The sequence below is a fragment of the Doryrhamphus excisus genome, linkage group LG14 (genome assembly GCF_037039965.1).
Source record: "Doryrhamphus excisus strain RoL-2023G ecotype Guam linkage group LG14, RoL_Dexc_Guam_v1.1, whole genome shotgun sequence".
NCBI lineage: Eukaryota > Metazoa > Chordata > Actinopteri > Syngnathiformes > Syngnathidae > Doryrhamphus > Doryrhamphus excisus.
This window is the reverse complement of record NC_136370.1, coordinates 10,649,894-10,794,072: the sequence shown is the minus strand read 5'-3', so window position 1 is coordinate 10,794,072 and position 144,179 is coordinate 10,649,894. Positions and strand designations below refer to the sequence as shown.

The following is a 144,179-nucleotide window of genomic DNA, read 5'->3' as shown; positions in this document are numbered from 1 at the left end:
AATCAACAGTTACATTTGATTTACGTTTAACCAATGCAACATTGCACTGGGCTGCATATGAATTCTAATTAAGCTGAAGCACTTATTGTTGGTAGAAAGTTTTTTTTATTTCTCATTAAAGCATGAATTTCAATAGTTTAGTACATATTGCACAAAATTGTTTCATTTCTTACAAAAAATTGTACATCATCTGCATTGGATAAATGTTACAAGTTATTACAAAACGTGTTGAAGAATTGTATTGCAAAATGTGGTGTTATTACATGAGGTAAACATCCACCCACCCGTCCATCAATTTTCTCTGGTGCTTATCCTCACAAGGGTTGCGGGTAAGCTGGAGCCTATGCCAGCTGTTTTCAGGTGAGAGGCAGGGTTACATAATGAGGTAAAAATGTATTACATTATTTCATAGAATGTTGTTACACACCCCTACTCAATAAATAAGCAATGCTATGAATGTATCAATAGGTGTACCGTAATACATGACTTTATTATATTGCAGTATTACACAACAACTGAGACAGTGTACAAGAACCAAGGCCATACTCCCAGTGTTCCTTCCTAGGTATGTAAAAGCTTTGGACTTCAAGGGATTATTCCTTCCTCTGTATAAAAACAACAGCAATAATAATCATTGTCCCTACAAAGGCTTGTGACTGGAGTGGTACCTTTAACATACCTGGAACAGATACCTGGCAAAGTACTCCATGGTGCCCAATAAGGGAGACTGTACCTTGAATAGAAATGCTCTACTCTCCTCCTGCTGTCTACTGCTTGAAACATTTCTGTCAACTCTCTAAACTTGTATCGGTAGTTTTGTCCAACTTTTCTGTCAGTCAACTTAAGTGCGATAAAGAATGTCATTTGTCTTATTGTCAAAGAGTCAAGAAGCTACATAATCACTTTCGGCACGACATGACATGACTGACATGATTTTAATTGGTTCTAAAGACTGCCATTTTACATTTTACAAATCATCAATCATCATCATTAACACATATTTCATAACACTGGCAGATCAGATTGAAATTGTGCTTTTTATTAAGGGAGTAGTGCATTCCATGCACTTAAAGGGAACCGTCTTATTTATATACCAGCTTGTTCTATTGTAGTAAGCATTATAGAAAGCATTCTATTTGTTTATATTTTAGAGACAGATAATTATAAATGTATGACGGAACCGCATGGACACACTTATTACCAAGCTTCTTGATCGAAGCCGTCATAGTAGTTTATGACATGGCCTTTAATTAACCAAGTGGATTGTCATCTTTCTCAGTGTTGAAGATACACACATCTGGCAGCTTTGGCGTGAGGTCCGTGAGGTCACTCCGACTCATAGGTCAAGTGTTATGGGCTAAGTTTTGCTACATTAGAGCATGAGGGTCGTCTGGGATATGATTGTTTATCATTTTATCATCATAACATCCAAGCATGGACGAGTGATGAGTCACAATCGCTCGCTGCCATGGTGAATTTTTTTTTTTTGTATGAGAAAGTAGTGTGTTTTTAGAATTCATAAGTGGCTACAGTTTAAAACAATTTGTTGTCCGTGTGCAGAGTAAGAATACAAGGTGGGCTACATGCATAAAATGGAAACATCTCCGCGGCCTTTGTGTTTTCTTTGTCACAGCTAATGCATGCAACAATGTTATTGGGGATTATTGGGGCATGGTCTGTCATGTTCACAACATCAAACAAACATCTCTGTGTGTGTACTGGTGATGCAGCAAAATAGAACCGCTGCAGTTCACAACATCCAGATGGAGGAGTAAACAATGCAATAGCCTAAATTTTGGCTTATACAGGTTTAAGCATGCCACTGACCACAACCTCACTGAGGTAAATCACAGTAGCTCACAGTAATCACCTTTCGCACAATTGATAGTAAGGTTGATGCAAAATGCAGTTACCTAACTGCTGAAAAATCAAGAGCAATAAATACTAAAGTCCTAATAAGTACTAAGATCGATACTTAGACGTAGCTTATAAAAGATTAAATGGTCAGGTTATTCTGAACACATGGATACAATGAGGGAACTATTTTTTTCTGGTAAGTTTATACCAACAAATCCGGATAGCATCCAGTGTGTACATGACACTCTGTAGAGTTTGAGTCATTAAGGGGCTCTCAAATCTCAACGTGTCAATACCTTGGCTGAGTGAAGGAGCTCAAGCAATAGATGCCACTGACCCTTCAGAGGAGAATTGCTTGTTTATAGTTGTCCTGGTGGAGGAACAAAAAAAAAAAAAGGGAATAGTTTAAACCCTTATTAAAATTAGATCAGTATTTTATTTCGTAACGAGAGACACCAAAGACAAGGTTGTGTTTGGAAATGCTTAATATTTTTATTGTTGCACTCAAAAGATATATGAATATATATATATATATATATATACATATAAATGAAGTGGATGCTTCAAATGTTGAAAATATTGATGTCTGAGAATAGTACAGTCAATGATATTCAGCTGATTTGTGCAAATTGCCTCAGCATACAATTGTGCACAGATTTGAAAGTGAGACCTTTCAATGTAGTCAGTTTGGTAATAGTTAATGTCGACACATATATTAGTTTGAGACACATATCTCAAACTAATCTGTTAATCCACTGCTCAAAAACGTATACAAAGCATCCTGACTTGTTCTTACACTTACTCTTCTTTGATTATGGCAAATATGCACATGGGATGATGTGTTTGTTTCTGTTACAACTAAAGAAAATAACATTCAAGATTGAGGCAACCATTTTCATCAATGTATATTTTGCCAGAATACTTTCCCTAAAGAGCCAGACAGATGCTACTTGCCAAAGTCTTATCCCTCAAACCCCCTTAGTGGAATGTTTTAAAATCATTCATTCTGAGTGAAGTGGTTCACATATCAAATTAAGCCTTAAAAAAGTGTGTTCCAGTGATTTTAATTGCTTGTCTGTATAATGACATTTTGTCAGGAACAGCCAATTTAATAATCGCAATCTGACAGGCCGTAGTATGTTTCTTCTACACAGCACCACTGACAGAATTTCTCTTTTTTTTCCGACCACCACTAAATGTAACACCTAAACTCCCTTGACCACTTATAGCAAATGAATTTGGACAATTTCAGGATAACACAGCAAGACACTCTTTTAGAAGGATCTCTGGAAACTAAGATCAATAGTTTCTTTTGTTAGTTCCCTTCACTGAGAGAAGGAGTAGTTCACAATGGAAACATTCAAAAAGCTAACCTAATACAACAGGTCTGTTTATTGGTGCTGTATTTTGACAGTACAACATTCTAGCCAGAAATTATTTTCCATTGTTCATGAATTACACTGCAAAACATTGCAACAGATTGCACTGTAGAGCTGCTCAATGTGCAGCCTGTGCAGAAAAGCTTTCTCAGTTTGATTCTTTTCTCCACTGATGTAAAATGTCCCAGGTTTTTGAAGTTACTGTACATTATTTCTAGAGATGCTTGATCCTGTCTTTCTTACTGATAATGAAAATTCCAATATTGTCCAGCACAATGTACACATCAGGTATTCTCTTAAGCTAAATTATGTTTTTTTCAAGTAGATGCATTTCACAAATACACCCTGTAAAATAAGACAAATACTGCAATAGGCAGTACAAGCTATTAAAAAAGTGTCAAAGCATACTGACATGTTCTTCCACTTACTGTTCTTTCATTTTGGTAAATACGCACATGGGATGATGTGTTTGTAAAATCCTGAGTGACTGTGTGATTCTTCCTTTGATTGGAAGTCCAATCATCCCTCATTTATCGCGGTTAATTGATTCTAGACTTGACTGTGATAAGTGACGTTCATGAAGTAGGATTCAATAATTAATACATTGAATTTTTTTTGTAGTTACAGCATATAAAACCTTTTCAAGACCTTCATTCATTCATTCATTTTCTACCGCTTTTCCTCACAAGGGTCGCGGGGGTGCTGGAGCTTATCCCAGCTGTCTTCGGGCGTAAGGCGGGGTACACCCTGGACTGGTCGCCAGCCAATCACAGGGCACATATAGACAAACAGCCATTCATTCATTTTTCAAGACCTTATGAATATATATTTTTTTAACCATTGTTAGGGCCCTTTACAAATGAAATAACACCCCTATAGTCACCTTCACACTTTTATCACCCGATATAGTAGACATAAGAGAAAACGCGTCATCTTCGAAATAAAAACGATAAGCCACTACCATGGACAGCATACTTCCTGATGACATTTGTCTTATTAATGTAATGATACTGACACCTAGAGACCAGTGTAGAATACTGCTCTACTGCCGATGTTTGTGGGTAAAGGGAGACTCACTATGCACTTTCATGGCTAACTGCGATAGGCCGATGACGTATGATATAGCTATCGATAACAAAGGAATGAAGTAAGATTATTATCATTATTTTTCCCCTTTTGCATAACTGCATAAACTGTGCTTTGTATCCGCTTGACAGTTTGGAATTTAGTTTTGGTAGTTCTTAGTTTTCTAATTGTTTCCTGTTTTCTCCTACTTTAGTTTTCTGGCTTGCAAAGCTCCTAATATCTCATTTATACGGCAATGATGGCCAATTTTATCGGACAGCCCTTATGTTTCCAGAAGCACACTTGACTATGACAAAACAGTATTTTTCTTTCTAAACACACTTTACATGCAAATGAATTATCGGAACTGCGGTATATGTTTTACTTTGTATTTTCTCTGAAGTGAATGACAATCATGTCCCTTTCTATGCCTCATTTCACATGAATGAAATTATCATTCAGGAGTACCCAGGAAATTAATCAGAAATTTAATAAGAAATATTTGTCTTGCTGTGACAACTCTACACCGAATGAAATGGAATGTTTTAAAACATCATAGCTTCTATATGAAACAGTTATTTATGGATGTTGTGTATGATCTGTCATATAATCACTGATATATATAACATTTCAAATTATAAACTGTGAAAACAACAATCAGTGCAACAGACATTAATTGTTATTGACCGCAATTGTAATTCTTGTGAACTGTAATTTTTTTTTCCCCAGGAGTACACTTTAAAAGTTTAGTTCTTTTGTTTGCTTCCTCACCATTTAACTTAGCTCATCTAGTAGCCCGTCTGACTTTCAGGTAGTTTTTATTTTCTCTTTATTGCCTTGATTTTTTTTCCCTTTTGATTTTCCTTATTAAATATTCTTACCTTGGGTTGCCTCACCTTGTATTCTGGGATCATCTCCACAGACCTCTTGTGACAGAAATTCCCCTAAAATAGAAATATACATTTTCAAAAAAGGACTCAGTCATGTGTACCTGCACCATTCTTGTTAATCACTTTAAGAATTGATTTGTGGATTCTTGATACCAGTGTTTCCAGAAAGCTAGTGGGAATGTTGCTCCAGGCGGTGAAGGTGGCTTCATGGAGGCCATGCACTGTAAACTTAACTTTCCATTTGTCCCCAAATGTTATTAATTGAATTTGAATCAGAGGAGCATGTAGTATGATCTAAAAGAGTAACATTTGTTCTATAGAAGAAGCCCTTAATGAAGCAGGCATTGTGAATTGTAGTGCTGTCCTGCTGAAAAACCCAACCATTATCACACAGATGAGGGCCTCCTACTCAGGAGGGTTCCTCCCTGCGCCATCTCCACACAGCCATCTGCCATTTGACGCCCCTGCACAACCTGAAGCTCTATTGTTCCATTGAAAGAAAATGTATCCCACATCCTGATCCACTGTGTCATGTGGAAAACATCTAAGGTGAAATCACCTTGTCATCCTATTAACATCAGAAGCCATCAGCATGGTTACATATTTTGTCAAAGAATAAAACTTTCTTCCACCTTTCAATGTCAGATGTTTGGTGCTTTGTCCAAATTCCATCCATCCATCCATTGTCTATACCGCTTATCCTCAGCCTATCCCAGCTGTCTTCGGGCGAGAGCAGGGTACACCCTGGACAGGTCGCCAGCCAATCATAGGGCACATATAGACAAACAACCATTCACACTCACATTCATACCTATGGACAATTTGGAGTCGCCAATTAACCTAGTATGTTTTTGGAATGTGGGAGAAAGGCGGAGTCCCTGGAGAAAATCCACGCATGCAAGGGAAGAACATGCAAACTCCACACAGAGATACCACATGGAGAATCCAACCGAGGTCTTCCCGATCTCCTGACCACTTTGTGTAAATTCCAAATAGGCAATTTTGTGGCACTGAGGGAGACGAAGACATTTTCTGTTCTTAAAACTCTTCTCTCGCAGATGCTGTCGGCCCCAGTGGTGAAAATCTGGCACTGTGAGAAAATAAAAAACGGACACTTTGTACTCAACAAGCAGGATCAAAACTGGCAAACTCCTGTCAGTGCTGGACTTTCCAATCACAGCAAACACACCCAACGTAGGGGATGTTTACAAAAGCAACCGCTTGTTGCTCATACAACAATAAGACAATGTTAAAAAATGTTCTACATATAACAGACATCAATATTAAACAAACCTTTAGATGGATACTGCTTTATTATGATCGTGAACCTTACCTTCAATTTTCTATCAAATGAATATGCCCACTGAAACCATAGCCACCCTGAGTGGACAAAAAAGTAAAACTCAAAGGTTGTCTATTCAAATGAAATGGATGCAAATGGAAGGATGCCAACATCAGAGTGGAATAAACCATATGCAGGATGATAATTTGTCTATTCATCAGTGCTCATGTCAAAATGTATCCTCATGTCACCATACAAAATAACAGTTTTTCCACTCGGAATTACTATAAAATGGATTAACCAGTGAATTATGTTCAATATTTCAAGTTAATTAACATAATAAGGTTTATGTTTTTGAAGTGTGCAGGAGTAGGGGCAACATGGCTTCAGGTGAAATGTCTGAAGGGGTACGTGATGGTAAAAAGTTTGGAAACCACTGCTCCACCCTAACTTTTTTTTAATCCTGTTCCCTCAAACTCTTGTGAGAAAGTCAGAGGACAAAAAGTTCACAAAAGGTGGGCTCTTTGAGAAACTGGGAACAAGGATGAAGCTTGTTATTTTGAACTCCTGTAGAGTGTCAGGGGGAATTTAATACAACCCCTCTCAACAATCATACATGTCATTTTTTAAAGTTTGACACGTCTTTGTTGAGTGTAAAATGTCAAATGTCATGTGATACAAAACTATTTTTGTCCACTCTTATTTCAAAATGATAATCTCTCCTTGGCTCCAAATTACACTTTTACACCCCAAAAACGTAAGAACACCACTGCTCGCTAGAATATTACTAATAGTGGTTTTAGAAAAATTAGTGTACAAAAAACTTTCTCTATTCTTCACAATTAAACTGGACATTTATCATTCACCCAAAAACGGCTCATTATGCCTCTTCTGTGTACATGCATACGGTCATGCTTTGTTTATCGTGGTAAGTTTGTTCCAGACATGTTTGGGGTTGTAGTGTTGTTCAAGATACTGCTGTAAGTGATGATGATGATGGCTGGGTGTGCTTGAGAGATGAGTATCGTGGAGTCAGGGATCAAATTCTGAGCCTGATGATATCATAGTATGCAATTTAGATGAATGAATTAACTTCCATCACAAACTTTGGTTCATACTGATGATTTTTGTGATTTACAGTATGCCTTTATTTCTGACCATTTTCAAGCTGCAACCTTGTAGACCGATACTGATGGGAATTTCTTGTTTGATTTGTGGTTGTTTGTTTTTTTTTGTTTGTTTGTTTTTTATTGCTCAAGGCACGACACTGAGAAAATGGAAATAAAAAAGAATTGCCCTGACATGCCATGACAATTTTACCTTCCCTACATTTAAATACATAAACCCTTTGTTATGACAACGTTTAGCAAGTCGACATTTTACATGGCTGAAGTTACAAAGTGATGCCCAGCTGTCAAAATGTATTTTGAGAAGAATTTTGATATTGGCAGATGAAGTGAAGACGCATGAAGGATGAGAAAGGAGCCAGATAATAAAGAGATAAGCCTGATGTATGACATACTGAACAAGAATCAACGACATTCTGGCAGTAAGCAGATGGAGGCCTAAAAGCTGGCCTAAAACTATGGCCCAAAATACTACTGGGTGATGAGTAGCAGGTGTGAAGTACTAATTCTAGTCATGTGAGAGCTGAGTCGGCAAAGGTAAGATGGAAGTCACATTGATGCCAGGAAACTCAAGGATTTTTTTTTCCTTAGTCTATTTTTTTGGATTCTTATGACATTAATGTGGTGCCTTGTGCTACCAGTGCACTACACTTGGTATAGATGGAACTAACCAATGTGTTAAAATGTAATTTGACATTTGTAGCATGTGTGTTACATTATTCAAACACAGTATACTGGAGGTACAAAGCAACAACACTTAAGATTTGGCCATTTTTCAGAAGCTTTAGAAGTAGAAAGTAAGAAGGCTGGCACACAAAATTAAGTTTTGGTGTTACCATATATAATATAGAAAAAACAGACAACAAATACCAAATTGGATACGAATGGCCATTAACCTATCAATTCATTCATTCATTCATTCATTCATTTTCTACCGCTTATCCTCACAAAGGTGCTGGAGCCTATCCCAGCGGTCCTCGGGCGACAGGCGGGGTACACCCTGGACTGGTCGCCAGCCAATCACAGGGCACATATAGACAAACAACCATTCACACTCACACATCACACTTTTTGGAATGTGGGAGGAAACCGGAGTCCCTGGAGAAAACCCACGCATACACAGGAAGAACATGCAAACTCCACACAGAGATGGCCAAGGGCGGAATTGAACACGCTAGCTGTATGGCCTGCTAACCACTCGACCGCCGTGCAGCCTAAATTCACAATTCAATGATAATAATTTTCACAATTCAAGGCATTCAATAAATGATCAGTTATTCCAGGAAGCTCAATAGCAATGCAATTCAACAGTTCAATGGCCCGAGCAACTGAGTGTCCAGCGGTTATGAGTGAAAGAGGGGACACTTCATGTCAAGGGCCAATAAGGAGCAGGTCACAAAGGGACAAAAGAGAAAAGGGATGGCTGCAAAGCCTCTCACTGGTCCAACCAGAGCAAGTGGATGAGCGTGTCCAGGCGAGCGTCCAGGAGAGCTCCAGGGTGTTTACCTTGGTGCAGAGCTTTTAGCGCGCCACAAAACCTGGCCTGTATAAAACAGCACCAGCGTAAATCCGTGTCAACTTCACACATTCTAATAGTTAGACTTGGTATTCATATTCCACCAGTTCTAATAGTTGCACTTTCTATCAAAATTTGACCAGATTTTCCTCCAAAATCCCATCTGGCGATTGCACATCTACTTGTGGTCGTCCCTGCCGACCTGTACACGACACCCACTTGGTGTCTGCACAGCACGATCACTGTGAGAGAGAAACCATTGCCCTGTTACGCACATGTCAAAATCAGATACACCTTTGATGGTCCGTCTGACAATGTTTCCGAGACTCAGATCCACTGAGAAGTGAAAGACGACTGCAGTTGATATGAGTATGTTGATCAATAACATAACCCACTTGAGATGAATGAGAATTAAAACACAGGAATTTTGTGTCACCAGTTGTGTGTAATCTCAAAATGTACTGTGATTGTACATGTGATATTTATGTTCATTTTCATGACATTGACAAACGGGTCCCAAGAGAAAGTGGATCTCTCTCTTGTCCCCCATGTGCAAGCTTGTAAAAGAATGTCTCTGTCATTTCCCTTTTGTTGTGGACAAAAAGCCTAATAGCAGGCTGTCATTTCTTTGTTGTTACACACACCAGTCCTGATTTGTCCTCCACTGAGTGTCCGTTCACGTCACAAAGAAAAACCTTGAGTCACACTTTCGGCAACTTTGTGGGAATAGTTTGAGGAAAGCTTGCTTTTATTCAAGTATAAATTTGATTCAGTCACAGCATGGACAGATGAGTTTGGTGTTGAAGACATTGAGACCCTAACCACTAACCAGAGATTGTAAGTAATACAGGGTCTTTCAACAGGACAATACCGAACTATTTCTACATAACTGACTGCCAACTTGAAGCTCCACCTTTAAGCCGAACTGTGGGAATCTCTGGCTTTTGAATCACTTCACTTTTTGTCCCATAACCTTCAGAATATTTAAATACATTTAAAATCACTGTCTGACTGTGTCCAACCTCTACAGCTATGGCGCTAACACTGCATTATAATAAACTTGGCACATTTTAAGGCACTTTTTGCTTTTGCCATCAGGATGTTATGAATGAATGTTTTCAATAAATTGACAACTCTCTATTTTTTGTCTCTTTCACCTGTTTCTATTCTATTCTAGTCTATCTAATCCCTCATTTATCATAGTTAATCGGTTAGGAGCCAACCCTGATGAATTAATTTCTAATATTTTCATAGTTACAACATAGAAAAGCTGTTTACAACCTTCTAAATGTGGGATTTAATATTATTAGATCCCTGAAATAACACCTCACCACCCTACCTTTATAATTATATTGTAGCAGACATGTATGTAGGAGATATGATACGAGAAAATACATCATTTACGGCATAAATGAGACACAAGATCATGTGTATTGTTGTAAATGTGTTCTGGTGATAGGGGAGTTGAGAGGGGCAAAGACAGGAAATGACGTCAAGGGGTGTTAGAATTGAGTTTTAGCTTGCCGTGGATTACGACTACAACAGTAACCTGTGTTAAGGATTATTGTGCCTGATAATTCAAACCTGAAATAAAAGCCTGTTGTTCCAGCAATCAAGTCCGGTTCTGGTGTGCCAGGTTAGAATAGCACATATCATCTTTCTAATGTCTTTTAATCATCTTTTTATGAATGTACTTACAATCCATCGGTACAAGATACAGTATGTATACTGAGTGAAAACACGTAATCAAGTATGCTTTTGTACAATTAAAAATGTGTATTTAGATTTTCACACTACTTTGATGCATGCAAATCTATGGTTGAACTGATATTTTGTTCATGCTATAGGACTATGAGCAATTTAGCTTGTGTCAGCCAATATTAACCTATAGTATTTGTTGGCACATATGGAAGAGCTCCTGGCCGGTACAATCGTGATTGCATATACTTTCCATTTCCAACACTAAAAGAGTCATATTTTTATATGAACTCGATGGAATGAGAGGCAGTAAAACAAAGTAGTCAAGAGGGACACCTGAAAGAAACTAAACACTACATTGCTACTGATATTTTAGAAGCTCCAAAGACACAGAGAGCTGGACACAAATGACTTTGTCTACCCTGAAGAGACGTTATAAATCCCACAACAGTAAACTACAAAGGCAAGTACATCTTTCAGAAATATCACCTTGCTTTGTCTTTCTCTCCCAAGTAACTGTTTACAAGTAGCTGGCCAAAAACATAGTAAAATTGACTAACAGCAGTAACCTTATAGTTTTGAGCAACATGAATGTTTGTTTTGGCACTTCATGACCCCTGTCTCTGATCAGCTGCTCTGTGTCTGTGTTGAAGCTGTTGTGTGTTGACCAACCAATCAGCTGACAGAAAAGTGTTGATGTCACTGTAGGCCAGCTTGCTGTCCCTGACAGGTGAATCTGAAGTGTGATTGTCTGAAACAAAAACATCCCCATTCCTAATAGGGTATATGTGACATGGCCCAGTACTCCTGCTTCCGAAGGCTCTGGTCACATTACATTGACATGAGAACACATACAAGCTGAAATCTGATTGGACAAAAAAAAATGAATTGCAACATACAAATATACTAGTGGAAGTATTTCAGCCAATAAACATGCAATTAAATGAAAATAACTACCAACTATCAGAATTGAAGTTGCTTCTGATTTTTTGTTTGTTTGTTTCTTTCCGCTTTTTCGCCACAGCGGATCTTTTGATCCGCATACTAATTTTGGCTTGAGCAATTTATATTCCAGACGCCCTTCCGGACGGAATATAAAGTGATAGTGTTTAGCTATTCCTCCTTGGCCACAAATTAATGTTTTTCAACTAAGAAATATAAGAACACCACAACCGGTTAGCATGTTATCAACAGTGGTGTCACAGTGTTCTCTGACATTGTACAAAAATATCATACAAACAATGTCCATATCAATCACAAATATAAGTCAAATCCATTTGTAAATTTTGCGTTTCATCATTTCATGTTAGTCAAACACACATAGACTATTGCAGCATACTGAGCGCGTACAAAAAAATTAAATATTTGAAAATAATAATGTTTGGATTGATGGCAAATTCATTTTTTTAAATAATTTGAGTCAGATATTCATCTTTTAGTATAGTAAATAAATAAATAATGGTTTAGTTGACATACATGGATTAAATACAATGCATGCCAATTTTATTTTTGACTGTGCTTTTTCATTCATGGCATATGACAACAGTATAATCATGGAATTTTTAAAATGAGTAGTTTTTAATGATTTGCAGGTGTTTAAACACTAAACACAATTCTAAGGGTTTATTTGAGTTTTGTGATTTTTCATCATAAGTTTTTAGCCACATGTATTTTATTGAAATATGAATAATTTATGTGGTGAGATTCTATAATTGACTAATATCAGGCCCTTGTGTTTCCACTTGTGCAACATAGCTATTTGACTGCAGTAGCAACTGATAAATGTTGCAAATTATTCTCTCATTTGAGAATATGCTTTCCTGTGTTTGTAGACGCAGTAATTGTAATAAATGAAGTCAGTCGAGAGTCTGATTTGATGCTTTTCTTCCACATATGAATAACAATTAATTCCTTGTTGAAGGGCTCCAGCCGAAGACAAATGGCTTTTCCTTTCTGGTACACATAACACTAATCTTTGCCAAAGAGTTAATGCTATGCAAAGAGCTGCTGACTGCAGAATATTTATCCCTGCAACACAACACTAAACACGATTTGATTTTGTTTTGTACAGGTTATTGTTTTTTGACAAAATCTAATTTGACAAAAAAACAAATGGGGCCAAGCCTTGTAAATAGTCACATTCCAGTGTAATTTATTTTTTCTCAGATGCTATTATTTAATCAAATAGTAACTGATGAAATTGGGAAATGTATGTAAAACCGAAAATTATTCATTTAAAAATATTCTTAAATTAAATTTAAAATGTTTTTATATTTTATCTACGGCACCATATTGCTTTGTTTCTTCGCTTCAAAGTTACATGTTGTACAAATTCCCTGTGCCTGTGTGTTTTCTCTGGATTTTCTGGTTTCCTACCAATGTCCAAAAACAAAATGTAAATTGAAGATTCTACCCATAGATGTGAATGTGAGTGTGAATGGTGGTGCGCTGTGATTGACTGGCGACCAGTCCAGCCTTTAGTTGTGGGCTCCAACTCACCCATGGCCTCTGGCGTATTGGATGTGGGACAGGAGCAGAAGCTGACCCAGCCTGGACAGGAAGTGACCTTGACAGTCTTGACATCTTGGCCTAAAGCACCTCCGTCGGTGTTGTTAGGTCAGTAGCAGGATCATCAGTTGGTGCTGTTGTTCACTGATGTTTCTCCCGATGGCGTAAGGGCAAGTAGTGTAAAAAGAGATGTCGCCTCACCAACCCCTGCAGCTGCCTTTACTGGGGCGTATACCCCCAAATGTCGTCCTTCCTCCTCAACCACAACCAGTATCTTGTCTTTTCAGCATCTGTCCGTCTGCCACTTAGAGCAGCTGGACTGTTGATCTTCCCATATATCTGTGGCATCCAACCATATCAGTGTAAATCTTGTCTTTCCAGCAAAGCCTCTTAGCATTCTGCTGCCAACGCTGGATATTTGAGGCGTTTCTGCTTGTATGCGGCTGCCATGCCTTCTTCCCAGGGGATGGTGAGTTTCATGAGAAGGACCATCCTCTCCACCACAGACCACATGATGATGTCTGGTTGTAGCGTTGCTGTTGCAACCTCTCTTGGGAAAACCACCTGTTTTCAGGAGTTGACTTTGTCAAATACAGTAGCTCCATGCCATGAATTGACATAAGTGAGTTTCTAAAGCAAGCAGTTTAGCTGAAATATTTTATGTCTTACACATTCCACACTAATTAGATGGATAAATGGGTAAAAGATCTAAAAGAGTTATATAGTTCTTATTGTTTGTTCTCTTTTATCTTGTATTTTATATTGGTGTTTTATATCTTTTGTACAGCGACCTTGGGTGTCCTGAAAGGCGCTTTGAAATAAAATGTATTATTATTATTATTATTATAATACTCTCAAAGTATTGTCAATACTATAGGACATTATTGCATACATGCATAATGAGCCACATTAATGGAAAATGTGTTTTTGTATGTATGTCCATTTTTTAAAGGGGACCTATTATGCTTTTTCCACTTCCCTGACGTATAAATGCAGTTAGAATGTCGTATTCTCATTCACGATGCCAAAGTTTCAGATAATCTGACAAAGTGTGTCCGACAATGAGTGCACCCCCTCAAGCAGGCGAGGTTGGAGGCAGTGACCACACGTCCCGGTTCTCCTAAGCTCCCCGGCACCAGCGGTGCTTGTGACAAAGTGTGTGCGACAATGAGTGCACCTCCTCTGGCAGGCGAGATTGTTTGAGTTTGTACACGGTAAGTTAGGGGTCTCCAGCCAGTAGCTCATAAATACTTTTTGAATTAGCTCTCTAAAGACTTTATTCATTTATTATCAACTCCAATACCCACTATATTAGAAAGTGTGGTTTGTTTGTAGTTAAAAAGCAGTTTTTCTTGATTAAATTTGTTTTGATGGGTGATAAGAGAAGCAGCCATCCGCAGCATCTGCCATCAACATCCCTGTGCATGGGTGTCACAACCTCCTGAATCGAGCACGCACACAACTCCCTATGTCTTTCAACCCCTACTTGAGTTGAGTAAGGTTACGATGATAGCTTGCATTGGAGCTTATTTTGTTTTTTGTTTTCTTGCCTACTCTGTGTGTGTTTTGCTTCGCCCCTTTTCAGTTTCCAGGCCTGAGCGGAGGAACAGGGCAGACCTGAATGAATTGACAATTAGACCTGCTTATAAGTGCTGAGCTTGCACCAGGGAAACACCTGATCTGCCTCCTGTTTCCTTTTAAAGTGTTCTGTATCTGTCTTTATTCCTTCTTTGTTTCTCCTCTTATTACTCTGTCATCATTTCTTTCTATAAAATCTACATTTTGATGCTGGCTGAACTGGGGTTTCATGAGATATACTGACATCTAGCATTAAGATACATCAATGCCCCAAGTGGCAAAAAGACCCACTTTTGAAATATACCAAAATATTAGTTCATCACCTTGTTTTGTGTTGACTTCACTTCATTTTAGATAATGTGTTTTCTGAAGCACACACTGTGAATACATTCATATATCCTTGTGGAAATTTTCTGAACATGAATGATCATGCACTACTTTAGCAGGAAGATGTCAGAGTTAAGTGTCTTCCATCATCCTGTCACTATAACCTACCACAAGGCTTTCTGCAAGCTTTCCTCACTTTTGATTGAATGCCAGTCAAAAAAAAAAGGCAAAGAGTTGAGGGATTTTTTTGTATGCTTAGATATAGAGCTTGCAAAAGTCAGCTTCTCACTCCATCAATGTAAGTCAGTTATTTACACTAGAGAGACCAGACGAAAGCAATTAACTTCATGGTAGACAGGGTCAGACAGGGAACAAAGCTGGCTCAGGTCATTTTATTTATTTATTTTTTTTGTCGACCAGTCCATTGCCTAAAACCCTGGCGAGAGAGGTTCACACTCTTGCATTCAAAATGTTTAATACCATCTTTGCAGCAGGAGAAATAGCCGACTATATACAAACAATTACAACTAACAAAGCTGGAAGGCAACAGCCTAGTAACTGAATATAAACATCACATGTGCCAAGTTTGAGCTTAAAGCATGCTCACAGTCAGAGGTCAACTATCATGAAATAATCATGAAAACATAGGGTGAACTAAAATAATGCAGAAATTAGAGATACTTGATATTGGCTTTCATACCAATATCCAATATTGTCCAACGCTTAATTTCCGATACCAATACCAACCTATAACAAAAGAGGCAGCAGTGCTTACCTCAAGCTAATATCAATTATTCAATAAATGAACAAATTATGTTTCCTGGACTGTGATACCACCGGATGCATTTCATAAATAAATTTAAGTTATAGAAAAGTATAACTTAAAAATAAATTGCAAAAAATGTTGTCTCAACAAAAATCCCTTAAGAAATCATGGACAGTAGTCAACTAAAATGAGTTGTCAAGTTATCAACAAGTAAGACAGTTCGTCTTAATGCATTCACATATAAGAATCCAATTAAATAACGCCGGCATTTATACCATTTGGAAAGCTGCACATCTCTATCTGGCACTAACATCCATATATGTAAAGTATGAAACTCTTGGCTAATGCAATCAGTGAAATTACAAACTGCACTCAATCAGCACATCGTCGGCACTTATTATTTTGCTGCATGAATGCAACTGATTCTTCCAGCGGTGTGATATTAAATGGCCAACACCCAATATTATTGGACATCCTCGCCGAAATACAATTGTAAGGGTGACATAGTAAGTGAAATTTCAGTAGCTACATGTATTGTATGTACTTATATAGGTTATATACATACATAATACATGCTGTAGTTGTCTCCTTCTTATCTCCCATGTTGGGGGAAGTTGCAGAGCTGTCTTGTGTCTTGTAGAAGGAATAATTTTCCTTCACCAGCGTGCAGAACAGACAGCAGTCTGCCAATGAGCATGCCCCTTGCCTTATTATTGTGGGTATTCTTCGCGAAAGACATGGACCAGTATTACCTATTATTTTGTCTAGAGGCAAATCACTGCACTAATGGAATCCTACAGATGGAATCCTTGTCTAATCTCCTTGCACTACACTGCCACTGGTACTAAGTACTCTTGAAAGAAATTGGCACCCATTCTGACTAAAATGCAGGTTTGGTTTTGAAATGCTCATTTCATCGCTTGTACATTAGTCACTTTACTTCTAGATCTATTTGAGAGGTCCACAATCACCTCAAAACACACTTTGGCGGAGGTCATCGATTGTGGTATAATAACTACAGGTTATCAGGTGGCCAGTATGCTCTTCATATTTCACAGATGAGTTACATCAACTGTAACTCTGCACATCAATGTATGTCTGCTTGCTGCAAATTGTATCTGGTCATCCATACATTCATCAAAGAGCCATTATAATTGTTGCAGCATATGACCATCAAAAAAATACCATCATTATGCAACACTCAATGACCCACACTTTCCCATGTATTACAAAACCCTCTAAATACAAAGAAATAGTCCACTGCACTAATGCCATGTAAAATGCAGAAATGCCTGAGCCTGACATTCCTGCATACATCTATGTATCGTTACAGTATGTGCTGGAGGTTAATAAGAGGTGTGCAAGTCGAGCAGTCAATGTAATGATTTGAATTTGCAAGTAAATGCAATGCAGTAATTTGATTATCAGAAAATGTACGTTAGAATACTGCAGCAGACACTATATATTCCATAATGAAAATGCTGCTCTCCTGACTTCATATTAACTACGTAGACACTTCCCTTTTCCATTTTATGGCCTCAGTCATTTGTCTGTGTTATATTATGTCAGTATAACGGTACCAGTAAATTAATTTCATTGAAACGTATCAAAAACAGAAATATGACACTTCAGCCTGTTCTCACCATTCTCACTGCATCTACAATAATGTGATAATATTCATTGTTAATACCATACTTTTCAATTATTTTTAATTGCTCAAGTGTTTCAGTGTGATGTGATGTTAATACCGTACTTTTGAATTATTTTTAATTGCTCAAGTGTTTCAGTTTGATGTGAATGGACTTATAGAGGTTACCTTGTGCTCATTAAAACAGTACCAAGGCAACTTGTGTATTTGGCAGTCTGACTTACCCCGCATCTTCCCGGTGTTACCATTTTAGGAATTTTGTTTGCATTTTGTTTCCATAAATCTAAAGTTAATTTAATCCTCTTGGATTTGTCTGCTTCTTTACTCTTACGATATCTACTATTGAGTAATATGACTGTAAAGCTTTCTGAATCTTCCAGATTTTGGCACCTATTCCAGCTGTATAGCCTTGGATTTCCAAAATGATCTGTTTTAATTAATTCCACCCATGGCCCCCCTTCGGGCACATCCACACTGCTGTGATTGGCCCCACTCCGATTGTACAGCTAACAGCTTGAAGCCGGGCACGGCCATAAGAAGTCACCGGCTGGATGGGCTGGTGACTCACAAGGCTCACTGTGAAGTCACAGTGAGTCGATGTTAGAGAAAAACTCTTTTTTTGAAACGAATGTTCAGAGCCATCCCAAACTTCTTTCAGGGCTCACTTCCAAATGAGCAAACATCTCATCTCATCTGAAACTTTTGCATTAACACAAGAATACAACATTTTAACAACATTTATAGGTCAGAAAAGTGGATATGCATAATAGGTCCCCTTTAAAGAATACATAATGAACAAAATAAATTGCAAACAATACAACAAAAATAGATAATTAAATGAGAAAGGTTTGATAATAACAATGCTACATTTTGGAATACGCCAAATATGACTGTTTGAACCCACACATATACAACAGAATGGAACTTGGTTCTCAGGTTTTGAACTGCTGTGATACTAGCGTGCATGTCTGATAGTGCTGACAGAAGTTCACTGAATTCTCTAGTTATTTGTGTCTATGTTCAAACACTTGACAGATTAGGTGGCGCACTGATTGGAGTTGAGGTATTTTCTGTCTTTCTCACGATTGGAATCTTTCAGACTGAATAAACAGACATTTGGACACATGCTTAACATGATGTTAGCCACATTTGATGGAGATTCGCTGATGGCTGATGAGGCTGCAAATGTCAGTTTTGGGATGGTGCAGAGATTTTGTTGTTTTGTTGTTGTCCTTGAGGGAGGCTCTGCAATCAAACTCAAATAAGGAGAGTGATTTGTGAACAATGGTAGTGGCTACGTCTGACCACTGGTGAAGGTCAATGTGGCAAACACATTTATTTAGGGAGCCCTTAATCTTTTCTTTGGTGCTCCTCTGTTGCAGGGGCAGTGGAGAGTTCACTAGAAGATATCTCCATACAGGAAAGTGGGCAATATGATCGCCCTATATACATACGTATATATGTATACTTCAGTGGTGTTTTCAGGTCTTTGTTATTCCCATCATGATGGTCAAGTCTGCAGAAAGCACTGTTGGTGTTGGCCAACTGGGTGTCAATCTCTTCGTCAATCTTTGCATTACAGGAGCTGGTACATTCCTGGTACGTCAACTCTTTACAGACTTCAGTTCAGACCTGCCAAATATAATGTGAGGTGCGCAGTACACTTTCCCAGGTGCAGATTGGTGGAGAACCAATGTTAATGCTAATGTTTTCTTCGTTAGTATGACGAAAGACCTGCTAAAGAATTATTATTAGAGATGATCATATTGGCCAGTACATAAAGATTTGAAAGAAAATGTGATATCAGATCATATTGGTGTTTGTTTTCTTTTGCCCACAATGATATCAGCATTTGAGTGACAAATCTCAGTATGTCTACAGTCTGGTATTATTTCAAAATTTCACCTTCAGATACTAAATATGCTATTTCAAATGACTGTAAAGTGTTACATTTGGCTGTTTGCATGTAATTCGGCTCCACCTAAATAGTAGCAGTGACCTCACATGCTTTCCAGCAAATGCAAAACAGCTGCATACCGCACCAAACAAAATTGATTAAAAAATGTCAAAATTAGGTATTTTTGCCGTTGTTGTTAGCTAGCAACAAGCTAGCTTTGTTGCGCCGTTTGATGCAACATCGTAGCTCTATACTAACGCTAAAAAGTTTGGGATCACTTGCAAATGTCTTTGTTTTCCAAAGAAAAACACATTTTCATGAATTTCACAAACATTTTTATCCATTTCACAAACAATTAAAATTAATCAGATGATTTTCAAAGAAGGATGTACATTTTTGCATAGAGGCCTACTATCAACAACTGTCAGTCCTCTGCATTAATCTCCTGGTATGGCTGCTAATCCAAGTTGATCATTTTATAAGGCTATTAGATTATTAGAAAACCCATCTAAAAATCTAAACTAAAACTAAAACATTTTACCACGCTGTTAACTACTCCCTTCAGAGAGCAGCACAAACTGGGTCTAACAAGGACAGAAAAAGGAGTGGGAGAAAGAAAAAAGCTAATTTTGGTCAAAAGTGAGGTGTTTTCACTGAAACCACCCTATGTTCTACTGTCCATTTATATTGACCAAAAAAGACGAGATTTTTTTTCTGATGAAATTAGAGAGTTTAAGGTTTCTTCACGTAGTTTATGTAGTCCTAAAAACTCAATATTTGTGGGTCAGCAAAATTGCTCCAAAACTCGGCGGTCTCTACTCTGAAAATGGCTGGCAGGCAAAGAGTTAACGAAGTGCTGGACAATATTATCAGTAAAAAAAAAACAAACAATAACAAGCATTTCTACATTTATGCATAACAGTATGTAACAAAGAAAAAACTGAAAACGGATGACTTGTGTGTACGTTTATGGGAAGTTATGCCGTTGACACATTTTCCCTTTCCCTTTCCAGTTCCCTTTCATAAATCATTCAGACATGCTTGCTGAATATTCATTTTCCTTCATGTTTTTAAACACTGTACGATCTGATGATCTCTCCGTGGGTGTCAACACTCGATGTAATTTGTGACTACACCAAACTTAACAAATTCTCACTTTAACTTCTGTTGAGGCTTTTCCTCCTACGCAATGTTTTTTTGAATGGTGTTGACACACTTTTACACACAGTTATTAATTCCCTTTTACGATGACCTCAAATAACAGTATTTTTGCTTGAAAGACAAACAAATGTGGTTTCTCCGTCTCTCTAGAAGGTATGTCATTCAGTGTGACTGCAGTTTAAGCAAACCTATTTCTATCCATTCATATTCTATGCTGATTATCCTCACTAGGGTCATGGGTATGCTGGAGCCTATCCCAGCTGACTTTAGGTAAGAGGCGGGGTACACCCTGGACTGGTCGCCAGCCAATCACAGGGCACATAGAGACAAACAACCATTCACACTCACATTATGAGTGTGGACTATGGACAATCTGGAGTCACCAATTAACCTAGCATGTATTTTTTGGGGATATGGGAGGAAGAACACACACACACAAGGAGAACATGCAAACTCCACACAGATACTATGCCCAAGCAGAAAATTGAACCTAGGTTTTCCCGATCTCCTGACTGTGTAGATGCAATACACTTACCACCGCGCGGCCACAAACAGATTTGATATATGCTGTTATCAAGCTGACTGTTTAGCTGCATTTTAGCTGCACACATGTTATATAATGTCAGGGAAGTATATAGAGTGGTCGTCTCTCAACCTGAAGCTTGTGTGTTCGATCCTCCGTCCTGCCGTGATCATGTCAAAGTATTCTTGGGCAAGATACTGAACCCCCAGCTCCTGATGCTGCGTCATCAGTAGGTAAATGTGATAGCAGTGTCAAAGCGCTTTGAGGCCTTGGAGGTGGAAAAGCACTATACAAGTGAAAGACCATTTAACCAAAGTTGAAAGAATATATTGAAACAATATATTATACCTAAACACACAGAATATGGCAATATGGTATATAGGCACTAAAACACAATTAGTAATTGGTAATTAGTAAAGTGGAACACAGTAGAAGGTTATATATTTGTTCTTACTTCAAGATGTTCCTTTCACTTCCAAACCCCATTCTTAAGAATATATGGAGCTTCCAACTGTAGCTGTATCTGACTAATTTGAAAGTCAATGCGGTCTTGTATTTTTTTCCCCCAACCACACTTCAAGTACTGCATGGAGGTTCAAAACACTTCATCTGTCATGTGCCACCGTGCTGCAATCAGACATAACATTCCAGGTATATGGCTCATGCGGCGCTATTCATGGACGCTAATTCGCCTATAGACATTAAGATGTGTAACAATGACACAAACCCCACAGGCTGTGTTTATCTTTAGCCTTTTGAATACAGTATAATTAAAGTCTTCTTTTTTTGGCTTCAATGAATACCTTACTTACTACTTTTTTATCTTTTCAATGGCTTGTAAGGAACAAACCATCAGCTGTGCAATTGCAATTCACTTGCAATGACAAGGAAGCAGACGATGAGGAATCTTATAGCAAAACCAAAACCAAGGACAGCAACCAACATCAGTGAACTCAACTGTCTGCTCTGCACGCAGCCGTTCTCCCCCTCACCCACACACACAGTCAGGACTCCGCCTCTCACTTTTACAGCCAGTTGAAAATCACCATACTTTTTCCACACGACACAACTGCAAGGTTGCTTCACTATCCTGCATCATGTTAATGATCTGCTCCTATGAAAACAACAGTTATGACTTTAGTGGTTTTATTGAGACGATTTACAGTTGTCTCTCGTTTACAGTATTACAGTTAATTAGTTGCAGGCCAGACTGCAATAACTAAATCTCCGCGACGTGGGATTTAATATTAATACACCAAATGTTTTTGTAGTTAGCGCATGGAAGCGTATGACTTTGTAAATATGGTTTTATAGATATGAAATAAGACCTCTATAATCACCTTTACACTCCTATAACTCTTTGTTTACACCACATTGCACAGGCTGCGGGATCACTGTAGGGACATAGACAGCTGCTGCTAGCATAGTGAGTTACCGAGCTAACTACTTCGCCTTTCCAATTTGGTGATTCTAAACTTAAAAAAGTGTTTCAAACAAAGTGGAGAAGAAAGGCAAAGTAAGAAGCCAAAACCACTTCCACACGGAATGGGAGGATAAAAATTTTTAAGTCAAGCCATGGCTGATCATTGATGTCTAGTGACCAGAATACTACAAATAACTTGTCTTTCAATATTGCTTGACTAATATTAGTTTGTAGTCAACCACAAAACAGTGATTATTAATTAGTTAAGATATGTGACATTAAATGCAGCTTCATGTTTCTCTGGCAGTACTATCTGCTAAGAAGCCTAACATAGGAAATGTATTATATTTAGAATTATATTTCAATTATAGCGTTGAATGTAAACCAAATATGATTTATATGAGTGAATCTTCTATAAAGCATTCCTTGCTGACATCAACCCTGTACCTATTTTATGCCTGCATCAGCGTGTTGGACGACCATCTTCACCACTACCAATCACACACCAAAGTGATATTGACAGCCACTTTGTCCAGCGGACATCTGCAGTTACCTGCTTCTATCGCCATCCATTATCATCACAATACAACACGTGGTCCAAGAAGGTGTCGGGTCGAGTTTCTGAGAATTGCATATCATTGATTGAGATTGATCCCCTTCATGTCCACCATCCACCACCACAAATTGTATGTTGTCCCAGTACACACATACAGAATATCCAGCAGTGGAATGTCAACTCTGTTACTTTTTAGTGAGAAACAGATTGGAGTTTTTTATAATCTTCCAATTGTTTTAATATTTTCTTAAGTTAAAATTGCAGCACATTTCAGATTTAAGATGAAGCTTCCGCTAGTATCTTCTCTTTCTCTGCCTTCGTCTCCAAGTTGGATCATGACGCATGCTATTTTCCGTTTGTTTGAGAAATGTCATAGGTGGAGGAGCTGCAGCACTCTCCTCAAGGGGCAGGGGTGTGCGTGAGCCAGAAGGCGCTTATCACCGCTGTCCCTCCATAGAGAGGAATAAACAGGGATTTTTTGACAGGCAGCTGTAGAGCGGCAAGTCAAATGCATTACATTGATTTTTATACAAGAATGAATAATCTTACCTGTCAAACTAGAGGATCATATATCCAAGCTCACCAGAAGTTCACAACAAAATTCTCCTTATCCTCAAGATAAGGTGTATGTGTGAATTTTGACAATGCTGACACCAAACTGCAATGTTGCACTCACTGTTGAGTCCTGTGAATAAATCCTGATAAGCTGAAACTGGAGTGAAATGCTGTAGCTAGCATCCTAACTGTTGGCATGCTAACACATAACCCTGACGAGCTGATGCCGGACTAAAATGCTGTAGCTAGCATGCTAACACCTCGCCCTGGTGAGTTGACACCAGATTGAAATGCTGGAATCTCAAAACACACTTTGGAATAGCTGGAATCTAACTGTTAGCATGTTCACACCTAGCACAAATGTTATCATGCTAATGTTACCATGCTAGCAATGCTAACAAGCAAGCTGTTGGTAACACCTAATAAGAAACCCCTGTCGATATAATGTTATACTTTTGAAAATAGCTAAATAATATCTAATATGCTAATTTTTGTGTGCTTCTAATGCTAACATGCTATCTGTTCACATGCTACATTGAATACATTGTTTTTGTAAGTTTCTACCTGAAAATAACAAAAAGCTAACTTGCCAATTTTAGCATGCTAACAATGCATGCTATTGCCTCGTATAACAGCGCTTGATCTTTATGTATGTTCATACATACATATGAAAATGGCATAAATGCTAACATTAGCAATCTTAACACACTGACTCTTAGCAGACATCTAAAGAATAGAAAAAACTTCAATTTATAATCTGCAATGAAAGTGCCGGAAGTAGGGCGTCTTCCTTTAGTTGGTCATTATTTTTTCATGACTTTTGAGACAAAATAAACTTTTTCGATAACATATACTGCATATTTTTGTATTTGTCTTATTTTGCACAATTTGTCTTGTTTTGTGAAATGGATTCTCTGGCATCACAATAAAAGAAGCATCATGTGGTCATTAATTACAAGATGTGACTTTAGTTAGAGGTAAGAGTTGCTGCCAATACTGGTATCAGTAAAGAAGTGCTGGACTATAGATATTGGTAAAAATCCAACATAGAACATCTCTAATATTAATGAATAGAAAATAAAATGTTGAACCTTTGCTTGAAAGCCTGAACATGTTAACAATGTCGTGAATATTCCCACATTTGTTGTGTACTTCAAAGTATTTTTTTTTTGCAGTGTTTCCAGAGAATCTACCAGGCTGCAGCTCATGGGTATGTTTGGATTTTTTTTGCTCACAGACAGGAATGACTCGGAGGCACCTTCATGCTATAAATACTCAATGGAGAGTGGTGCTTTGTTTCCCCATCTTGTGTAGGCAGATGTTTATTGCGATCTGCCTGTATTGGCATGTCTTATGGTTGCTGCTTCCACTGAACCAAGAGGAGATGTAAAGTGTTCATTAGAGGCTTTTATAGGTAGTCGGAGGTGGATTTTATGATCACCGTATGGAGTCAGGGGAGTTGTTCATTCCTGCTCATGCAGTAGACCTTTGCTCATGGGCAAATTTATCATTTAGACATTAACATAGCGATGCTCATCACATCTGACATTGGCAACAATGTCTGTTCTGTTTCTCACTGTGATTAAATGGTTGCGACTGTTGCTTCCTCAAAATGAGAGGGCAACCTCAAGTGGCACCAGATAGCAGTAAAAAACGAGTTAGCTTAATGGGATGTCAGCATGCTCTATACCTGCCATGATAAATAGACAACGTTGTATGTTTGTGGAAGCGATGATGAATCCTGAAATTTTATTTTGTTTTTCAGTATTGGTAGCGTTGAGTTTTGTAAAATCCATATTCCTTATTACCAGTGTTATGATAACGGTTTTCCTCCTTTATAGCTTGTATGGTGTACTTGCAATATTATTTGCTTCAGTGCCATGCCTTGGTTTGGCATTTTTACAGTATTTGCTTTATTTGCTTTATTTTCAATTACAAAGAGCTTCAGTATTATGCTGTTTTAGTATGACATGTGAATGTAATGCAGAATAAAAATCAGTGGAAATGGATAATCTAGAGTAATTTTACAAGAATAAAGTCAAAATATTAAGAGAAGAAAGTTGTGATTTGGGGAGAAAAGGTCAGAATTTTACGAGAATAATGTCATTCAATGAGAGAAATAACATCAATTTAGTAGATAAAGTTGTACGAATAAAGTTATAATTTTGAGAAGAAAATTTATTAGAAGAAAATTGGCATAGTTGGAAATTTAAAAAAATATAAATGAAAAAAACAGCAACAAGTACTTTACAAAAATACCATCAATGATGCAGTTTATTTATATGTGACTTATATACTGTATATCTACTTAGCATATCTACATATGTTACTTTCCAAAATATTAAAATTATCATTGCATTCTGTCATTATCCACTATGTGTCCCTTGGTGGAAAAAGTTTGGACACTCCTAATGTAATGCATTAAACTTACAGGAAATAATGCCGAAAAAGCAACAACAACGTTATATGTCGAACATGTGCCTTTTCACCTTCTTCTTACACATCTGCTTTTACATTCACAGAGTAAAAAATATATCCAAAAATAATCATAGGAAATGTGCATTTGTGTCTGAGTGGAGCTCTAGATGAAGTTACTACAGTAATAATTAACATGCACAAGCACAGAGACATCACGACCAATCAGTGGTGCGGCTGATTGAAGGAGCAATGCCTGAAATGCTGGCCAATCATGGTGCAGGCCCTAGAACAGAAGATAGGACACAATGATGCAGAGAAATCCAGCTGGCTGAGGAAAATTCTTTCACATACATTTGTTCCTATTCTGATGCCCTGTTTTGCTTTTATAATGCAATTAAGTTAAGAAATGCATGCAGATTGTGGAACCTGGAATGATATTTGCACATCCTTGTCAGATACTATGGATGTGCTCATGGCGAAATGGCGTTGTGGTCGCACTAAAACAATATTTTTTTGTAAACGGCTTCCAGAGTGGGAAAATCTGAAAAGGCCAGCTTGTAGTTTTTGTGTAGACAGCCGATAGCTAAAGTGAGCTTTGAGGACAAGCCAGCATCATCTAACTTATCTTATCTTAACCCAGTCGTCATTCTCCTGCTATTTTCTATATACGTATTTATACTGTTTATAGTGTATATTTTGTATTTTTCATTCTTTTTTAATAGATGTGTCTGCACCTACTTCACCAAAACAAATTTCTAGTATGTGTTTGATCATACCTGGCAATAAACCCTTTTCTGATTCTGATTCTGATTTTGTTGTCTTATTCTTCAAAACTACTCTTAGAAGTTATTCCACTTCGCCATAAATCTAGATGAGACTTGTAAACCAGAAGACGGCAGATTTATGCACATACTGTATGTGGTTTTGATTGAGTGTCTGTTTACAGCACCACACAAAGGTGTGTCTTGTGTATTACTTTGTTTTTGCCAGTGGTTCATTCCTGTCTGGATGCAACTATTAGCTATTTACTAGCACAGTGCGGGCACTGAACAAAAAAAACCATTACACTGTTTTGTTATTACTGTCGCTTTCATAAGAACAGATCCATGCTCAAGGATATTGTACCGACCTGACAGTTATGAGTGGTGTGAGAGATTTGTCATTTCCAACTGTGAACGTGACAGGCTCAGTCCTGACTCTGCGTGTACAGGAGGATGGCTTCATGCTGAGAGGAAAGCTGAGTGTGCTGATGTTGTCGGCGTGGTTGTGACCTGTTTGTTTTCATATAGTGAAGAAATTGTCGATGGACCACCTCCTCGTCATCCTGAAGTTGACAATTAGATTTTTAGCCTTAAAAAAGGGCTTCCTCGCACTATTCCTACAGTTGAAAACATACTGTATATTAATTACTTTAAAAGGTCTTAAGATGGCAAATTGAGATTTATTGGGAAATTGGGTGTCTTGTCTTAATTATTTGATCTTTGGTTTAATAAGTCTGCTAAAACACTGAAAATGTTAAGATACTTGTAAAACATGCCGCTAAATTCTAAATGTATGCCTGTCTATTTCTGATGGTCAAAAGAAAATGGCAAAATATTCATCCAGTGAATAAAATCCTATGGTCAAATATATTTTTATACAAAGCACACTGTGATATTTATCCATGTATTCCGCTCTGCAAATGAGCAGAGAGAGTTCAAACATTGCAGCTCAATAAGCTGAGCAGGAGATGACCAGCAAGGTTTGTGTATAGAACTGAATGCAAATATAGACTCCTGGTGTTATGTGTTCTTTGACCTGAAGATTGACAAGCATCCTGGATTGGATAGCATTAAAAAATCGAGAATGTGCCTTAAAATAGGAAAATCGCCTTCAAAGACAAAGGTGATTGAGAATAGCACCCAATGTATTAATAAAGACCTTAAAAAGCGCTTTTTGCGGATTGATATTGAAATATTGATTAAATTGATACTATAGGTTTCAGCCCCCTCCACAGATTTTCGATGGAAGGGAGGCCTGAAGAGTAGCTAGGCCACTCCGAAAACCATAATGTGCTTCTTTCCAGTCCTTGTTGCCTTGGGAAAATGTTTATATTACTGGAAAACCCATGCCAGACTCCCAATGTTCTGGTTGACGTGAGGAGAGTTCTCATTCAACTATCTTTGGTACCTGGCCTCGTTCATTGGCCCCTCAAAGCGGGGATGTCTTCTTGTATCTTTAGCGGAGAAACAGACCCCAAAGAAGAATATTCCCACCTCCATGTGTGAAAGTGGGGATGGTATTCTTCCAAGCAGTGGATCAAAACATTATTTCCCCCACTGTAGGTACAGTAGCAGCATTCAGAAGCTGATCCAGCTGCTTTTTTCTGTTTTTTTTTTTTACCTCGTCCCTGTGCACTAACAAAGCCATTCACTCATCCTTTAATATTTTATGGCTCATGGAGGCTGCTGGAGCTTCGCCCAGTGCTGACATGTTTGACAGTGTAGCACTTATCAGAGGCTACTGGGGCAGAGTGCCAGCATCTGTTGAAATAAAGTTTGCAGCAAAATTGAAACTATATTATCAGTACAGTATATTGAGTGGTGCTGATAAACATGAATATATATAAATATAAATACACAAATACCCCCAGCGTTCTGTGTAATAATTATAATAATGTCTTGTGTGTGCATCCATCTTCAGAAACAAACCACAGACCACCAACCAGGGCATTAAGTAATTATTTGAATCACTGCTGATCGAGAAAATACAATAACAAACTTAAATAGACTTCAAAGCATTAATAAAAAGTATATGTTTCAGTCTATATTACGTCTAAGGTCAAAACAGTACATTATTATTGTAATATTGCATTATTCACTTTTTTCGTCAGTGCTCTACTCTGCAACATTAAGCAGACAGCTCAGTCAGCTGTGATTGTTTTGTAGATCTAAAACTGAAAAACTAATTTGGTTTTGTTTGATATTATACATTCTAATAGCTCTGTGTGTTGTCAGTCTAATTGAAACCAACACACTAGCAGCAACTAGCAGAATGAGAGTTGCACATCATCCTGTCCACATGGGAACACTGCTGAGATATATGTTTTGGTGTATAGAAAAAAATTCACAATCACACTGTCCCGAATTAGTAAATTAGTAAATTGCATCCAGATGGGAAATGATCACGCCATGAAAACAATGTAATACAAAAGGCACAACTACGGGACTCCATGGCAAACCATTTTGAATTGAACAATTGAAATTCTCAGGTATTATGTTGGCTTGTCCTCAAAGCTGACTTTCAGTCATGTTATGGCAATGGGCCACTGACGTAATCGTTTTAAGAAAACAGCGGCTTGCTCGTATAAATTTTCAAAAAACGGCTCCCGGAACACCTTTTCTGTGTGAACGAGGGGCTGAAACAATTTTGGCCAGAAAAGGTTTCTGTGTGGATCGTAATAGTAAAAAACACAATAGATGCATAGTTGTCACTCAAACCAGCTTAACTCTCACTTTACAGGCACACAAGCTTAGGTTTCACTTTATATTTATATATACGACATGTACTTTCATTCTGGGCTCTTTCGTCAATTCTCTGCATTGATGATGGATGTTTTGTTTTTTTAAATACAATTTGACAACTTTCGAAATTGTGCAACCAGTGACCACTTCTCCAATAGCAATAAAAAAAAAAACATTAGATTCTGGAAAAAAGATAATGTAGAGTACATACATGTAGCTCTGTATATGCCGTGCTCAGGGAGTTTAAAAAAATCTAGTCCACTGAAAAGAGACGAACTTCCTATCTCTGTCAATATTTGCTTCAACAACAGCCAACAGTAGCAAATTAGAAAGATATGTTGATTCCCATTCAATGCTTACAGAGTATACAGATTATTTAGTAGCTGATATGGCACCACCATTTTTCCTGAAATTGCATAAGGGTTTTTTTTCTCTGATGGAGAAACTGAACAAACAGATCCAGACGTAAAGGTTATATTTGGGACCTCCAGCTTCGATGAATTAATTTCCATATACAACACAGTCGGCTGTTGGCCTTCGCCTCTACATACACTACACTGAATCTGATTGCTTTTCAGTACATATGTATGGATAATGCATTTTTTCCAATGCATGTGCACATATTCTGTTTGAGGACTGAATGAAATGTAATGCTTGTAAGTATCATTTCATAATTTTATCTAGATAGTGGATCATAAAATGTTTCACATAGAGAGTTGCACACTAGTTAGCCAATGTTGTTGGACGGCAACGTCTGTGGCGGGGTTGGTGGTGGCACATTTTGACTTATTTATGTTTCCCCCAGAGGTCCAATTGAGGTCCAACTCTAATTGATTTACTCATTATTTTTTGATAAATGTTTGATTTGTAATTTGCATTGATAAATAAATGAGATTTAAGTCAAAGGTTTTGAAAAAAAAACTTTTGACATTTTTGTTCATAATGATGAAAAAGTTTTTAGTTTTTTAGTCATGGTAAAATGATATCGTGCATGCTGTTTATTACCATTTATGATGGTGAGGCTTAATATCTTTGGTGTTAGTGGGCTGGATGTCACATAATTGCAACATAATTTGATGTAACACAGACCAAAAAGACCAAAACTCAACACAGTGGTCTTCAAAGCATTGTTAGTTAGCACAAGCCTAACACACTTCACCTTCCACAAAAATGTAATGTCAAAAAATAGTTCCCCAAAGTGTGTTGTTTAAAAAATAGATCAGTAGAAACATGAATCATAACGCCTATTATGGACATTACAGTGAATATCTACAGAAACAACACATAAATACTCTGAAGTTCACATTGTGTGTCAATGCAGATGCCAGCTCATTTGTGCAATACACTGTTTGAAGTGTTTTGTCTGCATTTTTGTCAAAGTACATGTTTTGAATGCAGCAGAATGTGTTTGGTGCACAATGAGGTGTTATACTTTGGGAATCATGGCAGCTGAAACATAAGGTCCGCTGTTTTGTATTATTTATTTAATCATCTTTGTCACCGAGATCATCTTATAACAAAACGGGCTGAAATTGACACAAAGACTATGTTTTATACACAAGAGAGATAAAAAAAAATGTATCTGACACTGCTTCTCCTGTTTATTTAATATGTTTGCAATATATTTTCACATGGCTATGTTTTAAATGACTATAGCTTGTGTATCATGCCCCTCAAAGTAACTGTCGTTGGTATTAATTTTAGGAGCGTCACACATGTGTCTCTTGAGGTGGACCAGAAGTGAACCACAGTGAACATGTCAGCATCCTCATACATCATTTGAGTGACTACCCATGCCTCAATTGTGGTCTATTTCCACACAGCTTTTCTCCACCACAAACATATTTCAAGGAGGCTTAATGAGTGAACACACGTGATCGTCCTGAAAAAATAATAATACATCGGTGTTGTGTGCATCATTACAAGCAGTGCAGAAAACATTTGTCAGAAAAGAGGGTTTATTCCAGACTCTTTTCTGTAAAAGGTTGCGATTTGCATATAAATTGAGCATTTTATTTCTCCTGCTGCAGCCCTTGCAGTCTTTATTTAATTTGTGGTCATGTTAATGAGTTCTCCTACAATGACACGTTGTGGAACTATTGCTGCATATCTGGATATATTTGTCTGTTTCAGCTTTGGGCTCATTTTGCAGTGAGACATGTTTCTAGTGTAAAGCACTGTTGATGCATGACAGCTACAGAATTGTTTCCCAATGAGCTGGCATTACACAGTGAATGCAAATACTAATTGGCTTTCTTGCTTTTACATTGCAGATCGCAAATCGTATATGCAAACTCAAGGGTCATATATTGCCACCTTATACACACAAACAGTGATTTTAGGAGTCAGTACAAAAATTTATAGTACGTATAATTTAGATTTTGTTCAGTAAGTGCTGTGTGGGTTTCTCCAGGAAGGGACCAGATCTTGCTTCCTTTTCCTTTACCTCCACCACCCGCATCCTCTTAGAGTGCCTTGTTTCTCCCTTGCGTGTCTAATGTGCTTGTAACTTTATAGGGACGTCAAAATGTCTTGAACATCACCAGTTAGCCAACAAGATCACTGCAAGTCATTAATGACTGTTACTCTGCCATGCTCCCATAACCTTGAAAGTGTTGCATTAGCATTTGCTGGTATGACATCTCGTAGGACTTCCATGGCACAGAATAAGGAAATTAGAAGTACATGGATGAACCGTGAGGACTAATCTGGCATCTTCCTGGTGTTGACACTGGGTCCTGCTTTGGCACTCCGCCCCCAGTTGCCCGAACACTTTACAAAAGGGTCCTGAGCTGACAGTAGTTCCTCAGAATGTTGAGGTCCTTCAACACAACAGCACATCTTCTACCAGTCAGTTGTGGCCAGCATCATCTTCTGTGCTGTCATATGTTGCAGAGCTGTATTGTAGGTGAAGGATAAAAACTCTAAAAAAAAAAAAAGACTATATTGGACTAGCTATATTGGAGGAGGTGACCAGAGTCAGAACAGAGATCAAAGCTACTGTGAACAATGTCTCTCATTCCCCTGCAGCACCCTGGACAGCCACAGAAGCGCACTTCTGCAGTGTAAATCACGGCTACAGCATATTCTTTCTGCCAGAGGTAAAACTCACATGTAGGCTCCAGAATTTATGATTCTCCTTTGTTGTTTCTAATTGTTTGAAGATGTACAGTATATTTATGTGGGTGTTTTTAAGTTTGTGTATATTTTTTTCATGTTAGGACAAATGCATTTGCCCTTTTAGGGGATTAATAAAGTGCAATTATCTATCTTTGTTTGCTTTATGCAAATGTCCATTCTCTTCTCCTCATACCACTGTGCATATCAGAGGTTGATCTCTGACAAGTATATAGTTCTAGGACAAGCTGCAAGCTGAGCCGATATCCCCATTAACTCTGAGAGGTGAATCTTTGATCATCTTTCTGCAATGCATTTCACCATATTGAAAGCTATGTACAGTATACATTCTTGTATATGTGCATCTTGAGTATCCCGAGGAGGAGCAGTATGTAGGCAAGTATGTAGAGCTTGAACCATCATTAAGTGATCATTAAGTGATCCACATTTGCCAACTGATATCCTTTATTATTGAAGTGACACAAGCTACACAGCAATGCAGGAAAATTCACTTGTTCCTTACAGGGATGTAAATTGTTTTAAAATGTGAATATGTGATGTGAATGTGAATATCTGATAAGAGGTACATTATAGTGACATGCGTAGCCTGTACAAATGTTTGTCTTGTAACACTTTCCAATACTCAAAATAAACCTTTCAATTACACTGGCAATACTCGGAATGTGTCAGAATGCTTATTTATCAGAAATGCATTAGGCAGCCAAAGAAATGTTTACCAAGCAGTGAACAGAAGAGGAAGGATCTGAGAGGACTCTCTGAGAAGTCACACAGATGAAACTGAACTACTCCGAAATACAAAAATAAGGCATTTAATAACGCTAAATGGCATTGTGATGCTATGTAGTACCCTACGCAGGCCACAACGAGTTACTAATTTTACTGTAATGTAAAGCACCAGATTAGATCGCCAAAACAACAGGCTTTTATTGCAGGTTGAAATATTCTCACAACAGGCACAATAAACCATAATAAAAACATCACTTCCTGTATGCAACACACACAAGTGTGAGTCTTACTTATGTCTTAAATGGCTTATATACTCGTATTATGTCTGCTATATTGGGTAATACAAAAGCAAAGGTGACTATAGGGATGTATTCCATGTCTAGAGAGCTCTAATAATGTTAAAAAACATACTTAGAAGGTTGTAAACAGGTGTTATATACTCCAAAAACAAGAATATGTAATTTATAAATTAGTAATACTACTTTGCGAAACATTCCCTTATCACAGTCAAGTCTAGAACCAATCAGCCGTAAGCTTAATACGTGATAAGAGTTCTTTTTCAGAAAATCTTGTGCGCACTAGGCCTGGGATGATGATGAATAAATTAATCATATAATAAATGAAAATGAACTTGATAATTTTGCGGGCCTCATTATATTGCCATGCGCATGTATGTAATTTTTACTCTGCTTCTGCTTCCAAGCAGGCAGGAATAGAGTTTTCTCCGTGCATTGGCTGCAGCACCTAGCCGTGTTTGTTCCATGAATCGGGTGAGCCCATTTGTCAGTCACACAGCCTCTGTGTCAGTGGGTGGAGGTGGGTTCAGTGCCACACGCAGAGAGTGCAAAAGAGAGTGACATAGTCGAAATTTAATTAGTATGTTGCAATACAGTATATTCTCATATTTTTTATATTTTTGCATTGTACTTTTCCTAAAGGCAATGTTAAAGTCTTTGGAGCAAATGTATGCACTGCACTTATTATATTTTTAAACAATTTGAGATAGGTAAAATGTGTTTGTGTTTCGAATACAAAGATAATTTTGCAGCATGGTAAGAGAGTGTAACCTGTTGAGCCGGCATTGTGCCCCCACCTGCATGACCAGGCTATGTGCTCATAATTTACTGTGGATGTTTGTTCTAATTAATGCCTATTGGTTGTGGTTTTTGTTTTCATTGTCAGAGAAAGGCAGCTTATGTGCAGAGTGGAGGGTAATTCAATTTCTGGTAATTATGTATCGATCTAAATCTTAAATGCTGTCAAAGGTTGAATGTTTAATCGGTTCAGGTTGTCAGTCACTTGAATCCTTTGTGAGGGCGGGAGAAAAGATGAGGAGACTCCGGAGGATAAATTTAGGGATTAGTATTGCAACAATACACCATCAGGAGGGCAAGACTAACTGATCACGATGGTCTAAACCCATCTCACGTTCCTTGTTAGTGGGTGAACAATCCAATCCAATGAATTCTGCTTCAGGATGGTATGAAAAGCCGACATCAAAATAAATGGACAAACATGCATACACACACACAGTTTAGTTGAAAATTGTTTTTTTTCCACTGAAATGTATGTTTGTGAGGTTTTGGTGACGTGTCTGTCTGTGTCTGTCAGCCAATTTTCCACTGACCAGACTGCGCTTCGCATGCGCCAAGAATAGAATAGAATAGACCAGGTCGGTGCTGGCGCGCTGAAAGCAGTGCACAAAATTGCCACAAAATTGTTACTGCGCCAAGCTGAAAATGTGAACACCTCCCCTGGTGCGCCGCCACACCCGTCTCGGCACAGCCCAGTCTACCAAATTGGCTGCGCACAGTGTGGCACTGGACCAAATTATCACTGCATGGGCTGTGCCACACTCTGCCACCCTGTGCCACCGTGCACTGCGCAAAAATTAGAGCCATATATCATATTATAATGACAGTATCATATGTCGTTACCACTTGTTGTTCCCGGGCACTTACTGAGTTGCATTGCAAAACGGTGCAGAATAAATTTGTATGTGTTTAGATAATTTACAGTTCAGTTTGGACTGTATTTTGTGCACTGCGTGGGCTTGGTATGAGCTGAAAACATGGAAGGAGTGCACAATTGTGCACACACACATTCCTGAAATAAGAACAAATTGTTTCAAAATTTCATTTTAAATCCGTCTTTTAAAGTCTGATAACACATGCAATGGGCAGCTGGCTAGATAATTTTCTGTAATTAGCATTGTAGGAATATAAACAGAAAATAAATTAATTATTTAATTACAAGCAAATCACGATTCCTCAACCATTACCACCTCGCTGGAGCTGTAATTTCTTGCAAAAACAAGACAAATTGACATGGATGACAGCTGGATGCTATAACATGGACCATGAGTGGAAGTCATTCATCAACAGATGGGTGACTTAACAGTCACGTCCGTGTGAATGATAAATGACCCAATGATTACGGGCACTTTAACTGCAGAGACTCTAAAACTTAAATTATGTCTCACTCTCCCATATTTTCTTAGCTGAGTGGCACATACAGTATGGTTTAATCCAAATGTTCTTCCTTACTGGTTTTGCACAATAGGTGTGTTGAGACACTGACTAACTGTCGTTTGTGTATGTTAATACAGGGTGCTCATTTCACTTTTTAATAAAAGTTTAAAAAGCAATAAATATCAATTACACTCAACCTATCAATCACATTTTATGTGATTGAATATGTTTTTACTTATCTAAAATTCCATTCCATCAACCCGCCATCTTTTGTCTACACACATCAATCCATTATACTGCTCTTGTAAAACTGTGGTGGGTATTGTTGTTTACATGTGAATTGGGATCAGCCTGCAGACTTGCCAACACGCACGCATCGTTCAACGTTCACACACATTTTGACCCCTGGATGTACGTGCATGCTTTGTTGTGCTCCAGGTATGTGTTTGTTGCATTTCTTTGGTTTCAGTTTAGAGTTCTGTCTCTGAAACTGGATACTGGATACTGCTCCTGTGCCGATGCACCAGTGTAGGTTATACCGGTTTACTCCTCCCCTTGTGAAACCTCTTGCACATGATGTGCATGTCCAAAAAGGTCTAACTTCTGATTGTACTCAGGATTGGCAAGTCTGGAAATTCATAAGAAAAACAATTCAGCAAACCTTTCCAAAGAAGATTTGAACTTTATTTTGCAAAATTACAACATTGTGCAACACTACATGTTTCTGTATGAAACCCTTCAATACCGTGGTTCCACCATGAATCGACCAACATTATAACCTAAAATGTCACATGACATCAGTCAGCTGACATCAAAGACCCTTATTGATTCGCTGTTCTGCTCCACAGCAAAGACACAATCCCCACAGGTGCATGCAATCAGTCGTTGCTGTTGTGGCTGGCAGCAAATGGCATCCCAAGCGGCATGTTGCAAAACTGCATTTTTCATCTTTATTATCAAAATTCCATATCAAATAACTCTGGAAGAAGATGCAATGACATAAAATTCAAGTCCTCAATGCATCTGTAGCAGCTAGTTCCATGGAAAATATTGTTTTTTGTTTTTTTTTTAAGTCAGTTGTGTTGTGTATCCCCTGAATTCCACTAGGGGTTAATTTTTTTTCTACACTTAAATGTTATCATTGATAATATTATTATACTATTGATATATTATTGATATTATTTTACAGTCAATTGAACAATCGTATGGCTTCAGTTATTATGTGTTCCCCGGATTGTTATAATTGGAATGTTTAAGAGCAAACTTTATGTGTTTTCACTGTGGAAATAATTAACGCTAGTTTGAAAAAATCTTTAATATATGAACACAACTATCTTACCCAAAGTTAAAGTACTGTTGCAGCTTTTCTGTGTCATTTGACATTTATTCAATTATTATTTGTAAAACAATTCTAAGAAACCAATTTAACTCAAAAATAGGCCTCTTGTGTTAATTCATTTTGTAAAGTCAAACATTTTATTAATTATGTGAAATGAATCATGGGAAGATGCTGTCCCGCTCCAAACTATACTTTTTTCAACCACAAAAGCAGAACAACATCAACACTCAGTTTTGCAAGAATGCAGTCGAATAGCAGATCATATTTCTGGAACACGTTGACCTTGTCCTGAGATTATTTTTTATTACCTTTTAACAACACTCTATATGCCAAAAGGACCGAGAATAAAAATCGACAGAAGCATAAAATAGCTTTTAGAATAACTGCCAAATTGCTCCCTAGTGAGTTGTAGTTTCCTCAGTATCTTATTTGGCATGTCACTGTGGTTCTCTACGTTTCAGTCTAAGGAAAGTAAACACATTTTCCCAATGGATCATGAGGATGGTGATCAGTAAATAAATCAAATGTCAGGAGGAAGACTGATATCTCTCTAGCTCCCAGAGGTGGCTTATTGACTGATTTATACACTGACTGTCATCTGGTCAGTTAATTCATCATTTGTGTCAGTGACACAGTCCACAATGCGGCAGTAATTGCTGATGTGGATGAGAGAGCATGTGTGACAGATTTCTCATCGCAACATGATCTGGAACACAAAAAACGATGCTTGCTCATTTGTTCTTAGGAAAGGTAACATGCTTTTTGAGCAGATTGAATGTTGTCCTTAAAAATATTTGACAGGAAGTGTATGAAAAAAAACAGTGATGTTCAGTGAGGTTGATGGAGTTTCCTTTTACCTCCAGTATTTTTTTATGTTAACACAGGTCATCACAAAAAAGAAAAGAATTCATGTTTGTTGTTTTGCAAATTGCTTTCAAAGACTGATGTATTTGTTTTTATTACCTGAGAAACATTTGTGGTCCTACTGTTTGTTTGTATATACAGTAAAGTACATGAGACCGGTTCTTCTCCAAATACAGTTCTGATACTTGAGAGTAAACACCCTTGAGTGTATTATCCTCAATCTTGGAGGTCAAATTCATTAATTTAGCAGACAATGAGATACAAATATATTTTAATGTATTTGACTTGCTGCTCGACAGCTAGTGGTGATTGTGAAACAATGGCTTTTCCTCTCTATGGAAGGACGGAAGTGACAAGCACCTTCCAGCCCATGCACGCCCCCACTTCTTCAGGATGAAGCAAGTACTGCACTCCCTCCCGTATGACAGGAAGCCTCACCACAGGTTTCTGCCCAGCGTTTGGCCAGAAATTGTGAAAATTCAATTTTTACATAAGAAAATGTTAAAACCTAGTGACATCATATAGAAAATACATCGATAATATACTTCATTGGACATTTTTTTGTATGTTATCATAATATGTTTTTTTCATTAAGACTGCCAGGACTCAAGTGTTTGTTTTACACTGAAGAGTAAGACAGCCTTTGTCAAAATAATTTTTGATTGTAAGTCTCCATAGATAGATAATAATTGAATTATTCTCCTATAATTTTCTGCCTTGTGAAATGTGGTGAAATGGTTGGAAAGTATACATCAATCACTCTCAGATCATTTTACAACCCTCATTAAATGTCACCTCATTGATTCTGATAGTAAAACGATTAGCTAGGGTAACCATAATGTCACGTACTCACAGCTTTAATTTACTGAATTGTTTGGCATTACATTTTAGGACTGTCTCCATAGGGGTGCCTATATCAGGTACCTACAACAGGCAATTACAAAGAGTGATACCCTCACAGCCCCGGTGTGCAGTACAGCTGGGATCAACAGTAATAGTCCATCCATCCTTTTTTCAATGATGATCCGCTTATCATTATTAGGGTCATGGAGTGTGTGCTGGAGCCTATCCCAGCTGACTTCGGGCGAGAGGCGGGGTACACTAGCTTAACCTAGCTTGCATGTTTTTGGAATGTGGGAGGAAAACACACAGATGAGGAGAAGCGATGCCCAATCGGAGATTCGAACCAAGTTTTTTCCCAATCTCCCGACTGTGTGGCCAACATGCTAACCCCTGCGGCCCAATAGTAGTACTGTACAATAGTTGTCTTCATTGAATACTACAGGATGGTTGTGCATCTTCACAATACTAAAACCCTTTTATCCCTGTGAGGGCAGTGGAAGACTTAGGGTCCTTATGCTCATTTATATTTAAATTAGTTTGATGATCTGAAGCATTTAAGTGTGACACGCATGCAAAAAAAAAAAAAAAGAAATCAGGAAGGGAGCAAACACTTTTTCCACACCACTGTAGATAAAATCCTTAATTAAATGGACTTTACACCACAAAGATAACATGCAAAAAAAAAATTACAACATGAAAATGAAAAACAATTCATCTTCATGACACGTCAAACACTTGCTGTCCTTACAGATTGCTATCATACCTCTTAAATTTGTCATACTTGTCTTACTTTATACCACACATATTTGGTATATCTTGGGGTTACTTAATCTTTCACATTTCACAATACCCATTTGATAAGTGTCAAAATTCCTGAATTTGACCATCCCACTATTTTTGCTTCCTATATTGTGGCAATACAATTCACTGAACAGCAGACAAAGCATACTTGTGCAAATTTTACACAAATGGTATTCCTTTTCCCATCTGTGACATTCTTTAACTGGATTCAGTCGTTGTGCCACCAACAATGGGCTGGCCACTGTTAATTGAAATGTTTGAATATACTGCCAAGAGAACCACAGTTACTATAGTGTTGCCAGCACCATATTCATTAAGCAAATGTCCTGTTCCATCATCCCAAAGGTTTTCTACTGGGATGGAGAACAAGTGACAGTGGAGGCCATTTAAATACACTGAGCTCATTGAGATGATCGGGAGACCAGTGCAGGATAAGATGAGCTCTGTGACATTCTCTGTTATGATCCGTCAAGTAGCCATTAAAAAAATGTAGTCTCTGAAGTCATTATAGGGCAGATGCGGTCAGCAAAATTGCTCAGTTGGGCTGCGGTGTTGAAAGTTATGTTCGCTTAGTGCTAAAGGGCCCACATTTTATGCTAAAACGCATCAAATGTTATCACCGGGAAAAAGTCACACATGCACAATTTGTTGTTCATGCCAGTTTCTTAGCTAAGCATCTGTTGGCCAGAGGAGGGAATAAAAAGTTATTTTGGTTGCATCGGCCTCTTTTAACTCTGAGTGTTACTTGGAGTGTATTTGAAAGGAAGATCTAAACGCAGATCAATGGCACAGTGGGCAACACAGACACAGCAGTCACATTTCCAACTGTCTGCATCAATAACAACGAAAGAAAAGTCAAGAAAAGGAGGGAGCCTATAGACTAAAAAGAGACCATTGCCCCTTTTCTACTCTCAAGCACCAGCAGGGATGAAATCCTGCGTCATGTTGACTCCAACAGAAAGAAAAGCAGATTAACAAAAATAAGCGGTACGTACAAGTAACGGGAAAATGTCTTCTGTACATTCATCTGTTGAAATTTAAACAGGGCTACATTTGGTGCAGCAGTTTAGCTGTAGCAGATGTACTGTTTTGCTAATTGATGCATTCACTACCCTTGTCCTATTTTACATTAAAGTCTGGAGGTGATATCCTCAAGATCAGTCAGAGGCTTGGACTGCACTTCTGACTTCATATCTATTTACTTAATTTGTTGTTAGATTTTTTTTTTTTAGTCCCCACATACATGGTCTCAAGTGACATTACATTACTCTTGGGACAACTGCAATCTTCTTCTTGAGATATTTGGATTTCAGAACAATATTTTTGGATGGAAAATGATGGAAAAAGAAATGATCATTTCCATACTCAAGGTAATACAGGAGTAGCCACTCCTGGAATAAAGAAGCACATTATGATCTCGGAGTGCCCAAATTCGTCTGCAGACCATAACCCAATTGATAAACTGTGGAGGAAGCTGAAACGTCAAGTTTCAGCCTTGAAGAGTATCTACATTTAGTAGGAATTATTGTAAATTTCAGGTCATGGAAGTGCTGAAGACCAACGCCCTGTGAAAATCCCATGTGACACCGCGTTCTCCCAATCATTAATCCTCTCCAGTGTGCTGCCGTTAAACCTCAAGTCTGACGCTAGCGTTGTGGTAAGGGGTATTGAAATGGGTTTTGTATCTGCGCCCTTACACCGTATTCATGTAATGTCAGACATAGTTAATGGTTTCTTTAACGTGTGTGTACGCACAAGATTCAAAATTTATGGTGTATACTTTATCTGGGAAACGATATAGCAGGAAGGAATGTTTACCCGGTCCCTGAGGTGGTTTGTGTTCCCCTCAGTCAGACCCATGGTGATGTAGCACAGTGCCACCCAGACGTTTTTGTTGCTAGTGTGCTGACCTGAACCCAATCCCTTAACAATCAGCAAGAAGTTGACCCTGCTGATTCGATGATTGCCTCTGTGTTTGCTAAGGATGCGTTGTCCTCTAGTGAAGGTGCTGTAAACAGCAGAGCGACTGAGCCTGAGAAGGACCCCACTAACCCACCAGTGCTCCTGACCTGTGAGGCTCTCTCAAAGCTCAAGGAAGTAACCCATCATTGGATAGATGTTGGTCTGCTGTTACAGAGAAGTCGCAATGTAATGTGAAGCGGCCATTTTTTGTGAAGCATGGTGTATTAATGAGACGATGGGTTACACCTTCACATAGTGCAGTCAACCATGCAGGTAATGATTTTGGAGTGGTATACCAGGTTGTGGTTCATACTTTGTATTGCCAAGAGGTGGTGCGGCTTGGACATGAGCACGTTTGTTCTGGTCATCTGGGCATAACCAAACTGTATCACTCTATACAATGGCAACCAGTGCTTGATGCGTTGGACCCTCCTGGCCCAAAGCTACGAATTGAAAATATTGAAAATCAAAGACAATAAAAGGAGCCGACAGCATTGTGGCTGACATGTTGTCCCATGGGTGAGACCTTTAATTTGATACGTCATACAGGTGGCATTGTTAGAATCATAAGGAGAAGGGGTTAATTCTTATGGGAGGGGTTGTTACGTCGGTATTTCTTTTTACACTTTTGTTACACCCCAATGTAGGACAAAAATAATATTCATTCATTCATTTTCTACCGCTTATCCTCACGAGGGTCGCGGGGGTGCTGGAGCCTAACCCAGCTGTCTTCGGGCGAGAGGCGGGGTACACCCTGGACTGGTCGCCAGCCAATCACAGGGCACATATAGACAAACAACCATTCACACTCACATTCATACCTATGGACAATTTGGAGTCGCCAATTAACCTAGCATGTTTTTAGAATGTGGGAGGAAACCGGAGTACCCGGAGAACACCCATACATGCACGGGGAGAACATGCAAACTCCACACAGAAATGGCCGAGGGTGGAATTGAACCCGGGTCTCCTAGCTGTGAGGTCTGTGCGCTAACCACACGACCGGCATGCAGCCCCCAAAATAATATATTGTAAAAAAATGATAAAAACTTTCTATCTGCGATTAAATGCAATTAATTCTGAGTTAACCATGGACAAAATGCGATTAATCATGATGAAATATTTTGATCGATTGACAACCATATAAAATATATTATATATAATATACAATATACCGTATATAATATATAATATTATATATATATATATAGTGCGAAACATAATAAACATAGTTTATGTTATAAACATAATTACATTTTTAAGGGAGCCTTTTTGTCCAAGTGTATGTACCTGATAGGCTACTTTGTTCCTGTGAATGCTAAATACCCCTAAGAAGACACTAATCCGTGGTTGGTCCTTAATCTCCTGCACACAGCACGACACTGCAGGCTGCGGAGCTTGCAGCCCAACTGCCTCTTTTACGCACACCCATTGCGCACTTTCCCCCTCCAAGTGTCTGTTTGCGTTAATGCGCTCCTATGCGGACTGACCTGTCTTTTTTTTTTGCCCGTCTATTTTTTGCTTGCCCATCCTCCTCCCAGCAGCTTCTGATATCCTTCCCAGTGTGCCACCCCGCTTTACCTATCTCCCGTTGAAGCCCGTTCAACTAAACTTCTCTCATCTCCGGATCTACCATGTCAATTGTTAACTCGTGATATCGGATGGACCTTTAGCAACGAGGAGGAAACATTTTCAAGGACATATTTTCTCACTATACTGCACTACGGAGTAAAAAAAAAAAAGTTGATTGGTAGCAACACTCGGAGAGAGCGCTTGGGAATTTATAGCAAAGCCCCCATACACACCATCCAAGTTATTTTTAATTCAAGGGGAACTACAAATATGCTGTGAAGCTCTTGGTGCAGGTTGGCTCTCAGAAAGTGCATCCTCCAGCGCATCAGAGTACCTTCTGGCGACATTTTTTTTTCCATCACGGAAGGCGCTGGAGTGACGAAGAGGAAGATAATATGCTGGTGGATAGGCAGTTTTTGGTTCTGCAGTTCGGATCCCGGATTGAGTAAATGGATGGAAGGGAGCGGCTGTAGCCCCGAACCAGGGCGACAATACACATCTATAGAGCCTGAGCTAACACATAATGGATACTCGTCCGTTTGAAAAGGTAGGAAAACACCTTATGTGCAAAGGTTCTGTCAGCCTCGCGTTACGAAATGTCTTTTTTCTGTCTGTTATGTTGCATTCCGTTTGCTTTCTTACGCGCTGTCGAGGGTGTTGGTCGTTTTGAAACGACTACTCTTCAACTGGGTTATGACAACGCTAAATGAGGTTAGCACGGTGTGAAAGAGGTGTGTTTCTGGATAATCACACATAACCCAATTGCAATGGGATCAGTACAACGGAGACTGCTTAGACTTATTCGAGTTCCTGGGGGTCTTGTTTTTGAGTCCTTGCTGTGCTTTAATTGTGTGCGCGGAAAGGTTGCTGCGTGGGAATCCGTGTATGTGAGGATGCGTGTGCCCGACGCATACTAATTCTGAGTGCGCTTTGTGGGTCTGCGAATTGTGCGTGCGTGTGAGAGAGAAAGAAGAGAGGGGAGGGGGTGATTAGCCCACTCGCTTCTAAATATCCCCCGTGTGATTAGAGTGGGCTATAACTTCTATTGAACTCGTAGTCTCTTCTCAGTCTGTTTATGCCATCGACGTGCTCACGATTGATCATGTTGACAAACTTAATGTCCCAGCTGAATAGCAGGCTGTGCGTGCGAATATTCGCCTACACTGCATCTGTATGTCTGGGTAAGGGATCGATAGCCCCCATGAGACTCCATGGGAAACAGTGTTATATGCCCCCCCCCCCCCACCCGCTTTAATCACCACTCTTATGTGAAGCAGTTCCTTGAAGGGTCGCAGCGACAAATCTCAGCCCGTAGGTCTAAGAGTGTTTCAGAACCATGGACAGTGCAGACAAGTGTGAGCTGCAGTGGGAGGGAGCACCTTGTCTACTTCAATGGGGCATTCATCTCCTCTACCCCCCCCCTCCAAAAAAAGGGAAAAAAAATACATCTGTTGAAGGGTTCATCTCCAGAATACCAGAATAGAGTGTAAAGGTGTCTTGTTAAAGCCCTGTTTTGAGGACCTTGTTGAAATTCATGAAAACAGAATTGTTGTTGCAAAAATGCCTCACTGACAAGTGCACTTTGCAGCACTGTTTAGTGGTAGTCATTCGGATTTGTGTCACTAAAGTGGAAGTCTCAACACAAGATACACAAGATACACAAGATACACAAGATAAAGGTGTGCCAACCAGGTGCAACACAATGGGAATAGATGAATAAAATGTATAAATTGTTATTTACATGTGCGCAAAACTAGTGCATGGGCCAAGGAAGAAATGTGGTGATATGAATAGGTACATTTTACTGTCTGAGTCACAAAAGCATCAGTTGAACCATTCTAATAGCACCACCCTTCTGGTCTTTGATCTTCCATGAACAGAAAGTAGGCTGCAAAATAACAAGCAAACACAAATACAAACTGCGCGTTTTTCATGGCATTGTAGTTCTTTATGGTCATGGTAGCTTTCTGTTTTTGACAACAAATCTAACTGTGGTAAAAGACTTATGGACAGTACTGTATGTCAAATTCAATGTGCGCTGGAATGAAAGATGCCACTGGCTTAAGTTAAAGGGAGTGATTGCAGCGGGCTCCTCCAGCTGCCCAGAGGGAAGCAACATTCAAATCCACTGCTCACATTATATTCCACCTCTTTGGTCTTGGGGTGAGCTGGCACAACACACATAAGTGCACTCGATAAGTTGATGATAATGATAGCAATTTGGCAAAGCTTAGCTAATCATTGAATGTTTAGCAACACCTCCCTGAGACTGTTTTGTGTGAGCGTGTATATGCGCCACGGACATGGATGTCAATACCAATGGCCCTGAGTAAGTTATTTTATTTGGGTTAAATGGAAATTTAGGACAGTTTAATTTGTATGTGTAATATGTAAATATATACTTTTTTTGTACCATGTATTCTTTCAAAAGAGTTTTTAAACTATTTAATTTAGACCAAATTACATACAGTCTTTTTAAGTTAATTATCAACATCAAATCTTAAACCTTGCATACTGTTTGGATGAAATGTGACCAGCTCTAATATATTTACAGGCTGAACGTTGATGACTTCATCCAGAGGTTGAAATATGCCTTGGCACAGACAAGATTTGCATCTGGAGGCAAAAGTAATGAAATAATTTACAAATGAGCACATTCAAATAAATTTGGATAGCAGTGGTGGTGGTGGGGTTTATATACATCATAAAGATACCTAAGCTGTAATTTCAGTGACAGACTTCATGGCAGCAAGACTTAATGTGTACCATGCCCTTGATCCAATCTTCCATGAGGAGGAGGTGATCATAATTTGGATGAGGATGTGTCAGTACAGGAAACTGATGAGGAACTCAGCAGGCAGCAAGGCACACTTTGTCTGTTTGTCTGCACACTTTGTCTCTTCGCTTCCAGATCAAGCTGCAGGGAGTATGAATGACAGCAGTAAATGTCGTTCAAATGAGTTCAGGACCAACAAGACTGGCTGTCAAATTCCCCATCTTTTCCTCCTTCTAGCCATTAAAAAAAGTACATGTAACTGCCATGACATCCATGTAATCAGTCATTATGGTCAACAATGGATGTGACTAACCTCCGACATGGAGCTTCTCATACTGGTGTACACGGGTCCTGAGGTGAGACTGCATCTAGAGGGGCCACCATGTCCCCGGAAATATTCTGGATAGTATTAGCAAGGCTTGGATTTCTCAGTTGTGACACCTTCATGCCACTGACAAACTGGCAGCAATCAAGAATGCCCGGAATAAGTGGTTGGATGTCTCATGTACAACACTTGGTTGGGCAGTTTCACATCCAGTACACGGTACTGTGTAACAGTACAACATTTTGTCTTAAATTGAGTGTTGTGAAACTTCATTAATACCTTCATTAATGTGACTATTTAGACATTTGAAATATATTGGTCATTTCAAATGAAGGGAAATCTTGTCTGGATCTAAATTGATCCCAACCAGAAACTGTGAAGCACAAAGTACGGCCAGTATATAAGGCAGAGGTGTCTGACATTTATCACCGTTAGAGCTACTTGGGTTTTATTAATAAGACTGGCAGCATTTAATTGTCTCTCAATGTCTCTCAAGCAGTGGAGCCATTCTGTATTAATTTGGCATTTAAGATGTGCATAAAGTCATAACTGAACACTTATAAAAACACAAAGAAAGTAAATGCAAATATTCTTTCATCAGTTGGGGAGCAACTCAGAATCAGGTAGCAAGGGATGCTTGCGAGCTACCTATGGGACACCTTTGATATGAGGGTTCATTTGCAAATTGACTTTACAATTCGACTGTACAAGTATACCTTTGCTAATTTTTACAGTTAATATTTACTAATCTCTGGCTGCATACCTCATACCAATCTTAATACGTAAACATAATAGCCTTTTTTAAAGCTTTTATATTTGCACTATAGCATTTTACTTTTTGACCTTTCTACTTTGATGTTGATGTTCTTGCAAAATAGGGAAAGCATCTGGGACTGTTTCATTCCTTCTCATTCGGTTTGCTTGCATTGTTATTCTGGTCTTTTGTTTCTCATTGCCAGCAGTCAAAACAAAATCATCCCCCATGCTCATCTGGTATGCTGAGATCACTGTTTTCAATGTGTGATGCCAAAATGATGCAGCAGGGTTAATGCCCTTTGTCGAGGTTGCACGGTGAAATTGATAGGCCTGCTTTGACAGATGAGAGAACCTGCTATCACAGGCAAGTGCAATTTACGAATACAGCAGATGGATGCAGACAATGCTTTCTGAAGTAGGCCAGTTTTACCTTGGGGAGAGACTTTACATGCAGAAAACACATAAGGTTAGAAAAGTTGTTCTTTTCAATGTTAAATCATCAAAGAAAAGGTCATAACTGACAAGTTATAGTTTCCATAACTCTATATAGCTATTATTGCACGCAAGGATCCCATGTACTGTATATGAGTTGGGCAGATTAGGTTAAAAATAATTTGTTATAGTTAGTTGTTACTATGAAGTAATTGGATTAGTAATGGAATTAATTACTCCTTCAAAGATGTAGTTTCCAGGCAAAGTGCAAGTTGGACCTTTACGGTGCTGGAACTGATTGCTGCTGTTGACGTTGTAATGTGTGCATTGAGTTGAGTAGGTTTACTCTTCTTGAGTGAGCTGTGCTGGGAGCTAAATGGAAGCTAGTTTGTTGGATGTGCACTTCTAAGCAATGTGCTTGTAATTGTGTGCGTGCAACCTAGGCTCGCAGACTAGTACGTTTGCTTTCACTTGTGTTCATGTCTTATATTGACTGAATATACAGTTTGTACTGTGCATGCATTTATTTGTGTCATACGAGTGCTATTGAGCTGCTTTCATTTGCATTGTTTGTAATTACATGTGTTCCTATTGTTTTGACCACAACATTTATTGTTAATTTAGCCCAACCACCTGCACAATAAAGATGATTAAATGATTCTCTGACCAGAATCTTTCCATGGTGTTCCAGCTCTAAAGGAACCACTACTCCTTTCTTAACATTGGTCTTTCGAGCCGGATAGAGCCCCACTTCTAAACACGATGGAGTCATCACATGTTGGCTCACAGCAGCCCTCTGTCAGACCCAAGAGGGAACGTTGACGCCACAGTCCTTCTCTCTTAGCTGCCTGGCGCCCAAGCCTCCTCACTTCCTATAGGACAATACAGTGAGCCAAGGTCAACCACTGTTTGGAGTGCGTTAAGCTATTGGTCATGTGCTCCTTCATGAGCAAGAGACCCCTTAGAGCTTAGAGAAAAACCTTAAGGAGTTAAGACAGGCGACTTTCTTTGTGATACACTATTCAGTGCATGAATATTCCTACTGACCAAATTGACCACAGGGACACAAAAATGCTGTATCAGTGAAAATGTGAAACTTGAGAACACCAGAAGTTGTGGGGTAGGGTTTTTTTTCCAACTCAGCACTTATGGAACATTGCAAGGCCCTAAAGATTAAAACCATAAGACACCCAGTCCCATTTGCATCACTGTCTTCCTTTTTTGCTTTTCCAGACACAAAAGTGAAAAGTGAGAGCTGTTGTTAGAGGTTTCACCTTTATGGTTTTCCCACATGAATTCCGTTGTTGCTACTCTTGACCCCTTCGATGAAATTGAGGGATCATTCATCACAGTCAGCGGTTCTAGCTATAGAGCCAGTGCAAACTGCAAGTAATTGTGTTAGTTTCAATTTGTTTCGGCAGTGTTCTTGTCCAGTAGTTGTGTTGTTAAAGGTATTGTTCTTGTTTAAGCAAATATACTTATGTACGGTTAGTTCCACGTATGCTTGAGATGTGTTATTAGTAGAAGGGAACTTGGTTAACATCATTAATTTCACTGAATCATTTTTTTACCATAAGAGATAATGTAAATCCATTCCAAATGTACATTAGTCGGTTCTGTCCTACCCCTACAAATTGTTATTAAATAGATTCACCTTCACTTAAGAGCTGAGGAGGGATTTGTGGTTTCTGAGTTTCAGTGTTTCTGTGTTTTTGGAGCTATTTTCCCCTAGCTGTGTTTCTCAAAACAAATCCACCCAAGGTGATAGATCAGACTAAAACTCAAAACAAAAAGAGCCATCACACTGCCTCGGTGTCGGACACAAGGGTCTTGCCTTGAACTAGGTCTGGGGTGTGGACTTGACAGCTGCTGGATCTCGACAGCTCATTGTGCAAATCATCTGCTTGTTAAGATACGGAATGTCAGCTCTCAAGTGGGTAAGGAGCTTGATATTGTGCATGAGCTTAAACATATTGGATCTTGTTCAGGTGTATGAAAAAATAGATGGATTGGACTGTTCGAGGGCTGCACGGCGGAGTGGTTAGATTGCCGGCCACACAGCGAGGAGACCCGAGTTTGATTCCACCCAAGGTTTGCATGTTCTCCCCATGCGTGCATGGGTTTTCTCCGGGTACTCCGGTTTCCTCCCACATTCCAAAAACATGCTAAGTTAATTGCTGACTCCAAATTGTCCATAGGTATGAATGTGAGTGTGAATGGTTAAGAGCTGTTCTGGTGCTTCCCTGATAAGGTGATACCAGCCATTTCCAACCAGGAAGGGAGCTTAGAACACTTCACTTCTCTTAGACTGCATTTCCTTGCAATCCAGACCCCCACCCCCACCCATCCAGATAAGCGGATCACGATGAAAGGATCCTCCTTGTTCTTCACTCAAGGAAACTAAAAAAAAATAATGGTGCAAAACAGCTATAATAATCTGCTATTATTTTTCTTTATTGAATATTAACAATATTGTTTGTTTTGTTGTTGTTGCTGATGTTTCATTCAGCCAAGGTCGAAGCTCAAATCAGTAAGTCATATACTGAACCATTCAACACAAAACGGAAGGGGAGGTCAAAGGTAAACTTTTTTCCCTTATACCGTACTTATTTTCCCACTGCTACTTAGTGATCGTCCTTTGAGGATTATAAGATATAAGACACTTTTACTGCAGGAGATATGACAAGTGTGTTTCCCCTTGTGAGCTGACGTGTGAGCTCATTTGTGCACAAGGCGCATAAGAATAAATTAACTGGCTGTTTAAATTTGACACACAGCATGGATCTTTTGAAAATTAATTTGCTTGTACTTTTAAACACCCAGCAGGTCACACGCACATGTGATTTGTGATACCGCTGATTTGCTTTCAGATCCGATACTGATCCGATAGCATAGTACAGCTCATAGCATAAATAATAGCATACAAAAATCTGAAGACAATATGATATGAAATAAGTAAAATAGTAAATCCATTAAAATCCTTCCCCATTGTTGAGAACTACTACAACAATGAAAACATTCACATTTGGTTCTATTTATGATGATCCATCATTTCATTACACACTTGTGGAAGGAAAGTAGTTACCACCAACTGTGCATCATTTGACACACAATATCAAAAATGTATTATGTGTAATGTATGTATAGTGATATAGGTTACATTACCTCAAAAAATGAGTGGAAAACAATTGGCAACAGTTAATATGCCCCTAGTTTCAAACTGTCCTTAAAGTTGCTTGCATCACTTTGGCAATTGAGCATTCTACTAAAAAAAACAGACTAAATTTGAAAAACTGGAATTCCCACACATGTTCACACTGCTTTGGATAAATTAAGAATGCCTTGAAGCAGACATTGATGGCTTGAAGCAGAGTGACGTCTTCTGATGTCTTTCCAGCAATGATGACAAAGACCTGAGATGTTTGATGATGGTCATTTCCCAGTGTCAGGGTACAGGGGGATGCTATTGAGGCTGTGGCCTCACAGAGCTCCTCCACCATGTTTGTTCCAGGCTAAAAAAGAAACTATGAAAAAAGAAAAAAACTCGAGTACAGTAGAATTCAAAAATAGACATTGTGAGAATAATTATTGTAGTGATTGTTTTAAACGGGACCTATTATGCTTATTTTTCAAACTTTTTGTATTGAGTTGTGGTCTCCTATAGAACAGCTACACACAATAACCCACACAGAACACTTTTTCGTTTTTTCAGAATCTGCACTTATTCCAGTTGTATTTCCTTTTTGATTTGTGCTTCCTGCCAAAGGGGTCTGTTTTAATTCATTCCACCCACAGCCCGCCTCCGGGCGGTCACACGCCTAAAGTGCTTGAACCAAATAAGAAGTTGGAAAATGTAAGAGAAATTGATGAAAAAAGGAGCATTTGTCTTCATGTCAAGCTTTATTTCTTGATTTCTCAGTTCTTGAGAAGCACTGACTTAGACCAATTCAACAGATAAAACAGATAAAGCAATGTCAGGCTGGGACTTGATTGGCTGACCCAGAAAAGGGGGTTAGCCAATTCGGGAATTGCTATGGTAGGTAAACCCAATTAGACAAGAGAGAAGGGAGAAAACACAAAGTTATTCAGGTTGCAACCATGAACCCAAATAACAAAAACATAAACTATAGATAGAAATGCAGACTGATGTATGCACTATTTTATTTTTAATGATGGAAACATGTCTAGATGGCAGGATATTAAATGACATAAAAATATACACAACATAACTAAACAGATAGCGATAATAAAGAGCCATAGTGTTGCAAGAATCCCCACAGAAACATTTTCAGGCCTTGTAATTTTTGTTATTTTCCGTTTCTGAATAATTAAAAGGAAATTAAGATTGCATTTAACCCACTTGCATCAGTAAACACACAAGCAGACAAACCTGCAGCACTTCAGTTGCTTCCTTTACTTGCTAGTGAGCAGCGGGGCCCCAAGGTTGGGAACAAAAATGCTTTCGCTCCAGAGATCTAAAATGAAGAGCTCGTCATGCCGCTGTGGAGTGATAAGATTCAGGCTCTGCTGGGGATGTCACGGCTGTGAAGAAGCTGTAATTTATAGAGGATTTGAAAAGCTTATCTTCGCAGGGCTATGAGCAAAATAAAGAAATATTAGTCAAAAACAGTTCAGTATGCCACTGTCTTTGGTGAAGTGCAGTGTAAACATTGTACTGTTTTTTTTCATGACAGTACTGCTTATTATTTGATGGATTTGATGCGAGCGAGCAATTCAAATACAGTGGCAAGACACTAGAGAGATGGAGTAGAATATTTTAGAGCTCAGACTAATGAATTCAGCAAGTAAGAAGTTATGTTCGGAAGTGCAATACATGCAGAAAACTGATTGTCTGGCTTTTCTCTTTGTTTATTATATAATACTCTTCTTCGCAGGTTACGAAATCCTGATTCAGATCAGCAAAGTGTACACTTACAGTACATGTACCAGCTTTGGGAACACAAACACTTTTGTCATTAAAGTTTCAGATAAGGAATAACCCTCCTTTTTTTTGCGTAATCCATCCACCCATCCATTTTCTACTGATTATCCTCACAAGGGTTGCGGGTATGCTCGAGCCCATCCCAGCTGACTTCAGGTGAGAGGCGGGGTCCACCCTGGACTGGTCACCAGCCAATCACAGGGCACATATAGACAAACAACCATTCACACTCACATTCATACCTATGGACAATTTGGAGTCACCAATTAACCTAGCATGTTTTTGGAATGTGGGAGGAAACCGGAGTACCTGGAGAAAACCTACGCATGCACGGGGAGAACATGCACTCCAAACAGAGATGCCTGAGGGGGGAATCGAACCCAGGTCTCCAGTCAACTTTAAAACATTTAAAACAAGTGTGATGAAAAACTAACTAATTATTAAACAGTATAAACCTTATTAAGTAAAATCTGCTTGGTGCAGAGAAACATTAATGAAATATATTTCTACATTAGACTTATTTTATCTACCGATTGCTAAGCTGGAGACTAAGGGATTACATTTTCAGCAATCGAATGCCCTGATGCTAAGGATATGTTAATCTATGACTATGACAGACAAATGTACTTGGTGACTATTAATACATTTTTTGTAGTAAAAACAAAAACTAAAAGTAAGAGAGAAGTCACGCATTTTTGGCATTTTTGCTGTAACTTGCATATTGCAGTATTTCTCTGATTTTGTAGTCTTTCTTTGTGAAATGCATCCAGTGGCATCACATAATGTTAATTTCATAACATTAGTTTGAGGGCAGAGCTGCTGCATATATCAATATTGGTTGATATTGGTGAAGAACTGCTAAACAGTATCGATTTGAAGGCCAATATTAAGTATCTATTGAAAAAAACAATTTACATATACAGTATCAGAAAAGGTTACATTGCACTGCCCTGTCTGCAGTATCTGACTGCAGCAGAGAGAACATCAGGATGACTCATTTAAATCAGAACGTCATTGAGAAAGTCAGAAAGAGGCCGTGTAAATACACAGGACTTGATGGAAGCTGTCCTTTGTGCCAATAGATGGTAATCACATGAGCCATGGGTGGAGAGAGAGGCTGGGGAACTTTATCTTGGCCATGGGAAGGATGTAAATCTTAGGACACATCATCAGTACGCAGTGTACCTTTGAATCAGTAGGTGTTTCGGCCTTTCACCACTAGACACCCTCATCAAAAGCGGCCAACTACAGGGTAATTGAGCCTGAGCACATGCCCAGTTATAAGTAGAATTGGGAGGAGGCAGTCAGATCCCAAAATCCCTTCACACCGTATCGTGGGTAAGAGGAAGAAGAGGGTGGGTTTCGAATTCTATTATGGTCGTCAGGTGAGCACCCTCCTTCATTGGTGTTTTCATGATAGTCCTATGACACCTTCAGAGAGAAACCTACAGTATTGTTGCACTGAAATGGGCCAAATTGTCCCTACATGTGTCCTTCCATTCTCTGCTGTAAACATATCCATCATCCACCACTGGTCGGTGTGCCGCATTTCATTTTAGCTGGCTAACTTCAATTCCATTTAATCATTTTCAACGCACTTCAATCACGCCATTGGATGTATGTTCCAGATTTCTGCACAATCGTCAGTCTGAAAAATGGCATTGGTGTAGCTATGAATGCTCAGTTTTGGTTTTAAAGTTCCCCATGCTTTGTAAAAAAAAAAAAAAAAAAAAGCAGTCTTTGTGAAGAATATGTCTCAATAGAGCTTGAAAGTTGAAGTACCCTCTCAGCAGCAGCATCTTTGATATAGTTATAGCTATTCCTTTAATCGTGTCATAGATTTTCTCTCCTGATTTGTCTGTTTATGTGTTTATGTTTTTATTGTCTGTCCTTACACAAACTAGTTGGACAGTCTGAGTCAGCAAGGATGCTGGATGCATATATACAGTGTATTAGAAGAATAGAATCGTATTTATCATCACATTACTTTTATTGATTCAACTTTGTATCTGAATGCTGAACATATGTCTATATATTTGCATTTAGTATTTCAGGTTTTTAATGTTCGTCCTTTGTAATTTGTATTTTTGGTTATAAATAGGCATGTATTCTAAGGCATCTTTGAATTGAAGTAACATTTGAGTATCTCAAATACAGTCACCGTATTATTCACAGCTACTTACTGCTTATTTAATGACTGCCATGTTGTGGTCAGAGGTAATGAACATGCAGACTCAGATCCTTATTGCTTTAAAGTTGTCACCTCTGCTAATTAGTAGCGCTAAATCCTTATCGCTGCAGCAGTTTATAGCACATCTGAAAGGTCGTTATTCAATTCAAGTGGAAAGTGGCTGTAACTTTCTTTTAGCACAACTCATCACTTCCCGCAAGAACCTTTAAAAGAGGGGCAAACATTGACAGTGAATCATAGCATATAATCTTTTTTTTCAAAATGTCATAGATGTCCGTCCTCGGAAAAAAATTCAAAGCAATAAAAGCATGCTAAAACAGAGCAAATACCTGTGTTTTTGGCTAATAATCCCTTTAAAAGGCACTGGGAAATGCAGTTATTAGTCATACCGAAATACACATGTAATAGGAACAGGTAAAGGCCAAATGCAAGTCCATAGAATTCTGTTTGAGAAGGTTACATTTGTAAATATTTCTCCCCGGGGTGCAAATACAGTAAAGGCTGTACTTACTATTAAAGTCTTAAGTGTAGTAAAATCTGGTCACAGCACATAAATATTGTTTATTTTGTTTCCACTATGGCTAGCCTGGAGCTCAGTTTTGCCATTGTGAAGAGTGGTTTCGTCACGGTTGCAGTCATGGCGTAGCAGTCCAAAGCAATAATAAATGCATCAAACTGTTGTCCGTGGTAACAGCCGCTGGAGTATGTGGCACACCTAGCACACAAAATATATTTCTCTAAAGCAGTGAATGTTGGTTTACAAGTGAGCTCAGGGGAAGTTACGACAGGCTGTTAACATCACGAGCTGGCGAAAAAAAAAGAGTGCTTGATTGACTCACCAGCACAGTACGGGTAATCTCACTAACCTTTTAATTATCAGTTATCTGAACTATTTTTTTAATGTTATCGAATTGTCGGTATGACGTCATAATTCCTTGTGGTTGCTGTTTACATTTTACATGTCAACAATGGCAAGCAAGCAAAAAGCTCGATTCCATGAAAAATAACAATAAAAATGTAAACTACAGGTTGTCATGAAAAAGTCCTCCAAACACCATTAGGGGAAAACAAGTCAAACGTTCTGTCAGTCAGTTGTCGTCATCCACACATTGCAGTCATTAATCCATTCTTCAGCTCCAAGACTTCTATGACAACATGGGAGATGTCACCAGGTCGGAATGGTAGAAAGCTATCATTTGAGCCAACCTGCCGAGTGAGTGTTGCCTTTTACATGAGATGCCTTGCAATGAAAGACAAAAAAAAAATCCTCTTGCAACCTCGATTTTAATGAGCAGGTACCATCCATATCTCCCCTGCAGGCTTACTTCTGTCTCTCCTTTTGAGAAAACTCTTTTTTGTCTCACCTTTACATTCTGAGAGATGTAGCTGAGTCTGGTTGTGAGTCTGATTCATGGTGATACTTAATTCAAGAATTCCCACCAGGAAGAACACTTCAGGGGTATTCAAAGTTGAATATAAAATCTAATTTTAGACATTACTTTTTTCGGGGTTATGAGAACTATACAACCTTTCTAGGAATCCTGGTCATAGAAAAGGATGGGAACTGCTTTAATACAGCATAGTAGCGACAGTAGAAACCCACAAGGACAAGAATAGATGGCTAGCATGCTACGATCACATGGTATAAATCTGTATAAGAAGCACAGGAATCCTGGATGCCTTTGTCATGCATGGTTAAATTAAACACATACGGGCATTTGCATATTTGAATGTATGGTAATGCTCTTTGCTGATTAGATGAATGCAAATATGGGTGCAGGAGTACTTTGTCTTTCACTGTTTTTTTCACTGCATATAGTTATTTAGAACCTGGCAAGCATTACATCACTGTGTCAATGCAAATGCATGGATATTACTTGGATGCATTTATTTTCAAATTATAATAAATATAAAGTCATATTTCACAACAATCCTAGATCAAGGTTGCTTGTGGTATAAAAATATCTGGGTGATTTTAATTTTTAATAGTTATTGGCCCATTTACGGCTGCACGGCGGTTGAGTAGTTAGCACGCAGGCCTCACAGCTAGGAGACCCGAGTTCAATTCCACCCTCTGAATTTTTTTTTTTTTCATGTTTGCATGTTCTCCCCGTGCATGCAAGGGTTTCCTCCCACATTCCAAAAACATGCTAGGTTAATTGGTGACTCCAAATTGTCCATAGGTATGAATGTGAGTGTGAATGGTTGTTTGTCTATATGTGCCCTGTGATTGGCTGGCGACCAGTCCAGGGTGTACCCCGCCTCTCGCCCGAAAACAGCTGGGATAGGCTCCAGCACCACCCGCGACCATCGTGGTAGAAAATGAATGAATGAATGGCCCATTTACACTATGTCACGGCACTATACTCCTTGTAAGGCTCCTCAATCACATGATCACACACACATGGAGTGTTGTTGTCATTGAATTTGTGTCCTGCATGAAGTGGCACATTTTCAAGATCTCAGCTTACTGGTTGGCAGGTCAAACAGGTTCCCTCATTTTCATTAAGGCAACATCGATGCCCCCATGTTTGGCAGCACGCCTCCTGTATCTTGTCGCCTTACTGTCGGAGTATGGAGTGGGTAGCCACAATGGACACCCAGCTACCTGGTTTCCCAAAGTACATTTATACTGTTACAAAGTGTGATGTTCTGTAGGGGATTGTGACACAATATCATCTGCAGGCAGAAAAACATGACATATAATTGTTGTTAACATGGACAGCATCTGATCTGATGAGTACCTTTTTTCCAAGTTTCCAACTTTGACTAAACTTTGTGTCCAAGAGAAAAAGGAGGTTACCTGTCAAAAAGTTGCTGTGGCTCCTTTAATTTTCTGCTGAATGCAATGAGGTTAGCAAAACACGCAGTCCTGGCCTCTTGTTGGAAGGGGCACTTGTCGGGTGCTATTATGAGCAGCAGTTATCGGGTCAAACACTGCGCCTGCTGCAGGCTAAATGGTGTGCATGCTGGGACGATTGGCACTCACCTCTCTTCCTGAATGCCTTTTTGTTTTTTTGTCTCTTTTGTTTAGCAACAATCGAGACCAGAGAGCAGCACACACTGCTCATCATCAAGTCGCTGACAACCTCTAGCAGAGCTGCCGCATGAAAAGTAGACTTTAAAAGAAAAGGCCCTCGGTGAACTTTGATGAAGATGAATGAGTCCTTATCTGACACAGGCATGGGAATAGGAGACAGGCAAGGAGGTTCAGCTATTGGATGAGGAAAACTGTGTATATATTGTGAAGCCGTTCCCAACTATTTTGAATGAAAATGATTAAATGAGTGCCCCACAGTGGCCAAGAGTTGAAAGACCTTGGTTTGAATCTCCGCTTGGCATTTCTGTGTGGACTTTGCATGGGCACTCTGATTTCCTCCCACATTACAAAAATATGTATGTTAGGTTAATTGCCGACTAAGGTCACTCTGAAATTGCTTGACTTCCAAAATTGAAATTCATTCATTCATTTTTTACCACTAAGCTGGAGCCTATCCCAACTGTCTTCGGGTGAGAGACTGGGTACACCCTGGACTGGTCGCCAGCCAATCACAGGGCACATACTATAGACAAACAACCATTCACACTCACATTCATACCTATGGACAATTTGGAGTCGCCAATTAACCTAGCATGTTTTTGGAATGTGGGAGGAAACCGGAGTCCCCAGAGAAAGCCCACGCATGCATGGGGAGAACATGCAAACTCTACATAGAGATGCCCGAAGGTGGAATCAAACTCAGGTCTCCTAGCTGTGTGGCCTGCGCGCTAACAACTCTGCTGCCGTGCAGCCCCCAAAATTGAAATGTATTCCATAAAAACCGTGACAGCGTTTAAGAAACTTTGTCTTTGAAAGTGCTTTGATTTTTACAATATATTGTAATGTAAAATGATTTAAACTGTCATTACCATTATCAAGTGGTCTCATAATAAAGCACCACATCATATTTCAGTGAACACCTTCACTCTGCCAGTTGAAGAAAAGCTCCCCTCACTTGCTGCCATTACTTTAACTGGATCCATGGCTTGTTGCCAGACTCAATATTGTCTTTTCTGATAGTGCTGCTCATTATGTTGGTCGACAGAATGAATAATATGCACAGGCACAAAGCCACTGACAAGCATCCTGTCAAAAGTCATAGAACGCATTCAGCTGGAAAGAATGAAAGAATTAATTTGATAATTATAGCTTTAAAACTTGTGTCTGTTTGGCTTGCGGTATGCAATAGTGTTGGGTCGGTCGCCAACAAAATGGCTCTTCACTCTGTGAAGAAGTGAAGGGGCCATTTGTTTTCTTTTTTTTGTTACCAACTTTCATTTCTGCTAGAAACATTAGTATTAGTAACTAATGTCCACCGGTGATCCGCCGGGCTTATTATGTTGCTCAGTCAAATGTAACAAGCATAAATAGAGCAGCAAGGGTTCAGGCAACTCAAAATCTCTATGCTACAATATCATATGGCGTAGTTCAGAATCAATATTAATCTAATAATGTGACAAAAAATCTACTCACTAGAGATGCCAATGTGTCTGTCAGTGTAAAGTGGCTTAACAATTTTTAACTGATCAGCCAATCAGAGGATGAAAAAGTACTGGAGGATCTGATTAAAAATTTTGAGTGGCTAAAAAAAAAAAAAAAAAAAAAAAGAACAGTGACAGGGGGCCAGCACTCTTGATTCTGAAGACCCTGGTCAGATTACATTGATATCTGATTGGACTAACAGATAAAATGTAGTTCAGTCAAGAAACACGCTACAAAATAATAATGACAGACTGGTGGCAATATATTTCAACAAGTATTTTATGGAACAAGTACTAGAATTTAAATTGTAACTGTGCGTCAGTGCTTCTGGTAGTGGGTAGACCAGCATTGTATGTCCTACAACAATGTCACAAAATCATGTTGAAACAAATTCATTCATTCATTCATGATGGATGTCTGTAGTTAATTCAACTGTAATTAAAACAATGCTGGAATAGTGGACTCATTAATTTCAGACAGTCTGGCCCCGCTATTTCTGCAACAGGAGCTGAGACTGTGTCAGTGATGTACAGGGCAGCGTGCCCAGTCAGAGGGAAGAACACAGATGATGTTTTCCCCTTGGACAGCATGGATTGACTGATTTGGGTACTTGCCTGTTTTTGCTTCCTCTCTTTGGTGATTTTCTACATTGATCTCAGGCCTGAACTCTTAATTTCTTTAAATAGTTTTAAATGTGATTAGCAAGTTGACCGATCATACTTTGATACGGTGGAGAGTTCCACTCCAGCTCTTGTTTTAGAGTAATTTTGCTGTATGTGTGGCATGTGGTTAGCAAGTTTCCCTCATGGCCAGATGGTTCTGGGTTCTCAGCTCAGTTTGGATCTGTCTATGTGGAGTTAGCAAGTACTCCCCACTGAGTTTCTTTGGATAATTTGGCGTTACATTTAAACTACCTATAATTTTCCACAATGCAATTCAAGGCCTTGCTATTTCTATCCAATTCATTCATTCATTTTCTACCGCTTTTTCCTCACGAGGGTCGCGGGGGGTGCTGGAGCCTATGCCAGCTGTCTTCGGGCAAGAGGCGGGGTACTGGTCGCCTGCCAATCACAGGGGCACATATAGACAAACAACCATTCACACTCACATTCATACCTATGGACAATTTGGAGTCGCCAATTAACCTAGCATGTTTTTGGAATGTGGAGTACCCGGAGTAAACCCATGCATGCACGGGGAGAACATGCAAACTCCACACAGAGATGGCTGAGGGTGGAATTGAACCCTGGTCTTCTAGCTCTGAGGTCTGCGCGCTAACCACTCGACCACATCGAACATCAGCTTATCGTGTCCTGAAAAACAACCTCCAGTGTCCTTTATAAATTGGTAAATGATTGCATTAATAAGCATCACAGCATTAGATTAGGTCCAATTGTTACTGTTAAAAATTGTAAAATTTAAACAAAACAGGTCAGGTCAGTTCAGTTCCTTCAGCATTATAATTATTATAATTATAATATCACAATTCATTCATTTTTTTACCATTGATACTTTTCATGCAGGTTTTAGGATGCAAGCACTGGGCCACAGAGGCTGAATTACATGTGGTAACCATGTTTTCTCTGTGCTGTCCATATTTGCATTGATAATCTAATTTAACATGTTCAGAGTTGTAATTTGTAATATGATGGATCTGGATATAGCAGTGCAGGTACTGAATTTTCTTTGAGCCATTCACTCACTGATTTTGCATGTGCCAAATCTTCCAGTCTTGGCAGAAGTGTGTGGGCTTACTTTGAAATGAATTAAACACAGAACTGTGTTGGCTCTTTTGGGTTGCTGCCATATTTGTGTAAAATAAAAACAAAATGTAGCCAAATTTAACATAAAAAGTCAACCAGAGTTCACATATCTGTATATGAGTGCTGTCTGCTCAATATTGTTCATATCACGTGACTCATCACAAGCAATTGAATATACTTGTGCTGAATGAATGTCATCAATTTGCCTACTGGTGATGTTAGTTGCCATTATATTGATCCTATCCTTGACTGGCTTCAATAATTTCCTGTTTACTTTTTAATTTGGAGAATAGCTGCACTGATGTTTCTATGAACTATTCTTTCATGTATTCTCCATCTGAGAACGGCTTCCTCCTTCTTATGATCTCAGCCACACTAGCAGCTGTAATTGAGTTTGGAGTGTTTATCCACTCCACTGTAATTTTTCGCCACATATCAAGCACACTTGTAAGCCAGCGTCGTTGGCAGTGACGGAAAATGAATATGTCCATTCAGAATGTGGACCAAAAGATTCACTGTGGCGACTTCGAAATCAGGAAAAAGTCGAAAGAAACAAACAAGAATGATGTCTACTGCCGAGTTTCTTCTGAGATTTTGTTCTTCGGGACTTATTCATGGGTATGGATAGCTTAACAGGGGGTTACCACACTCAACAAGATGTCTTTTTCATGTCTCACTGCACACACAGGCCCATGTCCCGCTTCCTTTTCTCATCCAATCAGCAGTCAGAACACAGTCTAGATGAATTCATGGACTTGCTATTAGTTGGATATTTCAAACTCTTTTCAAAAATGCATCTTAGTGTTTAAACAAACAAAACAAACACCAAGCTCAACAAAGGGACCCAAATCACGGAAGGCTGTGGGTTGCCGAACCTTGATCTCGGTTATCAACATGAAATTCACTTGTTTCCACCCCGCCTATACCCCTTCCACCATCACCACCCACAGCTGACTTGACATGGTCATCTGCCCACTTTCCCAGCATGCCCAGTACTGAAATACCCTGCCAATTACTGCAACCTACATGTGGGCTGTCATAAATAATTAAAGCTTAGTGGATTGGGAAAACATGTACCAAAAACAATGGAGCAGTCATACTGATTTGGCTGTGCAAGTTTACATCATATCATTACTCATTAATGAAGGCATTGGCTCACAACCCGCTCTGATTCTTTGAAAGCGATTTTACTTTTTCATGAATATTGGCTCAAGGTTTGACATTGAGTGTCTGTGACATTTTTCTAAAGTTTTGAATTGACTGGAAGCTTTTCATCATTAAGTGATTGAAAGCACAGTGAAGGGAAAGGGGTTAGATGCCAACATGTATAACCCGTATGGGTCCGGCTTGAGTCAAAAATTTGCATTCAATGTCAATCAGAAAATGGCAGTTTATTTGAATTCCAAATCTACAGTACAAAACAGTCATTTTGACCTTATAAATAATTAACTTAAAAAAACCCTGACTGTCTTAGCTGAATTTTTCAGTATTACGAGCTCATTAAGAAGCCTATTAATTGTTTGCTACTTCATTGGCGAATTAAAAACCTAATTTTGAACATAGAAAGTCTTGGTTCTCTTCTCATACTGCACATGAGGGAATTGTGTGCAGTGATTATTATCGATTATTTATTAAGCAATAGGAGCTTCAAGTTCATCATTATATCTATTATGTCTATTATTCAGGTACAGTACGTTCTGACCGCAAGGCCTGTTTTTCATCATTTATGCTGCAAAGGGACATTAACCCAAATATCAAAATAGGTTTCACTATTGTTTAGAATGTATTTGGAGACATAAAAGCAAATGCATAAGTGGCAGCAAAGTGCATGATGTGAAAATACTAATGGATCCTGAAAACACTATCTTATTCTGAGTACTTTCATTAATTTGGCTGATTTGACTCTGACAACCACCGCAGAAAGCTCTGGCATGCAAAGTCATTCTCTTTCTTTTCTTGCAGATTTTTGGGTAAAATATCATTGATGATTAATGTGTGGTCATACAAAAAGCACTGCCTGTATGCAAAATTAAATACAAAAATGATCTTTTGCTCATCATTCAAAATCCTCATGTCAAAAATGAACACATATTTCTTTCCCTTTCTGTGCATTCTAGCGCAAGAAAACAAGTTACTATGAGCGAGCTAACAATGGACGTCATGGGAAATATGTATTTTGATGCAAAAACCCTCACAAAAAAAACCTCAAAACACCAACAATGTACAATTTACATAACAGACTTCTATATTAACTAAGCTACAACGATTGTAGCAATAGCAAATTGCTATAAATAGCAAATAGCAAACCTATTTTTAGCTGGCGGACTAACACGATTAGCCATTCGTGTCAGTAGAGACCTAGCTTTTAATTTTGCTACAAAGACTCAACAAGATGGCCGTTTGCTGTCACCGGTTTTTACCTCAGGACTGGAGCAAACGTCTTGTGCTGGAAGACACAGCCATCCCAAGGTGAACGGACATTGTTATCGTATTGACGGGCGTAACATAAGCTAAATGCTTGCTGTAAAATCAATGCGCCGGGGAAAGAAGCTTTGGTAATATTTCAAATCATTAAAATAGGGCAAGATACTGTTAGTATTACATGTTATCACCAATGTAAAACACTTTTAGAGTTTTTTTTAAGGTGTGTCCCAACGACGTGCATTGTTAGCTAGCTCATATTAACTTGATTCCGAGAATTATACAGGTAATGCACAGAAAAGAGAAATAAATATGTGTTCTTGCTTCACACAAGGATTGTGAATGATGAAAAAAAAAGTGCAGTTCTTTTTTAAAGGGCTCTTAAACAGTGAGAACAAAATTATCTGGTTTGAAACAAGCTGCACTCAATCCAGGTACCGTGTGTCACCCAATCAATCTTGACAGTCAATCCAAGCGGTGGCAGCATCATAAATTGGGGATGTTTTTCAGTGACAATAACAGGGAGTCAATCGGTAACACAGTGCAACCACATTGATTTAATGAATGGAAAAGGCAGTTTACCTGACTCCTTTTCATTCATTAGTGAATAGGAGATCTCAAAGGAAGATACGTGATGATGTTAGTTTGGCTCTTGTAGAAAGACTGGCTTTTTTTATGGTTGCCGATGAGCTCCCTTATAATCAGCGGTTGTCTAATTGAAGTTAAAAGAATTATGAGCGAAAAAGCGGAGCCTTGCGGGATACACACATTGCTGGCTAGGGATTTGCTGCTTGGCAAAGCTTCGACAAGAGCTCGCTGGTGTATGTTTAATTCAGCACTGATCTCATGTGCTTGTGGAATGCAGTGAGAAGCGAAAGACACGGTTTTCTTTTCACTGTGGAGGTCAAGGGAAGCATTCCCAGTCCCATAGTAGGTGATGCAGGATCATAGAAGTGTTTGCATGTGCAACAATAGGATGATTATAAACTCACAGTGTCACTTGGTGATTGTGTAACATGTGAGTCAGACCTGCTAGCAAATTAAATGTACCATGTATGCTGCTCATTGCTTGCATTCAGTGTTTCTCTGCAAGATTATATTTTTTCATCCTTTGAGCAAAACCTGCCAAGCCTATTTTAGCTCAGAAAACATTTGCAGAGTTTTTTTTATTTTTATTTTTTATGTTTCGTTCCAGCTGAATCGACCCAAAAAAGCTTCAAAAGCCTGGATAGCTTATTTAAATGTATGAAGTAGTAGAAGTAAACCATTTCATGTTCTTTCATTCATTTTCCATTAGTTTGTTTTGAGGTGTTGTAATTTCAAATCTGTCACCCTTCAACCTTTCATTAAAAATGGATTAACAATTGTCACCGCAATAGGAAATATCATAATCCCAGCATATTACTGCTGGTTTCTTCTCATGTGAAACTAAACAGGATATTGCAGCCATATTGGTGAAACCCACATGTGATAAGCTCACTATTCATGTGAAGGATAGGAAAAGAGAAAATTGCTGCAGAAAGTGAAGGGATTTGACTGCAGCATATTTGACCCAGTATATAGAGCTATTTGTTGTCTAATACATGAATAACTAAAAACGTAGTCTTTCGCCAAGCACCATATTTCTCCCACTGTGTGATTTACACCATAAATATTACTCCTACGTTTATTTTGTCTACATATTTAAGTATGCAAAAAAATAGCATAATAGTGCCAAGTGTTTATATATGTTTTTCGCTATAAAAATGGATATGGAATGTTAACATGCTAATGGTACCAATGTGCCAAGTAAAGCTAAATGTCCATCACAATGAGGGCGGACATTGTAAGTGTTGTAATCTATGCTGCTGTTGTTGACAGAACAAGCATAAGTATATGTTATCAATGTGTTTCCATAGTAATAATAATCAAAATATGGCAAGGTACTGCAAATATTATATGTTATTGTTATGAGTTTTTTTTTTTCTTCACACAAGAATCACCTTGTTCGTTAGGAGCAAGTGGAAGGACCGGTGGTGTCCACTCCCAGCTGAAGGTCTGAGTAATTAGCAGGGCTGATTTTTTTTTCTTTCTTTTCTTTTCTTTTCTTTTTTGTGAGTGTGTGAGAGTCAACACCCTCAGTTGACTCTCTTGCTATTTAGTGAGAATAAACTGCTTTTTTGTGTTTTTGCCTTTCCCCTGGTCCACTGATTTCCACTCCTTTCTTTAACTGTTTTTTTTTGTTCTATCATTTAGATAGACCTAGTGGGTGGCAGGAAGAATTAACATTCCCCTGCCACCTTTTAGAACCCAAGACCCAGTTTTGATTTACATGCAGTTTAGGTTAGTTTCCCCCTGAGCAACCTTTATTTCACTAGTTTGTGTTCTACTTGGGAGGGGAAACATAACATTGTAATCAGTGTACGTGTTAATATATGATCATCACATGTATATAAAATGATACAACGGCACAATTCTTACACTTTGCGTTGTTTCTTTTCAAACCATTTACACTGAAACAGAAAAACAAAGATCTGAACATTTGATAACTTCCAATTTTCCATAGTTGGGTTATTTAGGCAGAACCCACCCAGCATACGGTGACTAAACTTATTTACAATCATCTTTATAAATTCTTCTTCACTTATCTTCACTTATTTTAAACAGAGAAAAACATAAGTTAACCACCATACTCACTTGATCAGTCTTTTTAACTGTCATCAATTAGGATGATTGACATTCACATGCTACTCGTGAGGAATAGTCTTTTTTTGAAAGAACGACTGACGAGAATATGGGGTGACAGCACTACATATGCAATGCACAAACACGCATTTGTCACAGAAGAGTGAGCCTTTGCACACATAGTTTTTCATTTGTGTGTGCATATGTTTTATTAAGCCTTAAGTGTGTTTTGTTGTAAAGTGCCCCTGCAGGTTGTACACTTGGATGGCTCTTAAATTTTCCAAATAGTCTTACTTAGACAGAGCGGCATTTTCATCATTATAAATGTAGAAAGGTGACTATCTTTCACCTACACACAGATTGTTTAATGGCAGTGATTCTCATCTTGTTTTCAGTGCGTCGTAGGTCTTTGTCTTGCACATTTATTCTGAAGTGTTGTTGTTGGGTTTTTTTTTTATGCAGTAGAGTGTCGTCTATTAACACTCCTATAGGTTGTGACGACTCTGTATTGGTATTTTAAACCCGCTGTTATCGAAGAGCAACAAGGTTTGATTGTTAAATGTGATAGTCTTGTCCCTTGTTGAGCCGTAGAAAGTGTTTGACTGGAAGTATTTGATGATTTTTATATACTATAAGCTGTTTAAGTGGAATGTGCATCATAGTTATGTATTTGATTGACATATCTGGAGGTGTTTGAAATCACTATGTAATACCATTGAGCTAGTGCATTTGATTTGACTTTAACTCTTAGTTACTCTTATTATGTCTAATATATTGAGTAATATGGGTTTAAAGATCACTATAGAGGTGTTATTTCATTTCTAGAGGACTTTTAATAGTATTAAGAACATTTAGAATGCTCATTATGCTCTGAATATGGACACATTTGATTAGTAAATAAGGAATCCTACTTCAGTCCTATCATGCTCGGGTCTGAAACCAATTAACGACCATAGGAAGTCACATCAAGTTGGAATAAATGTCGCATTGTATTGCAAATACTAAAGGTTCATGAAACCCATTAGCAGCAGTGGGCAGCTTGGGAGTGTTTGGAAATCAACCTTTGTGAACTGGGTTGGGTGTTAAGTCTTAAAAGCATCGATGGGAATTGCAACTAACATTCCGATTCTCCTGAGATTGTTCAAATGTATTTATTTATTCTTACCTTTGATGCCCACTTTACCAACCAGAAGAAATAGCAGCGGACACCAACAAAGAAGAAGAACTGGCTTCACTTCATCAAAAAAAAGAGTTCTTGCTTCAGTGAAACATTTAAATTTCCTCTATGCAGTCAGAATCAGGGAAGTCAAACAATAAATGACGTTGGTGTAAAGGACGGGAGCTACAGCTCGGGAGGTTTATTTGCACAGTACAGTTTAGACATTTCATCCCAAAACAATTCTGGTTGTCACCCTCATTTAAATGATGTAAACTTTATCACCCTGCCTCTTAAAAGCAGCAGAATCCAGAGTCATTAGGAACCAGAATGGAAAGGAGGAATTGGAATCGGATCCTCAAGCGTTCAAATTCAAACGATGCCCAACCCATATTGTATATGGCTGGTACACAGATATCACTGCTTATTATAAAAACGTAGAATGTCAAAATATGTATTAATGTATAATGTATAAACTGCACAGAAATACATTTAAAGCTATGGCCTTAGTTCCACTCTTGCAATGGAGCACCAATTGCTGCAATCTCCTTTTTACAGACTGCACAGTTTTGACAGTTTGTTCACAGCATCTTGCCTTTACAATCCCTCGCTTCTTGCTTTTAAACTAGCGTTAAATCTTTGTCAGAAGTGAAGAAGAGGTCATCGTACCATAATAGCACTCATGCTTATCCCCCAGCCCATCTCTGACTTCAGTGCACCATAAAGGAGAGTTTTGTTTTGTTTTTATTTTGCTGTAATAATAATTGTACCACGGTTTAGCCATCACTTTCAACTGTGTATTAGTGTTCTCAGCAACACAGAGCACTCACAATCATCAAACAGTTTTAAACTTATTGTAAGCACTCAATAAAAATACTTTGTGCTCTGCTGATTCACACCCAAGGTGACCCCAAGGATATATCACTGTAAATGTGTATGTTTCGAAAACAGATGTCTATTTTCAAATAAACGTAAAGAAGTCACTGTTATCTCCTCAGGCACCTTGTTCCTATGACACATTAAGTGCTGATCAATCCTCATAGTAAGACTGACTCAAACAAATGACGTGCTACCGTAAGTGTTAAGGCTGCAGTTTAAGCTTTAAGCTAAAAAGGTCAGAGATGTAACTAGATCTTTGGGCACCTATACACCCCTTTCAGTTTCCTAAAAAAATCAATTTTATTGCATCTATTCCAGAGAAGATTTATTTTCAAGAACTGTTGTTCCACACATTGCAGAAAGACTTAAGGCTATAGGCTGCAGATTAAGCTGCATGTTTAGTCTAAGGGTAGTTATTTAGAAAGAAACATTTAATACTAATAGAGTATGAGTTTATATAAAGCAAACATACAGTGTAAGAAGTTTGCACTGCAAGTTGCACAGCAAACTCCACGCAGAGATATCAGAGCGGGGTGTCCAATCCTGTGGCCTGCGTGCTAACCAGTGGACCACTGTCTACCCAATGATGTCAAATTGTCAGCGCCGTGGCCAAGATGAAAGTCAAGCAAGGAAGTGTAGATCCAGTACGTTCTACAGGTATTATCATGGGAAATGTGAATTCACTACCAAGAAAGATAGACGAGTCGGCAAGAACGTCAAGACCTTCAAATTTGTGCTTAACTGAATGGCTTCAGTACAGTCTGGCAGCCAGGAACACAAAAGCCCAAAGAAAGCACAAAGGAGGTGGGCTTGCATTGTATGTAACACACTGTGGTGTCATGTAATATCGGTTTTCATTTTTGGGGAAAAAATCCTATATCGGTGGCCCAATATTATTGGCCATCTCTAGTAATAATGTTTTGTAGGTGTGTAGATGCGGGCCGCTCGGTGGATGAGTGATGAGTATGTTAGCCACACAGTGAGGATGGGTTTTAATCTCAGCTTGGGCATCTTTGTGGAGTTTGCATGTTCTCCCCGAACATGCGTGGGTTTTCTTCAGGTACTCCAGTTTCCTCCCACATTCTAAAAACATGCTAGGTTAATTGGTGACTCCAAATTGTCCATAGGTATGAATGCGAGTGTGAATGGTTGTTTGTCTATATGTGCCCTGTGATTGGCTGGTGACATAGCAGCATAATTTTCTTCAATTTTCAATTTTCTTCAATTTTCTTCAATCACTCACTTCCTTATTCCTATTCCTATCCTTACCAGTAAATTGGTTGAAAAGCAGTGTGATGAGATAATATATTGCAAAAAAATGGAATGCCTGTATTCGCGAAAAACAGACAATGTGCTTGGCATTGATGAGGGTGCAGAGGAGTACAGAAGAGAGGACATTTATTTTATTCTTTTGTCCTTCAGTTCTCCAGAATAAACCTGACAACCACCCAATGAGGGTTCGTCTCTTGGTCCACTCACCTCCCACTACACAAGTCCATTATAGAGCTGCTGACACCCGTTACACTGGTACCATGACCTGTTACATATGCAGCGGTATTTCTTTTTTTTTATGTAAGCCACATGGGCAGCATTCTCTCTAAGAAAGAGCGCTCATTTGGTCATCATATCAGGATATATGTGATATGGATGTGCCCTCCACATGTGGGAGAACCACTCCCACACTGCCCACATAAAACCAAAGATGGTAGGAAGAGGAATAAGGTCACTGCTGGAGCCAAAATAGGAAGTCCAAATAAAACCAATCTGATCTCAATATTGTAGAATATTGACTCTATGCCAAATGTCTCAAAAGAATTATTTCACAAAAATGAGCAAATTATGATAAATGGGAGGGAGGGGCCACTTTGTGGTGCCCAAAGTGAGTGTGAGGTGGGGTTATTGGGGTATTGGGATTGTTGCACAGAGCACCATTGAAGCTAGAGGGTGTTTAAGTTGTTGGAAAAGATCCATGTTTATGTCATGCTGTTTTTAAACCAGTGCTATTGCTGTGTTGTGCTGTGTGTATTGGTAAGGGAAGAACAATCAAGGAACTTTCTCCCCCCCCCCCCCCCCCCCCCAAAAGCATTCATTGCATCTGGTGGTGGTGGTTGGCCTACAGCAAGAACCTCTGTTTTTACGCTGAATGTTGGCCATCAAAAAGAGGCCACTATTCTTGGAATCAAGGCCACCACACTATAGCTTCTTACTATGAACAGGTTAGGATGCCAGTGAAAGGCCCTTGAGCGGCTTAGTGTGTGTGTGTGTGTTTGTGTGTGGTAGCTCATTAGCTTACTGCTTGCTACTCGGGGGTCCACAGACTTGTGTACATAAGGAGAGTGGTTTGCCTAAACCTGCAGTTTGAAAAGCAAACAGAAACATAATGGATTTAGGATTACATGGAAATTCCTTTATTAAAAAAACCTAAAACATTTATGTACTTTATTTTTGTGCTTTTAAGTACTCTGAGGCAATATGCTTGAGGCCTAAAGTTTTGATCTTTGTCTTAAAAATGAAACTATTATAAATAATAGGACCAGCCTAAGCCCACTCTGCAGTTATAATAAGGTCATATTTACACTCATTACACTTAAAAATCTACATTTACTTAAATGTCAAATATTCATTAATGCTGAGAGGCTTCTTACCTTAGATAAGATAGGTTAAAGTAGTTATAATGACATTAATAAACTGGGAAGGTGCATGTGAGGTTCAAGTAACATTAACAGCAATCTAACTGCATCTGTTAGATCTATCTGTAAGGTTTGAATGCATAGCCAGTCGGACACGGCATCTCACATAATGGAAAAAATTAAGCCACGGACATCCCCACTCCAGCTGCAATAGTCCTAGAAGATGCCACACTTAGAGATAAAGATCACATTTCGACCTTTGCTGCTGTTTTTTTTTTTTTAATCCCAATGCAGACATAAGAGGCTTTACCACAGACGAGAGGAGGGTGAACAGGGATAAATTAATGAAACATTAGAAGAGAACACTCCACAGTCCTTTAACAAATTGCTTCTCTGACTGCCAAGCATGGCTCAATTTCAGTAGCCTTGAGGAAGAGTCGAGTAAAAACATGAGAAAAGAAGGGCAGTTATTCGCTTGCTGTATTCTGTGATATATGATGCCCTCTGCAAAATAATTCAAAGACATAGTTGTACCATGTTGGGTCAGGCCTTTGGAGAAACAAAACCTACCGATTTATGAACATGTTTACAGGATGGATGAGGTGACAAGTGAGTCGGTTTGACTTCTGAGCTAAGGCACACACACCCTTCGGTTGCCACAGGTGGCTTCTGACGGCTGGCAACTTTTACTGGCAATATGGGGTGATTGAATTCTGGCCTTATGAAGGGCTGAGGGAACCCTTTTTGTGGCATCACAAAGTAGATTCACCTCATTACCCCTGTCTACCACATAGTGCTCTTAAGCTTTGGATTTACAGCTTGTCACTCAGTAAAGCCTTGAATTAGCTTAATAGGGAGAGCCAGACACATGACTTAAACCTCACGTGGAAAGAAACAACAAGCCAATATGGTGATTCTGCTGGGTCTGGTCTGTTAACCTGGCACACAAATGCTATGGTTCTCAAATACATTTGTGAAAAGCCCAATAGAATAAAAGAGAAACCATCGGTGCAGGCTTGTCTTTAATGATTGGCCTCTGATATGAGCAGACAATTCAGATGCAATGATGGTCCTCTGAAACCAAGGTGGCTGGTGGCTGTGCCTTGTTTGTTACAGGCTAAATTACTTATTTTTTTTTAGGAAGGGATGGAAGGACAGCATTGTATGCAGGAGAAAGGTGGTGTCTTGGATTTGTGCTTCCCGCCAAAACGGTCCGTTTTTATTTATTCCTCCCACGGCCCACCTCCGGGTACACCCTCTCCCCCATGACTGGTCACACTCCCAAGCACTACTAACGTGTACTACCGTGTATGTACTCAAAGAGTGGTACTGTAGTAGGCACCGCTGCTATGGTGGAGCTCAAGTGCAGCCAGAAATGAGGCCGCTGCCTCCAACCTTGCCTGCCCAAGGAGGAGCACTCATTGTCGGACACACTTTGTCAGAGGCATTGCTGGTGCCATGGAGCTTAGAATCGGACGAGAGAGTACCACGTTTACAAACAACGGTAGTGGAAATTAGCAACAGTTTTGCATGCATGTTCACAAAAACAGTCCTGTGTGAATATTTTTCCCTTGCTGGGAACCACCAACTCCAAAAACCTCTGCCTGAGCTTGCCTCACAAACAGAGAAGCAGAGCTTGGGGGCAGAGAGCGTATCAGGCCTATAGCGCACACCCATATAAGTAAGCCAGCCGATCTGTGACATCACAGAACTCCAGTTTTACAACACCCTCTGAAACCGGACATTTTCACATTTTCAGCCATCCTAAAATTCTTTCAGAGCTCATTTCCAAATGCGCACACCTCATTATCTGAAACTTTGGCATTGTTTAACACAAAAATACAACATTCTAACTGCGTTTATAGGTCAGACAAGTGGAAAAAGCACAATACGTGCCCTTTAAGAATAATGTACAAATTTATTTAGCAAGGCTTTCTTACTAATAACCCAAATATCACAAGCACTTCATTACCAATTGACAACAATATCACTGTATGAATGTGTAATGAACAATATCTTATGCTTTTTTTTACTGTGATTCCACTGGATGCATTTCCCCAATAAAAATAATTTGAGTATAATTTGTTTGTTTAGCCATAGAGGCCATTCACAATTGCGGCAAGCAAAAGATAAATTGTCTTTTATAAAGAGGACATGGATAGCCAGAGACAGCAGCAAAATGCCTTTACAAACCTGATTTGTGGTTGTAGAGGCCCCTTGTAAAATAGCTATTTAATCTTATCGTGATGTGCACTTGAGCTGTTCAACTGTTTTCTGTCATACACCATAACACAAACATCTGCGGCATTCTTTTGCTTTGTATTCTAAAAATAACCATCTGCCTTAAAACGGTCCAAAAATACAATGAGGCAGTCATAAAGTTTTACTTATAGTAAAGACATATACAATTGTAGTTTCAGATGCCACACTAACGTTGTTAGGAGAGCCAGTAAGGACGAACAATGTTGTAATAGTAGTCCTCAATGTAAAGTCAAAGTCAGAGCAACCATTACAACATATGTTTTACACGATCTGTTCTGCGTAACTAGTTGACTTCCAAATTGTTATCATTTATATGCAAGACTTCCAAGTAGAAGTAATTTGCTCTGAGCACAAACCTTTCTTGTATTCTTTTACATTGTACAAGCAATGTTTTAAGGAACATTTTCACAAGAAGTACACTAGTTTACCACCACAGTATTTTTTAGCAGCGTATGAACACTCATTGTGTTCTGTATCCTTGTAGCTATCCATCGGTGCTCTGTTGTATGTCGGTTATTGTATTTACTACTGCTACCACATGCCGTAAACATGGTTGATACCGTCTTTATACAGCAACCTTTTATACCGTATTTTTTGGTGTTCACTCCCGCTATGCAACCTCTCCTCCTTCGTAGCTCCACGGGGATCTACGATCGCTTCGCATAGCGAAGGGGTGCTTCGCTATGCGCAAAGCTAACGGCTGCTCCCGAGTGTAAACAATGAAGCCAGCGCCAAGCTACAAAGGCAGCAAGATAGCTGCACACTTGCTTAAGGGGTCGGTATGGCACAAAAACAATAAGAAAGTAATAAATAAAGTACTATTAAACACTAAAAACAAAAGACACTGAACTGCCTTAACTAGCTTGCACTCAGGTGGCGCCATTTTGAAATATGAGACCTCCGGGTCAAATCCTGTCTATTTCGATATGAACAATATGCTTGTGTTTGATATTTTGACATTTAATTTCATATAATAATAACCAAGATATCGCCCAGACCTACTTTGTACTAATGACGTGTCCTGTCAACACTTTTCAATTTAGGCTTGTGGAAAACCACTCTATTAAACCATTAGCTTATGTCTGCTAGTCTGGCTGCACTTTTACATACACTCCTCATAGATTTCAAGTATGCATAATCTAAATGGCCCCATGTTCTTTTGACTGGTAAGGCTGGCAAGAAGAACATGGAAATCACATTAGACTCTGCATGCATCACTATTTCGGTGCATCTGCATGCATTTCTTCTTTTGCTGTATTAAGGATTAAAGAAGGACAAAAGAATTAAAGTGCCTGGATCAAAGTGGAGAAAAATATACAGAAGTTACTGTTTGTAACACATAATCATTTTCCTCATATACAGTACTTGACTGGATTTATAGAGTGCATTTTTTTCTAGATACTCAAAATGCTTTACGCTGAACCCAATATTCATGAACTCTACAGTCACACACCGGTGGCCTTAAGCTGCATCTACAGCCACAACTGCCCCTGGGCTGGCTGACAATTTGTGCCAATGGCCTCTCTGACCACCCAAACATTCATTCACATTTGACACAGATTAAATATGATGGGCAGAGCAGTATGAGCCAATGCCACCCCTGCCATTTATATTACAAACATCTTGCACATACTGTATCTTTTGCAGGACGTCTTGTTATGACACAACTTAAAACCACATTAACCATTATTTGTTTTATAGCTGCAACATCATTAAGAGTGGCAGATCTTCAATTTTCTACCAGTATAAGACCCTGTGGAATTGTTCGGCAAACATCTGCATATATAATGTCAATGGAATGTGGAACTATTGCTTTGCTCTGCTTGCGTAGTGATCACACTGTGACGGAAATGAGAAAGCAGACAACTGCAAAGACATTGTTTATGTTGCAAAGCTGCAGTCCATAGCTTATGGTGCAAGGGGGAATGGAAGCGTAAAAATAGACTTGGCTTTCTTTCCATGTGTTCAGCACCAGCCACCATCATGTCGCTTGTCTTGAATGCATGCTGTGACTTTTCCATTTAGTCGCCAGTACCAGCAGCATTTGAAAGTATATTTACGCAGGTCACCATGTCATTGCTTTGTTTTGCTGAAATGCACTCTGTGCACCCCCACTTGTATAGTGCTTTGCATGTATAATTTAGTGGTAGGTGGTGCCTATGCTGCACACAGTGTCATATATGCATATTTCAAAAAATATGATTCGCCATCACTCATTCGTCATCTTTCGCTATACTGTATCTACTACCCGGTACTTTGGATGTGCTCTAAACACCCGCCCACCCAAGTTCTCTGATTGGCTGAAGACGCAATCTTATAAACCTGAGCCAAACCTCATTGCATATGTGGTTATCTCACCCCCTCCCTTGTCACTCTGCAACACTCTCACACTCTCACTGCGCTGCAGATTAGTTATGAAGTCAGTGATATATTTTTAGGCAGCTTCACTAACGTGATGTAACAGGGAAAAAATGCAAATGGTAACAGCCTTATGCTGACAGTAAGAGTAATTAGTTAGATTACCCATTACTGAGAAAAGTAACGGCGTTAGTAATGCTTTTATGTTTATTTAAACGCCGTTATTCCCATCACTGCATATTCTTGATAAATGCTTTCTAAGTGTGATCACTCATGTTTGACTTGCATTGAAATTCAACTATTCTACCATGTTAGTTTACAAATTTTGCCTGGCCCCACTATCTCTCTGGCAGCAGCTAGCTAGTTGTAGTTATCCACGTAGTCCAAAATGTGACCCTTTTGATTGAAAGAGCCAGTAGCTCATTTTCATCCCAAAGTATGTAGATTTAATAAAGATAAAAACAAGTTGTAAAAAATAAATAAAGCAAGCAAACATTTGGGCTGGTGTTAATGAAGAGCTGTAACAAATGTAAGTAAGTTTTTGTCGTGATTTTCTTTTTATATACTGTATTTTCCATACTATGAGATGCTCTTAAAACCGTTAATTTTGTAAGAAATTGACAATTCATCTTTTAATCCGGTGCACCTTCTGTGTGCAATGAGTTCCAAACTCCAAAATGTTGTTGTGCTACTTGGGTAAACATGCCACTTGATTGACTGTCGGACCTCTGCCTACATACACTGGCAGCGATAAACCAATCAGAGAACAATTCGTAATACATACATGATGTGATTCAAAACGATACAGGAGTCCAGAATAAGTGGTATAAACGGCTTACTTTCTGATGGTAATGCACCAACACACCAAAAGTTAGCTCAGATGGCGTATGATTCTTTACTGTATAATGCAAATTGTAATTATAATACCGTGAACCCGTCAAACCATGATATTTTTGCCCAAGGTTATCATACCATGACAATCTTATACCGGCCCATTCCCGTCGACCACAAAGTCTGTGATGTGATGTTGTAAACAGATAAAAATGTGTACCAGAGAATACAACAAGAGTAACTATTATTTTGAAAAAAAAAGCGCCTTATAATATCCTATCCAACAAAGCACGGCAACCAGAGGGAAAGCTTGGTAGAGTGTTTTTCACACACAGTTTGAAATCCATCATCACATTTTAGCGATGCTTACTTTCTAGTTTTCTGAAACCATCGTTGCCACCAGAAGTGAAAGAATAGCTGTTAATGCACCAACACACCGAATGTCAGCTCAGATGGAGTATGATGCTTTGGAGCAACTGTAGAAGAACACTTGAAGAAAGTGTACAGCAACTGAGATCGCGGCTGCCCAATCACATTTCTCTTTAGTAGGATAATAGCATTCAGGTCCCCAGAGGCAAAAACAAGGATGTGTCATAAATTATGAATTTCTAGGAGAACTGTTATGGATGATGATGGTGCCATGCAATAATTGCAAGTCAAGCTCGCTAGTGGTTGGTGAATGTATGCTGCGGGCACCTGCTTTGAAAAAATTTATTTGCCATGTCCGACCCAAATTGGTGCCCTCAATTATAATGTTGAACTGAGGCTCAGTGACATGATAACCTAGACTTTGGAAGTAGCATGTTGGGTTAATACTAGATAAAATGATAACACTAGTCACTCAGTCACGTGATAATAACATTAAAATAAAATACATTTCCGCAAAGCCGTTCATGGCACGAATGGCACAAACAAACAAACATTTCCACACAACCTACACAACATAAAATACGATGAGTAGCAATTGTGAAAGGTGTTTGAATCTTACCACATAGTTGTTTTATCCATCAACCGCTGGGACTTCATTGTTGCCGGACATCAGCCACAGCGAAGCGCTGTGTTACAACGGATACATGCCAAGGCAAGCCGCTTTTTCCAACCTCTTGAATCTTCCCGCGTCTTCAAACACCCGCTTTCTTCTTTGTTCTATGCATGGGTGACGTATGCACATTGATGGTCTAAGCGGTTCCTCGAAAAAAAGTCCTCAATTGTTTGTTTCTTGTTAATCGAGGTATTTGAAATATCCGAATAATCATTGCAGACCTATTTGTAATGTTGACATTTTTGTAATTTACTGTAACATGCTGTTATTTCACTTCTGGGTCACATCCTGACTCATGGCAGCCCATTTTTGACTTGGTCAGAATTTGCAAGTTTTTGTTTGCACCACCCCCCCGATTGACCAAGTTCTCAAAAGCATTAAGGTTTGTGGAGTTTCCTGGCCATGAACCCAAAATGTCAGGGTTTTGTTCCAGGAGGCAGTTGGTTAATGACTTTTGCCCCACGACAAGGTGGTTCATCATGCTGGAAAAAAAAAAAACACTGTTCATCACCAAAGTGTTTTTCGATAGTTGGGAGAAGTTGCTCTCATAGGATGTTTTTATCTATGGCTGTGTTCTTCTGCAAAATTATGAGTGAGCCTTCTCTCTTGGCGGAGAAACAATCCCACAAATGAATGATTTCAGGACGCCTTACTGTTGGCATGACACAGGACTGATGGTAGCACTTACCTTTTCTTCTTTGGAGAAGCTTTTAAAAGAAAATGGTTTTACTTCAGTCCTCAGCTGTCCCATATGTGTCTTTTGCAGAACACTAGTCTCCCCCTAATGTTTTTTTTCCTGCAGAGAAGTGGCTTCTTTGGACCCTTCTTGACACCAGGCCATTTTCCAAAAGACCTCGCCTCACTAGTGCGTGCGAATGCACTGACAACTGCCTGCTACCATTCCAGAGCAAGTGCTGCATTGGTGGTGCCCCAATCTCAGTCTTTCTTGGGCTCCCTGATGCCTTCTTTTCAACCATTGATTCTCTCTTCTTCTTGATGAAGTGATAAATGGTTGTAATTTATTGTCTTAACACTCTTGATGGCAATGGGATTTATCTGGTTCAATGAAATACACAAATAAAATTAATTCAGAAGATGAATTCAAAGATGCTGTGAATGATATGTAGTATTCCACACCGGTCGCTCGTTTCAGTAATTTTACTGTAATATTCACAAAGACACAAAAGTCAACAACACCTATCTCACAACTGGCACAGTAATCCCCAATAAACAAGCTGTCTAATTCCGTGGAATCTAGTGGCTAAATATAGCAGCCTATACGTTGGTACCTCAACCCACCGAAGAGTGTCAGAGAGCGGAGAGGATGCAGATGCGGTTTTGTTCACCACTTCTCCATCCCTGATGTAGTGATTTTCTATTTTAAGAGTAGTGTGAGCACACCGCCATTGTCCATGCTCTCATGAATATAAACAACGTTGTAAGTTGTTTGTGTGGTGCGATTCAAGTCAAGTCAAAGTCAAGTGTGGATATCCAGTATACTGAATTTATTTGAAAGTGATTGCAACCACAGCGCAACAGAAAGAAGTTGCTCACCTCGAACATATCCACCTGACCAAATTTAGTGTTTGTCCATTTTATATGAATGGACAAACATTACCCCAGACACATTCCCAACATCTTGTAGAGAGCCTAACTGGAAGAGTTGAAGCTGTTGTTCCAAAAGAGAGGACCATCAATGTTTTCTTCCATTTTCACATAATGTCGGTGCAGTGATCTCATAAGTATTATACTCATACGATATGATAAAGTATACTGTCAAAAGGTCTAGTTCACCCAGGTAGTCTTTCACCATGAGAGGACTAAATCCAACTGCTGACCTCAGCCAGGGGTTGACCATACATATCCTGTGTTTTGTATTAGATGTGGCACTGTGACCATTTCTCATTCTCTGCTGCACTCTTCTCTCTTTGATGTGTTCTTGTAGGTTAAAGAATGAATTGATGAGGTGGTGGACTTCTTCTTCAGCACAAAGAGAGGAGAGAATCTTGTTTGCTGTCCACAGTGGGAATTCAAGGTCAGTGTGCACACATATATACACAGTCAAGTTGAATATGGAGGGTTCTCTTTTTTTCTCTGATCCAAGGTTTCATTCATACATCCTTTAACATCATTTTGTTAAACATATGCTAATAACAACCTAGTTGGAGAATAAATGAGAACAATGCTGAATAACAGTCAGACAATAAACTGATCCCTTTGCTCACTTTTGTCCTTCTCATATTCATTCATTATTTGTGCTTGCAACTGTGTTTCTTTCATTCCTCTTTTTTTTTTTTTTACTTTAGGCGGATACAAAAATGTATCAACCACTGAAACAAATGTCTATTTTTTCTTACCCCTGTGAACTCTACACAGTGGGAGGAGTTGGGATTTTAATTGCTTCCCCATAGATTGCACCCTTGCTGAGAAACTGGGCTAATTGCAAAAGAAGTGAGAGCCGATTGTGACCTTCAGTGAATACTGCAAATTAGGCTCACTGCACCACACAACCGCAGCTTGTAATAATGGTGATAGTCTGACTGAGTATTGATTTTATATAATTGTGGAAAGCAGTTTCACAAAATGTGACACAAAATACCATAATTACAAGGGCGTCCTGATGCGATTATTGACAAGGAAATTTAACAGTCTGAATAATCACTTAAAGGGGTTAGCATGTAGGCCACTTTGGGAAGGCCTGGGTTCGATTCTCTCCTTGGGCCTCTCAGTGTGGAGTGTGCATGTTCTTCCCGTGCGAGCATGGGTTTTTTTGTATAGGTATGGATGTGAGTATGAATGGTTGTTTGTCTATACGTATGTGCCCTGTGATTGGCTAGCGACCAGTCCATTCTATTTATGTACTCTGCTTCTGGCCCAAAGACAGTTGGGATAGGCTCTAGCATACCCCCGCGACCCTAGCGAGGATAAGCGGCATAGAAAATGAATGGATGGATGGATGGAGGTTCAGTGAATTGCCTGATTTACAAATCTGACTATGGTGTCACTATGGTGTGTTAATCCATGTCTAGAGGGCTTTAATAATGTAAAAAATAAATATCTAAATATATATTTAGAAGGTCGTAAAAAGGCTTTCTACGCGATGAAAATATTTGATTTATAAATAAGGAATCCCATTTAACAGAAATTCACTTTTAACCCCGATAAACAAGGGGTTACTGTAGTACATTTTGAAATCCAGTTTAACAATACGTATGCATGTGTGCCATGGTTAGGTCAATTACATGGGGAATCAAATGAGAATGCTTTCTACGTTTTTTGGAAGTAGATGAGGAGTGTGATGAAATAGTCAGGGTATGTGGGAACTGTTTGAGAAGAATTGGGTCACATTCTAGCAGGTTTGGTTTTGCACTATGATAACGACAAACTAATTGGCAGATATCAAATCAAATCTCAAGACTGTTAATTAGTGTGATGAGCATGACAAAAGTGTGTGATTTCACTAGCCATGTGTTGTCTGTGCTGAATCAAATGTTGGAGGCTTAACTACATTTGTTTTGGGTTGTTTGGTTTTCTTCATCTACAACACATTTACAGTGGTGTGAGAGAGTGTTTTCCCCTTTCACGATTTTCCAATTTTTTTCACACTTAAATGTTTTAGATCATCGATCAAATTCAAGTATTAGTCAATGACAACACAACTGCACACAAAATGCCGTTTTTAAATGAAGCCTTTTTATTACAAATGATTGTGTGAAAAAGTGATTGCCCCCTCCTTGTCAAAACATAACTTAACTGAGATTAATTGAGACATAACAGACTGGAAACGGTTGTAAAGGCATTTCTAAATATCGAGATTCCAGCAAACCACAGTGAGAACCTTTAAACCACAAATGGTGAAAACATGGAACAATAGTGAACCTTCCTAGGAGTGGCCGGTCAACCAAAATGACCCCATACGAACCAAAATAGACGCGAGCTGAAGAAAACCTAATAAAGTGGAGGCATTTTGACAAACGTCGAGACATTTTAAACTTCCCAATTTCCAATTCATTTATAACAAGTATCCAGCTCATCCCGAGTGGCCTAGTCAAAGACCTTACCTGAATCCTATTGAGATGCTGTGGCATGACCTTAAAAAGGTGCATCATGCTGAAAAACCCTCCAATGTGGCTGAATTACAACAATTCTGGAATGATGAGTGAGCCAAAATTCCTCCACACTGCTGTAAGAGACTGATTGCAAATTGTGGCAAACGCTTGATTGCAGTTGTTGCCACTAAGGTTGGCCCAACTAGTTATTGGGATAAGTGGGCAATCCCTTTTTCACACGTGGATGTAGGTTTATTTTCCTCCTTTTAATCATAAAAAGTTTCATTTTGTGAAATCAGGAAGTGGGCTAATCATCTCTGACAATTTATCATCAAGATATTGCTCCACATTTCCGTATTTAGAGGAACCAACAAATCCTCCAAAGGTTGGTTAAGTGCATATACCTTTGACAGATATAGCTCATAACCTGAATGCATAATGGATCATGCAGTTCAGCAGCAAAGGCCTTGAAAGTAAGAATGATTGAGAACCCTAGCTTAAGCCTACACTCTCTATAAACTAAACTCTATATAAAAAAAGATGCAAAAGACTGCTTACCATATTGGCAAAACCTAGTATCAACAGGCAGTGCTTCTTATACTGCTATTGCCTAATCTGACAAGTAAGCCCAAACTCGAGGAGTGTATTTTTTGTGTCAAATCCTTCATATGCATCCACATTTAATTGTGTTTCTGCTTAATTTTGTTAAGGTTACACCTTAAAAGCAGGATTCTGTTATAATTGTTTTCAACACGCCTTTGGAATTGTGAGTCAGTATTGCTTTAGTTTGCACAGTTGTGTGTCATGGACAGTATAAAGAGAAACACAAGCTCCATCAAGAAGCTTTATTATTAGAACAGGAAAAAAAGAGGGCTTTGGGGACATATCAAAAATGTTCCCTTTTGTCTTAGCCGCATGGTATATGGGTGCTGTGTTTAGCTGACATGTTTTATTACCCCTTTTGTTTGTCAAAAAACAGCTTTGCCTGAAGGGATGAAACCAAGTCTATCACATTAAACACACTTGATACTCCAAACAAACACCATCCCACTCTGCTGCTCCTCCCCACACATATCCATCTTCCATAATGAGAACTGCAATAGCATATTGATGGGATTTTAATATGTCACTCCCCTACGTATTGAGCAAGTAAAGTAGAGCTCTGGATGGACTGATTGTCTTATTACACCAGGATTATTAGATTTTTAAAATTCTCTTCTCCGCTGTGAGGTTAACCTGAGGTTATCCAACCCAACGTCTAATTATCTACTAATTCTCAAGCGTGAAATCTTAAAGGCATGATACGATAATCAGTTGTTGTTTTTTTTGTTTATTATGCAAAATCAGCATAAGCCATTCATACTTGGAAGCTGGGGGTGGTGGCACATTGTGCTATTGAATTAGGTTTGTCGTGTATGTCGACCTTACTGACATATGCATGTTCCTAATTGCAGAAACTACTGCATTTTTTGCTTACATGTGGCAGTGTGAACAGTAGAATTACCATTTTTCTTTCAAATGTGACCCAGATGTCTATCATAATCCAATATGGATGCTATGTTAACATGGATGCTGCTGCAATCTGAATGTCCAGGTCACATTTATCAAACATATACTGTATCAAAAAGGTGTGTTTTGCCCAAATTGTCCATAGGTATGAATGTGAGTGTGAATGGTTGTTTGTCTATATGTGCCCTGTGATTGGCTGGCAACCAGTCTAGGGTGTACCCCGTCTCTCGCCCGAAGACAGCTGGGATAGGCTCCAGCGACACGCGTGAGGACAAGCGGTATAGAAAATGAATGAATGGTTCCAGACCCACTTCATTCAGGGGATGGGTGCTCTCGCATTGCGCGCATGCGCATCGGTGTATCGATTAATATCAATTATTTTCCACACCCTTAGTACATGCACATCATCCTTGTACAAGCAGTCTATAAAATTAATATAATACACTATATGTAGTCCTACATTTTGGTAGGCTATCATAGTATCAGTATGTTGAATGTTGGAGATAGCAGTATTGCCAAGAGACAAAAGTCCTACTTGCTGCAGGAAAACAAATTAACACATGACCCACTGTTGTGAAAGCCACCAATTTCTCTAAACAATGTAGATGTTTTGTTTCTTTTACAGACATTTTCAGAGTGGGTTGGCTTGAATGTCTTTCTAAGAGATCTGTTGAATGTGAAAAAAAATAAAAATCAAGTCAGTAAAGCTGAACCAAACTTGACATTAAAATAAAATCTTTAGCAACCCACAGTCTTGCAGATTATGTAAAAAAAACTGCCCGATGAAACTGTCAGGGAATCTTCTGTGCAACATTTGTTGTGCCTCCTCTGACTTAGCTTTGATCAGAAAATGTCTGCCTGCTAAAATCCATGAATGTTTCCTACTACAGCTATTTATGAACTTGTCCCAAAACTGTCACCCTGGCTGATGAACACTAGCAAAAGTCCTGGGGATGAATGTTGGTGGGGAGCAGGATAACATCAACCCCAAAGTCATCAAGAATGTTTTGCTGGTCCAAGAGGTCCTGAGAAAAATGTGTTCACCATTTGTAAGCTATTTCCATTTGCGATGCTTTTCTGCCTCACAGGATACTGGAAGTTAGCACTCGTTAGCACTCTAAACAAAGGTGTTGTTTTGCGTCAATAGTTGAGGCAGCTGGTCCCGGTTGTGCCTGCTGTCATGTGATAGCCAAAACTATATTTGTCCCCGGTTGTAAATGAATCAAGTGGCATGTGTGCCATATTTTTTTTTATGAAAATAAACTAAGATATGTTTTGATGAGTTTTAACATATCGAGATTTACAAACAAAATGTTTCATGAATCCTGAATAACATTTCCAATTTGGACCTGGTAGAGCCCATCTACTCAAAGTTTACATTCATAAAAACATAGGTTGTCAAATTTAATGCATTGATAATAAGCTACCTAATAAGTTACCAAAAATTCCCTTTAATGACACTGTTGTTTTTAACATGCGCACGTCTAGTTTGATCCTCGGCCCTCCCCGTATTGTGAGGAAACGCAGCGGTGCTATAGTCAATGTGGGGAAAGCAGGAACATTTATTGAGCAGAAATGGACAGAGAAAATTGTACTTTGGATGGTAAGTTTAGCTTCGCAGCCGTGGCAGATGGCTCTCTCGACAAGACCAAAGTCATTTCTATGTACTGTTGCTGTGAGTTGAGCTGTCACATAGTGCGTCGACTGCCAAAAAGAAGTGAGAAGGTACTGGAGCAATGCCTGTATTTTTTTATTTGTCATTTATACAGTGGTACCAGGGCATAACTAATAAGCGGCCCAACTAATAAGTGTTATTTTTATTTTTTTGCGAGGACAGCGATAAGGGAGCCTTGTGTAAATGTGTCATAGGTGGTAGTGATTGCGCACACACAGCTCCATCCTGGTGTGGTGATGTGTTGTCAGTAAGACAGGAGTGGATGATGTGCTGAATCTTCTTTTGGTTCAGTGGTGGAGTGCATTAAAGGGATGCGTTGAAACAGCAACTATGTTATATCACACAATTTCCCCAGCCAATTTTCCAAGGTGGAAGTCGCCTTTGGCTTTGAGAGATCTACTCCCCGAGGAGGTTGGACGAAGCAGGATTTCAGGTTGTGGTACGCCGTCTGCACAAAAGCAAGCAGCTTTGTATGCCACCACAATGGCAAGGAAAATATAAATAAACAAAAATAATGCTGCAAAAAACACAAGACAACATCAAGTTTGACATGTTATGCTGTGTTTAGATTACCATAAATCCACATGAGTTGAACAGAAGAATTGCTTTTTACATTATTTCCGATGAGAAAAATGTGGTTTATATACTGTACATTTCAGTTTTCTTTTGACCTTTTGCAACAGATTAATTTTTTTGCCAATTGCTGACAAATATTTTGCTAAATTTGCTTTGCTGTGTCAAAACTCGCAAAATGAGACACCTCATCTTCAATCAAAACCTAAAAATGCCATTCAAACAACACAATCACACACACACGCACCATTTTTGAAACAGTGATGTGTTTCAACACGAAACACTGAAGTCAAAATATTTTAATTACTTTTTCTCAAAAAGCTGAACGTTAAAGTATTAAGCAAGAACAGTTTAATTTTCCTTTTACCTTTATATTTGTTTTACAAAGAAATATACATACTAAAATAAATACTTAAAGAAAGAGTACTGCAATTCTGTGAAATCAAACCAAAATAATGAGAAGTGTTTACAATACTGTAGTTTACAGTAGTATTTAGTGTGAGGATTACTATTATGGATCTCACCTTCTGTCTGAAACTGACCAAAGGACCTCATCTACATCACAGATTATCAATTGCCATCGCAATTAACAGATTGCTTGAGGTGAAGCAGTGAGAGGACGTGGACGTGGAGATGAGGGAGAAAGATTTGCCAGTGGAGAGGTGGCTGTGGGCCTTGTCAGGTTTCAATAAAGTCAGGGGGTTGGAGGGGAGAGTGCTAGTGGGGACGACAAGGCCCGGGTACCAAGACAGCCACAGCAAAGGGTGTCAAAAGAAATCAGAGCAATGGTTGTGGATAATGTCATCAATCTGGGCATGACAATGAGTGAGGCCGCTGCCGTGATCTAGTAAGTACATGTAATGTCAGACCAATGTCAGGCCTGGATTGGTCATGCCCAGTGATTTCCCCCCTTGGTGCCTGGCAAGGGTCCATATCTACTGTAATGTCAGCAAGAATATCTGGCTAACTCCAGAAGAGAGAGTTGATGAAAGGACAAGTAACAATGTTAAAATATTGTTCGCTAATTACAGTGCAGTTCATCAAGTTGAGCTCATCATGTTTATTTCTTTATAAGGTTTATGGATTTTCTTTGCCATTCATCAAATAAACCAGTTACTATTGTAGTTTAAGCATAAATTGCACATTTTGTTCAATGATTCCACTGTCATTGTTTCGAAGCACAAAAATAACCTTATTGAAACATGCATTGCAGGAATGTAAGGGACTGAAAAAAAATAATAATACAGGAGCTTTTGTTGTGTTCTGTGTGAGTGATTTAAAGTAGTGTCCCTACAGTATTTCACAATAGGTGAGTCATTTCAACCAAAAGAAGTGCAAGTTTTTTTTAATAATTTGATATACATTGCAAGGTTGTGAAGATATGGTGGGGCTGTGCGTTACAAGGTATCTAATAATAATAATAATAATAATACATTTTATTTGTATAGCGCTTTTCAAAATACTCAAAGACACTTTACAGAAGAATGAAGTTGAATAAAGCAAGTAAACAGAATAGAAGACACACCAAAATACAACATTCATTGGTTAATACACAGTTAAAACATGAGTAAAAGTGGGGGGGGGCACACTCTCTATCTAGAGTTTTGAAAGTTGAGCGAGAACATCTGAGATTAGCATCAATGTGATTGTAAAAGAAAATACAATGTATTAGGGATGGCTTAAGGACCCTTTTGGGGTAGCTTCATCGTTATCGCTGAGTATGTGGCGATGTACCTTCCCCTTTCTGCCTTTGAACCACAAATGCAGGACGTGGAACGCCAAAAGTCCACTAGACTCGTCAAACTCAGTCTAATTTAAGCCTCTTTTGCAAATCTGCTTTTAAATGTAGCATAGTCCTAGAACTACCACATCAATACTGTGTAATTCTGCACCACTACAAACTAAATATTAAATAAAAGCTAAATATACTGTACATTTTCATTTTCAGTATATATCTACATGTATCTACATGTACCTACATGTACACATCGGCTTTTCCCTTCAGGGGTGGCAAATCAATCTCCATCCAACCCTGTCTTCTGCAGCTGTCTCTCTCACACCAACTACCCTCATGTCCTCCTTCACTACATCCATAAACCTCCTCTTTGGTCTTCCTCTCCGCCTCCTACCTGGCAGCTCTAAAAGCAGCATCCTTCTACCAATATATTCTCTATCTCTCCTCTTGACCGAACAAACTCAGTCTGGCCTCTCTGACTTTATCTCCAAGGCCTCTAACATGTATATACAGTATATATATGTATAAATACACAATTTATCATGTCTGAAAAGGAGTATGAAAAATCAGAGTAAATCCTAATAAAATGGTACACCAGCCCTTCCACACACACACAAATCGAAATTGAATCAGAGATATCAAATTCAAATAGCTATAAATATAGTACTCATAATTCATATGTACAAGAAAATAAACACAAAGTCATCCAACAATAAGTCAGTGACACATAAATAATTACTTATATAGACAGCAATTATCGTCAACATTCTTTTTGTCATCTAATCAGCCAGAGAAGAAAACTGACTGCCAAAATGTTTAGTGCTCTGGCATATTGAACTTCAGGAAACATCCAAGTGATTTCCTAACAAAGTGTTAGTTTTTGGTTGTTCCATAATGAGGACCAGAGTTTTGTTGACTGCTCACAGAGAGCATTTTCAATGTTGTGATACGATGGAATGATTATGTTTTGAATCAAATAATTTTTCTACTCTGATAGTAACGTTTTCTTTAGTATACTAAGTCTATTAGAGAAAAACCACAGATAATTAGTTGGTGTATCCATTAGCACCTCAGGAGATGGATTATAGAACAAATGAAAGATTAGATGAAGAAGCGCTACAAAAACAGACATCTAATAGTCACTAACCTCAAAGACATCTTTAAAATGAGACTGTTGGGGGACTGTCAGTCACTATATGTCACCTGCAAAATGTGCAACAAATTAAGACTGCTGAGCAAATCTTGGTTATGACCCAACAACCAGTCCCTGCATGTCTTGTAGTGCACATGAACAATGTTCACACAAATTTTTCAAGTGTGTGAGCATACAAATGACCAGAGCAACATCATCAGACGTGCAAAGTTGTAGAATCACACCTGTCCAAAACCTCTTTGGTTTTTCTGTTCCTGCATTTTCCTACAGCCGTTCCACCTTAAAATACCTTAATTTACCTTTTATCTTGGTGAGTGAATTTTGCCATAATGCGGGGTTAGTAAGAGTAAGTAAATACGTGCCAACAGGATCTCATCATTGGCTGAACAGTATTTGTCATTATGTGAACACCTGTTGCTCACAGAGTTGCACTACAGAATAAATTATGTGTTTATTTTACTGACATTTCCGGTTGGATTTTATTTTGCTTAACAGAAAGCATTTGCTGTGCCCTGAGAACAAAAGATCAGTGCACAATTACTCATATAAAAGGAACGCTACACATTAAGTAGTTTAACATTTGGATTTTGTACACACAAAATTGATTGCAAGAGGTATTGATTTGACAACTGTTTGTAGGTTTGTTGTTTGAATTCCACAACATTTTCCCAGCCACCCCACCGGGGAAAATCATTCCGGTCGCTTGTACTCGCTATCTTGTTATTTTGGTCACTACCCAAAGTTCACAACCATAGGTGAGGGTATAAGAACAGGGATGGACCAGTAAATTGAGAGCTTTGTCTTTCGGCTTAGCTTCCTCTTCACTACAACGGACCGATGCAGAGTCCACTGCATCACTGCAGACGCCGCACCAATGCGCCTGTCAATCTTGCTTTCCATCCTTCCTTCCCTGATGGCAAAGGACAGGTCTTGTATCAATCTCCATTAATGGAGATGTAGCATTCCAGCTACAGCAAACGAACACAAATATGCTGCTCCAAAATTCCTTCACCTTTTTAGAAGGATTTGTATCTGGTTCATGTTTGATTCATATGTTTTGGGCCTCATACAAAACCCTTGGGCTCTTGTATCCACTGAGATTTCCAGGTTGTTTAGGTCATCTTGCCTCCAATTACTCTGTCTTTCCTGATCTTACAGCCTGCTATTCCAAAAGCAATTACATACACATTGGCAAAGTATCCCAGCCTATCCCAGCTGTCTTTCTGCGAGAGGTGGTGTACACCCTGGACTGGTGGCCAGCCAATCACAGGGCACATATCGACAAACAACCATTCACACTCACATCCATACCTATGGACAATTTGGAGTCGGCAATTAACCTAACATGTTTTTGGAATGTGGGAGGAAACCGGAGTACCTGGAGAAAACCCACGCTCTAACCACTCCACCGCCGTGCAGCCGGCATGTAACTTCAATATTTTTTTTTACTAAGAATAGTACATAGCCAACCACAAAACAGAAAAACAACCTAACCTAACAATCATGTTTTTGGAATGTGGGAGGACGCTGGAGTACCCGAAGAAAAACATGCACAGGAAGAACATGCAAACTCCACACAGAGATGCCCAAGGCTGGAATCGAAATTGGGTCTCCTAGCTGTGTGGCCTGCATGCTAACCACTCCCCCGCCGTGCAGCCCCTAGACAGAAGATGAGGTAATTAAATTGTTTGTAATAGATGTTTCCTCTCATGAAGTAAGGTGCATACATTTCTACATTATCTCAATGTTCTATAGTCTACCCTTTTTACAAATTGCAGCGTTTATTGCAAAACAACGAACAACTTTAATAACAACCTACAAGCAGCACTGTAAGAACATTTATAAAAACAGAATGTATCAAATATGCATATGGAATAGAAATAACAATATCACAGACTTCATTAACAAATGTATAAACCGTATCAAGCATCATATCAAGAAAAACCTCGTTTTTCCTCCAGTTGATGCTCTCTCTCAGATTGTTCATGGAGAATATTTATGTGGAGTAGCAAATATATAATAAAATATGAATGACCTTATTTTGAAATGCAATAATTATGCGTAATTACTTACATTTTTATGTTTATTTCGGTCTCCGCACTTGTGTCTTGTCTTCTCTGCAAAGGTTGTAGCTCTGCCTTCCTCTTCATTTCAAGGGTGTTCCCCCGACCACACAGGGTTTCAAGCGGTGTACAACCATTAGCACTTACCCCTTACCCCTCAGTTTGGGGAGAATTGGGACACCACTTTATTCTTGTGAACACATAAAACCGAGGGGTAAGGGGTAAGACAAGGGCCAAGGGGTATAATTGGGATTCAGCTTTATGATGCTTTATTCATAGTCTTCACAACATTAAGATGGTTCCTTTTGAAATTCCCTTATCTGCCTTGAGTCTAGTGCTGTCCACACTGTTTTGATCCTTATCACCTTGTCAGGGCAAAGCATCATTGTAATGCTGACTTGTGTTCACCAGTTGGCTTTGAATGCCACAAGCATTTGCTGCCACTCCTGCTGACTCTAAGTAGCCTGTAATTGAATATCTTTGATGACAGTCCACTTAGCAGAAAGGAAATGGGAGGTCAAAACAGAGAAGGAAAGGATGAATCACCCCTCAAAACATATTAGCGTTTCAGTAGCGTAAAATACATTTTGTCCAAACAAAAGATTCTGGCATTTGAGGACATGCTCTCTGCATCAACATTGTCACACTGAAATTAGTATTTGTCAACAGCGGTCATCATCTTGACATGAAATGTCCTTACATCTTCCGTACTTTTGTAAGATGGTCTTTTTTCTTTTACTACTGGCTGTATACATTCTTTAAACCAATTTCTTCCTGTTTGTTAAGTAGCCTTAAACCCAAATCAAAACCACCCTGTTAATATTGCACACTGTTTACTATCTAACCTAGTATATTTGGAATGTAGGAGGAAATTGAAGTACCCGGAAAAAACACACGCACACATGGGAAGAACAGGCAAGCAGAGAATCGAACCCAGGTCTTCCTTACTGTCTGGCCAACATGCTAACCACACGTCCATCGTGCGGCCCTCACCCGGAGTCTTTAATGAGAATCTGCTGACAATCTGTCTGCTCAGGTAGCAAGCAGAGACCAGAAGTTAGCCCTTTGAACCGCCCAACACCTTTCCCCTCTCCTGGAAAATCACTGCTTTAATGGGGTCTGTTGTCTATTTGTAGCCTGGCTTTGTAGCAGCTGCATTTCACAACTCAGGATTTTTCAAAGAATCACTACCTCACATGCCGATGGTGTCAAAAAAGCAATGCTATTGTCAAGATGCGTGGTCAGGAAAGGGCTAAAATAGTGCAAAACTTCAATAAAACTCCAATAACACTGCACTGCTCAGACAGCAGGCTATATATATATATATATATATATTTTTTATGTTAGTGAAATGGCATCATTTTCTCAACCCGAACGAATTATTGCCTGGCATACGGTGTGTGCCAGGCGGAAACCACAATCTAATGTTTAAAAATAATGCAAAACCTTCAGTGAAGAAAAAACTTAAGGATCAAGCTTGCACAGAGAAACTCCATGTATGGATTTTGTTGCAGAGTGATTTGCAAGGCCTTCATAATAATAATGGATTGCAGGCTCTTGAATCACATAAAATCTGAGGTATAAAAATTATACCCACAAAGAGAAAAGAACCATAATGGCATTCAAATATATCAATAAATGTATTGTTTGATAACTGACAGGGCTGCTCAAAATTCAAAACAAATATTTCTTCCTTTTTTCCATCTTCAGGATGTTATCTTAGAGTTAGCTTCATTCCTTAAATGACTCAAACTTACTTGTTTGATGCACATTATGTAATAAGTGAGAGTTGGGTCTTTGTTGATTAAGTGACTCATCCTGGTGCCATTCAGCTGTAGAGTTTTTGTATCCTTGTTAAAACATATTGCTCCTGTTGTAGTATTTTACTCCCCCTTGTCGTCTTTCATGAACCGAAGATCGTCTACAGTATTCTGTAATGGCACCCAACAGCCGCAAGACTTCTGTCTTCCTTCAGCATGTCCACAAGTCTACCTTTTTGTGTGATGGCTTGATTCCTCTACCTTTTGGATGCAGTATCTTTCATCAACATGGTTGGTTTTATCAGGGAAAACACATGCAAATATATAGTTCAGAGTCACACTGCAGTTGTATGATTGCGAGCAAAGAACAGAAAAGATGCAAAATTGCTGTGTTTTTTCGCACACCGTGAAACAGAGATTCAGCGAAAGGCAAACGTAACTGTATATGTTTATGTCTGCCAGTGTTGGTGAAAAGATACTAGACAATACATCAGACATTATATCAATGACTAATCCGCCAGCTGAATGAAAATCTGAAGTGTGTATTAATAAAGCCCATCAAACGTTCCATTGCATCTAACCCTCTAGACCGAGCAGCCATGTGGATGTGGTGCTTCAGGAAATTTGCTTAAATCACATACAGTCCTAGCTCTTTGCAACAGTCGCGGAAAAATCTCATCAATATATTTGTGAACGACCAACTGATGCCAACAACCAATCACATTCAATTCAAATATGTATCAATTTTAAAGATAGATAGAGGGACAGACAGGCAGACGGAGTGCCTAACAAAAGTCTGTCACTTGTCCAACTTGCAATAATAAATATAACTAATAAATAAATAAGCAAGAATTGAAGGACAACTAAACAATTGCATTGCATTTGCCAAGGCCCACAGTGCAAAGTGGACAGTGGAAAAGTGGCAGATGGTTGATTTTTCTGATTAATCATTCATTAAACTGCATCCCAGTCAAAACAAATACTGGATGGCAACATCAACAGCCTGATATATGCTGACCATTACCTTCCAAATCACATGAGAGGCCATACGTCAGCCTCCACATCAAAGTTCCTGAAAGCAAAGAAGGTCAAGATGCTCCAGGATTGGCTAGCCCAGTCCCCGAACATGAACATTATACAACATGTTTGGGGTTAGATGAAGGAGGAGTCTTAGAAAATGAAACCAAAGAAGACAATGAAGTCTACCAGTCGTACAAGGCTGCTGAGATGTATGAATGGACTCCTCCAAGCTCATGACAATCATACACAATACGGATTTTCCTTTCCAAGGCACCCTGACTTTATGAGTATGTGTGGTTTTTCAAGGGGAATAACATTTCTAGCGTACATTATTTTTTCAAGACTTTTGTCCAAGTACAAGCTGACCTTTCTGTCCTAATTCAATGGTAAAATCTAATAAATGACACAAGAGAGCAGGGAAAGGGTTGGTCAAATGAGTTGCTGACCTGAACAATATGAACCAAACACAAAGAGTTGGTGGTTTCAGCTGCAACATAGAAGCAAACATTTTGATCACTGTTTTCTAAAGTGCTGTTATGTATAAATATCTGGTTTTGCCGAAAGCGCAAATATAACCCAAGGATTTCATGGATGTTTAAGGCCATTTTTAAATACACACCTTTGGGAGGCTGAAATCAGGGGATATTTACAGTTTTAAATAAAGAAATGATTAATTGAAAACCAAAATCGTTGTTAATTAATTGGGTAATCGGTTAATTATCGATTAATTCATTGTTTTAGCTCTACTGTACAGCAAAACAAGACTTAAATGTTAAGTGTTAAGTGAAAGACCAACTGTGCATATGTGCACACTGAGGACTGACTATTGCTAATTCACATAAGGTGAACTGTGTAGACTGTGTATTAATCCAACAATGAATCATTTGTCTGCCCTGTTTGTTGTAAGTGAACACATAACAGCACAAATAGTCCTTGTACTGCTGATGAGTGCATACATCAGGAATGGTTGTAAACAATATCCTGCCTACACAGCCTCTTTGAGTCAAACTGTGAGGAGGCGTTACTTTGTATTAACTTGAGACATAGACTAATATTGAGTTGTTCTGAGAGAGATGTGAGTCAGACCATTCAAATGTATCCTTGGTAGATCAATAGTAGATCAGATATTGATTTATGAGAATGTATTAAGACCAGTGTTGAATACAGATGTAAAAAAGGATGGAAGCAAATTTGTAATTTGGTACTTAGTCTGTTCTGTGGCAACTTTGACGGTGTCCTCTATATCATCAGGAATGGCATCCTAGCATCCAAAGTACATTTATATCATACTTTCAAGCCAAATACTTCTTGTGAAGCTGTTCATTCACAGCAGTCAACAGTGAAACGAACATTGCAAAGAACAGATCATAAGGTGGTGGTCCATTTGGCTCTTGTTCTCGTTACTTCCTTCATTCATCAAAGGAAAACAAAGCAAACATACAGTATCACAAAAATATACAGAACAAAGTGAAAGGTGTGCCTATGTCGCTATCATAGCTCCCGCCAGGTGATTATAAATGTGATTTTTACAAATTTACTGTTCACTTTAAAAAGACAAACAATGTAGAACATAAATACAAACAATATAGAATATATTTAAGCAGTGTTGCTCAATCATGTCATGTCATATCCACAAATCAGTGCTCTCATTGCCCAACTCACCGGCCACCAGTGTGTTGAGCAGGAAGTGTGCTGTATGGCAAGCTTACTTTTTGACTGAAAGGTTACATACACAATAGGCAGAAATGCATTTTTAATGTCAAATAGACCACTAACATTTTCGTTTCATTTCGTCACTGAAAACTCACTTTCGGTTTGTCATGTTTTAGTCATCACAGAGCCATGTTTTTCTGATAACCATCTCATTTTTGCAATGAAAAAATGAATGAATTGAATGCTTTACTTGTTGATAGTAGGAAGACGTGCTATTTTGGTATTATTTGTGCTTTAATAATATTGTTTTAATTGTTAACAAACTGTTTAAAATAAACCTGGCACTTTTTCAATAACTTACATTGCATACCGTATGTGTCTTATTTTGCTTTTGTGAATTGCATTCAGTGGCATCACAATAAAACAAACGCCATGTTTTCATTTATTACTGACGATCCGCCTGTATATGAATCAGTGGTAATGAAGTCCTGGTATTTTATTTTGTATTATTATCGGTTGTTCATGCAAACAAAAATAATACCGGTGCTACTCTTTTAAAAACATTAGTTAATTAAATTACCTTCCTAACTTATAATATCCCACATAAAGTAACATTACTGCAATAATAGTAATAATAAAGAGACAGGAAAAAAAAAAAACACAACAACAGCAGGCTTTTGTTCTAATGAGACAGCAAACAAAGCTCGTCATGTTTTATTGATAGATGTGGTTTTTTTTCTGCACCTAATTAACTGATGACACACTTCATGTCACACTGCCAAACATCAGATCATGCAAATGCGCAGCAACTTTTCAATGGCCTCATCAATGGAACTCACGGCATACTGGTGCTAAAATTGGCCTGGTTGGCCTGGTTTCCTCATTCCTCCTTCCTTTGGGAAGATTCTGGTATACAGCAGCTGGTTTGACAGGCTGAATGCAAAGTTATTATGGGGAAACAAAGGCGTGCTTATCATAATTTAATCCATCTTCTCAGTCATCATTTGATAAAGATTTAACAACAGTTGTAGTATGTCTGTAATAGTTATTTCCAAGGTTATTTTACCTGTATAGTGATGTATGTGTTACGATTTTAATGTTGCTGACTAGCGTAAAGGACAGTTCTTTCAGGGCTCACTTCCAAATGTGCAAACCGCATTAAATGCAAACCGTGGGAGAGTCCTGGACAAAAAAAATGAACTGCTAATTGAAAGATTAGACCTGAGACCAATGACCAGGATGAATGACAATATTCACAGGCATAATAGATAAATAGATAGATATTTAATATCTATCCATGTAGTAATAGCAGTATATAATAGCCATTGAGGCAGCAGTATTGTTGTAATTGATGATGATGATGGCTGGGTGTGCTCGAGAGATGAGGAAGAACATCACATTTGGATCGGACATTTTGATAAGATCGTTCCGTGGAAACAGAGCCTGGAGTAAACATACTCCCATCACAAATTTTGGGTCATTCTGATGATTTTACAGGATGGCTTTATCTTTAATTATTTTCAGGCTACAACCTATTGAAAAATGTAATGAATAAAAAAAATAAATTAAAAAAACTCCGGCGCCGATAGACTAAAGGTGATACTCTTATTATGCATGTTCAGAAGTGGTGGTTGGTTAAGAAGGAAATGTGCTTTGATTCCTCATGTTGTCTGGGGCAATGCAGCACCCAGGTTGATGGACAAGAAGCTAATCTGCATCGGCTGACCCGTAAAAAATAGATCATGTATCAACCACCTGAGCCAACCAGTGAACCCAGCCTCTTCACATGTGAAGAATACCCATCTGATACCTTTGGTCACATGATGTATGCAGCAGCTTGTCACTTAAATTCATGGCAATGTGTAACATACTACAGTAGTAATGTACAATGGCACCTCTTTTTTTTTTCCAACAAAAATATGGACACATATATATATATATATATATATATATATATATATTATATAGAGCACAATTATAGTTTTACAAGCAGAAAGTGAAATAAATATCAATGACAAATGAATTGATAACATGTCTTGTACTGTTATTAAAGACTAATAATACAAATGACTGAGGTGGACAGAAAAGTCTGTTACATGCGTAGCCACTTGCTACCTTGAACCTTAGCATTATGTACAAATGTCAGACTTCTGATTCAACTTCTGCCATACAAAACAATCTTGGGAAGATGACGTTCCCATCCAGGTCCACCGGAACTTAGTATTTCAATAGCATGGCTTCAATACTGGGAACTTCAGTCTGTTCAAGGACATTGGTGACAAAGTCGCTCCCGTGGATGTTAAAGAGGACTTATTATGCTCATTCTCTGCTCATTTTTTGTGGACTCCTCTACAGTAGCTCCACACGATAACCCACACAGAAAGCTTTCTATATTTTCTATATTCTGTACTTCTTTGTGCAGCGTTTCTATGGATTTGCTGCTTCTGCATCTAAGGGTCTGTGTAATTTATTTCACGCACAGCCCGTCTCCAGGCATACCTACTTTGCTGTGATTGGTCGCACTCCCAAGTGCTCCTGAGGACTTCCGGATAAGTAGGAACCGAGTGCTTGCAATCTGCAGCCCATGTAAGGATTGCCTTAATGTCACAGTGAGCCGGTGTTAAAAAAAAAAAAAAAACTCTCTGAAACAGAGCGTACATGTTAGGTTAATTGCCGACTCCAAATTGTCCATAGGTACGTATGAATGTCAGTGTTTGTCTATATGTGCTCTGTGATTGGCTTGTGACCAGTCCAGGGTGTACCCCGCCTCTCACCAGAAGTAAGCTGGGATAGGCTCCAGCATACGAATGGCTGGGTTATTAAAGAAAAATCTACACATTTACACTACAACTTAATCTGAAGCAGTTCACGACCAATATACGTATGTATCCATACTTTAACAAACTTTAACATACTAATACTAATACAAGCTGTTCAGCCAAGAAACATGCATATGAATAAAGATAATAGACTGTTGGAAATCAGTTAATATATTTTCATGAAATAAATATTGGAATTGAACATCGAGCCAGCAGAGAAGGCTTTGCTGGCCCTGAATGCATATCACTGCTTTTTTTTCAAGAGGTTTATTCTGAATATGTGCTTTGTGAAATACAGTACATGTCCTGAACAATACACAATAGCAGCTGTTTAGTGTTTCTTTCAGAAGACATAAACGTCCTCTATAAAGAAGGCATCATCAACAAACATTATCATGAGAAGGACAATGATTATGACTGCTTGACAAATCCTTTTTGTTTCTCCTCAAACATGGCCACTGGTGTTCGATCTGCTGTTTCAGCTTTAAGTGACAGTAGAGGAGAGCAAAAAGGCTATCCAGGAAGTCCTTTCATATTCTGTTTTAACACTTTATGTATTTAAATAAAAGTACATGTTTAATATTGTTTTTTTAAGCTTGTCATGAGGCCAGAGTACATATGACTGGAGGGCCAGCCATTCATTAACTTTTAATTTCCACATTTCAAGGTTGAGGACGGGAAAGTCATTTTGGCCCATGGAGCTCGACAGTGAATATTTTGAGATGTCAAACATACAAATGTGCCAACTTCCCTCATCGATTCTGATTAAGCCTGACAGCAACCAGAATCTGGTGGCTGGCTGTCACACTGAAGCACTTGGCAGCTGAGAAAAGGCCACTGGCATTGAGAACTTGTGTTCAAGTTCACACCACATGCACAAACCCAGACATCGTTCAACTAATGTGAGACAAGAAATTGACATGTTAATATATAAACGTTTTTAATTTGACAGAATGAATGATTTCTATTGTCTTGTCTTGATGTACAGTACATGTTTGGACTTGTCTACTTGACAAGTCAGCATTAGGGTGCACAGTCACCATGTTTACATCCACCAAAAATTTATATATTGTATAAAACTGGTTAAAACCGTTTTTTTTTTTAATGGATGAAAAACCTCAATTAAATTGTTTGACTTTTTAAGGGTCAGATTATCACACGTAAACCAGATCCCTCTCACATGTATGCACTGCCATTATTTGATGAATTTCTACACATGCACCATTTCAGTGTAGGATAAAGACTCAGTACCTTTTTTTTTTTTTTTTTGAATCATCCACAATCCCTATGTGAAACAAGAACACACATCTTTACAGTTTCTCTGCGTTCTAGTTAGCCTCCTCATGCTGGCAGTTTTCACTAACAATGATGCCAGTGTTGCCGCCAGGAATTCAGCTATTCCTCCTCTAAAAAACTTGAAAAAAAATTATTTACATGCTGAACATGTAATAATTTCCAGTGTATAAGTATAAGTCGCTATTTTTTTCTAAAGTATCCACTGCTTCAGTTGGGACGCTGCTATTTGGTAGTGTGTGAAATTTTAATGATGGCCAGCATCTTGGCTTGTTGCTACAACCTTCTACTATACACATGAAAAGCACGATTTATAACCTAGCATTGACTCGATACCCCAGAAAAGTACTTCCTTGGTGTTGACTCCTACAATAACAATGTTGCTATAGCTTGGTTAATATAAAAGGTCATGGCATGTAAATTGAGGTTTTTTGGGTTTTTTTCTTTTTTTTTGACAGCGCTTTATAGGCGAAGTACAATAGATGAGTCTTTCTTATGTCCATTGTAAGGGAAAAAACTGTATATATATGTAGAATACCCAAAAAGGGAAATATATGTTCTTGTCCCACAAAAGGATTGTGGATGACGGGCAAATAAAAAAAAAGCAATTTTCTGTTAACATGAAATTTGCAGGAAAAGAAGAAGTCAAAGGTCGGCCTTATGTCCGGTATTCATAAGGTGGAGCAAACTTGAGGAGTGTTGCAGTATTGCACATAAAATATGATAAGATACAAATAATATTGTATAGTATTTTGAGGATTTGTACACTGACAAATGTATACAAATATAGTCAATACTTCAATACAATAAATAAGTCAATAAATAGCACAGGGCAGGGCCGCATGGTAAAGAAGTGGTTAGCATGTAGGCCACACAGTCAGAAGATCGACAAGACCAGGGTTCGATTCTCTGTGTGGAGTTTGCATGTTCTCCCTGTGCATGCGTTGGTTTTCTCCGGGTACTCCGGTTTCCTCCCACATTCCAAAACATGCTAGGTTAATTGGTGACTCCAAATTATCCATAGGTATGAATGTGAGTGTGAATGGTTGTTTGTCTATATGTGCCCTGTGATTGGCTGGCGACCAGTCCAGGGTGTACCACACCTCTTGCTCAAAATCAGCTGGGATAGACTCCAGCATATACCTTAGTGAGTATAAGCAGCTGATTGGATGGATATCAGATGGTATAAGTCTATAAAATTTGATCTATCCCTTTAATGGGATTATTACATATCTTGGCAGAACCTCATACAAAAGTAACATTTTCATCCGATAGACAATCAACCTTATAAAATCATACATTCACATTCATTACTGTATATTTTGAACTCTAAAAAGGTAGAGAAAAATGCTGAAGCAAGCAGCATTATCCATTCATGTAATGACTGTGTCATATCTGCTTGCATTGAAATGCATATCACATGCACCCATAACACTACTGCCCACACAAACACTGTATGCCACAAGTAAGGGTCAAAAGAAAGCATATGAACTCATTTATTGTGTGGGGTGACCTTTTCAAATGCCATCCTTCAGCTTCAAGGAGATGACCTTCCACCACAGGAGAGCACTGTCGCCACTGTTTTTCCATCAGGGAGGTTCTAAACTCAGAACAGATGAAACAGTTTATTCCCGAGTATCATGTACAAATAATATACAGATGACATAATGAAATGTGTAGATTATGGGCGAGGTCAGGGGACGGAAAACTTTAGCATATTAGCATTTAGCGAATCAGATTTTACATTTTTTTTGCATGTCAGTTTTGTTTGCTTGATAGCGTTTACACCTGTGCTGAGTTGCCGTCACTGACCATTCTATTTCTATTTCTCTTGTCCTTGACTGTCTTTGCAAAGAGAGGCATTCTTTCATTTCCTCAATCATTTCATGTAGTTTTTTAATCGGGAGAATAGATGCTGAGACTTTTATGAATGATTCTTTCATGTATTCTCCATCTTTAGCAATGGCTTAATAACCTTTCCAGACTGAAAGGTCAGAATTAATTTCAGATTTAAGTTATTTTTTTAAACGGTGGGATCACTTCATGTAGGTTTGGATTTTTTTTTTTAGTCCTTAATAAACTACATTTTGTGTTCAGTTGGTTGTCATTTTTTTTTTTATTTGTTTGATGATGTGAATGTTCAGGTATGCTATGCCGGTGCTATGCATGGCAGTAAGACCACCGGCTCTTTGTTTGACCTTATAAATGTAGAAAATTCTGTTTCCAACGTTGTAAATACTTACAACATTTCTACATCTGTTGTGCATGAATAGTCCTTCAAGTTAATGGATGTGCCCTTCCTCTGTTATTAAGCATTTTTAGGGTCTGTTTTGAATGTTTTTTTTAAGATTTAGCTCCAACACACACAGTCAAGTGAATTGAAATCTGACAGGAGATAAACATTAGCTCAAGGCCCAGGCTTTTTCATGCAAGATAATCTCAATAAAAAACAAAAAAAAATCTTAGTGAAATTGAAACATATTACATATGCAACAGTGGTATCACTGTTGCATATGTAATGAATTTCACTCCCTTGTGTACTTGTCTTGGACTAAAATATTCTATCTAGTGCACAACACTGGAGGGTTTAACTTACACAGTCAATTACTGGATGCAGCTTCATCATATAGCGTCCATGCAAATGAGTCTATAAATACACTAACGCAGCTCTCAGATGTATCACCGTGTCAGGGTGTTAAACAGCGTGTGGTGCCAGACGGTGTTGAAATGCTTCTCTCTGACTTGATCTTATGCTTTGAAAAGTGAACCTGTGATGTTCAGGGGAAAATGGATTTTCTTCAGACTGTGAAGCTTCCATATAATGCTGTTTTACCTTTTGCTGAATAGAACTCAAAATAACTTAAAAATATTAAGGTAGTGGATTTTGCAATGCTCTTCTAAGTTGACTACAGCTACACAGTCAGTTGGGATTTAAATATCAGTATGTTTCCATGCACTAAATTAGTCAGAAATAATTTGGTTTCTTTGGTTTCCACACCTCAGTGTGACATCCCTGTTTATATGCATTACCTCATACCTTATATGCATTACCTCGACTGGCTTTTCCAGTTGATCTGTTACGTTTTAGAAGCAAATTTGGGCTTGTTTTTTTGTAAAGATGCCTGCTAATTCTTATGATGAACATGACCTGGTAGCAATTTGCAAAGAAACAATTCGGGTCACCACATTGTGATGAGTACTTTTTTACATCACAAAGTACGACCGTTTAACTTCCTCCATTCGTATATGGAGAATCTCCATATATGTCTTTATTAATGGTAGACACTCTTGTCTGTTTTTCCCGGCAAAAATTTAGATTGTAGCTAAAGTTAAGTCCACTGGACATGGACACATATGGATGTGAACAGCTATAAGCAGAACCGCTACTAGCAATGTGCATCCAGTGAACATTGAGCAATTTCTACACAATCATGACCCACTTGACCACAATTAATGGCACAGGACAGTGACAATCCAGGGATTCCAGTAGCAATCCAGTAGCATATACATGCAAGAGAGAGAACTACATTTCCAATTGCACAATCTAGGTATGTTAATCTGACTTTTAAAAAGCCATACACAATCTACTTAAGATGGTTACATGCATGTTTAAAAGCTAGTTTGACACCATGCAAGAATTTTTTTTTTTAAGGGCATGTAAACATACTGACTGTGTCCATGTTATTTAATTATCTTTAACCACCTTTTCTCAAACTATCTTAAATGATCTTAAACAAGGCCACTGACGGAAACTAGACATTAAATGTATGCAAGTTGTTATTCCATTCAAAGATATAATAAAAGCTGTCTTGGACATTACATGTCCATGTCCAACAGACCACATGTATCATAGTAACAATAGTTAGGGTGACCAAACATCCTGATTTCCTTGGACAGTGTGTGTTTCCACATGCCCCGGCTTGAACATTACATTTTTTATAAAGTGATGAAAATTGTTTTCATTGTTTTTCATTGGGCCACAAAATTGATCGGCATTAGGGAACTCTGCCGCATGCAAGGCTGTTTGAATTATTGTTGCCAACAAGCCAAAGACTCATAATAACTGACTCATAAAATTGTGGGTTCAAACTTCCAAGTTCTTGCAACTTAGGGTTCATTTCTGACTTCAGGTTGCTGTGTCGTACTGTTTCTAGAATTGCTTTTAATGTAATTGTTTGTGATGTTCTTCCTGTGGAATTTGTGTTTTTAGCTCTAACAATGTAAAATAAATGATTTAGAAGGCTGTATACAGGCTTTACTATATCAACATATAGGAAACAAGGACAGTGGGTATCTGAGAAGACTGAACTGAAACTGGTGAACTAAATCCTCTCAGGATAATCGCCCATAAGAAACAGCTTGGTGAAACTCTTAAGGCAGGTTGTGTGCTGATTGGCTTAAAAATAGAGCAAGGTGGGGCTTTGGACATTTTTTTCTACAAAGAAATATCAGACCAAAAGGCCCACAATGGCCACAGAATGAAGTTGTACAGTTATTATTTATGGTAAAAAGATGCTCAATTCGAAGGTTACTGAGTCTTCAAAACTTGAAATATGTATATACCGGTGTGTATATGCATATAAACTATATATTGATATATTCTCCTAGACCTTACAGTGAGACAAATTGGCCCTAAAACGTTACATTTTGAACTAGGATATCGTTAATGCCTGTCAAGCACACAGAGATAAATTACTTGGAAAAGGCCCCACCGATGTGATCCTCTAGTTGCTGCAGAGCTAAAGATAGTAACAACAACAGCACAGTCTCATCACTACTCTTACTGCTTTGTACATGTTGGCCTCAAAATAAGGATGCTTCGCATGCCACAAAGCTGGGAACTCTTTTGCACAACATAGATTATGCATATAGTAATGTTATCCCGAAAACAACCATGTACATCCAAAAGAAGCAGTTTGTTTAAAAATGTATGACGCTTTTAGACCACACAGGCACAGGAGGGAACAGCAGTGTAATTGGTAGACACAATGTGTTAGCTTGGTGAGAATATGATCTGCAGGAAGGTGGTTTTATTTTAGACAGTGTGCACTAACGTGTGAGACTATAGTCTGCTTTCTTGGTAACGCCTACATTGCATTCGTGTTGACATTTGTTCCTTTTCCGCTTATTTCCCGTCAAGGTTTTGTATTTACTACTGTTGAACTTTATTATGATGATAGGTGTGGTTTTGTTATTTCTTTCCGTACAGCTGAATACATGTTTCGATGTTGTTAACATGACTTCTACTTGTTTTGATTGCTGTTCCTGTTTGTCTCGTCTCCTTATGTTTTCCACTGCCTGGGCAAAAGACTACAATTGCATAATTGTTCCATATGCTTTACTCCAACTCATCCATTTCTCATCCTTTTCTTGATTTTGTTCTTTTCTGACATTTTTTTTGTCAGAATGGTATTATTTTTCTGGGACAGGAGAATCTCTTCTCCTGTGTGTCAATCAGTTGCTCTGCAATTACTTGGATTTGTCTGCCAGCATCATTGAGCTTGGCTATCGTGGTCAACATTTGTGTTCAGGAAAAAGTGCCAAACATATCCAAAACTCATGAAAAAATGTGGACCTCAGGCCATCAGCTTTCGTTCTCCTCAACAGAAAGTGGAAAAAAAAGAGACTATAGTGAAAGTGAAACTGTGCCATGAGAGTGGGAGTTTAATCATTAACATTCAAAGGGACATGCTCAGCCCATACCTGGCACTGCAGCTCAAAACATACCCAACAGGAGGGCAGAAGGAAATGAATTGCATGTCCTCTGTCCACAAATCTGTGAGATACCTCATTTTCAGCCTGTGTCATATGCAAATCTCTCCAGATAGATAGTATCGTGGTACAGGATACTTAGCAGCCTGTCATGTTATCAGGATGGGTCTGTTTGCAGAGAGAGATTGGATCTGATTGAGAGGAACATCACACCAGCCCGTTGATGATCTGATGATTTAGGTTGAAACACTACTAGGACTAAAGTATGCACTTACTGTACCCTGCATAGTTTTGAAAGGCTTGACAAAGTCATCCCTTGCTGCTTTTTTATGGTACAATAATGAGGGGAACTCCACTATTAAACTGCATGGACAAATGTGCCATTAAAGTTGCCATTAAACCTGCAGGAACTGAACATGGAAGCTCACGTGGAGTTGGTCTCCCATTTGCAGTGATAACAGTTTTCACTTTTTCAAAAAATATTGAAACACAAGTTATATGTAGTATTGTGGTCACTAGGCACCAGTAATGAAAAAAAAAATATTGCTAAGGCTTGACATTAGATTAGATGACTTTAACGGTGCATGTAGCATGTCCGACATGACGATGAAAAAAACAATTATCCTCCCATTATTTTGTTAATTTTTGGTTGGCTGTGGCCATTACGTAGATGATATAGGTAAGTGTGTTGTACTACTAGCAAGTGATTTGTGACACCCACATGCTTGTGGGTTGGTAGCTTGTAGATTGTGAGTGCGGCATACGGCTCATGCATGTTAGGTGCGCTTCATGTAAGGTTGTGTGTGGGCATCGTACGAGGCTTGTGCAGCCCACTCATTACATTTGCAAGACAGGCGTACTGCCACATGGAGTGGGGAGAACCACAGTGTTGGACATGAGAAGCCGCCTGAAGTGGCTGGGCAAGGGGCATGCTAAGCTGTGGTCATCCCTTGTGTCCCTGCAGTGATCCTGTAGCCTGCTCATTAGCAATATGATGTAAACAAAAAATACTAGAATGTAAAGGTGACTATAGGGGTGTTATTTTGTGTTTACAGGGCTCTAATAATGGTAAAAAAAACATATTTAAAAAGAAAGCCATATACAGGTTTTGTATGATGTAACTACGGAAATAGTCAATGTTAATTATTATTGAATCCTACTTTGCATCTGTTCACTTATCGCAGGCCAGTCTGAAGCCAATTAACCACCTTAAATGAGGGTGTCACGGTGCGGCTTGAGAGTTTTAAGGTTCGACCCCAGGATGCAGAGATTAGGACCCAAATGCAGGGGATGCAAAGGGAGCGCGCACCTGAACTAAATAGCAATCACAAATTGAAAACAGGTGCGGGAGAAAGTGGAGAGGAACGGAAAACAGAACAGAGCAACAGAGGAAGTGAATACAAAATAAGGGCACGAACGAGGAACAGAGAAAAAGACGAAAACTAAGAAAGCTGTCACGAGGGGGTGAAGCCCGATCGTAATTGTCCAGAAGGGAGTGAATGAGGCCTTTGGTAAAAAAAAAAATGTGGGCAAAATGCTCTTCTTTGTAGTTCATCCCAAAGGTGTTTGATTGGGGTGAGGTCAGAGCATTAAAGTGCTGCCTGCCAAACCTATCCAGGCACGTCTTTGTGCATGCATTGTGTAATGGCTGCACAGTCGTGCAGGAACAGTTTCTATTAAATTACATTACATTAAATTACAATTAAATTGCATGGCTTGCACTGGCAGAGGAGGAAGAGGATGGTGGTAAGTGACCACACTGTTTAATTCCACTGCTGTTCACATAGTTGATAGCCATTCACTTCTCTACTTTGTTTCTACTAAAAAAGCTTAGTAAGATTTTGTTTGCATAACATACTTAATATTGACTCCATGTTCTTATGTTCATATGGAGCACTACAAGGTCCGAAAAGGCAATTCAAGAACATTATGTTCACTCACAGTTGGGAAATTCTTTTCCAATGCGTGCCATGTTTCACTCCGTCACTCTGACTATAATCTCGAGTGGCAGCTATTGATGACCTATGTGACACATACGCCAACAGCCAAGTCTCAATTACACAGTGTGAAATTGTAACTGTCTGAATTGTGGTTGAACTTTTACAGCTTCATGCCTCTTTGCACTCAAAACAATATATGAAGCCCGCCATCAAGCAGTGTGGGCATTCTCCTATGCTGCCTGGAGAAATGCAGAATGCAGCTTGCAACCTCTGGAATCCAATTAAGTGTCTTGTGTTGCCAGAATTGATGCAGAGGTGTACTTGGCAAAAGGCTAACCTCTACAACCAAAGGAGTCAGGAAACCGCTGTGGCTTAGCAACTGCAACTCAGCAGACTGAGCCTTTCACTGGGATTTGAAGAGAATACACTGCGTACTAACATATGAACGACCCACAGCTCATACAAATGACTATACTTCTGTGTAACACATATTTATTTACACGACAAGCTATTGATGCTACAGTATGTTGTCAATGTGATATTGCGGAACAATAATGTAATATCCTTATCTTTATTATATTTTTTAGCTTTACCTCTATTGTGATTAATATGAGGCCAGACATGAGCAAACTACAGCCGGTGGGCCATATCTAGCCGATTAGGCCAAACTTTTCAATATTGTTCTTTTAAATTTCAAACATTGATGTTCTAGTCTGTAATAGGATTTGCAGTGCTATTTTTAAAATACTAGTCTTGAAGTATAAAAATAATCCCACTGATTTTGAAACCAGACACTGACATTTCCAGTAGTATACAGGTCAGTACAATAATCATAGGGCATCACAGTATTTCTGAGACACGAGGCTTTTATCCAAAAAGAAAAAAAAAACAGAGTGGGTGGGGTTTGTTTACAGAGCAGCGAGCCTTTGTGGCAGACAGGGCTAAAAAACAAGCTTTCTATGACAACATTATACAGAAAAGTGATTTTTTTTTTAAATGTGTTCATTGGACATGTCAGTACTTTTATCCTGTGTTTAGTGTTTGGTCGTGTTGTTGGCCTGTTTTTGCTGTGTTTTTACTGGATTGCCCAACATTTCCAAGAAGCCATCTGAAAGGTAAACAAGGACAGAAGTTCAGTGTTTTATAGTTCATAATTCATGTGCATTTTGGGTGTCTTTATTTGGTAAAACAACAAAAGAAACCTGGAAATTTTAATTTTTATATGTTTTGGGAGTTGGTTTGTCATTATATGCTGGTATAAAACGTTTTTTTAACCTGTTCTGTTCAGCAGTGTACTGTATTTTGTTGTAAGCCTGGTGTATTGCTCCTTTTCAAGTTGTATTGCAGTTTTAATTTCCTATGTTGGAATATACCATTTGTGACATTATCATTGATATGATATGGATTGGAGTCTGCATGGGGGATAGTGATGTGGGTAGGGAGAAAGGGGGGGGGGGAATAAAAAGCAGCAGCAGATAATGAGAATGTCATCTTCATCGCCTGTTTGTGGACAGGCCAGATAAGCATCGGGTGCAGAAATAGCAGGGATCTAGTCATGCAACCCGGCTGGAGAACCTGGGTATGGTCAGAGAAAGAAAAGAGAGTGATGTCTAGCAATAGATATACACCTAATGCAGTGATGGAGAGAAAGAAAATAACCAAGTGCTAGCAAATAAAATATAGTAAATAAATAAAAAAAATAAATGAAAATAAAAATGAATAGATAAATAAATTCTGATTATAGGAGTAAAAATCTGACAAAACATTGAATAATGCAAAAACGAATAATTTAGATTAACCCTGTGTTGATGTTGTTGATCTGGATATATCTGATGAATAATATACATTTTATCATGAAATTGCTGCACATTACTTCTGTTTAAGTCCAGTAGTCCACTTCTGTGTTGAAGTGCTGTTGATGACTTCATTGCATCGGTCTTTGTATGTTATGCCTTTCATAATCTCAATAGTTCTTCAAATATGTTTAATATTTGTATTTCTGCAATGATGGCCATTGGTATAGTTAATCATGCCAGACGGTACTGAAGCCAATGCGGTCAGTAGCAGATTTGCCTTTAGAAATGTAAAAAGTATACATTTTGAGAAGCTTTTCTGCATGGAGAAAAAATATATTTCATATTTAGGCTACATGGAAGTTGAAACTCCCATAAAAACCTTACCATATTCATGTACAATATATAACAGCTGTTAAAACTCATTCATTCATTTTCTACCGCTTATCCTCACGGCGGTCGCAGGCATGCTGGAGCCTATCCCAGCTGTCTTCGGGCAAGAGGCGGGGTACACCCTGGACTGGTCGCCAGCCAATCACAGGGCACATATAGACAAACAACCATTCACACTCACATTCATACCTATGGACAATTTGGAGTCGGCAATTAACCTAGCATGTTTTTGGAATGTGGGAGGAAACCCACGCATGCAAGGGTCAAAGCTAATATGTGTGAATATACACTATAAATGTACAATATTCAGAACAATATAATATTGTTTTGCCTAAAACACAAAAATAATAGGTCTACTTTCGTGGATCACTGAGGAAATTAAAACATTATTTGACAGGATATAGTTGAATGTTTAAATAAAACGATTAATCAAATACCACAATAGTTGTTGACTAATTGGATTATGGTTTAATCATTGATTAATTATTGCAGATATGTTGATAGTGATATGTGATTTTACATCGATTTTGAGTCTCTTGAGACTTATTTCCTTTAAGCACAATTTTCTTTCTTTTAGTGTTTACTGTCCCAACTGCCTGTTTTGGATGAGACAGATGTCTGGCAAACTTTAACGAGCGCCCTATTCTTAGCCGAAAGATGCATTATTTAGAAAGCAAGCAGTTATTGTGCTGAGGAAAAAAAAAATACTCATCTTGGTTGGCTCAGGTGAAATTATTTTTGACCAAAGTCAACATAATAAATCCTTGCGGTGTCTCTGTGGCCGTGTGCTTTTATCTGGGCCTATTAGTGGTCCTGACAAGCAATGTGTTCTGTGAGATCATGCGTTCTGGCATTGGGACACAATTTAATGAGGCAGCAGTTTAACCCTCTAAGAAAAACAAAACAAAAAGAACAACAGAGACATTCTTTTCTTGTACCCTTCAATTCAGTGGCATAAATCAACATAATACAGTGTGCTAAACAGGCGGTCTGTTACCATTCAGCACTTAATAATATCAACTAATATTTAAGGTGTTCTCTGCATTCTGTGACTTGTTATTTGCAGCCCAGGTAATATAGCTCCTCTGACCTTCTTCTCTCACAGGTGACCCCTAAGACCCAACAAATGTGAGACAAATTTGACTTTGACAAAGAAGAGGAACTCAAATCTGCCTCCCACTTTGACATGCTCAGTATGTGTCTGGATACCTGAGTGGGCCAACCTACAATTACTATCACTGTGAGTATTAAAATACCAGTAAGTCTCATATTTCTGAATGAGGTCAGTAGGCATCAGTAATGTTACATTGATGTTACCACAGGAAATATGTGTTTAAAAGGTCATTAACATTTTTTTTAACATGCTGTAAATGGCGAAAATATTTGATATATGAATAAAGAATCTTAAGTTACGGGAATTCACTTATTAATATTAGCCATGATAAATCTTATATTACTGCATTGTGTTTCTATGATTTTGGATTCATTTTTTGCCACAGGAGAGGGGAAAACAAATCATCTCTCAGGGCATCTCAATTTGATTCAGTCTATACATAACCATGTTGTACCATTGTATAGATCACAACATCAAATATGGTTGCTTTTGGTCAAAGCCAAATAAATACCTATTGCCTTAGATGGCATTTTGTGAGACTACCCTAATAGTCTGCTGTCAACACAATTCAAAGACTGACATTGTGCTACATTTGCCTAATTTCAGTTTTTGTTGTCTAATGAGGCTTTCACAGGGCCATGTTGGTATAATTAACTGTGGTGTCTAATTGCAGCCCAATTTAGAAACTTGTCAGGGAAAACAGTCATTATCTTTCATTTCTGATTTAAGTGTCTAATGTTGTTTTAATATCGCATATTTATGGACTTTTATTCAAATTGGCTAACTATTTGGAACAAGTGTGAAATGTGGTCAAATACTTTTGATATTCTTTGTTTACAACACATTGCACAGGCAATGGGGATCCCTGCAGGCACATAAGAGATGGCCGCCGCTCATAGCATATAGCAAGCTACCGAGCTAACTAGTTAGCCTCCAATTTATATCTTCTAAACTTAAAGAAAGTATTTCAAGCAGAGTGGGGAAGAAGGGCAAAGTACCACTTCCACAATGAATTGGAGGGGAAATTTTTTCCACTCTATCATATCCTACATGCCATGGCCGACTATATGCAGTATGAAGATGTAATCTATGTCTCATATGACTTGTCATACAATCTATTTTTTATATAATAACAGGCCATAGTCAACCGCAAAACAGTGATCATGTATAAAATAATAAACTTTTAAAAACCGTGATAGCGCGAAGGACAAATGTATACGATACTGTGTATTACATATAACATGCAGTTTTGTAAACTGGTTAACTATTCTTCCTTGAAAAACTTGTGTTTCATCAAAACATAAAATGTACAACCCTCAACAAATGTTGTAATCTAATCCTCTTCAAACCTATTGTACCTTTGTCTAACCTGATGAGGTGACACAAATCACTGAGTGGATCAAAAACTCGGTAAAGTCCAACACATTCTGATTTACAAAGTTGGATTAGGGTCTTAAGCTATATCCCCAGATTCTCTCTTCCTTTTCTCATTCCATCCATCACCCTTTCTGTGAGAAAATTGGCACCATTTACTGCTGTCGCTGCAGAGCTTATTGTCTCCTTTTATCCTAGGGACAAAGCTGCCATGACATTGAAATGATCCTTGCTTGTTTAAAATTTACTTTTGGGAGGGGGAAGAAAAATAAGGATTCTGGTACCTCGGGGGAGTAAAATGGATTACAATGAGTGGGACAGTTGGTAAAAAGACAAAATGCAATCTGCCAAGGAAATTGTGTTGATATTGTTCAAAAGTCTCAGGTAGGGGTTGAGTACCTGCAAGGTTTGTGTGGGCGATGGGAAAAACACGTACAGTAGACTTTGATTGTTTGCCACATGCTAGACAAAACCAGCCCTACCAACATGTTTTCTATCTTTTTTACAGTAGACTTTTAAATAACTAGTCAGCTGTGATATGCCTTTGTCCTGGGGTCTGACCATTAAAAGTGCATAGTGATTTCAGATGATGGATATATGCTAAATGGAGAAAAGTCACCAAGCCTTTAGAACAGGGGTGGGCAAACTTTTTGACTCGCGGGCCGCATTGATATGACAAAATTTATGAGGGGGGGGGCAGACTATATATTTCACACGTAACAGTCCACCTGGTATTATTGTATCTGTAAAATTGTCATGCAATCTTCTATTATTATTTATTATTTTATATTTATATTTAAATATTTTAAAAATAATAAAATATTATAATAATTACAATAAAAATTAAAATAATAATTATTATATTATTGTTATGTAAAATATGCAAATATAACAATAATATTATATATAATTAATATAATAATTAGCATTAATATAATAATTATAATAATCATAATAGTTCTAATAATAATTATAATAGTCTAATAATCTAATAATAATAATAATAATAATAATAATTATAATAATTATTATTATTATTATTATTATTATTATTATTATTATTATTATTATTATTATCATTATTATTATTATTATCATTATTATTATTATTATTATGTGCTTGTGTCCCTTTTTTCAGGAGCACTTTGTAAACAACAGACCATGTCAAAAAACGAAATTGATAAAACCATCAAAAGGTTGGCTCAGGCCATGATGCCAGGTTCTGTGTTGAGTTTAAATGAAATACTTTGGAAAGATTAGGCGGGCCGTATTCTAACACTTGGCGGGCCGGATGTGGCCCCCGGGCCGTAGTTTGCCCACCCCTGCTTTAGAACTATAAGAGCTAATTTAAAGGGATATTTTTGATTTTTTGACATGAAGATGTCCAGAATGACAACCCATCAGCAGCGTAGTGTATCAACTGTGACTTACCCCCAAATTAGGTTTACGTATACGTGTTCCACAGCAAATGAAGATTCAAGCATTGCAGCCATCTTCAGGAGATAGCATGTGATAGCTCATCCTCGTCCAACCACAGAACACACCATGTCAGTGAGAAAAATGGAATAGAGAGAAGCGGCAAAACCCCGAAATGACACCGTCTGACGGACACATTTAAGTGGAGGCAGACTGGATGGTTAAATGGCAGTATGGGATAGAGCCTTAGGTCACTCCCACTGTGTACAGAACACATTAAATACAAGAATTAAACAAAACAATATTAATTAATACAATCAAAAATAAATAATTCCTGACTTTTAAGTTACTTATACCTGTGGTTGTCTCGCACACAGGAAGGGGCGTTGCGTGCAAGTGAGAGACCTTTTAGATATTCAAAAATACCATCTTAATTCTCCAGCATGGCCATACCGTTTGAGCGGCTTGGACACAATGTTTTTCTTTGCTGTGCTACCCTCAGAAGAGTCTGATTCACGGTTCGAGGACATAACGGAGGTTAAAGAGAAAGCGAACCAAAGTGACCTTGTCCGTCCCGAGTGTGAGACATGCAACGAATATGATGACCAAAAACATTTTGGCTTTATCAGACTAAATAATCTCCTTTCAGTATACCCTGGAGTCTCCTACATCCTTTTTGAGTAAGGCAATAGTTGCATAGACATTGAAGCTTTTAAGCCTCTTCTGTGTGGGTTTAGTTGCCTTGGTGACCTCCCTCACCAGTGTCCTTTTGCCTGGTCGCTCACTTTATGAGAACAGCCTGTTCTACGAAGGTTTATAAAAGTGCCATATTCCTTCCATTTCATGCGACTGATTCAGCAGAACTCCAGGGTATTTTCAGTGAGTTGAACCTTTTCATCCAGCCCTGACTTTTCAATATTTCAATATTTTCTGAGTTGCTAAAGTTGACAAAGAAGAAATAAAACATGAGGAAAACATTGGCAAATTCTTGTGGCCAAACATTGCGCTCGAAGGCCATTAAGTTCAGTGTCTTGCCCCTTCAGTGATGTAACACATTTGATGTAACACATTTGCACTTATGAAATAATTACAGCCTTAAATATACTCAATATTCATGATAATGAAAAGTTCCTTGATGTACAACCTTATGCCTCTTTAAACCGTTCACCCACACTTGCGTCAGACAAATCAGCCGAGTCAACCACTAAACCATGAGTGACAGTTTGGAAATGAATTGAGTAGCAATGTATTTGTTGCTATGACATTATTAGGTGCTTAGCTGAGATCTGAGCATAATTTGAGGCGCAAGGAGTCAAATGCATTCCTAATGCATTTGCAACACAGAGTGTTCTAATTTTGTGGTGCAGCGCAAGGTGTCGCAGAGTGGCGCAGTGTGGCACAGCCCACGCAGTCGGAATTTGGTCCAGCGCACCATTGTGCGCAGCCAATTTGGTAGACTGCGATGGAAGTGGCAGTGCACCAGGGGAGGTGCTTCAGCTTGGCGCAGTGACAATTTTTTTGACAAAACAGCATGCCAAAGGTGCGCTGAAAGCTTGCCAGCTCCGACCTGGTTTATTCTTGGCGCAGGCGAAGTGCACCTTGCGCAATAGGTAAAACACAGTGCAGACATGTCACCAAAACCTGACAGGCAGTTTTTTTCAGCGTGTCGGGCACGGGATGAGGATGAGATACTGAGAATATACCATCAAAGGTTTGGCATGGCGCAGGCCAGGTGTGCCTGATCTATGAAATTAGAGTGTTGTAGATGAGCTCTGAACTACTCCTAGAAAGCTTTTGTGATCTTTATTGTGATTAATACCGGCGTGTCTTGATAATTAATTTCCCCATCTGTCTAATCTACTAAAATAAGACAGAGGCAAAATAAATCACCTCTCACAGGTGTTAGAAAAATGCATGTTCACAATTTACAGTGCATAGAAGACATATTTATTAAATCGGGTCTTTTCTTGCACCCCTGTTTAGTATCATTATACAGTATGTTGATTGCGCTTGTACAAGCAAGCCACATCTGTTACCTGTAAGAAGTTTCCTAGAAACTGAGGTCAACCATCCTGAGGTGAATTGTTGCGCCACATCCAAATCATCCAAAAGCCCCACCACAGATCCCTCATCTTCCTCTGCAGTAAGGACCTCAGTGCTCTTGTTACTGTCCATTTATTCTGACAGGCCTGCACCAGCCTTTCATATTTGCAAGCGAGTGCACATGCCATGAGCCAACATTTTCTCGTGGTCGGAAATCATCTATAAATTAAGGGCTATATAAGGCTGCAGCTGGACTGTTTACCACTACCATTCATTCTACGACACTCGTTGCATAGTCTACAATTGAAGAGTGGTGAGAAATAAGAATGGAATACAATACAGACTGAATTGCCACTATTGAAGAAGAAACAATGATGATCAATTTAGCAGCTCTTTGTTTTGCAGCAGGTTCGAAAGTACACAAAGACTAACTATGTAAAACCAACTACATATATTATTCCCTTGCCACATCGCTGTTCACATTTAGTTTAAATAAATCATGGCTCACGCAAGTCTCTTGTCTTATTGACATCTTAGCAATGACTTTCTTGCTGCAACTTGTCCTGTCAAACCTGCAGCTCGATGTCTTCTCTTCAAAGCTAAAACTTAGATTTGCTACAACAACTATTAAGCTCTGCTTGAAGCTGTTGCCTAGTGAGCCGCCTATCATGCCAGCCGTTAATTCTCAGAAAAGTGTCCTCTGATTCAGTTGTGGCTTTGGGTCGTCCAGACCTCTTCTTATCAGAATTTGCCCCAGTTTCTCAGTGCCTTTTGATGGTGACGGGAACTGTACTCGCTGACACATTGGCTTTCTTTGCAATTCTACTGTAGGAGAAACTTACACTTTTAAGTGCAGAGATGGTCTGTGTCTTTTCCATAGTAAATGGGCTTTTTGTTGCCATTTTTGTAGCAACACATTATTTTCTGCAGCATAGTACTGTTCAACTGATAGTTGATAGTTTTTGCTATCATACTATATGCTAGAGAGAAACTCTCGGCATTCTGTCTCACATCAGTCTGTAAATCGGATTCCTTTCATGCATGTGGAAATGTGAGAGGTTCCTAATCAAGTTATAAAAGTCACTGTTAAATTGTGATTTTGCTTTTTTTATGCATGGAAGCTTGCCTGCTGAGGCTCTTGTCCCTTGTGAATTGCTCTCTTTTAAATAAGCACACTGTACTTCATTCATTCAATTACAATACTTCAACATAAAATAAATGTTTATATATTTTGAGCAGAAAGTCAGCTTTGCTGCATTTCACAGGAACAAATGCGTGTAAAAACAACTATTTGTGGGGACTCCTACCTGCAGCAACATTGCATCTCAACTTCACCTCATACATTTTAATATTCACACTGTCAGTCATCCAAGTTTTTATGTTGTGCCATTCATGAATAATCCATGTGTCCGGGGAAGGTATGTTTGGATTTTCAAAAATGTTTTGTGTATTGGTTTACATATTTTTTCTAAATTTTCCATATCTGCTTATTTATTGTTAAGCTACATTTTGCTTCAATAAGTGTCATTTTTTACATTTTAGTTATTTTAAAAATCATTATTATTTGATGAACCAAAAACCAGAGATTAAAGCTACAATGTCTCCTACCCCAACTATGCAGACGAAACTCAGTTGTATGCGATACTGACAGCAGGTGAATAATTTTCTCCAGCTAAAGTTAAAACAAAACAAAACCTCATCATAAGGTTAGAAACCTATGGGTAATAATGCACTCAAACTTTAACTTAAACCTTTACATCCTCATTATTTCAATAAGATCAGCAGCATTTTACCACCTAAAGAACATTGCCAAAATCAAGGAAACAGTGTCTAAATCCAATTTAGAGAGTCTAATCTTTGCCTTTGTCTCTAGCAGATTAGACTACTGTAACAGCCTTCTCATTAGACTATCCAAAGATTCTTTAAAACAGCTGCAATACATCTAGAATGCTGCTTGAGTCCTGACTAGAACCAGGAAATATGAACATCAATATAAACAATATATATGCAATATAAACATCATTACTAAACTTTTTTCCACACTAAATTTTTGAATCTTTTGTAGGACAAATATCCCTAAGGACAGAAAATAAAATCACAAGAACAAGAACATGGCACGTTCAATAATTGTGGTCCCTCAAAATCAATGGACAAATTGATGACATTAGACGCTAGTTGCCCCAAGGATGTTTTCCTTTTGTAATTTTACACTTCATTTAATTTATACATTGAAGCGTTATCCGTTAGTGTGTCTCTATCAAAAGCCTCAGTTGCATGTTATGTCTGACTCCAGGTTTTGCATGCACTGGACGCTCAAAGGAAGCATAAAGTTGCCAGACCCATTTTTCTGATCACATCAGGTGATCAGAAAAAAAAAATGTATTGAGTGAAATAGTGATTCTAGTAATTCAGGTAATACCTTGGTATAGAAGCTGACCATCGTCTTGTTATTTTCAGTGGCCCATAAGGGATCTGACAGACAACAATGACCCACCGATTTTGTGTACCTCCCCTTTTCAAAACACGTCCTATCAACTCTCTCCCAGATGGATCTGAGAGACACTAGACATATACTGTAAAGGTATTTTTATTGTCTTGACGTGAAAAAAATAACAAATCGACCTTGCCTTGCTTCTTTGATCCAGAAAGTTGCAGCGGAACACACACACACACACACACATATATATATATATATATATATATATATATATATATATACTATATATATATATGTTTTTAAATACTTAATTCTTAAGTCCTTAATTTCTCTATATCTGTGGCCTTGTTTCCGCATATTAACATATAAAATTATCACTTCTACCCAGGCTTTCCACTCTCTCACTTTGTTTTCTTAGTGATTGCAAGAATGCTTCATTGTGTGGAGTAGTGAGTGAAACGGTGTTAAACACAACATGAAGCAAAAAATACCCTTTCTTGCTGGCTTTTTTAATTACCTGGACAATCTAGCATGTCACAGTACTCCAACAACTATCCAAGTAAATTGTGAAGAAGACATCTGGAGCACATAATCCGCCTTCACACAATGAAAGGAAGACATGCTGGCATTATGCAAAATGATAACGGCACACATACTAAACTACATACTAAAATTGCTCAATAAATGTCTTTACTGTTTACACTATTCCTTGGTTTATGTCTGTAATATGGCATTCATGGTTAAACGTGATTGGTTCATTTGTCAGTTGGTTCAAGGTCTGAGCGCTTTCAAGAGTGCATTTGGAAAATGGATAATCTCTTCGAACACAGTGATACTGTATTGCGACCTTGCAACTGTGCAGTTAAATGTAAAGTATTAAAAAACAATGTGTTTGAATGTGTACTATAAATACAGAATGTTGTTTAAAAGAAACAATAGCTGTTTGTATATGAGTCTAAATCCCCAATCTTGCTGGTACGCATGGCGAGTGTTATCTGCACTATTGCCAGCATGCAGACAAGTGTGCGTCTGTCCTATCTGTTAATGCTCTCTGAGCCGGCCACTGGCTGCACAAGTGACACAGATACGGCGGTGAATCCTCATGCGCATCATAATCACTGTGTGTGAATTTGATAAAGACTTTTTATGGGCAATAGCACCAGCCTTGTGGAAAATTAGATTACACCTCTGCACAGGAGGTACAGTACAGTGTGAGGCGTGGTTGCACAGAGAAGCTTGTCACTAAGTACCTAGTTTGCCTTTTAATAAAGTATGGGGAGGCATGGAAGCATTTTGGGCGGGTTAGACTACTGAATGTGTGAGGAAATTGCTTACAACCCTTTGGTACGTTTTCTGACTTTTAACGTAAAGTTAAAATATAAGAAAAGCATCCAACTAAACAACTGGTAGTGGCATATTTCATACAAAATATGGAAATCGAAAAATTAATGATGCTAACCAAGGTTTCATTGTTTGTTAATAGTTGGTATTTGCACAGTTTAATATATGCCATGCACTGGTACTTGTACTGGTAATTTGAAAAACGGTGTACCACAGTTTTACCCCTACAAAGCAGTAAAAATGGTTGTCTTGATTTGTGTTCAACATAGTGCCTAAACCTTCGCTTTGCCTCTTGGTCCCTGGTCCATTATGGTATTCAGCTGTCTCCACAGACACGGATGTGTTATCCTTTATGAACTTGTCAAGATGACGTCCATCAGATGACATCCGGAACAAATGAAGCCACTAAAGCCGCAAATAATTTCCAACATTGCAGTGGTCCCTGTTTCCCACAATGGCTTTATAGAAAGCTTTCCTTTCTGCAAGAATGCCATCATGTTGCTGAGGTGTCTTCATTGAAGCTTCAAGGACAGCGTGATAAAGATTGTTTACTGTTGTGTTACAGAGATCCAAAATATCTCCCTGTGTGGTCAAGCTTTTAATATACAGTATCGCCTGCGGGTTTGTAGTGTTGTTTTATTTAGTGACCATTTTCTCACTTGGTTATTTTGGTCCGACTAGCTTCAGTCAGTGTTTTTTTAAATGAAATCTGTGTAGAAGGAACTTGAAAGAACTACTAGATGAAGATATACTGTTAGTGTCTCAATAAGGCACTTGGATGCCTTCGCTACTTGTCCTTGAGATCTTCTAATGGGAATGTATAAGGTTACCAGCATTAAGGCTCCTCATTGGATCATTGTGATAATATTGCAGTCAGGGGAGATCTATGCAGTGTTATTGTCTCAGGGGTAATCATTTAGTGCATCTTGGGAACACTGGGATTGGCAGCCTTAGAACAGACAGGGACCTGTTAAAATTGAGGCGTAGATTGTTCTTTAAAGGCCGCCATCATTGAAAACCACCAGATGAGCTGGATATAGCTTACAAATAAAAGAACTGCACATTGGCTCAGCAGAGTGACATTCTCTGCAAGATCACAGGGGATGAAGAAGGGCGGGTGGGCGTCAAAACTGCAGTGAGTCTGAACAGAGAATTAGGTGTGTCATGAGCCCCACTGAGTGAGGCGTGTGTTTGTGAACATTTCTGATGCAGACTCAGTCGACGCTGGCAGGAAAAAAAAAAAAAAGCTAGACTGTGTTCAAGCATGTGAAGAAAAAAAAGGTCTCAAAATCATTAAATGTTTATCAATGACAGTTTTGTTATTTATTCAATTCAACAAGATCACATTTTAAAGTACCACAGTCCCATGCTCAATGATCAAAATGACAGCTTTCATTCTCTTGAGGAAAACAAGTAATATATACATATGTACACTATTTATATAATATGTACATATGTACACTGTAAAGTCGGATATGTTTTGACATAAGTTACCATTGAGATTTATTCTGTTCCAACCAGTTCCTGGATCTATTTAATCTCATCCTTTATCTCAATCAGTGTGTTGATTGTGTTGGTCAATGTGGATGTGTAGTATATACGTAACCCAGAAGGCTTTGCGCCTTGAAAGGGAAACCATGAGTGAGTAATGGTGATGCGCTTATAAAGAGTTCATAGATATTACTGTACACTGCTGTACCTGATTTGTTGAACAAACAACAACTTAACATGAATGAACTGTTTAAGATTGTAATTATGATGGTTTCAGCAGAGCCGTGAGTGTGTATTTGTGCAATGTTTACGTACAGAGTATTGCGGAATACCTTGCCATGCTTTCTCGTTTTGTTTTATGACTGTGGTGGTGTTTCCTTGTTATTTTTGCTCTCCGGTAAGCCGGATTGATGCTTCCGTTGGGGGAACGTACGCCGCTCTTGTTGCCATGGTAAATCTGTGACCCAGTGATCGATATCGGGTCTATTTAAGGAATTTGCGTATGTGTACTGATCAAGGATTGGTTTCACCTGGCTTGATGAATCCTTGTCCACTCATCCTGACTTGGGCTTTGTGCGGCCAATGAAACCGAGATGCTCTTGTTTTGGGTTGGTTGATCTCAGATCAGTCATTTATCCTAAAATTATGAATCCTACTTTTGTGCAACGGGCTACATGTGCTCATACATGAACGGAAACATGAACATTTTTCGCTCAAGTCATGTATACAAGTGTGCTGACATTGTCTCCAGACACCCACACATATTTGCAAAGCAAACACACAATGTCACTCCAGGAGTGTGTGTTTTTTAAAAGCAAACAACTCGCAGGGCTGACTGGCCATAAAATAAAACACGGCAATAATGCATGTTCCTTTATTGCCAAGATTGCGACTCTTGGGAGCTAAGGCCCTGCTGTGCTGTGCTTAGTTTTGCAAAGAGCAATCTAACCTCCCCAAAAGCATGCTCTAAGGAGATTTCCAATGGCTTTTGTTTGTCCATACATCAATTTTCTATTCTGCTTGTCCTCATTTGGGTCGTGGTTGGAGCTGGAGCCTATCCAAGCTGACTTCAGGCAAGAGGAGTGGTACATTCTGGAATGGAAGCCAGTCAGTCACAGGGCACATCTATTACAAACCATTTACACTTACATAAGAACAATTTGGAGTTAAACTATTTGCATGTTTTTGGGATATGGGAGGAAGCTGGAATATCCAGAGAGAAAACCCACACAAGTGAGAGAAAACATGCTAACTCCAAAAGGGAGATCCCAGATCTCTTGACTGGGTGGCAGATGTGCTAGCCATAATGCTTTTCCCTCACTGAAGTTTTTAAATACAGTAGAACCTTGGTTTTCACCATTAATTTGTTCCAAAAGGTCAGATGAAAACCGGAAAATAGTCAGCAACAGTGAGTCAGCAACGCATAAAGTACATTGTTTGGGTACTTGATATTGCATAACGATCCAGTACATATAGGGGAGGACAGGGGCAAAATTCAAGCCCTTCAGTCTTCATAGAGAACAGCATGTTCCATTACACCATCAGCACTAACAGTAAAGATGGTGACTTTTGCAAATGTATTCTCTCCTCTCTCTCCCTCTCGGTTTTCATGTTTCCCCCCATGCCCACGTATTTTTTACTCTGGTTTCTTCCCACAGTTCAAAAAGATGCACACTACATTATTTGTAGAGTCTATATTGCCTATAGGTGTGAAACAATCACAGTGTTTGCAGCTTAGCTTCCACATACATGGACAAGAAATGTGGGCTGAAAAAAGAAAGTAGGTGCTGATGGCACCTAATCTGGAAATAGTAAAAGAAAATCTAATTTATTTTTCATACACTGTTGAGATGGACTGTCATATATCATGCAATTTTATGTATTTTCATGGCTCACCAAAGATGAAACAATAATATTCAACGACATACAGAAAGTCTCCTGCGGAATGGACCTCCACCAAGAGAAAATATAAACCATCATGGTATAGACATCAGGTGCACTCTTCCTTGGTTTTCTTTGGTGAACAGTATCTATGACTATGGTTTTAGTTTTGTTAGATATGCACCAACATTTTTATTTTGTTGACAAGTTCCGCATTAAGTGTGTTATATTAGTTAAAAGCAAAAAAAAAAATTAGAAACTCATTCAGACAACATCATTGAATCGTGGTGTGTGCATAAACACAACACAAATTTGCATTTCATCCGTCATTGGAGAGAACCTCACCTATTTATGACCTTTGCTACTAAGGTAGGCAGAGATCTTCTCCATCTTATCGTAGCATCTTAGAGCCATTCTTTATGTTGTGGCAGGGGGTTATTTGCCAATGTGGCCTGAACAGCGCAGCCTGAAGAGAACATCACAAACTGCCTTCTCATAGTTTTAGGTTGCAGTGTGTCATTGTGTGGAAGTATGCTACTGACAGGTTGTTTTTATTTTTTTATTTCAAAGAAGGCTATTTCTGGACACAGATACATGTAATAAATGTGTAAAATATGTCAGGTTACTTTGGTCACATCGAATGGTTGTGTGACTGCAGCACTGAGTCACTGTTAATATAATCCAATAAAGTAATCCCTTGCTTATTGCAATTAATTAGCTGCGGGCTCAACCTGATAAGTGAATATGGATGAATAATGTATATGTTGTCTATAAAAATGTATGTACGTATGTGCATTCATTTATTTTGTCCTAAGAGTTTAAAATTCTGGTATTGGACCATGCGGGATGTTCTTGTGATGTGCCTGGACCATTCTAGTTTTCATCTTGATGATGGTAAGCAGGCTATTATGAGGGCCTTTTACTGTTACTGATCTCCAGGTTTGTTCAATTCAATTAAATATGTGGCATGTTGAAATTATTTTAACAATTATTTTATTTAATAAATAAGGCTGTAAGTAGCCTTCAAAGCAAGTGTGAATGTTGTAAATGTGGAGCTTGAGTGTAATTAATATGCATTTTGGATTCTTTTAAACAAATCTTCTAAAGATTTTTGGGGGGTTGTGTTCAATATAAAATCCTGAACTTTTTTTTTTTAATCTCTGAGCACCCACAAAAATCTACTAAGGACCACCATAATAAGCTCTAACAAGTCAGTATACCATTATCACTATTTTTTAAAAAGTAAAGTAAAGTTCGGATGTTACACTGCCCTCAATTTTATTTGAAAGTGTCCTGCATTCTGCTTTCAAAAAACAACATTTACAAGGCCAAGCACATTACATTGATATCATAACCTCCTACTTAACAACACATTTTACCCACTTTTATTGGGAGCAGCTATGGCTTATTTTCCAATAAAATGAGGATTTTTTTCCAAATTCACATATCACGGTCCAGTCTGGAACTAATTAAACAAACAAGGGATTGCTGTATTGGCTTTTACTGGCTTGAGTAAAAAAGAAGGAGACTATTATTGCTATGAAGTAGAAAGAAAAAGGCAAGACGCAAAGAATAGTGGTCTGAGCATTATAGTTTTACTTTAGGGGTTGTTGAAATTGAGTGCTTAAAGTACGGTGCTTTAGCAACGTCCTTTTGAGAATCTCACCTTGTCAAAGAAAGCCGTGAGCAGCCGATGAGGATCAATAAATGAACTTCAGGAGCCTCCAGTCCCACCACTCAGACGACACAAACAGTTCTCCTGACACACTGCACCTAATTGTTAGGTTTCAATCAATGAACCCTCCTGATTTGACTTTTTTCAGTGCAGTCATTCTGACTGCAGATTCATTCAGCAAGCATTCTTTAACCATTTGTAAGATTCATCATGATATTTTGTATACTAAATCAAAATAGTAATAATCCTGATCATTACGTTTAGGAAGAAATGTAATCATCGAGAACATTGTGGAGTGTGACCGATATCATCGCACCACATAATGAACCAAGTTGCTTATTATTACAGTATTGTTCATCTGATGGTAAGAATTTGTGGATCTTTAAGCATAAGAAAACTGTCAATGCAACACAATTTGGCAATAACTAATAAATTACCATTGCAAGAACCATACACTTAATGAAAATGAAATGAAGACATTAATTTATGAATGTATGAGCCCCTGTAAATCCTGCATGGAAGAATGAAGAGATGATAGACATGGAAGTTAACACTTGCATATAACATTATTTCACTTCAAAACGCCGTATAATTAGATATTATATATCTATTAGATAATGGTGGACATGTGGATTGACAGTTGCACAACACTGAGAAACTCTTAAACCATGCGCGACAAACACTACAATGTTCTATGTGACGGGCCTGGACGGCGTGTTTCTGTTATTCTCATGGGGCAGTGAAGTGTAGTGTTACAATATATTGTTTTACAAAGTTACCATGGTGTAAAAAAAGCAGTTTATTCCATTTGTCTCGTATCCTCTGCAACTGTTGAGTGAGTGAGGCACTCAAATTTAATTAACAATTAATTTTACATTTTGTGTATTATCGTTGTTGTAGTTTGCAGATGCCATGGCCGCATGGATTGATAATTTCAGAATATTTTTACAAATTCATTTTCAATGCTGACTCAACCATTTTTTCACATTTTTTGCTATTTGCCCAATCTCACAGCACCCAAGTCAGACTCGAGAGTCCATATCCAAAGATTACAGCCGCTCTTGACGGTAGCTTGTATGTTCATGTCCCTACCAGTCTCCCTCAAACTCAATGTTATGTTCACACACACACACACCGCAAGCTCACTGATGTCTGGAAAACCACTGTTGCTGGCAATGAGCTTTCACTGACATCTTGAAAAAAAAAAAAAAAAAAAGTTAAGTTAAGGAATTGAGTGGTTGCCAAAAACCATGTGTGCATGCTGGTGCATCTGTCAAATGTGTGTATGTCTGAATGTCAACGCAAGTAGCTGTCCTAAAGCAGAACACATGACAGAGAGAAACAAAATTGAGTTTGGGCTCTGTCAACCACATACTTTAAGCAGCCTGTCAAAACCTAATCACATATGGCATGATCAGACAGTCGGTTTCACTACAGAAAAAGGTTTTCTGCCTTCCACGTGTAAAATTATGAAGGCTTCCACCCACACTGAAAGACCGCCTCTAGGCTTTCGCATACAATGTGCACATGAGTGGCTTTGCCGCTGGGCCTGAGCTGTATATTGGCACTGCAACAAAGGTGATGGATGAAGCTTGTTACTCACAAATGATTTGCATCATCTTCACCGTTGCCACAAAGATGACATGGGAAAGCAACATGTACTCATTTTTTTCCCTGCTTTTCGCTGTAAAAAAATCACATTCTGTCAGAAAGTGAATCTGAAGTTGTCTCTACTTTCGTTCATTTGTAGCCTCTCAGGCATGGTTTTGGAGGAAAAAGAAGACAATTGTCCAGAAGCTACTAAGCCACGTTCACTCGGCCTCCCTCTGCTCTAATCGACCTTCCTCTGCAGGGTGATACATTTTACCTTCTGGATGTTCACAGGCTGTACCTTTCGTTTTTCCGGTCTTTTTACCCTCCTATTCTCTCAAGTGTACTGTATCCCAGTCTATTTGCCTTGCCTCCTCCCCAATGCATGACTGTGTGTTGCGTTGCACCTTCAGGCGCTGTGTGGGATGGTGTTGTAGGCAGTCTCTGATAAGAGGGTGAGTGAGCTGGTGCTGTATTCCTTCTGAAAGAATTATTTCATATCGGGGGTGTTCGAGAAGACAATTTTTCCATGTTTAAAGGCCCTTTCAGTAAAACTGACAGATCACAAAGTTAATGCAGCACCCGTGTGTGCCTTCTAGTTAAAACAGTTGTCATACGTATGTAAGCGCTAACTGGCTGCATTGCTCATATTACAGCCTATCTCAAACAGCGGTCAATTGGTTTGGCCCACCATCACCCATAATGATAAGCTTGTGACCCAAACTGCGGAAATCTTTTAACTCAAATCAACTCAACTACTTCGCACGAGACAGATTTTCTGTAATGGGAAATATCTTCACATGCTTTGTTTAAGATGCGGGTATGCATGAATGTTAGTGTGTGAGCGTTATTTTGATACCCACAAAGTTTGTGTGGTGCAGGTGTGTTGTATTGTATTGCACAACAGTTTAGAGAGATGTCTATATTAATGGCCTGCTTGTTTGTTTTGTTATATGAGCTAGTATTATTATAATTATTGCATATAAAGAGGAATCTGCCTCTATTTCTTAAGGGACTTGAACGCTCCACAATGTATTAACACTTTTTTTATGACAGCGTATTTCAAAAGCATTGTTGTCGCTATGTTAAGGAGTATTAATAAATGACAATCCCCTTCAGAAAAAGGCAAGTGGGTCACAACCCATGAGTTGTTTCAATTAAACAAAAGTGTGCAGCATTCATTAGTCTATGAAATGTAACGTATGTAACATCAATATTCATTCTTTTCCCTCAGGTTTGGAAAATACTAAAGTTTGGCCAAATGCTAACAGCTAAAATTATTTTTTTCATGTGCTGTAGACTTTGCACACTGATAAATAAATGATGAGCTGGAGTGGTATTGATACAGTAGCTTAGACCGTAAGGACTGGCTTTGGGGACCAGAAGGTCTTGGGCCCAAAATCCATTACTGGACTGGTTTCTGGAGAGATGCCAGATATTTTTCTGGCGCAAAGTACTAAACATCCAGAGACTAATGTGCAGCCTTCAGCCTTCTGTGCTGCCAATAAATAGGAGGATCGTTTTAACATTTTTTTTTTTTTACAAAACTTAACAGGTATGTTGCACTGCCAAGAACCCTGTAATTATTGGTAATTATCTGGATCCAGGAACATATCTTCATTGTTTTAATCATTACGGCACCATCAAAGGGGACCTATAATGTAGTAAGAATGTTGTATTCTCGTGTTAAATGATGCCAAAGTTTCAGATAATTAAAAAAGTTTGAGATGGCTTGAAACGCTCCGTTTCAGAGGGTGTGGTAAAACTGCCCTTTTGTGATGTCACAGAGAGGTGGACTTTCTTAGATGGTTCATAGTTAGGATGCACTTTGGACGTGTGACCAATCACAGCGGAGTGGGCATGCCCGGAGGCGGGGCCGTTGGTGGAATAAATTAAAACAGACTGTTTTGGCAGGAAGCACAAATCAAAAGAAATACAGCTGGAATTGGTGCAGATTCTCATATAGGAGACCACAACTCAATACAAAGGGTCGAAAAATGAGCATAATAGGTCTCCTTTAATGGAGCAGTCTACCCAGCAGCATCAGAATGACATTGGCTGTTCATCATTTTCCACACACCACAAAGCAGCCTTCTAACTCACAAACTTGGAGCCAAACATGTTTTTCTATTAGTCAGGTGTGAGGGTGACTTAAGGGGAGGTGCAGCATCTTGACAAAAATAAAGAAAAACATTTTTCATCATAATTTTTCTACAGAAAATAAGTAAAAGAGAGGTAAAGGTGGATTTTATATTCTCAGAAGGTCTGCTTACTTTGTCACACTTTGACAACCCTTGAGTCATGTTAACAGAAGCTATTGGTCTACACAGTGATATTGTAGCTCTATGTGGTCCCTACATAGTCAATACATCAAATAGCATAGACTTTTGCACGGTATGTCAGTAAAGTGACATCATACCAGCTCAACCGTATAAGCCACCAATGAATTCAATTAAGAAGAGTGACTGGAAAAAGAGTAAACAAAGCACAACGGAGAGGATTTCCAGCGTGCTACAGTCTTTGATCTTGGCATGTGGCCTTTTAGAGCAAGACAACAAGCTCTTTTGGGGTTTAAATTCTTTGTTGCTTGTTGCTTTGTTGAGATGAACCACTGCGATGTTCAAAATTATGACGCACAGAGCAATTAGTTTGGTACCCGTTCACAACATTAGACTTAATTCAAGAACTAAGAACACTCAAATTAGTTCTTGGAAGTACCTAGATGGCACCAAAATTGGATTGGATTATATCCGTCCCTCTTCCTGCTTTGAGAACGTAAAGTACATACCGTGTAATACATACCGTGTAATATGAGCATACACATTAGTTATGTTTATTGTCAGCTACCATTTATTGATTTGGCAAAGTTTAACAATTTTTATGTCGTTTTATATACTTTTCTTGGGCAATATGTTCTTTTAAATCACAATTGGTAGCTAGCCAGTAGTATTTTGTTTTTTTTTTTTGGTTGAGGAAAATGTAATCTTGAGCCAGTTGCATATAGTCTCTTTCAAAATGACACACAGAGCCAAATACCTGACTGACAAGAGTTATACATTTCTTTATTTTCATATCTCTTTCTCTCTCATATATATCTTATTCACATATAACATAATAATACTGTTTTACAGGGTAAAATACAACATTATCAATACATAATGCACGTCATAATAACCAAGTATAAAAAACACAGATGGATTAATTTACTGTAGATCAGTTTAAAGAAGCCGCATGAATAGAATCCTAGACCTCTCTTCTTTATTACTTGAGAATTAAAGGCTTACCTCAGAGGACAAGTGCTGCAAACATCGACAGATCTGACACATGGCTCTGCTTATGTAACATAATATATAAGTATTCATTGAAAAACCATTCAGGTTACTCTTCTTCCCATCTTTATATTTGAACTGAGGTTTTGAATTTAGTCTATAAGGAATAACATCACTTGTCACTGTGAAATTCATGTGAAATATGGCGGTCAGACTTAATGATGGCTATAATAATCTCTATATTTGGCACCTTGTGGGAGGTTGAGACATCATGAACCACCAACTGATCATGGCTTTGCTAATAGTGGAAGGGGAGCAATGCCAGACTGGTTGACTGTATCACTTCAATTCTATGGAATCAGTGCCCAGTGAAAGGCACGTCTAAATGACCACAAAAGCCTACGGTTATTACTGAACTGCCGCACGCTCCACATGAAATGAAGTATGACTCATTCTTGGACTCTTTTGTGTTCAATAAGAGCAAATTAATAATTACCCATTTGCATTTTTGTGGATGGCGGCGAATGGGGTTGAGAAATGGCCACAGTCTGTGGTACCAATTCATACTTTTTCTCGCGCTACATCTGCTATCCACCAACAAAGTTAAAAGACATGTGAAAAATTGATGAAGTATTCTATATAAAAACCAAACTGGCTTATTTTATATAACATACTGAATAACGTTGATGCGCTGTATGTGCAGATTGCTTGCTGGTCGGTAGGAGATGAAATACTTATTTCACGCAATCAAATACAAGTTAAATTAACTTTTATTTGAGTTAAATAATTATTTCACTCAATCAAATCAAGTTGATTCACTCAATATAAAAAACAAGTTAATTTAGCTTGGTTTGATTGAGTGAAATAATTATTTAACTCAAATAAAAGTTAATTTAACTTGTATTTGACTGAGTGAAATAAGTATTTCATCTCCTACCGACCGAGTATAATCTTTATTTAATGCTTTTTTTCTTGAATTATCTTTAACATATGTGACTGTTTATAGGTTTGTAAGGAAATCACAAAATACTTATTTTCCTTGAGTTCACTTTCCTGGCTGTACAATTTAACATACTGTATCATACATACAGTAAAATCTCGTTATATCGATGTTGTCGGGAGTCGGAAAAAATATCGATATAACCGGACTGTCGATATATCCGACCCTGCGCCGAACTGCATTAAAAGTAGGCAATAATGCACTCGACATTGTTCTATAGTATAGAACAATGTCGAGCAGCTTAAATCAATCTTTGCTTAAGGATTTCAATACCAAAAAAGAACACGGCGAACGGCTGCTTCCAGTCAACTTTATTTTTCACACTTCCACCACCAAACAGAAGAAAGCATGTTGCAGGCATGTGTTTGGCCAGCTATGTGGGGCGGGTTGAGCATGACCTGTGAACCAGGAAGTGCGGGAATCGGTGTGTGTGCTGCGCTCTGGTGGTGGAAGTGTGAAAAATAAAGTTGACTGGAAGCAGCCGTTCGCCGTGTTCTTTTTTGGTATTGAAATCCTTGAGCAAAGATTGATTTAAGCTGCTTTTGTATCGATATAAGCAGACCAAATTGGCTGGCGGGAGATGAAAAGGGCATCGTAGTAACCGGATTATCATAATAACGGGGTATCGTACTAACGGAACTAATTATATCATAAAAGACTAGAAATTTGCCGGGAAATGAAAATAGTATCGTAATAAGCAGTAATTCGTTATAACCGATATCGATATAACGAGACTTTACTGTATATGTATAAAAACCTCTCTTAGGTTGAGAGGAATTTCTGTTTTCATGATCTGGCGAGTGTTACAGGCCAAGCCTAGCCCTTTAAGAAGAATGGCATTGTGGGAAATATCTGTGTCGTAGTTCTGTGCTTTAGCACTAGGCTTCTCTGTCTTCTGTCTGCACGCTTGCAGTGCGGCCACACTTTCAGCACTCTTTTACGTTTTGGACCAATAAAGTTTGTGCAAGGCAACAACATTTTATGCCTGTTTAGCCTCTGTACTCTCCTTACTACAAGTGTCAATGAGTTTATATGTTTGCAATGGATTGTACTATTATCAAGGTGATAGATGTCGTTCTCATGAGCCAGGTTCTTTGGTTTCATAGTCAGTGTACAAGTCGTTTACCCCCAAAACTAGAGTTTAAATCCAGGTTGAAGGTTACCTCCCAGACATGTGTGACAGATGGTGTCAGAAGTGCTGAAGGCACCATTGGAACAGGTACCCTGTGTGACAGACCCAAGAGATGGTTGAGCGACTTGGCTGATTGAAATAGAAAATCTGCAGTGATGGAGTGTGCTGTCATTGTGGTTATGTACAAAATATGGCTGACATGTCAGAGATGTCGTGGTCACTATGCAGGTTTAGAACGTAATAGACCTGGGTTCAAATCCAAATTAATGGTACTATGCCTCAACACCCTGCATAAGCACACACACATAAATGATGATTGATTTGTGTCTTTTGTGATGCATACCAAGTCATATTCATCACAAATGATAGTCTGCTTTAACCATGAGCAGTACAATGTGAGCATAGTGTATAATGGGAGGTGGTAAATATTACTAGTATATAAAGTTGGGAGGAAGTTATTGATTTGCAATTCCCAAATAAATCTCGAGCCTTTAATCCCATGTCTCAAGTAAAGACGTGTAAATCCAAGTCAAGTCTCAAGACAAGACAGGTCGTAGGCTTGAAACGAGCCAGGAGGCTCCGAATCGTCCATAAGTGTGAATGTTAGTGTGAATAATTGTTTGTCTATATGTGCCCTGCGAATCCAGGGTGTATCCCGCCTCTTGCCCGAAGTCAGCTGGGATAGACTCCAGCATAAACCCGTGAACCTAATGAGGATTAGCGACATAGAAAATAGATAAATGGATGGATATACAGTATAATACAAAGATTCTGAACAGTAGCGGAGCATGCATGACCTATCTCAATGACATTGATGTAATGAGGACCAAAACCGAACAACACATTGTAATTGTCGTTTTTCAACCACGGTTTTTTATCAGCCCTAACCCTTTCTTTTCATGTGGAGGAAACACATCCTTGTTTCTGTGCAACGTGCAACTTCCTCTTGCTAGAAACCTAATCTAAAAGATTCAGCACCACATCAATGCCTAAATAATCATGGCTAAAAACTATTTCAAGTGTAGAAATGGAGGGCAAAAGTTCACATAAAAATAACACATCTCAGCTTGATGTTAAGATTATCTCATAAAGTAAAGTGTGTATAGGTTCATCGAATTACTTCAGCATGCTCGAGAATCTAAATGCAATTTAGGCTTTCACACTTGACGGCACAATGTGAATAAAAGTAGCAGCTGTAGAAGTCCTGCGTTGAATGCAAAATGAACTTCATTGTTCTGTTTGTTTGTTCCTATTGTGAAAAGACAATCTGCATTTGTATTTATTGCTGCTAGCATAACAAATTATTTTATCAGATGCTGTGAATCCAAACTGTATGAGATACTCTCCAGAACCATCCAAATTTCTTATTTCTTAAATCCCTTATTCTTAAGCATTTTCTTTATACGTGAATACAGATAATGACGGAATGTACTTGTATCCGTCAAAAATGCATTATCCGTAATGGATATGGATACAACATCACTTCCTCCAGCGTGTTTGATTTTTAATGGTGTAAAAGGGGTAAATATGTCAAATCAAATCAATCAAATCAACTTTATTTGTATAGCACTTTTCCTGCAAAGACATGCAACACAAAGTGCTTTACAGAATTAAAACAAAGAAACAAAAGAAAGTTCAACATGTCAACATCGGAGCACACATTTAACACAGGCCATATGCCTTTCACTGTTATTTTGTAGAGCAAAAATTACGAAATTAACATAAAATATGGTGTCGTGAGCTCTTTAAATACTAATTTAAAATTAGCCGATGAGGGTGGTGACAGTAACAGACCTTGACAGCATTTGAGCATTAAAAAATGAGGTGTGTACTGGTGAATCAGTATAACAGACCTCAGAATTTGTGATCCTGTTCCATGCCTTATTACAGTCCATATAAATTATGGAGATGGATAGTTGGTGGTAGTTCACCTGGAATTACAACATCCTCCTTCCCATACAGCCATCAAACGGTTAAGAAACCAAGATCATAAAAGTAGTTGAACAGAAAATTAAACTCCCCTCACAGTCTGTTTGTCCATCTGTGAGATTCATGTCATAATCATGCTGTTGGCGTAGTCCTCAGTATCTCTGACAATTACTCAACCTGCTGCTGTTTTAGTAGATGATAGATTCTGTTCACTTCCACTGGTACATTTGCTACAGAATACAAATTAGGCTCATATCACATGGGGCTGTAATTTATAATATCACAGTGTGACTTCTTATTTTTCCATTAACCTTAAATTTGTCTCTTTATCTCCTTTCTTTCACTGTTTCTTATCCGTTTCATACAAAGTCTGAGCCTCCCAGACATTGGTTTGGGGGGCAACTCAAAAAGAGTTACAAACAATTACTAGAAATTAATTAATTTTGGAGCTTTAATGGGTAAAGGCCAAAAGCAGATGAAGGAAAACAATAAAAACACACTGACTAATCAAATAACGGTTAATTAGGTAATGGCCATTTTTAACTGGTGGCCTCAAGCTGCATCAGTTTGAGACACTTTTAGACCCTGTGCATCCTGCATTTAGTGTGAGGGGACCAATTGGCGAGGAGTGGTTTCATACGATGCTCGATATTAGCTTCATACAAACATTTATATCTACGTATATAGATCAGCTCTTCATCACCGATACAGATATTGGAAGCAGCTCTACTCTCAAACGACTTCCCTCAAAAATGACTAAATGAACTACAAATATAAGGTATTCAGAAGACACATTTAAAGACAAGGAACTCTCCCACTGCAAGGTAATCTAATCAAATGTAAGGTAATCTAACCATACACAATAGTGACATAATGGTGATTTTTTACAAACAGAATAAGTAATGATTATACATTTAACCATCAAAATGGTGATATACCATAACAAAATAATCAGCTTTAGTTCATTGGTTCTAGACCCAAACATAATAAGTAGATGTCACTGGCTGTCAACCCTATGAATTATTCTATTTGGGAAAAAACATTTATAAAATGAAGCCATGAAATTTGAGTGGCAAGGGATATAATCTGAAGGTCGTAAACAGGCTTTACATGTTCTTAACTGTGAAAATATTCAATTTATTATTATGGATCTTACTTTGCGGAAATTCACTGATCACCATCTGGGCAACAGAGATTAACAGTCATCTCTGTTAAATGTTGAACAAAAAGAAATTAGGTTAAACACCACTGTTATGTACCAAAACGGGCCAACGTTTTTTTAAGAGATTATATTTGGCCTATCAATACAGACGTACAAAGCAACGACAGCACATTGCAACAACAGTTACAAAAAGCAGTTGCCCTGTGACAAGCTGAGCTGCAGAAGTAGAGATTAAAGATGTTGGCGAGGTCAATCCGGTCACATTGCACCAACGGTTTTCGAAAAACTGTTGCCCTGTGACGTGTTATCAAAGCTGAGCTGCAGAAGAGATTAAAGATGTTGGCTAGGTCACTTCAGTCAGTGCTCATACAATCATTAAGAGATAGCAGGTGTGTATTTCACTCCACTGATGTGATAGGAGATTCAAACTTGAAGTTGATAAAAGAGGGGGGGGAAATATCACAAAAGAGATCAGAATAATATTTTCCATTTGAACCTTTGGGCTGATCATATGGCTGTCGCTCTCAATAACAACTTCATCTCCCACATGGAAAACTCTATATATAGTGCACTTTCTGTGTAACAGATGAACAGATGGCAATGTGGCTTTCCAGTTTTGTATTACTTCAACAATACACTTGGCACACTGTTCATCTGACAATCTGAAAATTCTCTTAAAAAATGGGTCAGGTGTTGCTACCTTTCAAGAACACAGTTGAATGGATATTGGCACTAGGGATGAGCGAGTACGCCACTATCTCTATCTCCATCTGTATCTGTGCACCCATCTAAAGTATCTGTGTCCGTATTTGTACTCGAGAAGAGTGGAGCATAAACCAGAACTGGGTGTGGTTTAACATATTTTGATGGGTGGGGCTTAAATCTCTACATGTCTGAATTGACATGGTTTAATCAGAAGTTGTTATATGTATTGTTTACTATTCAGCTATATATGTGTACTGTGTGTGTGTACGTGTGTGATCATTGAGACTTCATTCATTCATTTTTTACCGCTTATCCCAAGGATGGGCAAACTTTTTGACTCGCGGGCCGCATTGATATGACAAAATTTACGGGGGGGGGGGCAGAGATTATATATATTTTACACGTAACAGTCCACCTGGTATTATTGTATCTGTAAAATTGTCATGCGATCTGCTATTATTATTTATTATTTTATATTGATATTAAAATATTTTTAAAATACTAAAATATTATAATAACTACAATAAAATTAAAATAATAATTAATATATTAATATTATGTAAAATATGCAAATATAACAATAATATTATATATAATTAATATAATAATTAGCATTAATATAATAATTATAATAATCATAACAGTTCTGATAATAATTATAATAATCTAATAGTAATAATAATAATAATTATTATTATTATTATATTATAAATTGATAAAACCATCAAAAGGTAGGCTCAGGCCATGATGCCAGGTTGTATGTTGAGTTTAAATGAAATACTTTGGAAAGATTGGGCGGGCCATATTCAAACACTTGGCGGGCCGGATGTGGCCCCCGGGCCGTAGTTTGCCCACCCCTGCCTTATCCTCACAAGGGTCGCCGGGGTGCTGGGGCCTATTCCAGCTGTCTTCGGGCGAGAGGCGCGGTACCCCCTGGACTGGTCGCCAGCCAATCACAGGGCACATATAGACAAACAACCATTCACACTCACATTCATACCTATGGACAATTTAGGTCCATATCCTAGCATGTTTTTGGAATGTGGGGGGAAACCAGAGTCCCAAGAGAAAACCCACATATGCACCGGGAAAACATGCACACTCCACACAGAGCGTGGAAGTGTGGAATTGAACTCGGGTCTCTTAGCTGTGACGCCTGCACGCTAACCACTCGGCAGCCATGCAGCCCATTGAGATGTAATTATTTATAATTTTATAATTTTCTTAATGATATGTGTGAAGTTGCTGATTCATGCAAACATGGTAAAGTCTGTTGACTGTATTTTTTCAGTAATACAAGCAGTTTTACAACTGACTACTACATCACCAGCCAAACCAGCCAAAGAGCAAGCAGATGAGGAAAAAAAAAAGTGACTGATGCACAATCGCGCCCGCTGTCTTGCAAAATGCACCATGTCCGTTATGAAACAAGTTTAATTGCAAGGTCCCTACTGCAATGTATTGAGAGGGGCACGCTCATGTCAGCCATACATGCAGAATGCTTGATGCCACTCTTGTGCGACTGTGCAAGTGTAACCCACTGTTGTGGCCAGTCCATGCATGTTACCGAGGCATTCGCTGTGTGTGACTGGCCAATCACAGAGCGTCAAGACTGAATACATAATGAACATTTTCTTTATACACGAATACAGATAATGACAAAATTTTGACAAGATTTTTTTTTTTACTTGATTTTACAAATTTATTATACTTCTTGTTTTCATGGATGATTTACTATAATCTAATTAGAAAACATCAGTACTGGATTCTTTAAATGCTATGATCTTCCAGTAATGCTTTTTCTTCTTCTTTGGCGATAACATATTGCACATCTAAAAGTGGAAAATAGCTCTTCATATCTTGTCTCCAAGGCTGCATGTGCCGGTTGATGTTTTTGAAGCCTGTTTTAACCATGTCAGATGGCGCTTCAGAATCAGAAAAGGCCACTAGTAAATTCATGTGGGCCTTAAACATCATGTATGTTTCCTGTTCTCTTGTGAGGAAAAAAAAAACAATCTATTCCAGAAAGGTCAGTTCTACTAGTCATCAGTTTTGCTTTTTTTCAATCCCTTTGTTGTTGCATACCTAAATGTCATCTTTTTCTGAATAGCAAGATTTCATCCATCCATTTTCTATACTCACATTCACACCTATGGACAATTAATTGGTAATCCTATTAGCCTAACATCCAGGTTCCTTGGAATGTGGCAGGAAAACTCACTCACTTACAGGTTGAACATATAAACTCCACACACAGATGCCCAATCTACTGACAAATACCAAGATTAAAGAAAACAAGAAATTTAAACAAAAAAAACAGTTACATTTGTAGTGATTTTTTTTATCTGCAGTTTTTATCTTGGGTTCATCTTGTCGATGTTAAAAGAGTCTTGACGGTCTAGCACAGTCATGCTACGGCTCGACCGGGCGTAGATCCCAAGATCCCACGTCAGAACCAAAAATATTGTTTTCCAATGAGGGAAAACAAGTCAGTCCAAAAAAGTACAACAAAACTACTTAAGGCAAGGGCCAAAAAAAAGGAATAACAAAAAGCGATGCTGTAATAAATGAGCAATAGAAGTAGTGCCAACAAATGGAAATGAACATGCTGCTGTAAACCGATCAGGTACTAATCTTAGCGGACTCACCAAACAAAGACCATTGCGGAATAAGGTAGATACAGGCAGATTACAAAGGAGCAATGACAATGTGAGAACGGGCAGCTATCATGGAACAGGTGAGTACTAGGAGAATCTAGCGCTGACTAGTTGCGACTTCTCTGCTTAAGAAGTTCTGCAGGAACAGCGTGCACCACAACATAGAGCAGACAAGCGGCAGCAGAGCGACAACACAAATTCTGACACCAGGTGCTGAAAGCCCTGATGAGGATTACCTCAAGATCTGCTGAATTTGGGTCAGATGTTGAAATCTGACCTAAAAACACTTAAACACATGAATAAAATATGCATTTTTTTTCTCGTATACCTTGGTTAGCATTAATTCCTTCCATAACGTCTTACTCCAACTCAAACCTACTCTAACCAAATACATCTCTTCCAAAAAGCCAACAAAATATTACTTTTACACTGATTGGAGATCAGTGTAAATGGTCTATCACCTTCCCCTACTGTGAAGAGCACAATTACAAGTATGCGTAGAAAATAAGACATTGATAAATGCATCCCCAGGTATGACAGAAAACATCATGTCAGTGAATCTTCTATTTCCAAGGCATCCATCATCATTATAGCTTCAAAAATATCCTCTAAGCATATGCATTATTGAAAGTAGCTTCTGTGAATTGAGCTTCATTCAGAGTACCCTTGTGTGATTACCACACCTCCTTTGCAATGCTAATTTCTAGAGTGCATGCAAATCTCTGAATGGATCTTATTAATTTGAAAAAAAAAAAAAAAAAAAAAAAAAACTTTATAGGTGATAATCGGACCAGTTCACCAAAACCACAACACGTTTGTCTTCAGGGTCTAAAAAGCTTGATAGATGAATCACTGTTTCTTCATGCACAACCTCAACCAAATTTGTATGTATTGTTAGATAGCAAGTGTTTCTTTTTGTGTGATTGGTTATACAAATTGAACTAAACAGAATCAGAAATACCTGTACTGCATTCACGATTAATATAACATTTTAATTAAGACATTGTTTTGTTTCATTTCTGCAGGTCCCCTTTGTATGAACTAACATGGACAAAGTGGTCATCAGTCTCCTGCTTCTGGGAATTGTGTTTACAATGGTCCATGCATGTCCCAAATACTGTGTCTGCCAGAACCTCTCGGAGTCTCTGGGGACTCTTTGCCCCTCCAAAGGCCTACTCTTTGTCCCACCGGACATTGATCGTCACACTGTGGAGCTACGATTGGGTGGCAACTTTATCCTCAAGATCACCACTCAGGACTTTGCTAACATGACAGGTCTGGTGGACCTCACCTTGTCCCGCAACACCATCGGCGCCATCCAGCCCTTCTCTTTCATTGACCTGGAGACACTGAGATCCCTTCACCTTGACAGTAACCGCTTGACCGATTTGGGGCCGGATGACCTGAGGGGTCTGATCAACCTACAGCACCTGATCCTCAACAACAATCAACTGAGTCGCATATCCAAAGTCGCCTTTGATGACCTGATGCTGACACTGGAAGATTTGGATTTGTCATATAACAACCTTCGCAGTGTGCCTTGGGACGCCATCCGCAAGATGGTCAACCTCCATCAAATGAGTTTGGACCATAACCTTATCGCATTCATTGCCGAGGGGACTTTTACAGATCTGGAAAAACTAGCTCGTTTGGATCTTACGTCCAACCGCCTGCAGAAGCTCCCACCGGACCCTATCTTTGCACGTTCTCAAAGCAGCATAGGCATGACCACTCCATACATCCCTCCACTGTCTCTAAGCTTTGGTGGAAACCCATTGCACTGCAACTGTGAGGTACTTTGGCTTCGAAGGCTGGAACGAGAGGATGACATGGAAACCTGCGCTTCTCCTACAACTCTAAAGGGCCGCTACTTTTGGTCAGTCCGAGAAGAGGAATTTGTTTGCGAGCCTCCGCTCATCACACAACATACACACAAGCTGCTTGTGCTAGAAGGTCAAACTGCTAGTCTACGCTGCAAAGCAGTAGGCGATCCAATGCCAACCGTACACTGGGTTGCACCAGATGACCGATTGATCAGCAATTCTTCTCGAGCGACTATATATGAAAACGGCACCCTGGATATTACAATCACAACATCCAAGGATTATGGAACCTTTACTTGCATAGCTGCAAATGCTGCTGGGGAATCAACAGCCTCAATAGAACTATCAATCATTCAGCTCCCTCACCTGACTAATGGGACAAACCGTACCACGCAGTCCAAGTCTGGTCTTTCAGACATAACTAGCTCTACCAAGATCAGTAAAGGGGAACCTAAAACTCTGCCCGACAATGTGGTATCTGTCTCAGAAGTGTCTGCTGTGTCAGCCCTGATAAAATGGACTGTGAGCAAATCAACTCCAAAGGTCAAAATGTATCAGCTCCAGTACAATTGCTCTCAGGATGAAGTACTCATTTACAGGTAAGAATTAGCAACACAATGATATCATATCCATGTGGTGACTGGAACCTTTTTGGTCCAAGCAGCTAATGACTTGAGCTTCAAGCTCTCTTAACCCTGGAACTAAATCATTTTGAGTCTCTGTTTAATTATTTGTCAGATTGGTACTTGAGACAGTCAATTTCTTAAGGTTTCACTTGAAGATCAACATACACTCTTGTTTAATTATTCTTCAGATTTTCTCCTCTTTTCCACAATGTCAAGTATTTTTTTCTTCGCCCTGAACCATTAATTAAAAATCAAATACAGGATTAGCGACTTCCGAAATAATACATTCCACTTGCTGCTCAAGTCCATTAAAGCTTGGGGACTGCAGCTGGGAAATTCTCAGCTATGTGAAATACATTTCCCATGACAAATGAGACAGGGAAAGCAATAACATCCAGAAAACGATAATTGAGCTAGAAAATAGAAGAGATCAATTTTCATACATCCTAAGATGTAATTTTTAGAAACATACTGTGTGTCAGTGCTCCAGGATGTTCCCCAGTGTTTTTGCCATATACTTTGTATTACTTTGTTTCTGGAAATTCAGTATCCCCTTGGGCTCATAAGTCTGAGTGCACGTAAACATTGAAAGAGTCGCCCCATGGAATAACACACAGAGGAACGCTAAACATAGTGTTTATGTCAACTAAGTAAATATATGTGCATGCTGTACATACAGTTCACAACATGCTTCTCGATATTGTCAATAGCCTGAAATAAATGGAATACATGAAAGCAACAGTCTTTAATATCTATTGTAAAATCAGACTGGACAATATGTTTGCACCTTTTAAATTATATGAATAAATGCCCAAAGCTAGTTACAAACATACCATTATCCCTCACTGAAAATGTAAAAATAAAATGTTAAAATATGGTTTATCTTTCTGATATGTTTTAATAATATAATTCATCATCAAAATATATATATGAATGCACGGAGAGGCAAGGTAACCCCTTAGTTGGTCATACATTTTGTCAAGGCAATGTCCACAGTAGAGCAATGATAATATTAAATATCAATCACAGGCTTGTGGGGGAGGAAAAAGATTGCATGAGTTCCCTCATGCATGAGGAAATGTAGTGTCTTCCTCATTAGGGAAAAAGGCAATTAAGGATGAATAATAGACTGTAGCAGCAATGTTGTGTGTGTGCTTGTGTGTGTGTGTGGCGGAGGGAATCCAGAAGGTTCAAAGGTAAGAATAGAGGTAGATAACAGGAGCATTGCCTATTTATAGCTTATCGCAAAATAAATGGGTTTCATCATGACACAAGGAGCAAGAATTTTACTGTAACTCTTTGAGACAACCAAAGTCCAATAGCCTAATCATGTCCTGCTGGAAAGATTATTAGGCCAACCTAACAGCGTTTATCTGATTGACATTTAATTATATATAGCATCCTACTTTAAAAGTGCAAACATTAGTTAGTTTATTTGGCTACATTTGTTTATTTAGTTACAAACAGCATTCAATAGACATTTAAGAACAATATTATCCAAGGAATATTACAATCAAGCAATTGTCCCACTGGCTATTTTCATATATTATCAATGGAATATGAGCTTGGAATTATTACAGTCACAGGAACGGCAGTATTATGCAGTTTTTAACACGTTTATCTTTGTGTGTTCACAGGATGATTCCTATGACAAATAGAGCCTTTGTAGTCACCAATCTTGTGCCGGGGATGCAGTATGATCTGTGCGTCTTGGCTATCTGGGATGACAGCGCCACTACTCTTACCGCCACCAACATTGTCGGCTGTGTCCAGTTTATGACCACCGATGACTATCCCCAGTGCCAGTCTCTTCACAGTGGTTTCTTGGGTGGCACCATGATCCTGGTGATTGGCGGTATCATTGTTGCCACTCTACTGGTGTTTATAATCATCCTCATGGTTCGCTATAAAGTGACCAGTGGCATCCAGACTATAAAATTACCCTCTGTGAGTAATACCTACTCGCAGACCAATGGTGGTATGAACAGATTCAATGGAGCACCACCACAAGTCAAATCGGCTGTGGTGGTCATGCATGAGGAAATGGTGGAGTTCAAATGTGGATCCCTCCAAAGCAGTATCTCCTCATCTTCATCCTCTTCTAACTCATTGGAAAGTCAAACAGGAAGAAGGGCTGGTGACTGCTACAGCATGCAGGGAGCGGAATGCAGCACCCTGCCCAGCAGCAAGTTCCGTAGGCATAGGCACATTTCAAAACCACAGCCGAACCTGGACCACCTTTTAGGAGCCTTCACTGCAATGGAGCTGCGAGGTGTATCAAGAGACCGGCAAGGGGTCCCTAGCCCCTCTACTGCTTCCAGTGCTATGATTACAGGAGCTGTAGCACCCCTGTCTGACAAAGAACCTCTACTTGGAAGGGCGGAATCCACCACCATGTTGGGCCGTCTGCTGGGGCTACCCCAAGAGGGTAAACCCAAAAGGAGCCATTCCTTTGACATGGGTCATGTGGGGGCCACACAGTGTCGCGGCACCCACCCTCGCAGGATCAGTAACATCTGGACTAAACGCAGTTTGTCTGTTAATGGCATGCTACTACAGTACGATGACAATGAGGATGATAAGCCTAGTTTTGAAGGATCTGAGTGGGTAATGGAGAGCACAGTTTAAGTACAGTTGAACAAATTGTACTTTGCCAAACAATTCATTTAAATCAAGAACTAAGGAAACATGAGTTTGAAAGAGCGGAGGATTCCACAGGGGACCAATTTTGGGGTTTTTCATTCATTTCAAACGTGTACACTGTTTGACAAAACATTCAACTCAGACAGTCTACGACTGCAGATCAAAAATAGCTCACCTTTCTTGAGTCTTGGATAATGCAGAAATGGCCTGGAATATCTCCTCCTCAACTCGGCACTTGAGAATATCAAAAAGGGAAAAAAGGAGATGAAAAAATTCCGAGTGGATTACTGGGTCTTTATCAAATGGCTTGAATGCCAAGTGGATTTGCTTCAGCTATGGTGAATGGGATGTACTTTTGTGTGACCCACTGCGTGAAATGGGACTACTGCCACAGTTGATTGAAGAACTACAGGATCACTATAGGGAAATTTTAAACTTGTTACATTTTACTTTCATCTAGGTTTTCTATCATTTTTACTATTTATTATTTGGGGGAAATCATTGAGCAACAGTGTGCAGTTTACCAACGTGGTTATCCATCAGATTTAAAGTATAAAAAAAAAAAAACGTGTCCTTCACAAAACCGTTTGATATCACATCATATCACAGCTTTTAATACCAATTACCACGTGACTTTGTTCTCAGTGTATCAGAAAGACATGGGAACATCAAGCTTACCTTGATTTCTACCTTGGGTATTGTATTTTTCACAGAAAAATTCAATAAGTCTTTAGTCATATACAAAGGTCATAAATAGCTCAACTCAACAAGAAAAATTGTTTTCACACAATTTCAAAATATGTAGCACCAAACGACTCAAAAGCATTTTTTGTTCAGACAGTGACATCTCATGTTCAATTTTCATAATCCCAGGTGAGTATATCGGGCTAGTATGACAAATAAATCCAAGCACTTATTTTTTTGACAGTTTGATCTAAAAAAAAAAACAAAAAAACAAAATACAGCAAGTTTCATACTAGTTTTTACACCAAGTCCATCAAATCATTTGTTCTGCTATGTAATCTATCTTTGGTTTACTTTGGCATTGCACGGAAGAGGTATAACAATTATTCCATATGCTTGTCATGCCTTCTCTGTTTATTAAATGGAGCAAAGTAACAAACCTTACATATGGTGAGAACAAGAAACAGAAAAGCACACAAAACTGGTTTATGTATCGGGTTGATTCATCCAATGAGCTCTTTAACTGTCATTCTTTTTCTTTTGTGGATGACAATAACTGAATTAGTCGAATTACAGCCTGAAATATCCTGTCCCCACTTTGATGCCTTTCTCAATATCCTGTGGGTCTTTGCTGCAACTGATTATGTGGGGTGTTTATATGTTTTTATAGTTTTCATCCCTAGGTGTAGCATTCTGTATATTGGCATATTTTGTACAATAACTGGGTGAGAATGTAAAACTGGGGAACTTGTTTGGTGGTGTTTTTATTTCCATTGCAAGCAAACAGTGAAGGTGCTTTACTGTGGTGTACTAACTTGGTCATTTTTAGCTGGCTCAGTGAAAATGGGATTTTCCATGAAACTGCACAAGACAAGTGGGAAACTTCTTGTTCCTAAAGTATCAATCAACCCTCATTGTGAAAAAACAAAACAACAAAAAAAAACATTTATTGATTCACAAAGGTGGTCTGTTTTCCCCTAATTGCTGGTCATACTTCTGAATTGGTCACCCCGGGTCGCATTACATCTTTGGTGTTTGGTTAAATGATTAAAATCTCTAAAAAAGACAAACTACAACTGCAGTATTTCCCAGATGTGACACCAGTGTTGATAAAAGAAAAAAATGTATTTTGTGAATGGACCATTTACCTTGCTAGTTCTTCTTGTGTCCTCTTGTAACATCCCTGTTCACGCTGCTAACTAAGAATACAATTTTGTGCGTGACTTGGCACAGTCATGATTGCCACCTAAAACTGAAGGGAAAAAAAGAACAAGATTTATGTGTGAAAACATTTTGCTAAGAAAAATTATATGAAATGTTAATAAATTCTTAATGATTTTCTGTGTTCTTACTGTGGTGTCTTAATGGTATTCAATATGCCTTGAATTATTGGTGCATCTCCCAAATTAGAAGTGTTGCCTGGGTGTCCTTGCATGTTCATTGTCATTTTACTAGGGGTGAGTCAAGGTGTTTCTTTCCGAGGTCCAGCTGCTATAATCAGGCCAGTTGCTGCTGACTCACCTCAGCACTGTCCTTATTACACATCACTAGTACATGCATCTCCTTGCCAGAGCCCATTATAAGGACCTAATTCATAATCTGCCTGGGAAGGTGCTTACAACAGCACAAAATAAGTATAATCTCATGAACCAAGTGTTGTGAGAGACTACGGAAGGTAGATAAATTGTCTTTGGGTCAATGATG

General features: G+C 38.6%; 1 protein-coding gene across 3 annotated transcripts; it reads left to right on the top strand.

The window, feature by feature from the left end:
- The first annotated feature begins 43,244 nt into the window (after positions 1-43,244).
- LOC131140021 (leucine-rich repeat and fibronectin type-III domain-containing protein 2) lies at positions 43,245-143,811 on the top strand. 3 transcript variants are annotated; one of them, XM_058090067.2, is made up of 5 exons: positions 43,246-43,940; positions 79,289-79,378; positions 109,589-109,723; positions 137,725-139,121; positions 140,786-143,811. In XM_058090067.2, the coding sequence occupies exons 4-5, from the start codon at positions 137,746-137,748 to the stop codon at positions 141,774-141,776; spliced, it is 2,367 nt and encodes a 788-aa protein (XP_057946050.2). In that variant the 5' UTR covers positions 43,246-43,940; positions 79,289-79,378; positions 109,589-109,723; positions 137,725-137,745; the 3' UTR covers positions 141,777-143,811. The 3 variants fall into 3 exon arrangements, with proteins under 3 accessions (XP_057946052.2, XP_057946050.2, XP_057946051.2); XM_058090069.2 differs by lacking the exon at positions 109,589-109,723 and having other exon boundaries at positions 43,245-43,940; XM_058090068.2 differs by lacking the exons at positions 43,246-43,940; positions 79,289-79,378 and adding an exon at positions 106,947-107,412.
- Positions 143,812-144,179: the final 368 nt, after the last annotated feature.

What these genes read in the sequence shown, in the direction of transcription:
- LOC131140021 (XM_058090069.2), top strand. Translation starts at nt 137,746, where the DNA reads ATGGACAAAGTGGTCATCAGTCTCCTGCTTCTGGGAATTGTGTTTACA. An exon ending in GATGAAGTACTCATTTACAG is followed by an intron (nt 139,122 to 140,785) that starts GTAAGAATTAGC and finishes GTGTGTTCACAG; the next exon opens with GATGATTCCTATGACAAATA.